General features: G+C 44.6%; 2 protein-coding genes and 4 long non-coding RNA genes across 21 annotated transcripts; 3 read left to right on the top strand and 3 right to left on the bottom strand.

Moving 5' to 3' along the window:
* Window positions 1–30,826: 30,826 nt before the first annotated feature.
* LOC120976573 (uncharacterized) lies at window positions 30,827–39,925 on the top strand. 3 transcript variants are annotated; one of them, XR_006671933.2, is made up of 4 exons: window positions 30,828–32,050; window positions 32,188–33,850; window positions 34,010–34,089; window positions 39,472–39,925. It is a non-coding gene; the product is annotated as an uncharacterized lncRNA (long non-coding RNA). The 3 variants fall into 3 exon arrangements; XR_006671934.2 differs by lacking the exon at window positions 39,472–39,925 and having other exon boundaries at window positions 30,840–32,050; window positions 32,188–32,959; window positions 33,814–33,850; window positions 34,010–34,289; XR_006671932.2 differs by having other exon boundaries at window positions 30,827–32,050; window positions 32,188–34,089.
* LOC109783592 (uncharacterized) lies at window positions 37,607–41,294 on the bottom strand. Its single transcript, XR_012200205.1, has 4 exons — window positions 41,272–41,294; window positions 41,029–41,199; window positions 40,422–40,526; window positions 37,607–39,465 (listed from the first exon to the last, which is right to left on the bottom strand). It is a non-coding gene; the product is annotated as an uncharacterized lncRNA (long non-coding RNA).
* A 21,890-nt stretch (window positions 41,295–63,184) lies between these two features.
* LOC109783602 (disease resistance protein RGA5) lies at window positions 63,185–70,207 on the bottom strand. Of its 9 annotated transcripts, none has more exons than XM_073506645.1 (11): window positions 69,947–70,207; window positions 69,744–69,815; window positions 69,604–69,649; window positions 69,179–69,353; window positions 69,037–69,108; window positions 68,884–68,963; window positions 68,683–68,802; window positions 67,719–68,587; window positions 64,696–66,701; window positions 64,472–64,562; window positions 63,185–63,595 (listed from the first exon to the last, which is right to left on the bottom strand). In XM_073506645.1, exons 8-10 carry the CDS (start codon window positions 68,543–68,545, stop codon window positions 64,519–64,521), a joined length of 2,877 nt encoding a protein of 958 aa, XP_073362746.1. In that variant the 5' UTR covers window positions 68,546–68,587; window positions 68,683–68,802; window positions 68,884–68,963; window positions 69,037–69,108; window positions 69,179–69,353; window positions 69,604–69,649; window positions 69,744–69,815; window positions 69,947–70,207; the 3' UTR covers window positions 63,185–63,595; window positions 64,472–64,518. The 9 variants fall into 9 exon arrangements, with proteins under 9 accessions (XP_073362746.1, XP_073362744.1, XP_040259636.1 ...); XM_073506643.1 differs by having other exon boundaries at window positions 69,732–69,815; window positions 69,947–70,174; XM_040403702.3 differs by having other exon boundaries at window positions 69,037–69,058; window positions 69,732–69,815; window positions 69,947–70,174.
* A 1,856-nt stretch (window positions 70,208–72,063) lies between these two features.
* On the bottom strand, window positions 72,064–107,838 carry LOC141039264 (uncharacterized). 2 transcript variants are annotated; one of them, XR_012200186.1, is made up of 4 exons: window positions 106,927–107,838; window positions 106,710–106,857; window positions 72,473–72,537; window positions 72,064–72,267 (listed from the first exon to the last, which is right to left on the bottom strand). It is a non-coding gene; the product is annotated as an uncharacterized lncRNA (long non-coding RNA). The 2 variants fall into 2 exon arrangements; XR_012200185.1 differs by lacking the exons at window positions 72,064–72,267; window positions 72,473–72,537 and adding an exon at window positions 100,693–101,459.
* Window positions 72,575–74,059, top strand: LOC141039242 (uncharacterized). The gene is made up of 2 exons (XR_012200170.1): window positions 72,575–73,490; window positions 73,989–74,059. It is a non-coding gene; the product is annotated as an uncharacterized lncRNA (long non-coding RNA).
* Window positions 107,839–137,793: 29,955 nt separating the features above from the next.
* Window positions 137,794–138,590, top strand: LOC109737217 (subtilisin-chymotrypsin inhibitor CI-1B). 5 transcript variants are annotated; one of them, XM_073506607.1, is made up of 2 exons: window positions 137,794–138,007; window positions 138,110–138,590. In XM_073506607.1, the coding sequence occupies exon 2, from the start codon at window positions 138,131–138,133 to the stop codon at window positions 138,344–138,346; it is 216 nt and encodes a 71-aa protein (XP_073362708.1). In that variant the 5' UTR covers window positions 137,794–138,007; window positions 138,110–138,130; the 3' UTR covers window positions 138,347–138,590. The 5 variants fall into 5 exon arrangements, with proteins under 5 accessions (XP_073362708.1, XP_073362707.1, XP_073362709.1 ...); XM_073506606.1 differs by having other exon boundaries at window positions 137,796–138,007; window positions 138,085–138,590; XM_073506608.1 differs by having other exon boundaries at window positions 137,797–137,992; window positions 138,121–138,590.
* Window positions 138,591–144,179: the final 5,589 nt, after the last annotated feature.

The following is a 144,179-nucleotide window of genomic DNA, read 5'->3' as shown; positions in this document are numbered from 1 at the left end:
GTATGCGGAAACCCGAAACTTGTTCGGAGTCCCGGATGAGATCCCGGATGTCACGAGAGGTTCTGGAATAGTCCGGAGGTGAAGAATTATATATAGGAAGTCAAGTTTCGGCCACCGGGAAAGTTTCGGGGGTTACCGGTATTGTACCGGGACCACCGGAAGGGTCCCGGGGGTCCACCGGGTGGGGCCACCTATCCCGGAGGGCCCCGTGGGCTGAAAGTGGAAGGGAACCAGCCCTTAGTGGGCTGGGGCGCCCCCCTTGGGCCTCCCCCCATGCGCCTAGGGTTGGGAACCCTAGGGGGGGGGGAGCTTCCCCTTGCCTTGGGGGGCAAGGCACCCCTTTCCACCCCTTGGCCGCCCCCCCCCCCAACCCTAGATGGGTTTTGGCCGGCCCCCCCTCCCAAGGGGGCCTATATAAAGGGGGGGAGGGAGGGCAGCAACCTACAGCCTTGGGCGCCTCCCTCCTCCCCTGCAACACCTCTCTCTCTCTCGCAGAAGCTTGGCGAAGCCCTGCCGGAGACCCGCTACATCCACCACCACGTCGTCGTGCTGTTGGATCTCCATCAACCTCTCCTCCCCCCTTGCTGGATCAAGAAGGAGGAGACATCGCTGCACTGTACGTGTGTTGAACGCGGAGGTGCCGTCCGTTCGGCACTCGGTCATCGGTGATTTGGATCACGGCGAGTACGACTCCGTCATCCACGTTCATTGGAACGCTTCCGCTCGCGATCTACAAGGGTATGTAGATGCACTCCCTTCCCCTCGTTGCTAGTACACTCCATAGATGCATCTTGGTGAGCGTAGGAAAATTTTAAATTATGCTACGATTCCCAACAGTGGCATCATGAGCCAGGCCTATGCGTAGTTACTATGCACGAGTAGAACACAAAGCAGTTGTGGGCGTTGAGTTTGCCAATTATTCTTGCCGCTACTAGTCTTTTCTTGTTTCGGCGGCATTGTAGGATGAAGCAGCCCGGACCGACCTTACACGTACGCTTACGTGAGACAGGTTCCACCGACTGACATGCACTAGTTGCATAAGGTGGCTAGCGGGTGTCTGTCTCTCCTACTTTAGTCGGAACGGATTCGATGAAAAGGGTCCTTATGAAGGGTAAATAGAAATTGGCAAATCACGTTGTGGTCATACGTAGGTAAGAAAACGTTCTTGCTAGAAACCTACAAACCACGTAAAAACTTGCAACAACAATTAGAGGACGTCTAACTTGTTTTTGCAGCAAGTGCTATGTGATGTGATATGGCCAGAAGATGTGATGAATGATATATGTGATGTATGAGATTGATCATATTCTTGTAATAGGAATCACGACTTGCATGTCGATGAGTATGACAACCGGCAGGAGCCATAGGAGTTGTCTTTATTATTTTGTATGACCTGCGTGTCATTGAATAACGCCATGTAATTTACTTTACTTTGTTGCTAAACGCGTTAGCCATAGAAGTAGAAGTAATCGTTGGCGTGACGACTTAATGAAGACACAATGATGGAGATCATGATGATGCAGATCATGGTGTCATGCCGGTGACAAAGATGATCATGGTGCCCCGAAGATGGAGATCAAAGGAGCATGATGATATTGGCCATATCATGTCACTATTTGATTGCATGTGATGTTTATCATGTTTTTGCATCTTATTTGCTTAGAACGACGGTAGCAAGTAGGATGATCCCTTATAATAATTTCAAGAAAGTGTTCACCCTAACTGTGCACCGTTGCGAAGGTTCGTTGTTTCGAAGCACCACGTGATGATCGGGTGTGATAGATTCTAACGTTCGAATACAACGGGTGTTGACGAGCCTAGCATGTACAGACATGGCCTCGGAACACACGCAATACACTTAGGTTGACTTGACGAGCCTAGCATGTACAGACATGGCCTCGGAACACGGAGGACCGAAAGGTCGAGCATGAGTCGTATAGAAGATACGATCAACATGAAGATGTTCACCGATCTTGACTAGTTCGTCTCACGTGATGATCGGACACGGCCTAGTTAAACTCGGATCATGTTTCACTTAGATGACTAGAGGGATGTCTATCTGAGTGGGAGTTCATTAAATAATTTGATTAGATGAACTCAATTATCATGAACTTAGTCTAAAATCTTTACACTATGTATTGTAGATCAAATGGCCAACGTTGTCCTCAATTTCAACGCGTTCCTAGAGAAAACCAAGCTGAAAGATGATGGCAGCAACTATACGGACTGGGTTCGGAACCTGAGGCTCATCCTCATAGTAGCCAAGAAAGATTATGTCTTAGAAGCACCGCTAGGTGATGCACCAATCCCACAGAACCAAGACGTTATGAACGCTTGGCAATCACGTGCTGATGATTACTCCCTCGTTCAGTGCGGCATGCTTTACAACTTAGAACCGGGTCTCCAAAAGCGTTTTGAGAAACATGGAGCATATGAGATGTTCGAGGAGCTGAAACTGGTTTTTCAAGCTCATGCCCGGGTCGAGAGATATGATGTCTCCGACAAGTTCTTCAGCTGTAAAATGAAGGAGAACAGTTCTGTTAGTGAGCACATACTCAGAATGTCTGGGTTGCACAACCGCTTGTCTCAGCTGGGAGTTAATCTCCCGGATGATGCGGTCATTGACAGAATCCTCCAGTCGCTTCCACCAAGCTACAAGAGCTTTGTGATGAACTACAATATGCAGGGGATGGAAAAGACCATTCCCGAGGTATATTCAATGCTGAAATCAGCGGAAGGGGAGATCAGAAAAGAACATCAAGTGTTGATGGTGAATAAAACCACCAAGTTCAAGAAGGGCAAGAGTAAGAAGAACTTCAAGAAGGACGGCAAGGGAGTTGCCGCGCCCGGTAAACCAGTTACTGGGAAGAAGTCAAAGAATGGACCCAAGCCCGGGACTGAGTGCTTTTATTGCAAGGGAAGTGGTCACTGGAAGCGGAACTGCCCCAAATATTTAGCGGACAAGAAGAAGGCCGGCAACACCCAAGGTATATGTGATATACAAGTAATTGATGTGTACCTTACCAGTACTCGTAGTAGCTCCTGGGTATTTGATACCGGTGCGGTTGCTCATATTTGTAACTCAAAGCAGGAACTATGGAATAAACGGAGACTGGCAAAGGACGAGGTGACGATGCGCGTCGGGAATGGTTCCAAGGTCGATGTGATCGCCGTCGGCACGCTACCTCTGCATGTACCCACGGGATTAGTTTTAAACCTCAATAATTGTTATTTAGTGCCAGCTTTGAGCATGAACATTGTATCTAGATCTCGTTTAATTCGAGATGGCTACTCATTTAAATCCGAGAATAATGGTTGTTCTATTTATTTGAGAGATATGTTTTATGGTCATGCCCCGCTGGTCAATGGTTTATTTTTGATGAATCTCGAACGTGATGTTACACATGTTCATAGTGTGAATACCAAAAGATGTAAAGTTGATAACGATAGTCCCACATACTTGTGGCACTGCCGCCTTGGTCACATTGGTGTCAAGCGCATGAAGAAGCTCCATGCAGATGGACTTTTGGAGTCTCTTGATTACGAATCATTTGACACGTGCGAACCATGCCTCATGGGTAAGATGACCAAGACTCCGTTCTCCGGAACAATGGAGCGAGCAACCAACTTATTGGAAATCATACATACCGATGTGTGTGGTCCAATGAGTGTTGAGGCTCGCGGAGCATATCGTTATGTTCTCACTCTCACTGATGATTTAAGTAGATATGGATATGTCTACCTGATGAAACACAAGTCTGAAACCTTTGAAAAGTTCAAAGAATTTCAGAGTGAGATTGAGAATCAACGTGACAGGAGAATAAAATTCCTACGATCAGATCGTGGTGGAGAATATTTAAGTCACGAGTTTGGTGCACACTTAAGGAAATGTGGAATAGTTTCACAACTCATGCCGCCTGGAACACCTCAGAGAAATGGTGTGTCCGAACGTCGTAATCGCACTCTATTGGATATGGTGCGATCTATGATGTCTCTTACCGATTTACCGCTCTCATTTTGGGGTTATGCTTTAGAGACTGCCGCATTCACTTTAAATAGGGCTCCGTCGAAATCCGTTGAGACGACACCGTATGAATTATGATTTGGGAAGAAACCTAAGCTGTCGTTTCTAAAAGTTTGGGGATGCGATGCTTATGTCAAGAAACTTCAACCTGAAAAGCTCGAACCCAAGTCGGAAAAATGCGTCTTCATAGGATACCCTAAGGAAACTATTGGGTATACCTTCTACCTCAGATCCGAAGGCAAGATCTTCGTTGCTAAGAACGGGTCCTTTCTGGAGAAGGAGTTTCTCTCGAAAGAATTGAGTGGGAGGAAAGTGGAACTTGATGAGGTGATAGTCACCCCTTCCGAACTGGAAAGTAGCGCAGCGCGGGAGAATGTTCCTGTGGTGCCTACACCGACTGGGGAGGAAGTTAATGATGATGATCATGAAGCTTCGGATCAAGTTACTGAACTTCGTAGGTCCACAAGGACACGTTCCGCACCAGAGTGGTACGGCAATCCTGTCCTGGAAATCATGTTGTTAGACAACGGTGAACCTTCGAACTATGAAGAAGTGATGGCGGGCCCGGATTCCGACAAATGGCTAGAAGCCATGAAATCCGAGATAGAATCCATGTATGAAAACAAAGTATGGACTTTGACTGACTTGCCCGATGAGCGGCGAGCCATAGAAAACAAATGGATCTTTAAGAAGAAGACGGACGCAGATGGTAATGTGACCATCTACAAAGCTCGACTTGTCGCTAAGGGTTATCGACAAGTTCAAGGGGTTGACTACGATGAGACTTTCTCACCCGTAGCGAAGCTGAAGTCCGTCCAAATCATGTTAGCAATTGCCGCATACTATGATTATGAGATATGGCAGATGGACGTCAAAACGGCATTCCTTAACGGCTTCCTTAAGGAAGAGTTGTATATGATGCAGCCGGAAGGTTTTGTCGATCCTAAGAATGCTAACAAAGTGTGCAAGCTCCAGCGCTCAATCTATGGGCTGGTGCAAGCATCTCGGAGTTGGAACATTCGCTTTGATGAGATGATCAAAGCGTTTGGGTTTACACAGACTTATGGAGAAGCCTGTGTTTACAAGAAAGTGAGTGGGAGCTCTGTAGCATTTCTCATATTATATGTGGATGGCATACTATTGATGGGAAATGATATAGAATTCTTGGAAAGTATAAAGGCCTATTTGAATAAGTGTTTTTCAATGAAGGACCTTGGAGAAGCTGCTTATATATTAGGCATCAAAATCTATAGAGATAGATCAAGACGCCTCATTGGTCTTTCACAGAGTACATACCTTGACAAGATATTGAAGAAGTTCAGTATGGATCAGTCCAAGAAGGGGTTCTTGCCTGTATTGCAAGGTGTGCAATTGAGCACGGCTCAATGCCCGACCACGGCAGAAGATATAGAAGAGATGAGTGTCATCCCCTATGCCTCGGCCATAGGGTCTATTATGTATGCCATGCTGTGTACCAGACCTGATGTAAACCTTGCCGTTAGTTTGGTAGGAAGGTACCAAAGTAATCTCGGCAAGGAACACTGGACAACAGTCAAGAATATCCTGAAGTACCTGAAGAGGACTAAGGATATGTTTCTCGTTTATGGAGGTGATGAAGAGCTCGTCGTAAAGGGTTACGTCGACGCTAGCTTCGACACAGATCTGGATGACTCGAAGTCACAGACCGGATACGTGTATATTTTGAATGGAGGAGCAGTAAGCTGGTGCAGTTGCAAGCAAAGCGTCGTGGCGGGATCTACATGTGAAGCGGAGTACATCGCAGCCTCGGAGGCAGCACAGGAAGCAGTCTGGATGAAGGAGTTCATTACCGACCTAGGGGTGATTCCCAATGCGTCGAGCCCGATGACTCTCTTCTGTGACAACACTGGAGCTATTGCCCTTGTGAAGGAGCCCAGGTTTCACAGGAAGACCAGGCATATCAAGCGTCGCTTCAACTCCATTCGTGAAAGTGTTCAAAATGGAGACATAGATATTTGTAAAGTACACACGGACCTGAATGTAGCAGATCCGTTGACTAAACCTCTCCCTAGGGCAAAACATGATCAACACCAGGACGCAATGGGTGTTCGATTCATCACAATGTAACTAGATTATTGACTCTAGTGCAAGTGGGAGACTGTTGGAAATATGCCCTAGAGGCAATAATAAATGGTTATTATTATATTTCTTTGTTCATGGTAATTGTCTATTATTCATGCTATAATTGTATTGTCCGGAAATCGTAATACATGTGTGAATACATAGACCACAACGTGTCCCTAGTAAGCCTCTAGATGACTAGCTCGTTGATCAACAGATAGTCATGGTTTCCTGACTATGGACATTGGATGTCATTGATAACGGGATCACATCATTAGGAGAATGATGTGATGGACAAGACCCAATCCTAAGCATAGCATAAAAGATCGTGTAGTTTCGTTTGCTAGAGCTTTTCCAATGTCAAGTATCTTTTCCTTAGACCATGAGATCGTGCAACTCCCGGATACCGTAGGAGTGCTTTGGGTGTGCCAAACGTCACAACGTAACTGGGTGACTATAAAGGTGCATTACGGGTATCTCCGAAACTGTCTGTTGGGTTGGCACGGATCGAGACTGGGATTTGTTACTCCGTGTGACGGAGAGGTATCTCTGGGCCCACTCGGTAATGCATCATCATAATGAGCTCAGTGTGACTAAGGCGTTAGTCATGGGATCATGCATTGCGGTACGAGTAAAGAGACTTGCCGGTAACGAGATTGAACAAGGTATTGGGATACCGACGATCGAATCTCGGGCAAGTAACATACCGATTGACAAAGGGAATTGCATACGGATTGATTGAATCCTCGACACCGTGGTTCATCCGATGAGATCATCGTGGAGCATGTGGGAGCCAACATGGGTATCCAGATCCCGCTGTTGGTTATTGACCGGAGAGGCGTCTCGGTCATGTCTGCATGTCTCCCGAACCCGTAGGGTCTACACACTTAAGGTCCGGTGACGCTAGGGTTGTAGAGATATATGTATGCGGAAACCCGAAAGTTGTTCGGAGTCCCGGATGAGATCCCGGACGTCACGAGAGGTTCCGGAATAGTCCGGAGGTGAAGAATTATATATAGGAAGTCAAGTTTCGGCCACCGGGAAAGTTTCGGGGGTTACCGGTATTGTACCGGGACCACCGGAAGGGTCCCGGGGGTCCACCGGGTGGGGCCACCTATCCCGGAGGGCCCCGTGGGCTGAAAGTGGAAGGGAACCAGCCCTTAGTGGGCTGGGGCACCCCCCTTGGGCCTCCCCCCATGCGCCTAGGGTTGGGAACCCTAGGGGGGAGCTTCCCCCTTGCCTTGGGGGGCAAGGCACCCCTTTCCACCCCTTGGCCGCCGCCCCCCCAACCCTAGATGGGTTTTGGCTGGCCCCCCCTCCCAAGGGGGCCTATATAAAGGGGGGAGGGCAGCAACCTACAGCCTTGGGCGCCTCCCTCCTCCCCTGCAACACCTCTCTCTCTCGCAGAAGCTTGGCGAAGCCCTGCCGCAGACCCGCTACATCCACCACCACGCCGTCGTGCTGTTGGATCTCCATCAACCTCTCCTCCCCCCTTGCTGGATCAAGAAGGAGGAGACGTCGCTGCATCGTACGTGTGTTGAACGCGGAGGTGCCGTCCGTTCGGCACTCGGTCATCGGTGATTTGGATCACGACGAGTACGACTCCGTCATCCACGTTCATTGGAACGCTTCCGCTCGCGATCTACAAGGGTATGTAGATGCACTCCCTTCCCCTCGTTGCTAGTACACTCCATAGATGCATCTTGGTGAGCGTAGGAAAATTTTAAATTATGCTACGATTCCCAACATCCTTAGGATCGACAAAACCTTTCTGATTGTATCACATACAACCTTTCCTTACGAAAACAGGTAAGGAAACTTGTTTTGACATCCATCTGACAGATTTCATAAATGCAGCTAATGCTAACATGATTCCGACGGACTTAAGCATCGCTACGGATGAGAAAATCTCATCGTAGTTAACTCCTTGAACTTGTGAAAATACTCTTTGCCACAAGTCGAGCTTCATAGACGGTAACATTACCGTCCACGTCCGTCTTCTTCTTAAAGATCCATTTATCTCAATGGCTTGCCGATCATCGGGCAAGTTCACCAAAGTCCATGCTTTGTTCTGATACATGGATCCTATCTCGGATTTCATGGCTTCTAACCATTTGTCGGAATATGGGCCCACCATCGCTTCTCCATAGCTCGTAGGTTCATTGTTGTCTAGCAACATGACTTCCAAGACAGGATCACGTACTACTCTGAAGTAGCACGCATCCTCGTCGTCCTATGAGGTTTGGTAGTGACTTGATCTGAAGTTTCATGATCACTATCATAAGCTTCCACTTCAATTGGTGTAGGTGCCACAGGAACAACTTCCTGTGCCCTGCTACACACTAGTTGAAGTCATGGTTCAATAACCTCATCAAGTCACCACCATCCTCCCACTCAATTCTTTCGAGAGAAACTTTTCCTCGAGAAAGGACCCGTTTCTAGAAGCAATTACTTTTGCTTCCAGATCTGAAATAGGAGGTATACCCAACTGTTTGGGGTATTCTATGAAGATGCATTTATCCGCTTTGGGTTCGAGCTTATCAGCCTGAAACTTTTTCACATAAGCATCGCAGCCCCAAACTTTTAAGAAACGATACTTAGGTTTCTCTAAACGGTGTCGTATCAACGGAATTGCGTGGTGCCCTATTTAAAGTGAATGCGATTGTCTCTAATGCCTAACCCATAAACGATAGTGGTAATTCGATAAGAGACATCATGGTATGCACCATATCCAATAGGGTGCAGTCATGATGTTCGGACACACCATCACACTGTGGTGTTCCAGGCGGTATTAATTGTGTAACACTTTCCACAATGTCTTAATTGTGTGCCAAACTCGTAACTCAGATATCTCTATGATCATATCATAGACATTTTATCCTCTTGTCACGACGATCTTCAACTTCACTCTGAAATTACTTGAACCTTTCAATAATTCAGACTTGTGTTTCATCAAGTAAATATTCTCAGCATCTACTCAAATCATCTGTGAAGTAAGAACATATCGATATCCACTGCGTGCCTCGGCACTCATTGGACTGCACACATCAAATGTATTACTTCCAACAAGTTGCTCTCTTGTTCCATCTTACTGAAAACGAGGCCTTTCAGTCATCTTGCCCATGTGGTATGATTTGCATGTCTCAAGTGAGTCCAAACGATCCATCTGCATGGAGTTTCTTCATGCATATATACCAATAGACATGGCTCGCATGTCTCAATCTTTTCAAAAACGAGTGATTCCAAAGATCCATCTACATGGAGCTTCTTCATGCGTTTTATACCAATATAACTCAAATGGTAGTGCCACAATTATGTGGTACTATCATTATTATTTTATGTCTTTTGGCACGAACATGTGTATCACTGCGATCGAGATTCATTTTAGGTGCAAGACCATTGAAGGTATTATTCAAATAAATAGAGTAACCATTATTCTCCTTATATGAATAACCGTATTGCGATAAACATAATCCAATCATGTTTATGCTCAACGCAAACACCCAATAACAATTATTTAGGTTTAACACCAATCTCGATGGTAGAGGGAGCATGCGATGCTTGATCACATCAACCTTGGAAACACTTCCAACGCACATCGTCATCTCACCTTTAGCTAGTCTCCGTTTATTCCGCAGCTTTTATTTCGAGTTACTAACACTTAGCAACCGAACCGGTATCTAATACCCTGGTGCTACTAGGAGTACTAGTAAAGTACACATTCATATAACGTATATCCTCTATACTTCTGTCGACCTTGCCTGCCTTCTCATCTACCAAGTATCTAGGGTAGTACTGCTTTAGTGACCGTTCCCCTCATTACAGAAGCACTTAGTCTCGGGTTTGGGTTCAACCTTGGGATTCTTCACTAGAGCAGCAAATGACTTGCTGTTTCATGAAGTATCCCTTCTTCCCTTGCCCTTCTAGAAACTAGTGGTTTTACTAACCATCAACAATTGATGCTCCTTCTTGATTTCTACTTTCGCGGTGTCAAACATCGCGAGTTGCTCAAGGATCATCATGTCTATCCCTGATATGTTATAGTTCATCACGAAGCTCTAATAGCTTGGTGGCAGTGACTATGGAGAACCATCACTATCTCATCTGGAAGATTAACTTCCACTCGATTCAGGTGATTGTAGTACTCAGACAATCTGAGCACATGCTCAACGATTGAGCTTTTCTCCCTTAGTTTGCAGGCTTAAGAAACTCGTCAGGGGTCTCATACCTCTTGACGTGGGCACTAGTCTGAAATCCCAATTTCAGTCTTCGGAACATCTCATATGTTCTGCGACGTTTCAAAAACGTTTTGGTGCCACAATTCTAAACCGTTAGCATTACGCACTGAACTATCACGTAGTCATCAAAACGTGTATGTCAGATGTTTCGCAACATCTACAGACGACGCTGAGGTTCAGCACACCGAGCGGTGCATTAAGGACATAAGCCTTCTGTGCAGCACTGAGGACAATCCTCAGTTCACGGACCCAGTCCGCATAATTGCTACTATCAACTTTCAACTAAATTTTCTCTAGGAACATATCTTAAACAGTAGAACTAAAGCGTAATCTATGACATAATTTGCAAAGACCTTTTGACTATGTTCATGATAATGAAGTTCATCTGATTATTAAATGAACTCCCACTCAGATAGACATCCCTCTAGTCATCTAAGTGATACATGATCCGAGTCAAACTAGGCCGTGTCCGATCATCACGTGAGACGGACTAGTCATCATCGGTGAACATCTCCATGTTGATCGCATCTACTATACGAGTCATGTTCGACCTTTCGATCTCTTGTGTTCAGAGGCCATGTCTGTACATGCTAGGCTCGTCAAGTCAACTTAAGTGTTCCGCATGTGTTCCGAGGCCATGTCTGTACATGCTAGGCTCCTCAACACCCGTTGTATGCGAACGTTAGAATCTATCACACCCGATCATCACGTGGTGCTTCGAAACAACGAACCTTCGCAACAGTGCACAGTTAGGGGGAACACGTCTCTTGAAATTTTAGTGAGGGATCATCTTATTTATGCTACCGTCGTTCTAAGCAAATAAGATGTAAACATGATAAACATCACATGCAAATCATAAAGTGACGTGATATGGCCAATATCATCCTGCGCCTTTGATCTCCATCTTCGAGGCGCGACATGATCACCTTCGTCACCGGCATGACACCATGATCTCCATCATCATAATCTCCATCATTGTGTCTTCATGAAGTTGTCTCGCCAACTATTACTTCTACTACTATGGCTAACGGTTAGCAATAAAGTAAAGTAATTACATGGCGTTTTCATTGACACGCAGGTCATACAATAAATTAAGACAACTCCTATGGCTCCTGCCGGTTGTCATACTCATTGACATGCAAGTCGTGATTCCTATTACAAGAACATGATAAATCTCATACATCACATATATCATTCATCACATCCTTTTGGCCATATCACATCACATAGCATACCCTGCAAAAACAAGTTAGACGTCCTCTAATTGTTGTTGCATGTTTTACGTGGCTGCTATGGGATTCTAGCAAGAACGTTTCTTACCTACGCAAAAGCCACAACGTGATATGCCAATTTATATTTACCCTTCATAAGGACCCTTTTCATCAAATCCGATCCGACTAAAGTGGAAGAGACAGACACCGGCTAGCCACCTTATCCAACTAGTGCATGTCAGTCGGTGGAACCTGTCTCACGTAAGTGTACGTGTAAGGTCGGTCTGGGCCGCTTCATCCCATGATGCCGCCGAATCAAGATAAGACTAGTAACGGCAAGTAAATTGACAAAATCGACGCCCACAACTACTTTGTGTTCTACTCGTGCATAGAAACTACGCATAGACCTAGCTCTGATACCACTGTTGGGAACGTAGCAGAAATTCAAAATTTTCTACGCATCACCAAGATCAATCTATGGAGTAATCTAGCACCGAGGGGAAGGGGAGTGCATCTACATACCATTGTAGATCGCGATGCGGAAGCGTTGCAAGAATGCGGATGAAGGAGTCGTACTCGTAGCGATTCTGATCGCGGTTGATTCCGATCTAAGCGCCGAACCACGGCGCCTCCGCGTTCAACACACGTGCAGCCCGGTGACGTCTCCCACGCCTTGATCCAGCAAGGAGAGAGGGAGAGGTTGGGGAAGACTCCGTCCAGCAGCAGCACGACGGCGTGGTGGTGATGGAGGAGCGTGGCACTCCAGCAGGGCTTCGCCAAGCACTGCGAGAGACGAGGAGGGAGAGGGGTAGGGCTGCGCCAAAGAGAGAGGGAGACTCATTTTTCTGGCAGCCCCAAAACCCCCACTATATATAGGGGAGGGGAAGGGGCTGCGCCCCCATCTAGGGTTCCCCCCCAAGGGGTGCGGCCAGCCCTAGATGCATCTAGGGGGGCGGCCAGAGGGGGAGAGAGGGGGGGCGCACCCTAGGTGGGCCTTAGGCCCATCTGAGCCTAGGGTTTCCCCTTGCCCCCTTCCCTGCGCCTTGGGCCTCTTGTGGGAGGTGCACCAGCCCACCTAGGGGCTGGTCCCTTCCCACACTTGGCCCACGCAGCCCTCTGGGGCCGGTGGCCCCACCTGGTGGACCCCCGGGACCCTCCCGGTGGTCCCGGTACGTTACCGATAGCACCCGAAACTTTTCCGGTGACCAAAACAGGACTTCCCATATATAAATCCTTACCTCCGGACCATTTCGGAACTCCTCGTGACGTCCGGGATCTCATCCGGGACTCGCAACAACATTCGGTAACCACGTATATCTATTCCCTATAACCCTAGCGTCATCGAACCTTAAGTGTGTAGACCCTACGGGTTCGGGAACCATGCAGACATGACCGGGACGTTCTCCGGCCAATAACCAACAGCGGGATCTGGATACCCATGTTGGCTCCCACATGTTCCACGATGATCTCATCGGATGAACCACGATGTCGGGGATTCAATTAATCCCGTATACAATTCCCTTTGTCTACCGATATGTTACTTGCCCGAGATTCGATCGTTGGTATCCCGATACCTTGTTCAAGCTCGTTACTGGCAAGTCTCTTTACTCGTTCCGTAACACATCATCCCGTGATCAACTCCTTGGTCACATTGTGCACATTATGATGATGTCCTACCGAGTGGGCCTAGAGATACCTCTCCGTATACACGGAGTGACAATCCCAGTCTCGATTCGTGCCAACCCAACAGACACTTTCGGAGATACCTATAGTGCACCTTTATAGCCACCCAGTTACGTTGTGGCATTTAGTACACCCAAAGCATTCCTACGGTATCCGGGAGTTGCACAATCTCATGGTCTAAGGAAATGATACTTGACATTAGAAAAGATCTTAGCAAACAAACTACACGATCTTGTGCTAGGCTTAGGATTGGGTCTTGTCCATCACATCATTCTCCTAATGATGTGATCCCGTTATCAACGACATCCAATGTCCATGGTCAGGAAACCGTAACCATATATTGATTAACGAGCTAGTCAACTAGAGGCTTACTAGGGACATGGTGTTTTCTATGTATCCACACATGTATCTGAGTTTCCTATCAATACAATTTTAGCATGGATAATAAACGATTATCATGAACAAGGAAATATAATAAGAACCAATTTATTATTGCCTCTAGGGCATATTTCTAACACATTGGTGCCTCTCCGATGATGCGTGAGTAGTCCATTGTAGACCTTCGGGTCCGTAGGCAGTAGCTAGATGGCTTTCTCTCTCTTTGATCTTCAATACAATGGTCTCTTGGAGATCCATATGATGTAATTCTTTTTGGCGGTGTGTTTGTTGGGATCCGATGAACTTTGAGTTTATGATTAGATCTATCTTTTTATATCCATGAAAGTGATTTGAGTTCTTTGATCTCTTATTTGCATGATTTCTTATAGTCTTGTATTTCTTCTTCGAAACTTTGGTTTAGTTAGGCCAACTAGATTGATTTTTCTTGCCATGGGAAGAGGTGCTCAATAGTGGGTTCGATCTCGCGGTGTTCTTTCCCAGTGACAGAAGGGGCAGCAAGACACGCGTTGATCGTTGCTACTAAGGAGAAAAGGTCGTGTCTATTCCTACATGAATAGATCTGATCTACATCATGTCATTGTTCTTATTGCATTACTCCGTTTTTCCATGAACTTAATACACTAGATGCATGCTGGATAGCGGTCGATGTGTGGAGTAATAGTAGTAGATGCAAGCAGGAGTCGGTCTACTAATCATGGACGTGATGCCTATATATATATATCATTGCCTGGATATCGTCATGATTATTTGAGGTTCTATCAATTGCCCAACAATAAAAGTTTTCCACCGTTTGCTATTTTTCTTGAGAGAAGCCACTAGTGAATCCTACGGCCCCCGGGGTCTCTTTTCCATCATATTGCTTTCGATCTCTTTTGCTTTTGCTTTCGATATAAAGATTTCAGATCTGAACCATCTTCCACTTTGCAACAATTTTCCATCGATGTTTCATCCTTCATCTCACCGTTAAGGGCTTGACAACCCCTTGATCGCGTTGGGGTGTGGAGATTTGTTTTCTTGTGTGCAGGTGCTGAACACGTGGTGTTGTGAGAACCTCCTTCTGGTTCGATAACCTTGGTCCTTAGCCAAGGGAAATACTTCTCCGCTCGCTACATCATCCTCTCCTCTTCGGGGAAACCACCAACGCGAGCAAGGTGCTTCTAGGCGCCATCATAGCCCCACCTAGGCTAATCAGAGAGGCCAGCACGCCGGACTAAACCCTATGTGCGCAGGGGTCATGGACCTATCGCCCTGCGCACTCCTATACGTTGTGTGTGCGGCCTGTGAGCAGAGCTGGCAACCCATACTTCTAGGCGGTTGCTTTACGCGGTCCAACCCGGCGCGCACCGCTCAGTCGCTGACATCTGAAGAGCTTCGGCTGATACATATGACGTAGAGTGCCCATAACTATCCCATGTGTTGGTTAGTGCGTAAAAGGCCAGAGGCCTACTCAGATCACATATCCAAACCCGGTAAAGCCTTAGGAGCTCGCGGTGATGATCAATGCGCACGATAATGTGGTCCCGTCGCCCCCTCTCGAGGACTTGCGACAAGGGCTAAGAATGCCCGGCCGCGCTTCATGGAAATCTCGCGGGTACTCTCACGGTCACCCATCTGCACACCACTCTCGCGGGTACCCCTCGGGGTCGACCCGTCTGTGACCAGTATCAGTAGTATAGTAACAACAGCAAAGTATAGTAACCGTGTGTCTATCAGATCAAGAAGGAATCTGAGGAATCACCCTCGTTGGGTTCCTACCAGATGTAATTATCAAGGTGAACTCAGAGGAATCACCCTCGAAGGATTCACACTTGAGGTGTTGCCGACAACGTATCATCGGAGGTGGAGTAAGAGGAATCACCCTCGGTAACTCACGTCCGGCTAGCTATCATCGGAGGTGGAGTAAGAGGAATCACCCTCGGTAACTCACATCCGCCTAGCTACGTTACTTCATCGGAGGTGGAGTAAGAGGAATCACCATCGGTAACCCACATCCGACTAGCTACGTTACAGAGAAATCATCCGAAGTGAGTTAGGAGGTATCACCCTCGTCACTTGATGTTATCTCGACGAAGTCGGGCAACTGGGGGGGGCGTGTCGGTGATGTGCTGGACTCAGCCCGTCGATCTCATCGATCGGGACACAGAACTATAGCGGGGCAACTAGAACAAAAGAGGGGCCACAAATGGTGCACTGAGCAACCTATACTAAGCAGTTTAGGATAATAGGTAAGTATCAATAGCAGGTTACAATAAACTGGCTATGCATCAGAATAGGATAAACAGTAGCAGCAGCAATTTATAATGCAAGCATAAGAGAGAATGGAATGGGCGATATCGAAATGATCAAGTGGGTTTTGCTTGCCTGGTTGCTTTGTAGACAAAAATGGATATTCTACAGTGACGTAGTCGTCCACCGAATCATCAGCGCTCTCGGCGTCTATCGAGAGAAGAGGGGGAGGAAACATATAAACACACAGCAACAAAAGCAATCACAAAGCATGACATGACTATAAACTATGCCGGGTTGATCTAACGCAGTGATACATGATAACGACGAAGGGGGAACCCATCCGGGAAAGTTTTTCCCGGTTCCGGACCTGTGTCGGACAGGTGACCGGAGGGGGGAAAGTTCCAGGTTTGCGGTGTTAGAGGCATGTGACAGGTAGGATGCAGTGCAGAGTTGCCTAATGACCTTTCTAAACCATTTTAGTTATTTTAGGATTTAAGTCAGATTTATTAACCGGTATGAGTGCACTATTCATCTGCCAGAAACAGGCAAAAAGTTGTGGGTTCACCTACGTAGAGGGTTCCGTCATGATAACAGATGACACGGTTGGATTTTTCTGATCAACTTTCATATACAAAGTTTTTCCATCCGAGGCACGGATTAATTTCTATGAATTAAACAAGTTTTAGCATTTTTCTGAAATTCTGGAATTATTTTAATTAATTAAATTGCATTATCCAGAACAGTGCCAAAATACTTTTTGCACTCACTTTTGTACCAAGCCAAAGAGGCTGAGACACTGACAGTGGGCCCAGTCAACTGCACAGTCACCAGTTGACTGGTCAAATGTCCCAGGGGACCCACATGTCATAGAGATGATTTAATTGAAGGGTTATTTAGCTGTGGGCCCCATTGCCAGTGAGTGCTTAGGCCTAAGTAATTTCATTAGCTCCTAATCTACTGGTTAATGCCCCGGGGCCCACTGCTTTTAAACCAGCGCGCGCGTCGGCGCTCTCCGGCGAAGGCCATAAGCGGCGGCGGCGCACGGGAATGGCGCACAGGGAGCGGATCAAGCCGCGGTTGGGCTCATTCGAACGAGCCCAGAGACGCGCGTGCGATGGAGCGAGCGGCGGCAGCTGGGGTTGACCGAAATGACGGCGGCGCCGGAATTCGGGTGTGCTCGGTCACGCGGCTACGATGGCGGAACAAAGGGGAAAGAAAGGGGATTGGGCGCGGCTCACCAAGAGGGGGTTGGTGGCGAGCTCGTACGAGGGTGGAGTGGACGGAGATGACCAGGCCGTCAATAATGGTGACGGCAGCCATGGATGGGGGAAGAAGGTGATGGCGGCGATGCGGCAGCTCCCGGTGTCGATCTGGGGGCGTAGAAGATGGGGATGAGCCCGGCGGAGCTGCTGGACTTCCAAGCGCAGCTCGAGGTGGCTCCTGGCCGTCACCAGCAGCGGTGCGGCGGCGGCGCTTGGCTGAGCTCGTGGAGAAGGGGGTGTGAGGGAGGAAGGGATAGGGAAGTGGCCAGGGGGGTCCAGGGGCGGCTGGGGTTCGATCTTATCTCCCCCATCGCCCTGTGGCTGCACACATCAGCAAAACGGCCGACGAAGGCGCTCCGGCCATGGCCATGGCGACAGCGAGGGTGGGGAGCAGGTAGAAGGGGAGAGAGAGGCTAGGCCAGGCACTGTGGCGCTTGGGCCTCGAGCACAGTGCCCCCTTTTTTGTTATTTCCCTTTTCTGTTTTCTTTAATTCATTCTGTTTTGCGAATGGTATGGCCACTTAATGACCTTTGTAAATTATGTGACATGCCTCAATAATTATCTTGCAATATAAGGTATTGCCTCAAAAAGTTTGGTGGGTATTTGGATCCATTTGATTTTTGCATAGGTAGAAATGGATTTAATATTACCATTTGGGTACTGTTTTAATTATTTTAGGGCACTTTAATATTTCGAATAATGTTGGTTTCCATTATATATTTTTCCTTTGGAATATTTTCTAAATGATGAACATTTTTGCTCTCGAATTTGAACAACTTTTATTTTTACTTTAAATTTGAGTTGCAATTTGAATTGGAATTTGAAATTGGATTATCCTCTAAATGCAATTTAAATAAGATGATCATGATGACATGGCTACTTAATTAGCTTAATGAAAGGGTTGAGATCTGGGGGTGTTACAAATCTCCTCCACTACAAGAAATCTCGTCCTGAGATTTAAGTGGGAAGTAAAGGTAACTCCGGGAGAACTGGCCCTTGTAGAGTCGATTATCTGGTGGACATTTTAGGGTATGTGGCAGAAGTATCTCTCGAGAAGAAACTTATGAAAACATCGGGAGCAAAGTATGAAGGTACAATAAGAAGTTTCGAGCGAATGGACATCCGATCGATACCTGAACAGAGTGTGAAAAGGGTTCAGAGTATCGGGAGTAGATCTTCTCTCAGAGGGTGGCTCATGATAAGTTAAGAAGCTATGAGCAAGGATACTTCAGAATCAAGGATGTACAGGAGGGTCAGGTTTCAATCCTGTGGAACTATGATGAGGGTCGATCGAGAGTAGGGAGGACGGTGACATCTTACCGATCACGACAACAAGGTATGTCAGAAGATAGTCTGTCAGTTATGTCGGTGACAACATCGGTACAGCGCATGTCAGAGGAGGTGTTTTCATAAGCAGAGAATTATTATTGCTTAGATCATAAAGATCAAGAAGGCTAAACAGAACAATGGAGAGGAAAATGTGATTTTTACACAAGTACTGGGAGTATAACTTCCCCAAGGACAAGAAGAGAATGAAATCCAAGACAGGATAGCAACTAGCTAACCACTTAGTTAAAGGGGCAGGGAAATTCAAGATATTACCCATACAATGGTGTTTGGATAATTGATCAGGAAACATTTACCAATGTGCTTCCAATATTACTGCTGATATTCGGATTACCACAGTCATGCTTTGAGGTAGCAATAACATGGTGTTTCAAGCAAGGGTTGGTTCGGAAGATCACAAGAGATACAGAGGAACATTTCCAAGATTATCTCGGAACGTAAGGTAAAACCAAACACAACTAAGTCGGTGTTGGCAGGAAGTCGAGGATGTCATCGATGATATCACAAATCATCGATGGGCAAGGATGGTATTTCTCACCATGAATTCAATAGACACTTGGAAGAAGTCAAAGAGGATAACGCTGATCACGAAACATTTGTCGAGAGGTTCTATGAAGAAGCCATCGAGCAGCGACGACACCAAGCAAAAGGAAGGATGAAGCGAAAGGTTATTGGAACCACGGATATGACACCAGCTCAAAATCAAGCTTGTTGTTCGAGGTCAAAGGATAAGACGAGGAAGATCGACGCAAGCTTAGCTTGTCGTCGGAAGTTGCTGCGGGCATAAGGACTAGGTAGCACAGTTGAAATTAGCACGATAATGATATAGCCGATCAAGCTAAGAATGATGTGATGGAGTATCATTCCAATAAAAATTCACAAGAGGTAGTGCAATGACACAATATCCTTGAGATAACATGGGGCAATACTTGAAGGTAGATCAGAATAGAGGTTGGACGGGTGAAATGATCTGCAGAAGACAAGTATTTTAACTTGTCCGGGAAATGGAATCAAGGAGAAAATATGGTCGGAACCGATAAGATGTACATCGTGTTTATGGGCATGAACACAAAGTTCAAGGTCGACTCCCACTTCTCCAATGCATAATCTTTCATTCACTTCTCTGTTAAAAATTATATGAACGTGAAGAACTACCTGGTGAAAAAAAACAGAGGAGTATGACCCGCGAAAATTATCAGGTTCACACAGATTAAGAAGGCATAGGTTCAACCCATCAGGGCATCTTAGAACCATATACCACAAACACTCAAGCTCGATAGTAGAGCATGGCTGACAAAAACAGAGGATACAATTTACCAAAGGCATTATGTATCAGGGGAGAACTCAAAAGATCTCAGATGTTAAGGACACTGTCGGATAACAACCCAACAATGGATCTGGTGATTCATGACGGAATTGATGTGAGTATCGAAAATCAATCAGAGGGAGAAGGGATGCAAAGGCATCGGCTTATGGAAACATCTGAATAATTCGATGCTTAAGTTCAAAGAAATTTCGATTTCTAGTCAGAATCAGATGCTCGGATCGATGATGAATAGGTTGAACACACTTAGAGGCACACCCGATCAAATCTTGATTGGGCAAGAACCAGCTCATATCCGAAATGATGTCTGAGCCAGAAAGAGAATTTCCAAAGGTTAATTGATGATTGCGAGTATTCGCGCACATGTTGAATCCATAGGAACAGAAGGACAATCACAAAGGACTTTATTAAATATTGCTAGACATGCGGAATTACCCACAATGCAAGCAGGCAAGGAGAATCAAGGGAAAAAGGCTGCAGAGGATTTTCGGGAGATCAGATAGCATTTCAAAGTATTTTGGAAAGCATATGAACAACTGGGGATGAACGTACCCTGGGTAACTGAATTATCCGTAGTGCGAAAAGAATCTGCAAAGCAGAAGTCACAAAGGATTCTCGGAACAACGAAGATTATTAGGGGTAACTTATAACATCAATAGAAACTGGGGATGAAGGTACAAGCGGCAAGAATGTTATTCACGGGGATTATCGGTGGTCAAGAACTACAAGGTAGTGGGCACAGGATCTCGGGAAACATCGAAGAGTATCTGCAGAATCTTCTGGCGAGGCAAGCGATCATCTGCAGTGAAGGGGCTCTCCGGGATGAAGTGGTTACGAGAACCTAATGTCAGAGTTAGCAAAATCATTTAACCCGAATAGAAGAGAGATCAGAGTCCCAGAGTATAGACGAGGAATAAAAGATCCTAATACCACCCAATTGGCGACGTGGGCCCGTAAGCCACACAGCCATGTTAGTAAAACAGTTTTCATTGACAAGACTCAACTTCGGCCAAGGAGGTGGAAAGGGGGTTCCTACAGGCAGTCATCTCTGATATCAACTTGTGACGCCCCCGGCTCAATCGTGCGCTAACCATACACGCAAATGCGCACGATCAAGCCTAAGGACTCACGGGAAACTATCACAACACAACTCTACACAAATAAAAGTCATACAAGCTTTATTTTACAAGCCAGGGCCTCGAGGGCTCGAATACATAAGCTTGATGTCATACAAGCATCAGCAGAAGCATCAGAGTCTGGGAACAGACTTAAACATAAAATAGATAGGCCTTAAGAAGGCGGGGCAAAACAAATACTACGATCGAAAAGGCGCAGGCCTCCTGCCTAGGACCCTTCGAACCTACTCCTGGTCGTCAGCCAACTCGTAGTAGTAGTCGGCGGCGGAGGCAGCGGTCTCCTGGGATCCACCATCTGGTCGCAACAATCGAGTATGAGGAAAAAGGGGAGCAAAGCAACCGTGAGTACTCATCCAAAGTACTCAGCAAGACTTACATCAGATCTATTCTAAGTATGCAAAATTGTCAAAGGAAGGCTGTATATGTGGACTGGACTGCAGAAATGCCAGAATAGAGAGAAGGCCTAGTCCTATCGAAGAGTAGCAACTTCAGCATCGGACAACAGTAACTCATAAATGTAGTAGCAGTATCATAAATCATCTCAGATTCAACATATCCATCTCAAGCCATCATATTCATCTCACATCCAAGTAATAGATCGGGATACAATCCGAGCGTCCTGTTACCGTGGACACGGCTATTCGAATATATATACTTCCCTGCAGGGGTGCACCAACTTACCCAACACGCTCGATCCCTCCGGCCGCAAACCCTTGTTCCTGGTGATGTCCGGCCCCGGGTGATCGACACGTCGTAGCCCCACCTAGGCTAATCAGAGAGGCCAGCATGCTGGACTGAACCCTATGTGCGCAGGGGTCATGGACCTATCGCCATGCGCACTCCTGCACGTTGTGTGTGCGGCCGGTGAGTAGACCTGGCAACCCACACTTCTAGGCGGTTGCTTTACTGGTCCAACCCGGCGCGCGCCGCTCAGTCGCTGACATCTGAAGAGCTTCGGCTGATACATATGACGTAGAGTGCCCATAGCTATCCCACGTGCTGGTTAGCGTGTAAAAGGCCACAGGCCAACTCAAATCACATATCCAAACCCGGTAAAACCTTAGGAGCTCGCGGTGACGATCAGTGCTCATGATAATGTGGTCCCGTCGCCCCGTCTCGAGGACTTGCGGCAAGGGCTAAGAATGCCCGGCCGCGCCTCATGGAAATCTCGCGGGTACTCTCCCGGTCACCCGTCTGCACACCACTCTCGCGGGTACCCCTCGGGGTCGACCCGTCTGTGACCAGTATCAGTAGTATAGTAACTGCAACAAAGTACAGTAACCGTGTGTCTATCACATCAAGAAGGAATCCGAGGAATCACCCTCGTTTGGTTCCTACCCATGTAATCTTCAAGGTGAACTCGGAGGAATCACCCTCAAAGAATTCACACTTGAGGTGTTGCCGACAACGTATCATCGGAGGTGGAGTAAGAGGAATCACCCTCGGTAACTCACGTCCGGCTAGGTATCATCGGAGGTGGAGTAAGAGGAATCACCCTCGGTAACTCACATCCGACTAGCTACATTACTTCATCGGAGGTGGAGTAGGTGGAATCACCCTCGGTAACTCACATCCGACTAGCTACGTTACAGAGATATCATCTGAAGTGAGTTAGGAGGTATCACCCTCATCACTCGATGTTATCTCGACGAAGTCGGGCAACTAGGGGGGTGTGTCGATGATGTGCTGGACTCAGTCCGTCGATCTCATCGATCGGGACACAGAACTATAGCGGGGCAACTAGAACAAAAGAGGGGGCACAAATGGTGCACCGAGCAACCTATACTAAGCAGTTTAGGATAGCAGGTAAGTATTAATAGCAGGTTACAATAAATAGGCTATGCATCAGAATAGGATAAACAGTAGCAGCAGCAATTTCTAATGCAAGCATAAGAGAGAATGGAATGGGCGATATCGAAATGATCAAGGGGGTTTTTCTTGCCTGGTTGCTTTGCAGACAAAAGTGGATCTTCTACAGTGAAGTAGTCGTCCACCGAATCATCAGCGCTCTCGGCGTCTATCGGAGAGAAGAGGGGGGAGGAAACATATAAATACACAGCAAAAAAAGCAATCACAAAGCATGACATGACTATAAGCTATGCTGGGGTGATCTAACGAAGTGATACATGATAACGGGGAAGGGGGAATCCATCCGGGAAAGTTTTTCCCAGTTCCGGACCTGTGTCGGACAGGTGACCGGAGGGGGAAAAGTTCCAGGTTTGCGGTGTTAGAGGCATGTGACAGCTAGGATGCAGTGCAGAGTTGCCTAATGACCTTTCTAAACCATTTTAGTTATTTTAGGATTTAAGTCGGATTTATTAACCGGTATGAGTGCACTATTCGTCTGCCGGAAACAGGCAAAAAGTTGCGGGTTCACCTATGTAGAGGGTTCCGACATGATAAAAGATGAGACGGTTGGATTTGAAGGATTTTTCTGATCAACTTTCATATACAAAGTTTTTCCATCCGAGGCACGGATTAATTTCTATGAATTAAACAAGTTTTAACATTTCTCTGAAATTCTGGAATTATTTTAATTAATTAAATTGCATTATGCAGAACAGTGCCAAAATACTTTTTGCACCCACTTTTGTACCCAGCGAAAGAGGCTGAGACACTGACAGTGGGCCCACTCAACTGCACAGTCAGCAGTTGATTGGGTCAACGTTGACAGTCATGTCCCAGGGGACCCACATGTCAGAGAGATGATTTAATTGAAGGGTTATTTAGCTGTGGGCCCCATTGCCAGTGAGTGGTTAGGCCTAGGTAATTTGATTAGCTCCTAATCTACTGGTTAATGCCTCGGGGCCCACTGGTTTTAAACCAGCGCGCGCGTCGGCGCTCTCCGGCGAAGGCCATAAGCAGCGGCGTCGCACGGGAATGGCGCATAGGGAGCGGATCGAGCCGCGGTTGGGCTCATTCGGACGAGCCCGGAGCCGCGCGTGCGATGGAGCGAGCGGCGGCAGCTGGGGTTGACCGAAACGACGGCGCCGGAATTCGGGTGTGCTCGGTCGCGCGGCTACGACGGCGGAATAGAGGGGAAAGAAAGGGGATTGGGCGCGGCTCACCGAGAGGGGGTCGGTGGCGAGCTCGTACGGGGGTGGAGTGGACGGAGATGACCAAGCCGTCAACAATGGCGACGGCGGCCGTGGATGGGGGAAGAAGGCGATGGCGGCGATGCGGCAGCTCCCGGTGTCGATCTGGGGGCGTAGAAGATGGGGATGAGCCCGGCGGAGCTGCTGGACTTCCAAGCGCAGCTCGAGGTGGCTCCTGGCCGTCGGCGGCGGCGCTCAGCTGAGCTCGTGGAGAAGGGGGAGCGAGGGAGGAAGGGAGAGGGAAGTGGCCAGGGGGGTCCAGGGGCGGCTGGGGTTCGATCTTATCTCCCCCATCGCCCTGTGGCTGCACTCATCGGCAAAACGGCCGGCGAAGGCGCTCCGGCCATGGCCATGGCGACAACGAGGGTGGGGAGCAGGTAGAAGGGGAGAGAGAGAGGCTAGGCCAGGCACTGTGGCGCTTGGGCCTCGAGCACAGTGCCCCCCTTTTTTTGTTATTTCCCTTTTCTGTTTTCTTTAATTCATTATGTTTTGCAAATGGTATGGCCACTTAATGACCTTTGTAAATTATGTGACCTGCCTCAATAATTATCTTGCAATATAAGGTACTGCCTCAAAAAGTTTGGTGGGTATTTGGATCCATTTGATTTTTGCATAGGTAGAAATGGATTCAATATTACCATTTTGGTACTGTTTTAATTATTTTAGGGCACTTTAATATTTCAAATAATGTTGGTTTCCATTTTAATTCGCCTTTGGAATATTTTCTAAATGATGAACATTTTTGCCCTCAAATTTGAACAACTTTTATTTTCACTTTAAATTTGAGTTGCAATTTGAATTGGAATTTGAAATTGGATTATCCTCTAAATGCAATTTAAATAAGATGACCATGATGACAGGGCTAATTAATTAGCTTAATGAAAGGGTTGAGATCTGGGGGTGTTACACGGTGTTAAGTCTGACCTGAAAAGACTGTTTTACCCCTAGTGTAGTATGTGACCAGATTATTTACATGCAAATACAAAGGTAATGTGATATATATATTCTCATTGTTGAATAAACAAACAAAAAATAGTACTATATGTCTAATCATAAAAAAAAATTGCGGGGTGGAATAATAATAATTATATTATGAGTGAAACAATGACGACAGATTTTTTTTTTTTGCGCGATAAAAAGAACAATGACGACAGATGCAATGGATTAATAGCTAGCTTCTACCGGTGGTGTGAGGTGACGAGCGTGCACTGTTCCAGGCAAAAACAATCAACCTTGCTTCTTGTGCTTGCTTTGCACGTAGTGTGTTAGCTCCTCTGAAGCACACATACGTCCAGGATGAGCGTGTCTGCGAATAATATGTCGCCATACACCGATACATCCCATATAACATGTAATGTGCTTCCTGCCGTGCGTGCTCGCTGCAGCTTGCATACGTGCGTACTTGTTGAGTCTGTGTGCATGCTTATTTTTATTTTTTATTTTTTAGGATCATGTTCATGTTTGTTGCGTAGCAGTACTTGTGTGCGTGGTGCTGGTTGCTGCTGGACTCTCGCGAATGGAGCTCCAACAAGTCTGGTTGGGCGGTGGACATGAATATTTGAACGTGGGCTCTCAAATGTGCAACACTTTCATCCACTCATGTTCACATCTATTTTTTTGCTGACATACTACCACCCAGGGCAAAATTGTCTTTCTGCATGCCATTTAACATCAGCTGGATGGGAAAATGGATGCAAGTGCCACATAAGGAACAAAATGAAGATTAAGTGTCAAGAATGGAAGAAAAAAGTTTTTTGGGCCAAAAAGGGAAGCAAAATTTAAGAAAAGGCCAAATAAGGAATTCTCTCTTGTTTCTAATCGTTTTCCCTTATTTTTCCCCTCTTGTACGTGAGCGACCGAGGCTGGATGTACATTTCCACGTGCATGTACTTCTTATCTTTTCTGTTTCTCTTTTCAATTCCAACGAAAAGAATTCAAAGTAAAAATTCCGAATGCACAACTTCTGGAGTACAAAAAAATTCAAAGTATTAAGTTCTTGAAGTACAAACACACTGAAACTCAAAAGTACAAAAACTTTGGAAGCTGAAGTACAAAGGCGCATCTTGAGCGCCACGCTAGATCCTACACTCTCCGTTTCTAAATATAAGTCTTTTTAGATATTTCAATACGGACTACATACAGATATATGTAGACATATTTTAGAGTGTAGATTCATTTATTTTAATTTATATATAGTCTATATTAGAATCTTTAAAAAGCCTTATATTTAGGAACGGATGGAGTAGATAGCATGACGATTTGGTCAAAGGCGCCATGCAACTATATTGACCACGCAACATCGATATATTCAGGCCCATATTTTTTTCCACGACCCCTTTTGTTGTGGTGCCATGCTCCAGGTGCCACGCCCTATTTGTTTGTCTTTCATTATATCCCCAGCTAATCTTTACTTCTAATGGAGTAGTTGGTAGGATTGTGTCTACGTTTTTTTATCTCATCACTTTCGTCCGTTTTTTTGACTGTTTTTTTTTTCCGTCTTCCCTTTCACCACCCCACAGGTTTATTTTCGCGTTACCCTCTCACACAACGAAAAAAATCTGAACGGATCAGAACTTTTCATATTGGCTTAAGTTATTTAGTAATGTCTTTATGTGAAAGAATCAATCACGATCAATCTCTAAAGATCAAAATATCTACTCCTAATGGAGCAGTTGATAGGATTGCGTCCACGGCATTTTTTTCTTCCCATCACTTTCGTCTGTTTTTTTTCATCTTCCCTCCCACCACTCCACAGGTTTATTTTCGCGTCACCCTCTCACAACGAAAAAAATCTGAACGGATCAGAACTTTCCATGTTGGCGCAAGTTATTTAGTAATGTCTTTATGTGAAAGAATCAATCACGATCAATCTCTAAAGATCAAAACTAAATTAATTAACCTTGACTTAAATCACTTAATCACAATTAATGAAACAAAGAACCAATTAGTTTCCGGAGTGCTCTGTACCATCATAATCTTCTTTAACAGCAGGGTCTTCTCCAAAGTGTATCGAAAAGCCACCCCCTTGTTTGTACAAGAACAATTTATCCCGCAGCTATTTATAGTTATGGCTAAGTATTACGAGAAGTGTGTGCAGTATAACAATGAGGTACTTAACAAGTTTGTTTCGCGTGGCTGAATGATGTGTTGTTACCTATAGGGCCTCAGTCCTTTTCTCCCCGAAACAGGGTTGTGCCGCCACGGAGTACATGTCATTCACTCGCTTGAACACCTCTTGTGCCATCCACCAGCAGATGGCGCAGACACCAATGATCTACACAGGCATATGTGTCAGCTGGGTCAAGTGCCAAGCACATATACATCTCTAGTCAGACCAGGGAGTTAGAGCTGGCGAAGAACCTGCCGGCCATGTTATGCAATCACTGCCGAGAGGGTAGATAAATGCTAAACAACTTGTCCCTTTATTGATCTCCAAGTTTTCACACTTGTATCCCCACCCCATAGCATGAAGTTGTAAATACCAGCAACACAGAAATTCCTACGTAAAGATATGTAAGCAAGCAAATTGATCGACTATACTCCTGGACAGACATAAGTGAGGAAAACAAGAGTGTAAAAGATAAATGATACTCACGACTAAAGATTTCAAGAATTTGTCAGGAGTTATACCAGAGTCCGCTGATTGAATGACCCAAAAAAGTACTGTCATAAGTAACTCCACAGACGGTGTTCCTTCCCTGCTGGTGCATGTAATACATACGAGCTTGTAAGGAACAGAATATTCAGAGCATTGTGTTTGTATGCCAATGCCCTCATCTTGACAATGGAACCTGCTCATGTAACTTCTTAATTATGTATGCAATATTTTTTCACTAATTACTAATTAAACACAATATCGACTTGGTTGTGCAAAGTAACTGATTTATTTCATTTAGGCTGATAAAATACATAAACCCACGTTCTTGAGTTTCAGGATTCTAATTAAGGGCAAACTTCAAATCACGGAATTGATTGACAACTATACACCGCTTGGTCACACTTAATTCTCAAAATCCCAATGCAGATCCTAGCCGACAGATTAAATACCTCTCCCTAATTGTTACCACGGGCCGCACATCCATAACGAAATCGAACTCCAACTCACCCAGTACCCACTCCAGCGGTCCAACAATGGAATCGAGCATAGGAAAACCCAATCTGCTCTCGTGGTGCAGGATGCCGAGCCTCTCCGTCGCCAAGCAGCCAGTGCTGCAATAGCCTCTGGATCAAAACGTGGGCGGGATCGAGACGGGAGGGGGTCTAGGAATTTAGGAGGGGGGGGGGGAGTGGGGATCACGAGCGCTTATCCATATCTTGGAGTTGGAGATGGGACGCCAGTCCATGCCACGGTAGCGGCGAGTTGCTGTCGTGGTGGTGCTTGGGCCGTCCTCACGCCACGACGCCGTATCCCGTCGGTCGCTGCCTCTCCTCCAGGGTGTGGAGCGGTGGGATCGAGATAGATGGGGAGGAGCGGATGAGCGGCTGCGGGTAGGGTGGGGAGGGGGAGGGCAGGGGAGCGGTGGCGGCTGGGACGGGGCGAGCGGAGATGTTTTCTTTTCCGGAGCTTTCGGTGGGAAGAACGAAGGAAGCGGAAGCATAGAGGGGGCGGACGAAAGGGAGCGACTTAAGAGGGGATACGGAACCTTACGGTTCTTTTAGGTAGTGTATATATATATATATATATATATATATATATATATATATATATATATATATATATATATAGAGAGAGAGAGAGAGAGAGAGAAGAGATAGAGATTTCCGAGCTGTCCGCCGTCTCCCCTGGCCCTCCCAATTGTAGTCTTCTCCTCCAGATCCCATCTGCATGGGCTGTGTACCTGCCTCCTCCTCCCGATCCCGTCCACGCTGACGTCCTCGGCCTAGCTCCGCCATCCGTCGGCGTCCTCCTCATCTTCAAGTTCATCCTCTCATGTCGTACTCTCCATCTCGCGTCTCTCCTATGTGGCGGCGGCCGTTGATCGAAGGCAGCAGCGGCCGGACGTAGGGCATCAACCACGGCGACCTAGGTAAGTTCTTCTCTCATCTCTCACGAGTAGTATACAGCCAAGTGATCTCCTACAAAAAAAAATGTATCAGCAATTATAGTCTAAGCGACACGAAAACTGCCAGATGATACGATGTGTTCGTTGAACGGAGACCCTGATGAACGCCAGAGGATACGATGGTGGAGAGAATTGGCTGCTAGCTGGCATCTCCATTTGTTTCCTTGATCTGTATCTACGTGCAAGCTTGCATCCCGTGCCTCCAGCTGCATGCAAAGGCCCAAAGGTAATGGCAAGCAGGTTTGTTATACTTCCGTGCTAAACATGTCCTTGCATATTTTGGTAGTTCAAAATTACAATGGCTTGCCGTAAGCATAAATTTCCCACCGTCCATATTTCTCCGGCGATCGAATCCCTCGGTCCCATGTAACCAATTGATCCTCTTGTTTCCTAGCTTCCGAGTCCAGCGATTCTATATACCAAGAACAACTCACTGCTGTTTCAGGCAAAGAACAGCCAAGAGCCCAAGAGGCATGCTTGAGATCCGATCGCGCAACTCTCGTTTTCCTCCATCGTACGAGAATGTTAGCGTGATGACACCATCGACGAGTCTGCTCCTGATGCTACTGGACGGGATAAAGACGGAGTCATTGGGCGAGCACCGGACGGCGGCAGGTGATGCACATCATGTCCGTGGGCATGGACGACGTGGACCTCTTACCCAAACACGGTCGGTTCTCGAACGCCTCCCACTCCATCAACACCACGTCTTAGTACGCTCAAGACAGCCTCGGCCAATTCACCCACGTCGACTGACCGCCTTGACCCTGGCTCGCCTGTCTCCGTCGTGGTCAGGGCGCCTTCTCCCTGGCCACCACTCGCTCGTCATGGTTGCGCCTGAGCCGGCCAAAAAGGCCATGCCCTTGATGGGTTCCTGGCCCACCACACTCAACTTCAACAACAGGCCGGCCCGCATCAAGGTGGTGCCGGCGTGCAGCTCTGCTTGTGTGAGGAAGATCGCCAGCTTCATACCCAGGCTAATGACAAGGAGCTAGAGCTTCATCGCAGATAGGGGCAACACTCTCCGCCAAGATCCTTAAGAGCCCATTCCCAGCTATATGTGTGTGTATGGCCTGAACATTCTGTGTGTTTCCTTCGTCCAGGAGAATAGATCTATGAGCTGCATGGCGTCGATGAGCTGTGTTCATGGGTTGACGCCTTGTACCGCTCCTTAGAGATACTACAGATGGATGCCTTACTTCATCGTCCTACCATCGCACCTTTATCTTCACATGACTGATGGCTCTTATATGTTTGATTAATTGCGGCTGTCTTACTGTTGTGGCTTTGCATGACCATTTTATCGTGTTAGACTGCTGGTAGTATCCATGTGACAACAGGAAATTCCCCTAGAGGTTGGAGTTCAAATTTGACAATTAATACCAAGATATATCACTTTCTTTTAAATTGATAATTCGCCGCATGGCCGTTTTGCTATGATGGTAGCACAAGAATGTCACGATTGGTGACAAGAACAGTTATCTACTTTCTACTTGATAGTTGGCCGCCTTGATTTTTTATTTCAGTCTTTAAATTTAAACAGATCTATGGTTATCCATGTTGTAGGAATGCCAAAGCAAGCAGTAATAGGTACGAAAGGGTATGTAATGTACGACAGCAATATACTCCCTCCGTTCCTAAATATAAGTCTTTGTAAAGATTTCACTATGAACCACATACGGATGTATGTAGATGCATTTTAAGTGTAGATTCACTCATTTTGCTCCGTATGTAGCCATAGTGAGATCTCTACAAAGGCTTATATTTAGGAACGGAGGGAGTACAAATGACCGAACGTGTATGTCCAAGATTAACCTAGGATAATTTGTGCCTTCTAGGAGCTCGAAGAAATGCCCATGTCCCAAGAGAGAAAGCAATCCTGCATGAATTATGTATGTATGGAGGTTTAACAATAGGTTTGTTGTTATGCAGTTTTTTTGGGGGTCCATGGCTCTAGAGATGTTCATTTCTTGTGAAAAGTACTTGCCTATATATGTGTATCGGCTTTGATGTGCACAAATAAAAAAATAAGATTAGTTTACTGGGAGGCTATTCAATTATGCTCCATGTTTTATTTGGCTGTTATTTAAAGCAATTGCTACTATATGGTGATGTAGTACAAACCAATGTTTTAAATAGCGGGCTATGCGATTTAGCGGCTGCTCGGCCAGAAGTTATGAAAAGCTATAGCGGAGCTATAACGAAGCTAAGCCCCATTTAGCGTTTTTCATAAATCATGAACAATTGAGAAAATAAGTATAGAAAAAGACATCATATATAATATATCACATATACTTAACATATAAATATGTTCGTACATCAAAATCCGAGCACCAATCAGGTGTCTCAATTAAATAACCAAGCTTCGTACGAGTGCATCATATATATCAGAAACAAGAACAAAAAATAATGCAGAAGGTTGGATTTGTATAGTGGCTTAGCGGGCTGAATGGCTCCAAATTTAGTGCTATAGCGGGAAATAGCGGGCTATTATCGTCATTTTCAGTTTGGCGTTAAAAGTGCATAGCTTCAGCGGGAGAGCTCTGAAAGGCTATAACGGGGCTATAGCTCCGCTATAGCCGGCTATTTAAAATTTTGGTACAAACCTTGAGTAATTGCATATTTTGTAGTTGAGTTTCAATACTGAAGCTTATGCCAAACCAGGTTCTGCCTGTTCTGATGCTTAATTGGTGATTGACAGTCTTGGGCTTGGCGCCCAGGGTTAAAACTTGTTTTGGTTTCATTCTATACACATCAAAAAAAAAATTTAACAGAAGTATTCTCTTGCTCAAGTGGTTTTTTATATTGAATCAGTGTTACCTTTTTAGGAAGATGGAGTGACATTGATGTTGATACTCAGCTCCAGCAGCTAAAGTGAAATCAAGCATGCTCTGCTGATACACAGAGCACAAGACATGGACTTTAGTTCCTGGAACTGGTGAGGGGATCTTACTGCTATTTAATCACTCCCATTATTTCATTTCCCAACCCGCATAATTAGGCACCAAACTGTAATATGTTTAGAAACATCAAATTTCTACAGTTACATTATGATCTGAATTACCTATTTGGCAGGCAATCAGAGGGTATCCGAGTGTACATGATGCCCCTGGGTGGGTGTCGGCGCGAGCTGGTGTGGTCCCGTCGTGGCTATGTAGATGGGGAGGCGGGGTGGAGGCTGGGACTGCATCGAGAAAAAACATAAAGAGCAAGACGGCATGGTCATGTGTGTGGCCTCGGCACAGCGTTGTACTGTGGCATGGCTGTGTGTGTGACCTCGGTGCAGGGACAAAGAGTAGTCTTCGGAGCAGGGCAGCGGCACACACAAATGAGCGGTGGCCCTCGAGGCTTGGGGGTTAAGCAGGTGCGCGAGTGGTACGCATCTGATTGTCACCGTCAGGTTCATAGCGATCCGTCAAATTCGCTGTCATTTGTTTTTACTTTACAAAATCATATATTCATGGTTTATCTCTTTTTAAGGATCTCGTGGAAGTGGAGAGAGAAGCATCATGCTCATGAATTTGAAAACTGATTTTGAGTTTGAACAAAGAAAATTTACCAAAGAAGACATCAAAGAAATTATATTTAGGGAGATACTGGAATACCTCCCTCAACTTCTCAAGGATTACATGCACGGATCTGAAAATACTAACTGGCTATGTCCTATGTTTCTACCTTGACATATCTTGTAACTTTTTGCCTCCTATTTTGCATATGCAGCAATATTCATAGCTTATGCCCTTGAATCAGTATTTGCCACTACTGACAATTTGCAGAGGCAATCTGCTCAGAGGAAGATGGTGGAAAGAGCGGGCGAGTCGAGAGAAAGCTTTTTTTTTCTCCCAAGGTAATTAACACTATCATAGTTCCATCGATTGTGATTTGTTATATACACACCCAGACCACCCCACACCGCCACCATGGTACACGGACCCGCTCACCGGCGAAGAGCAAAAGGCTCCTCCTTTTACCATAAAACATGCCCCTGGGTAGGAAGGTGGCCTAGCCGGCCACAAGCAAAAATGGGAAGGTCGCTTGCAGACACCGGCCTCGCGGCAGCCACCACACCGCACCACCTGGGATAAAGGTCACCGTCACACCCACCTAGCAACTCCAGTTTTCGGTGACGGTAAGGCCGGGAGGCCTCCTACATCCCTTCCCGGATCGCCCCTACTCCCATGTGCCGGCCATCCACGCACCCCCGCGCTGGACCTCCGTCACCAACAAAACAGGGGCAGTTACCGGCCTATGCTCCAGGGACACAAGCAGAAGCACGGGAGGTCCTCCACCACCACTAGTAGAAAAAGGACTTTACGTGAGCCCCATTAGTCCCGGTTTGAAAACGGACCAGCACTAATGCCACCGCTAGTGCCGGTTCCAACGGCTAGTGGGGCGGCACTCTTTAGTCCCGGTTCGTTTTGAACCTATAGTACCGGTTCGTGACACGAACCGGGACTAAAGGGGTGGTGGCAGGCCTATGTCAGGCTGGGGCCCCACGAGCACCTTTAGTATCGGTTCGTGTCACGAACCGGTACTAGATATGCATCTTTAGTCGCGGTTGATTATACCAACCGGGACTAAAGAAGACCCTATATAAACCCTTCGTCCAGCCCGAGCCATCTCTCTCTGTTTTCCCCTTTCCTCTCCTCTGTTCTTGCCCTTGCTCGAGCTCATCCTCCATTTTTGCCAAAATTTGACAAGATTTGGAGGCACCCCATCCATCCAAGTGTTCACAAAGGTTAGCAACTTTGTCCTTTCATCTCTCATTGCTAGATTACCTCTTGCATTGCTCTATAAGCTAGTGATTTGTGGGTTTTAGTTTGGGATATGCATGTGGTAGTTTATTTGATTTATATGCAATTTGAGCTCAAATTAACTTCTTAGTTTGCATGTGTAGGTGTGGTTAACTTAGTGCCTTCCCGTCCCGTCCTAACCACTGTCGATCGCCCGCACCGTCTCGTCGCCGGCACCACCTTGGTGAGCCCCTTGTTCTTAACCTTTTTGTAAATAAAAAATCTTATTTGTATGATTTAGATAGTTACTTGTATAAATTTCTTACCCGTACGTTATTTGTCACTAGTACAATGCCCGTGCGTTGCCACGGGCCTTTTGTTGTATATAAAACTTGATGAATTTTTAGTTCTTTCAACGCCTCAACACCTTTGTTGGTGTATTCTTTTTTAGCATCGACATAATACATCTCCATCTCTCTCATACTCTACAAAAAAAATACAGAAACACACATTGTTTTAACATGGGCAACAAATATATAAAGAATAATTATCTGTATGCATCTCTTCTGTTTGTTAAAACTCAATGATTTTCGGTCCAGTCTATCATACAATTAAATGACTTGTTAGGGACCTTAGGGTGTATATTTTTCAATATATAAAAGTATGAGATATTTCTCTCATAGCAAACAACCCTTTCTCTGAAAAGAGGGTCGATCCTTTTCCTTTTATAGTTAACTGCTCGTGCAAAGACCATGAGGAGCACCCCATTCAAGGTGGAAATTGTATTTTCCTTTTGAGCAGAAAAGGGCTCGGTACTTGCATACTATTGTAACACATAGCGATTAAAGGACATTCAAATGTGTGCCTACTATACACATGTACAGTGCCGTCTGCATCTTCTTTATGATCGCATTATCAAACCCAACTTAGCTCAGCAATTTTACATATTGCATCTCTGCCAAACCATCACGACCGAAGGTAGCCTGGCAGATCCAGTTTCAAGAAAGAGATAGGGCAACACAGCAGGCCCAAAACTACACACCAAACCAAAATACTTCCTAGACGAACTGTATTACTTACTGGATGGAATTAACTACAGGACGGTCAAGAATCCATTGAATAAACAAAACATTATAGCCTTAATATACAGTGGACTCAAGGCAATGGGTGGCATGCAAGACACACTGATCAAGATAACGCCTCATACGGCGCTCCAGCACCGATAACATGGCAGAAGCACAGCTTGCGATCAGGGCTCCTGGATTGTATGGTTGCTATCCTCCCCTACACCACCACTGCCACCATTAGTTACACTGTTTGTCGCCTCTACCGTGTTACGATCATGGGGAACAAGAAGCTGCATGACCATTGTTGTTTCTGTTTCGTTCATCTGTGCTACTCCTCATGGTCTTTGCATGAGCTTTGCGGTGCTGAAAGCACAAGTGGATAAAGAAGTTAAAGGTGAATCACACCCTTTTGAGGTACCATCTTATAGTGTACTATTTATTTTGTCTAAATCACAATCATAGAAATTCCTTTTCATCATGCAATAAATATATGGTCCAGCCAACAACTAAGTGGAAAAGGCACATACTGATAGACCGCAAATGTGACAGAAGTACAGCTTATCCATGAACCTCGCCAACTAATCAACAATACCTTCAACATAAAGGTGGGGAAGAAACTGAAAAGCAGACTAACACACATCACTTGCATCTAGTTAGTGTAAACAACAACACAAATACCACATAATCACCTCTATCATGCTCCTGGGACAGAAACATATAAAGGGCCTCTCAATAACCAACCAGTTTACAGTACGCTGTTTCATAAGCTTCTTCGGCCAAAAGATTTCCAAAATCACAAGTTCAATTAGCCTATTGTTTTAGTTTAGCATTTTATTTAGATTCACATGGAGCCCATTTTAGTGAAATCGAGATTTGTACACATGGTGCAAACAAAGTTCAGTCTTCAGAATTTAAACCACTCGAACAGAGCTGGCATCATTTGGCAATTTATATGGACAAGACTAAAAGGACACTTAATGATTCCAGATTTCAGAAACAACTCGCCAAATATGAGAGGTGATTTGTCATGCAAGTGAATCATTTTGCACAATGTCATGATGTAAAAATTCTAGATTTCCATATTGGAAACAACATGAAACATGAAAGTATGGAGAATAGTAAATTTTGGATCAGCAAAACATAATGATGCCAAGGAACTACCTTGAAGAATATCTGAGTGCAAAACATGAAGTTCCAAAGCTAACATGAATAACAACATTCAGAAAAAGCTAACATGAATAATAGCTGTGGCTGAGTTGACATCACATGTATATTTGTGAATGACTGAATACATACACATGGTCCAATAAACAAACATCAGTAATAAAAATTCTAGATAATCATAAAAAATTGCTCTTATTCCGAATACTTATAGGGATATTATTATTGCAATATAAATAAGTAGAGAAGGTATACAATACAACTAAAAAGGAGATTCCCCTTCTCTTTGCATGAGGGGTGCTTGGGATTTTTTACCTCTGCAAGCCGTACCCATGGTTGTACCCAACAATATAGAATCTACCGAAATAGAAAAATGCTAGATATATGGCAGAAAATAGTGATTCTCCTCACATATTTCCTTGTGCGATGAGCAATTCCTGAAGAATATCTGAGTGCAAAACCTGAAGTTCCAAAGCTAACATGAATAACAACATTCAAAAAAAGCTAACATGAATAATAGCTGTGGCTGAGTTTTGCGAAAGACTGAATACATACACATAGTCCAATAAACAAACATCAGTAATGAAAATTCTAGATAATCATAAAAACATTGTTCTTATTCCGAATACTTGTAGGATATTATTATTGCAATATAAATAAGTAGAGAAGGCATACAGTACGCAAAAAAGGAGATTACCCTTCTCTTTGCATGAGGGGTGCTTGGGATTTTTACCTCTGCAAGCTGTACCCATGGTTGTACCCAACAATATAGAATCTACCGAAATATAAAAATGCTAGATGTATGGTAGAAAATAGTGATTCTCCTCACATATTTCCTTGTGCGATGAGAAATTCCTAACATCCTGGAAAAACATTGATTTTTGAATGGTGTGCTCCTTGAGAACGAGTGAAATCCACCTCGAATTGACTAATTTTTGGGCCGCATTGATGTGCAATAGTTGTAGACACTATCCAGTCTTCTACGAAGGAAATAATGAAATAGTCTTAGTAATTCTGTTAATGTCCGTAAATACAAATAAGCATAATATCCAGCAGCACTTCAATGATAACATGCCTGGACACTTAATTCTTGAATTTGCATCACTAAGTATATACACAATTGAAGTTTTAACACTTAATATTATGCTTAATGAAGCATATATCACAATCAATACAACGATGGACTCGTCGCACATACTCTTACGCACAAGACCCCAGCTCATATCTACTTTATCACATTAAATTTCACACGAGGTTGAAGCAATTTGATGACGTAAGTCTTCATCCATCGAACCATGCGCATCATTAAATTTTGTCCAACATAGTATAGAACCCTCTATAATGTTTTCATAGGATTTAATATACAAAACGAAATACAACAAATGACATGTGTTTCAGTATCAATAGAACAACCTCTAAAACTTTCATGTTTTAGCTTCATTTCAATTCAATCTCTAACAGGGCCTAATCTGCCATATGAAAACTACTGCACCCAAGAAAATAACTTTGTAGAAAACAAACTAAGTTGGTGGTTGCTCTCAAACCGTGCATCCAAACGACACAACAAGTACTTTAGAGAAACCTTGGAACTTGTTCTACAACTTATATATAGAGGCCAACTCGAAATTTTAGGCATAACTAACTCATTTTTTAGCTAGAAGCTTGCAGCCCAAACTGACAGCTAGTGCAGTTTTAACTGAACCAATTTCAGTGATGTGCAACAAGGGATATCCAATGGTACAGAAGCAGTTGCAATCCTCATGTGTAAGCAACTACAGGAATATTCTTTACAGAACTAACCTCTCTCCCAAGTTCAATTGCTTGGACACATATAGACATGTTCATTTTCTAAAAGCACTACCAAAAGAATCCCCTCTAACTGAATCTATCTAGCACGTTCAGACCAGCCTGTCCAGCAACACTAAAAGCTACAGGACTGCACTTCTACTTAACAGCAACGAAGGTTACCATGTCCCTAGTTAATTAACAACTAAACTTGGCATCCATGAAGAACCTAGCTTAGCCAACAATTGAATTAGGCCCATACCCACAGATTGGTACAGGAGAACAACAATTACAAGAACGGATTAAGTACTTCCTAGCAGAGCAGACATTCAGATTAAGTTCTCCTATGACACCAAAAACGGATACATCTTCGCTTCAATATTTCTTGCTAAATATCACAGCAACCACTGCCAAGAAATCATCCTCACGTCTCCCCAGATTTTACACTTGCAAAAAAATGCTATCAGACTAAATAGAAGAATCAATTAGCACAAGCCTGTACACCTAAAGTTTGAACAATTTTGAATAATCACTACAAGATCCTCTCTTCTCTCTATATTTCATACCGGACCGCAAGAAATGCAAGTAAAAATCAGGAAATACCTCATATAGGCGTTACAGGAAGTTGGATTGTTCAATGTCAACGAAAAATATCTCAGCAGTACCATTAAAGTTTTGCATGCTACATTTCCGATTCGACAATTCAATATCAACGAAAAATATCTCAGCAGAATAAGTTTCTAGGTTGCTTAAGGAGAATAGTTCCTAGGCAGACAATATCGGGGACTCAGATATTCAGAATCAAAATTCAAGCTGCTGCAACCAACATTTTGGAATGTGTCAACATGATATTGTCTAGCGAAAATGCTGAATAAAATAGTAGTTTCCCTAAGTTACAGAGAAGAACTAAACAAATGAACGTAATTTAATTGTCAAGGCCCTATCAAAAACCAGCAAAGAGAAGACCCATTATCACAATGTCCTGTTTGGGATTCAATTATGAACAAATGAAAAGAATCTACTTCAATACATCTCGGGAACTTCCTTATAGGGGATCATCCTCAGAACGAATCATAATGTGCTGCAAAACAAGAAAAATGGTTGTGTATTTTCGCCTATAAAACTCGTGTCAATTTATGTAGCTTGATCTCACACAAAATGATAGAAAAAAAATCCATGCACTAAATGCTGGTGGTTATTGAGTTATCACAAAATGATATGCTTCTTTGACAACACCTACTGCCACATTTGAACACTTCTTGACAATAGTAATAAAGAAAGAAATCAGCAGAAGATATCTGTGGAAAATGACCAGAATGGAAAATTTAAATATAGATGAATCAAAGCTGCTACCTGAAAGTGTGTCATGCAAGTAGATATTGTTCCAACAGCTACTGTCTGGTTTGAAGAATTCTTGACAATAGTCTGATGAAAACATATTTCAATATTATAAGTGAACACTTCTTGAAAATTATCTCATGTAGCTCTGTTTCTGTTTCCTGCGAGCATCAAGGCATATCGCTGTTTTGCATCAATGTCTGAACTTTGCCATGTTAATAAAATGCACAACTTTGCCCGAAAAATATAAGCTAATCCAAAATAGTGTCCTGCAGGTAGATAATTAACCATCGTAAAGTAGCAATGACAGAAGAGGTGGACTTCAATTTCTTTTTTTTTTTGCGGGGGGGACTTCAATGTCAATGACTTGGTCACACAGAGAGCAGGTAGCTTTAAGTCTGTCAGCAGTTGGCCGTCAGTTTTGGGAAAGAAGCCATATGAAAAAACTGTATTTCCCCTCAGTTTTGATGCGCCATATTGAGTTCAGGTCTGGCCGCTCGTTGGATCCAATGAAGCGGTAGAGTATGTTTTCGTCGCATTCCAATTAAAATGATTTCATCTCATTTCTTTGTGGAGCAAAATTCGGTAGATGTACATTCATTTGAAATCGACTTCAAACTCCATGTGGTCTTTGATGTAAGAAGGTCACAAAGAAACACACTTTCATCTTAAAATTTGATATGGTGAACAACCGATTCATTTATTACACCCAACACTTGCAAAATGCAATGACAACAGAATTATATACTCCCAATGAGAGCAGAAATTGTTTCAGATTGCAGTACAATACTCCCTTTGTTGGAAAGAAAAATGTATAATAAGTGAACAAATGAAAGCACCATTTGTGAAAAGAGAACATATACAGTAGCACGTCGCAAAAATAGAATCTTTATTATTCATTTGTTTGTTTGTTATTTTTGTACAGTAAATTTTTTTTGCTTCGGGGTAATTACAAAATCATAACAATGCACTGCCGATTTTGAGTACAGTCGGATTGTATCAATGGTATGTCCTATAGTCCACATATTATGAAAAGAAGTTCGTACTTAGTATTAAAATTTGAACTGGATCACTAAAAAAAGATTAATTATCAGAATGGATTGTAATACTAAGACGGTGTATGTGCATGTCAGCTACAAAAGGAAGCAACTAATGCATATCATATAGTCTAATTTATAATAGTATAAACAGAAACTGGGATGGGGATGAGGATGGGACCCCTCACCTGCGCTTGCCTTCTGCACAACGTTGTTAATCGCTAGCATCCGTAGCTCCTCCTCGCCCCTTCAAGTGGCAGAGTCCCGGAGAGCGCACCGCCGGGTGCCGGTGCCTGGCGGAAGTAGGCGAGGGACGCAGCGCAGCACACAGTGGCAGCAAGCACATGAAACACACACACACACACACACACACACACACACACACACACACACACTACATCAGCCAGCAAGCATACATAACTATAGTACTGAAACTAAAATTTCCATAGTTCAGCAGGAGCTTAGAGAGGATGGATGGATTGCGTTGCCTATCAGAATGAAGACGTTTCCTCTCAGAGCATGTCAGAATGTACAAAGTTAATACATAAATATGTCATAACATAACACTTTGTTTTCTACTCCGTCAGTTGACAAATATAAGATGTTTTGGATATTTCAGTGAACAAACACACTAAAACTTGTCTATATGCATCTGATTCACAAAATAGCATGACGGTTGTAAATTGCTGGTCAACATACAGTTTCCTATAGCCCAATTCTGAACGCAAGCCATATACGAGTACAGTTCAGACACATTTACAGTTTAGAGGCAAATTAAACGGTAGAGGCACGCACCTCCATCGTCGACGGCGTCCACATCGACCCCTAGCTCCTCGACCAGGTACCTGCACACCCGTGGCCTTCCCTTCCCGGCAGCGAAGTGCAGCGCCACGAGACCTTGGTCCTTGGCCGCCTCCACCACCTCCCTGGGACGGCCCCTGCCCTGATCCAGATCTCTCACCAGCCCTGCGACGCGACGAACGGGAGAGTCAGTGCCTCCCAGATCCAAACAAAACCCGCCCGGAATCACCCACGTACTCTTGAAGAGGCGGAGGTCGCCGCGTGGAGGAGCGAAAGCGATCCGTCGGCGGGCGGGCTAGGGTTTGGAGGGGCGGCGCGACGCTTGGCTGAGGTGGCGGCGGGGTGACGCCGCGCCATGGCAACCAGCGGTGGCGAGGTGGCGGCGGGGGTGGCGCCGTGGGATCCGCGGAGGCGGCGTCCGTGGGATCCGCAGCGGCGGTGGCGGGCGTGGGATCCGCGATGGCGGCGGCGGCGGCGTCCGTGGGATCCGCGGCGACGGCGGCGGCGTCCCTGGCGATCCCAGATCGAGGCCGCTGGTGGGATCCGCCGCGGCGCGTCACAGGGATGGATCCGCCGCGGTCTGGGCGTAGGGGTGGTTCAGGCGTGCGATCGGGCGGCGGCGGAGATCGATCTGCTGTGTCGGGCGGTGGCGGAGAGGGGTTTTGTTTGCACCGGTTTTTTTCGATCGAGTAAGGCAGAGGTGGTGCGATGACGAAAAAAACGTCGATGACGAAAAAAACGGCGGTGGGAGTATGACGAAAATAAACCAGCGAAAATTAACCGCGCGGACTATTCACCAAGTCGTCCATTAGGAGTAGAGATATATAGTGCCATGGTTTTGAAATCCGTCCCCGTCGGCCCTCGTTCGTCTTATGATTCAGATGTGGTATATTATCTTTTGTAACTATTTAATTTGTTTCATTTCGTGTTTGTGACAATGAATTATGCCCATCAAGTTGACATAGATATTTTTATCTAGGAGGTATGTGAACGGGAAATTACAACCGACCCTCTTGTCGAGAAGTTATATTTAGTTGAAAAAGAAAACGAGTATTTGAATTTTTTTTGAAAAGAATTGAAAAAGAGAAGATGACACCGGAGTTGTATGTTGCCGATGTCGTCGATGATCACAAGATCAAGGTGGATGCAATGCGCTTGAAGATTAGAAAATTTAGAAAATATGCCATTGCTAGTGAGGCTTGGTATCACTATGCTGTTGGATCAATTGTTACCTTAGTTGCGATCTTGATCGCATTTGTTGTTGCATTTAAATGCTTTAGCTAGAGTTTTGTATGTTGTTTTATGAGAACAAGTGTGTATGAACTTTATGTATGAACTTGTATTAATTTGGTCTTTTCGGTGTTGTGTGATGAAGATGAAACGGCAATGGGTGTACGATGACCGATGCTCTCCCCAGTTCATTACTGGCGTGGGTACTTTTCTGGACGCGACTAAGGCAAACAAGCGGGCGGATGGTTTTATGTATTGTCCATGTGCTGGCTGTAAGAATGATCGAAATTACTCTAACTCAAGAACCATTCACGTCCACCTATTTGAGTCCGGTTTCATGCCACACTATAATGTTTGGACCAAGCACGGAGAAAGAGGGGTCCTAATGGAAGAGAATGAAGAAGAAGAGGATGACGACATCTATCCTGGCCATGGGTTCCCCGAATACGATGGTACAGCAATAATGGGGGAAGAAGCTGAGCCGGCAATGCGGGAAGAAGCTGAAGAAGAGGCATCAGCTGAGCCTGCTGATGATTTTGGTCGGGCCATTGCCGATGCAACAAGAAACTGTGCAAGTGAAAAGGAGAAGCAGAAGTTGAAGCACATGTTAGAGGATCACAATAAATTGTTGTACCCAAATTGCGAAGATGGCAAGAAAAAACTGGGCACCACACTGGAATTGCTGCAATGGAAGGCAGAGAATGGTATACCTGACAAGGCCTTTGAAAAGTTGCTGATAATGTTACAGAAGATGCTTCCAAAGGACAACGAATTGCCCGACAGTACATACGAAGCAAAGAAGGCTGTCTGCCCTCTAGGATTAGAGGTGCAGAAGATACATGCATGCCCTAATGACTACATCCTCTACCACGGTGAGTACGAGGAACGGAATGCATGCCCGGTATGCGGTGCATTGCGCTATAAGATCAGATGCGGTGACCCTGGTGATGTTGAGGGCGAGCGCCCCAGGAAGAAGATTCCTACCAAGGTGATGTGGTATGCTCCTATAATACCACGGTTGAAACGTTTGTTCCAAAACAAAGAGCATGCCAAGAATATGCGATGGCACAAAGAAGACCGTAAAAAAGACGGGAAGCTGAGAGCACCCGCGACGGGTCGCAGTGGAGAAAAATCGAGAGAATTTGGAAGGACTTTGCAGATGATGCAAGGAACGTATGGTTTGGTCTAAGTGCAGATGGCATTAATCCTTTTGGGGAGCAGAGCAGCAATCATAGCACCTGGCCAGTGACTCTATGTATGTATAACCTTCCTCCTTGGTTGTGCATGAAGCGGAAGTTCATTATGATGCCAGTGCTTATCCAAGGCCCTAAGCAACCCGGCAATGACATTGATGTGTACCTAAGGCCATTAGTTGAAGAACTCTTACAACTGTGGAATGGAAAAGGTGTACGTGCGTGGGATGAGCACACATTGGAGGAATTTGACCTACATGCATTGCTGTTTATAACCATCAATGATTGGCCTGCTCTCAGCAACCTTTCTGGACAGACAAGCAAGGGATACCACGCATGCACGCACTGTTTAGATGACACCGACAGTATATATTTGGATAACTGCAAGAAGAATGTGTACCTGGGACATCCTCGATTTCTTATGAGAAGGCATGCCGTAAGAAAGAAAGGCAAGCATTTCAAAGGTGAGGCAGATGACCGGAAGAAGCCTCGCCACCGTACTGGTGATGATATACTTGATATGGTCAAGGATTTAAAAGTAATCTTTGGTAAGGGTCCTGGCGGACAATCTGTTCTGAATGACGCTCACGGACGCGCACCCATGTGGATGAAGAAATCTATATTTTGGGACCTACCCTATTGGAAAGACTCAGAGGTTCGCTCTGCAATCGACGTGATGCACGTGACGAAGAATCTTTGTGTGAACCTGCTAGGCTTCTTGGGAGTGTATGTGAAGACAAAAGATACACCAGAGGCATGGGAGGACCATCAACGTATGCACGGAGAAGACATCATGCATCAGGGTCGTGCCAGCTACGCTCTTACCAAAGAAGAGAAGGAAATCTTCTTTGAATGCCTGCTCAGTATGAAGGTCTCGTCTGGCTTCTCGTCGAATATAAAGGGAATAATAAATATGGCAGAGAAAAAGTTCCAGAACCTAAAGTCTCATGACTGCCACGTGATTATGACGTAACTGCTTCCGGTTGCATTGAGGGGGCTTCTACCAAAAAATGTTCGATTAGCCATTGTGAAGCTATGTTCATTCCTCAATGCAATCTCTCAGAAGGTAATCGATCCAGAAAGCCTGCCAAGGTTAGAGAATGATTTGGTGCAATGTCTTGTCAGTTTCGAGTTGGTGTTCCCACCATCCTTCTTCAATATCATGACGCACGTCCTAGTTCACCAGGTCGAAGAGATTGCCATTCTGGGTCTTGTATCTCTACACAATATGTTCCCCTTTGAGAGGTTCATGGGAGTCTTAAAGAAATATGTTCATAACCGTGCTAGGCCAGAAGGAACCATCTCCAAGGGCAATGAAAATGAGGAGGTCATTGAGTTTTGTGTTGACTTTATTCCCGACCTTAAGCCGATTGGTCTTCCTGAATCGCGGCATGAGGGAAGACTGCATGGAAAAGGCACGCTAGGACCGAAAGCAATAATATCTATGGACGGGAGTTCTTGGGCGCAAGCACACTAAAAAGTTCTACAAAATTCCTCCTTGGTGGCTCCGTATATGGAGGAACACAACAATATTCTATGCTCCAAACACCCGGAGCAGTCTAAAGACTGGATTACACGTGAACAAACGGGGACTTTCCCCGGTTGGTTGCAGACACGTCTCATGCATGACGACGCTGTTGAAGATGATCTGTACTTGCTGTCCCAGTCACCATCTTCGAATATAATGACTTTCAAAGGGTACGAGATAAATGGGAATACATTTTACATGATTGCCCAAGATAAAAAGAGCACCAACCAAAACAGTGGTGTCCGTTATGATGCAACCAACTTTCAGGACACATATTATGGTTACATAGAGGAGATATGGAAACTTGACTATGGACCTGATGCAAATGGGTCAATATGACTGGAGGCGGGGTACAGGTGGACCCACAGTACAAAATGACATAACAGTGGATCTCAACAATCTTGGGTACACAGACGACTCATTCGTCCTAGCAAATGATGTGGCTCAGGTTTTCTATGTGAAGGACATGTCTAGCAAACCTAGAAAAAGAAAAGATAAGGATGCGAATACATCATATGATGAGCCAAAGCGCCACATAGTTCTTTCAGGGAAAAGAAACATCGTGGGAGTGGAGGACAAGACAGACATGTCAGAAGATTATGAAAAGTTCCATGAAATCCCTCCCTTCACAGTGAAGACTGACCCAAGCATCCTGTTAAATGATGAAGATTCTCCATGGTTACGGCACAAAGGGACACACTCGAAGAAAAAGATTTATACCCAAAGATCCCACTCTAGGATGTGACCGGCCTTCACTGTCATCACTTCCTTCTCTAGTGAGGAATTTTGTAGAATTTTGTAGAGATAACCGGTACACGGATTCTTTGGTATCTTCAATTATGCAGTACTTTCTGTAATGGATATCTGAACTATTATTTCTATTATGTCCCTGTTTAAGTATGGTTTGTGTGTAAGAATATTTAGTATGATGTGAGCAAGCTTTCTGAAGCATTGTGATGAAGATTGTCCATGGGCACTAACCATGAAGATCTGATCCCCAAATGGCCTGTAGCAGATGTCGCATCGCAATGCCTCTGCCTCAATGGTGTAAGCCCTAGCGGATTCTTCTTCTTCCTCATTGGTGTAGGCCGGTAAACGAGCCCCGGGAGGAAGAAGAAGGATCCGCTGGGGCTTACACCATTGAGGCGGAGGCATTGCGATGCGACATCTGCTACAGGCCGTTTGGGGATCAGATCTTCATGGTTAGTGCCCATTGGGGGCATCTCCTACAAACATGCAGGTGAGAGGAGCTCGAGTGGTTAGCTGCATCGGGGCTTATAAACCTCTCCGAGCCCCTCTCAACTAGCGAGGTGGGACTAAACTTCCTGCGCCCCTCGCCGTGCCAGCCTTTAATTCCGGTTCATGGCTCAAACCGGGATTAAAGGACCCCCTTTAATCCCGGTTGGGGCCACCAACCGAGACGAAAGGTCTCTGCTTCCCGCCCTGTCGGCTGCTGAAAAAGACCTTTCGTTCCGGTTTGTAGTTACAGCGCAATAAGCAAGAATTATAATATTAACTCATCTATTACAAAGGGATTTTATTTTTTAAACTTATTTCAACTCCAGACTTTTTGTGCGTTTAGTATGCACCATTCAAAGCCAGGTCATCAATTTTCAACCCTTTCTGACTTCATTTGCTATTTTCCAGGCATTTACTGATTTATTTGAGCTAAATGACCCTTAAATTGAAAAGCACTACAAATGAACTCTGAAAAGGTTGAAAGTTGGCATGGTATCATCATTTCACCCACATAGCATGTGCTAAAAAGTTGAGAGGGTTACGGCAAAAACTGGATGCACTTCGTGTACAAAATGGACAATCTCTTTTGAAGTATCAGGGTTTCGGACCAAAATTCATCTATTACAAAGGGATTTCATTTTTTAAACCTATTTCAACTCCAGAATTTTTGTGCGTTCAGTATGCACCATTCAAAGCCACGTCATCAATTTTTCAACCCTTTCTGACTTCATTTGCTATTTTCCATGCATTTACCGATTTGTTTGACCTAAATGACCCTTAAATTGAAAAGCACTACAAATGAACTCTGAAAAGGTTGAAAGTTGGCATGGTATCATAATTTCACCCACATAACATGTGCTAAAATGTTGAGAGGGTTACGGTAAAAACTGGATGCACTTCGTGTACAAAATGGACAATCTCTTTCGAAGTATCAGGGTTTCGGACCAAATTGAATATAATGATAAAACACACTAATATTAAACAGTAGAAAAAAGAATCACTGAAAAATCTATTTTTAAAGTAAAGTTATTCACAAATTAGTGATTCACACAAATTTTCAATAATTCAAATTTAAACTCTTCAAATTTGAAAACTACTGGCACTAACAGAAAGTTTATAATTTATTTAACTACAGCAAAAAGATTCACAAAGAAACTCTAAATAAAGCAAAAAACAACTCAGAAACAAAAGAAAATAAATAAAGCAGAAATAAAAAAATGAAAATAAATAAATTAAAAAAATGCCCGCCTACTGGGCCATCACGGCCTGCATACGACTAGAAACCGAACTTCTAGTTGGGCCAAGACGCAGGCCCGCATGGCCCACTTGGCAAGACAGTTTGTTAGGCCCAGACAGGCCTGCTATAGAGAGGAGCTCGACAGGGTAGCCGCGCCGGGGCTTATAAACCGCTGCGAGCTCCTCTCAACTAGCGAGGTGGGACTAAACTTTTGGCACGGGAAGCCAGACCTTTAGTCCCAGTTGGTGGCTCCAACCGCGACTAAAGGCCACCAACCGGGACTAAAGGTCTGCGCTTCCCGCCCTTTGGGCTGGTGAAAACAGACCTTTAGTCCCGGTTGGTGCCACCAACCGGGACTAAAGGGCGTAGTATATAAGCAAGACTTGGAAAAATTTCCTCAATCTTCTTCCTCCCCAGTCTTCTTTCTCTCTCGCTCCTCTGCCCCGACGCCGAACCACCGCACGCTGCCGCGACACCCTGGCCCGAGCCGTCCCCGAGCATCGCTGACCGTCACCGGACCTCCTCGCCGTCCTCCCCGAGCATCGCCGCCCCCGAGCCCGCTCCTCGTCGATCGCCGCCCCCGATCGAGCCCTCCTTGTTGTCGCCGCCCCATGGTGAGCACCTCCTCCCCCTCTTCTCCAAATGGATAGATGGATGGATTCATGGATGGATGGATGGATGAATTCATGGCATGCATGAACCCTAGCTATATAGTTCATCACTTTGTTTGAAATTTTGTATGTATGGATGAATACATTGTGTGAATATGTGTTGATGAATGTATGGCAGAAATTAATAGAGGTGTGTTGCTGAATGTATAGATAGATTGTATGGATATGTTGTTGTTAATTTTTTTAATTTGTATGGATGAATAAATTGTATGGATATGTTGGACATGGTTTTTTCTCAATGTATATTGCAATTAGTGGATGAATGCGTATGTATGGATATATATAGAATGCATAATGTTGATTTTCTGTTTTTAATGGATGTATAGAAGTATGCTTAATTAATTAGTATTTCTCTTTTTCTATTTTTTAATTTAATTTATATAATGTTGTATATCATAGTATAGAAAAAATTTGCACATAAAAAAGTTTCATAGGAAAAAGTTGACCATCGCCGGGCGAGTCCCCGATGGTCGCCAGACGAGTCCCAGACGGTCGCCGGGCAAGTCCCCGACGATCGTCGGGTGAGTCGTCAACGATCGCCGGGCGAATCCCCGACGGTCAACTAAGAGAATATCTGTTATGATTAAGTGTAGAGACAATGTGACTAAGTGTTATTAAATTTGTTTTCATAATTAAGCATTTGTTGTCGACGTCGACGATGCCTGGCATGCATCCTCGACGTCGACTCAAGCTCGGCGGATCAGGAGGCCTGCTTGGTCGGAGGGCCGGCCATGTCCGGGACTGGGCTCCGCCGGGCTGGTACTGGGAGGTGCTACCTTCCGGGGGGTGCAGCTTAGTCAGGAGCCAGCCCGTCGTCTACCCGGAGCTCCTTTGGTCGCGGTCGCGTGGGCCACTGTCGATGCCGAGGCTTGAGTCCCCCGCGGAGGTAGTACATCAGGCGTGTCATTAAGGAGAACGCGCACGTCCGTCGCTATATGGTTGCGTTGGAGGCCAGGTTGGACAATACCTGGCAGGTTCTTCAAGGATCTCACATTAGCCATGATCCTATGATGGTTCCTTCTCTTTGGGTGTCCACCACCCGCGCCGAGACCCGGCGTTCGCTAGGGTTCTAGGTGATGATTATTAGCTAGCGTTGGTGGTAATGACTATATGATTATGTATTCGAGACGATGTATTCGATATTATATTATTAATCGATAATATTCGAGACGATATTATTAATCAATATTAATTAATTATCTGGATTATCTACTATTGAATACTAAATAGTTTTATCTTTCTTATGGATTAGTAAAATAAAAGCTATGGACAATACCGGCAGAGACGGAGAAGAGACTCTGTTTGACATCATACGCTCATCACCGCGCCCAGATGAGAATGAAGAAGATGACGGCTCGCAATATCTGAACAATACCGGTGACGGTACGATATTTGATGAAGACGAAGAAAGAGATGAAGACGATGATGACGAAGGAAATGTTGATCTTCAAATATCAAAGACCGGCGAGGTTTATATTTATATAAGGCATCTGGTGATCATCACATTTTTGAATTGATTTGTATATATATTAACGAATTGATCTTTCTTCTTTTAGCCCTCCGGATCTTCTACAAGCGACAGGCAAGTTCGAGGCCCGACCAAAAAGTTGCTGCCTGGCGCAAAGTACAACATTGACACCATCGACACAAATGGCAAACCGCTTCAACCTAGGGAGAATGCGCTCAAATTCATTCGTCAATGCGGAGTTCTTGTCAGGGACGCACTCCCGATCTCCGCTCAATTATGGAAAAAGCCAGCAAAGGTCGAACCAGGAGTTACTTGGGTCGACGAAAGAGCAAAAGAGAACCTTTGGGGAGAGCTCATATCACATTTCACCCTACCAGATCATTTCACAGAGCAACAGAGGGAGAAAGTCAAGAAGCATGCTCTACAGAAGATGGCAACAACATTCAACAACCACAAGAAAAATATATGGGCCGATTACGTCGACAATGACAAGAAGACTCCAGAATTCAAGGGAACACTGGAGAAGCAAAGACCTCACTGGGACGATTTCGTGACGTTCAAGGAATCGGAAAAATTTAAGGAACGGTCGAGGAAAAACAAGTTGAATGCTGAGAAGAAGAAGTGGCACCATCATCTGGGGCCAGGTGGCTACCAGGCGGCATTGCCTAAGTGGGATAAGGCTGAGCAAGAGATGCTTGCTGTAGGGGTGGAACCATGTACATTGAGCTGGCCCGGAAGGTGCAGGAGTTTCTTTTTGCGTACGGGGGGAAGTTGGACCCAGCGACAGGGGATGTAATGGAGCGGGCAAGTATTAAAGATGCCCCCAAGGAGTTACTGGACGCTATAAAGGATGCAATAGAAGAAGCTCAAACGGGGGCGTTCACGCCCAATAGAGAGAACGACGAGTTTACGCGCGCCCTGAAGAATCCTGAACACCCAGGAAGAACACGAGGCAAAGGCGTTGTTCCGTGGATTGAGGGGTTTGCGGACTGGAACGCCGACTACAGAAGTCGTGCGAGAAAGAAGAAGCAGGAGGAGCAGAAGAAGAAGGATGACGCACGCCGCCTGGATGAGTTGGAACACGCTGTGAAGCGGGCGCAGGAGCAGATCAACACACTTAGCTAGGAAAGGGCGTCTTAGCAGCGGCAGCAGGAGGAGATCGATCCAACATTGGATAGCACCGTCCCATCTATGCCGTGAAGCAGCGTGGCTTCCGCCCCGGCCGATGATGCAATCCACCCTGTGGATGATATCGAAGATAGTACTACTTGTGAGCTGCACATCAAAGTGAAGAACGTATCCATAAAGGTGGCGGATGGCTATGCTTTACCAAATCCCCCTGACGCAACATTCCATTGCAGTTCGATTCCAGCTGGCTATGCTCGTGTAGGGGTTGATGATGTGTTGTCAACATATTACAACCTAGAGCTTGACATTCCTGGAGGTGACGACGAGCGCACACTGGGAGAGGCCAAACATCGTCACATTCTATGGAGAAAGGATTGCATCGTCTTTCCAAGGCCACCGACTCCTGCTCAAATAAGTCTGCCACCACGTCAGCCGACTCCTCCTCCTCCAAGTTCGACACCGTGTCAGCCGACTCCTCCTCCTCCTCCAAGTTCGACACCGTGTCAGCCGACTCCTCCTCCTCCATGTCTGCCACCGCGTCAGCCGACTCCTCCTCCTCCAACTCCGGCACCGCGTGAGCCGACTCCTCTTCCTCCATGTCCGGCACCGCCTCAGCCGACTCCTTCTCCAAGCCCGGCACCACGTCAGCGGTCTCTGCCTCAACAACAGCGGAAGAGAGGTGCCACATCTACGGCGGCTAGCGGTACAAAAGGGAAGAAATCCAGAAATGAATTTGGTCCTCCCCTCACGCCTCTTCCAATTTTGCCTTACCTCCGAACTGATGTGCGGAAGGGGACGCCATATCGGATGCCCAAGTGAAGGCCCAGTTTGGACCGAAACCGCCCCCGCCGCCAAAGGAGAAAGTACCCGAGGCTGTCGTAAAACACTTTGTTGATAATGCTCAACCGCCGGCTGTAAAGGAAAGAGACTTAGGCTATGTGCGCAGTATCAAGCAGTCATACCGTGCACGAAGTGAGAAGAAGCAGTCGAGCTCAAGCTCGAGCCAAGCAGTCGAGCTCAAGCTCGAGCCAAGCACTTGGCCAAAAAAAGAGGAAAACTGTTCCCCAGCTGGGAGAACAGGTAGTGCAATCGGTCCCCCCACTCATTGTACAACAAACACATGCGCGCATCGATGAAAAGCTGATAACCGCCGATCTTATAAGGCAGTCTAAAGAGTCCGGTGTCAGTATCGAAGCACTCCTAGGCTTCGAGGAATTCCCCGTGCTTAAAGAGGAGGAACTACATTGGAAATATGTCCGCGACAAACCTCTAGTCAGGCCAGAGCAGATCCCGCTTCTACCAACGAACATGTACGAGTTGCATGACTGGTACACGAGAGTAACAAAAGAGCACGATCGAGAGTCCCTCATGGTGAACGTCAAGCCAGAGCATTACTTCCATGGAAAAGCTCTGTCTGTTGAATATACGGAATTTTATCATGTCTTCAATAGAGACACACTCGACATAAGTATCCTCAGTTCCTATTATCTGTAAGTGATTTCCTTCTGTAATTTAAGTCTCTAGCTAGCTATGCTCGTTCATTGCCTGCAATTAATTATCCTCACTATATTCTTTTCTGTGGTATTATGCAGAATGAAGATGCTCGAAATGAAAAAAGTTGGACGCTATGGCGTTGGGTTCATTGACCCAAATACCGTTAATGAAGAGATATGGCAACGTCATAGAAAAGAAACGGAGGAAAACTTGCTAAAGTTTTTGGTGGAGCAAAATACCGAACCAGAAATACTGTTTCCTTACATCTACGGGTGAGTGTTACTATATATCTTGTAATACAAATTCTATTTATGCTTACTAGATGTTAATAAGTATAGTTGATGAGTTATATATGCACATGCCCACTTAATTATACAAACGTGTGCGCCTGCATGCAGTTGCCATTGGATCTTGCTAGTCATTGAACTTGACGAGGGAAAAGTTACAGTACTGGACTCAATGAAGGGTTCAGATCCAAAATACTACTTGAACGTTAGGGGGATGCTCGACAGGTAATTTTCAATCATTATCGCACTATATGTCAGCCTCTTTAGTTCATTTCCTGATATCAGCTAATTAATAACTCCTTCATTCATTTTCTTTGCCGGCGGGCAGGGCTTTTGGAAAGTTCAAGGAAAAGGTGAAAGGCCCTTGGAAAGAAGAGCTGACATTTGTGCGACCCAGGGTAATAATTAATTAAGACTACTATCTAGCTACGTCTGCACATCTCTCTTTAATTCTACTTTGATCACAATACCATTATCATGCTTGATTAATTATTATCTGATTGAATTATATTCTCGTAAAGTGCATAAGGCAAGCGGAGGGGACTAATTTATGTGGCTACGTAGTTTGCGAGCACATGCGCATGAAGACGTCCGAAAGGACCCTAACGGACAGAAGCCTTTGGGTACGTTTGCCAGAACACAATTCATAAATCTTTTTTTTCATGATCTAATATATATACACACAACTAATATATCCATATTGATCTCCTTTTTTAATAAAGTTGCTCCAGATGCAGGATCAGCTCCTAGAAGATGACCGCGTGAAAGCAATTCAAGAGGAAATAGCGGACTTTTTTCTCGAGCAGGTCATAGATCCCAATGAAGAATACTATTACCCGCTGTAATGCATGCATTGTAATGGTCTGCAAATTGTAGGAGAAATTTTATGTACCAAGTTGTATATATATATATGTGTGTATGTGAATGCATGCATGGTCGAATTCGATGATATATATATTTGATCGGTTCTACGAGAAATTCTATTTATATATAAATATTATGCATAACGTGTACAGTACGTAGTACCGTCAAATATGTTTGAAATGAAAAATAATTAAATGGAAAACACAATATTAATTGAAAAATAATTAAACCATAATTCATAAAACAAAAAATTAAATGGAAAACTAATAACCTTTTAGTCCCGGTTGGTGTTACCAACCGGGACTAAATGGTCCCCAGCCCACGGCGCCGGCTCGTGCCACGTGGCTGGCCTTTAGTGCCGGTTCATGCTGAACCGGGACTAAAGGGGGGGGGGGGCTTTAGTCGCGACACGTTAGTTCCGGTTTTGGAACCGGCACTAAAGGCCCTTACGAACCGGGACTACAGCCCGATTCTGCACTAGTGCACTGTCGCGCAGCCACCCCCCACCAGTAGACCACCACGATAGGGGGCGGCCATCCTCGGCCAAGGCCTCCCTCGGCCCGCACCGCCCGGTGGTCAGATTAGGACACACCGCCGCCGACTTGCTGCAAACGCCGTCCCCAACCACCACGCATGCACCTCCAGCCCGCCGACTATTGCGCAGCCACCACATGCCAGTCGCATCCCTACGCCAGCACGCAGCCGCGCAGCAACGCCCAGTGCCAAGCGCTGCTCCCAAATCGGTTGCCCTGTCCCGCGCAAAGGTCGCCGCACGTGGCGACGCACCAATCCCCGCCGCCGTCTCCACCGAGGGAGGGGGATGAGACGAAGAGGGGGTCCCGACGGTGACGGCTAGGGTTCCCCCTCGGTCGTACACCAATTTCTCTATTTTTACTGAATTTCGGTCTATGTTTCTAAGATTCCCCTCATATATAACAAGGAAGGAAGAAAATAACTAGGTGTTCTCTAGATGTACTCCAGTTTGGTATACTATTTGTTTTAAGAATTTTTTTTCGAGAAATATTTTCTTTAAGAATTTGTATACCCTTTTTGTGGAAAGTCATCTCTTCGATACAACAAGATAGCCGATTCTAATTGTTGTTGTTGTTGTTGTTTTCATGCTACATTGTTGCTACTGTTCCTAAATGTATCCTACGAAAAACAAGTTGATCACCATTGCCTTTTTCCAGGTTAACTTTGATAGCTCCAGACATTTTGTTTGACTTACTATTTGGGAAGCTATTTTAGGAAAGTGTCAATGCTACCTCGGAGGTTTATTTGACATCTGATGAGTATCAACAAAATTTATGACATAACAACGATGTCTAGAACAGGAAGTGTGCTTAGCACTCAATGGTATATTTTATATGTTTGCTGGATTATAGTAGATTCAAACCGTGTTTTAAGAGCTCCAACATTTTAAGATTTGTGAGGGAATTCAACCGCACATTCTAAATAGCGCAACCCGGCTGGAATTCCGATATATCTAGATGACAACGTATATTTCCGGTTAGTATTCCAACGAGAGCGGACAGGTATATTTATATATTTCATTATCGTAACATTCAAGATACAAACAATTTGTATGATTATATTCAAGATAATTGCAGGTATGTGTCTCGCTATTCTTTTTTACTTCATGCTTTCGCGGAACAGTCAAGAATTTGTTCATCCGGGCGGCACGGTTAGTGTTTTCCGTTGCATATTTTTGGACCTTTCACGTGAATTTATGCTAACTACATCTATTGCAGATAAAGAATGGTTATGAATTGAGCAAGCAGTTTTTATTATACTTGCTCAGATATCTTGCGAATGAAGCTAAAGAAAACATTCCTGATATTATGCGAGAATATCTTAAGCGCATCAAATAGAACAAATTATTAGTTGGATTATCGCTCTCTATGTACTCCCGTGTTGCTCCCCGCGAGCGGCCCGGTAGCAACCCTAGACTGTGCGAGAATATCTTAAGCGCATCAAATAGATCTTAACTGGTAACAAATTATTAGTTGGATTATCGCTCTCTATGTACTCCCGTGTTGCTCCCCGCGAGCGGCCCGGTAGCAACCCTGGCCGCTGCTAGCCAGCCACCACCACCTCGATTCCCCTCGCTGCCGCCGGCGCGCGCCGCCAGGCAAAGCTCACGCAGCGTCGGCGGCGGCGGTGTCCTTTCTTCCTCTCGCGAGGCACGGCGGCACAGGGTTGCACAGCTGGGCAGAGGAGCGAGGACCGGCGAGTCGTCTTCGGGTTCGCGGCGATGAGTGGTAGCAAGGTCGCGCTTGAGGCTGGCGGAGGCGCATGGGCTCGGCGCTAGGCTGGTGAGTTGGGTGGTGCACCGATCTGGCGCGGTCACCGCTGACTCGCCGGTTTGCTGCTCGGGCCTTGCTGCAGACTAGGGGCGGCACCTTTGCTCGTGGGCGTGGGCGGCGACTTCCCTGCGGAGGTTGTTGGGGCGTGCTCTGGCCTTGGCGTGCAGGTGCGCCGCAGATTTGGAGGGGGAGTGGGAGATGCGGAGGTGGTCAAGTGGCTAGGTGTGCAACAAGCAAGCGGGCCATGCGGAGGTGAAGTCTCCAAGGGGGTTGACGCGAGGCCGGGCCCAGATGTGGTGGTGCTCGTTGGCCAACATGGGAAGTTCCAGCATCAATGTCTGCCTGCGGTGGCAGTAGCCGTGGGTAGGCTTCTGTGGCTTGTGGCCTCTGCTAAGGGTTGTTGGAGGTGGACCACGCAGTGGCCCGGCGAGAAGGTGGTGAGATCCATCCGGATTTGGCTCTGGCGGATCGATGGAGGACTTGCTGATGCATGCTGCGTGGGGTCGAGAGGCTGACCCGGGTGAAAGCCTGTCTCCGGCATGTTCGGAGCCGGCGATGTCGACACCTTCGAGCGCCGTTTCCATTGGCATCGCCGAGGTACTCTTAGCCCAACATTTGCAGCTTCGGGGGAAACCCTAGATCCGTGTGATCGGATGGTGATGGTGCCTTGGCATCGTATCCCCTCTTGAGGGCTTCGTCTTTGGATCTAGGCATCGGCAAGCGGGACCAATGGAAGATGGCGGTGTTGGCGCCAGGGCTCTTGTGGCAACGATAATGGGAGTACGCAGTGTCGGAGGCGCGGCAATGGTTGCATTAGTCGCCTCTCCTCCGGCGTGTTCGTGGGATTACCTCGGGTCATCTTGTTGCGGTGAAGTCGGAGCTGCGGCGGAGGAGCCTCGGTGCCAATGATGACATACAACCCAAAACGTCATATGTAGGTCGTGTGTGTTTTGGGCGTTGCCGCATGTGGCATCTTAAATTATGCTGAATATGTAAGACAATTTTTAACGGTTGCCATTGTAAATTTGCCTCAACGGCGAGCAGAGCACGCGCAGGGAGAGCGCGCCGCGGCCACCTCAACGGCGAGCAACCACACTTGCATATTACAATTCCGTATGCCATCCGTGTTCAGCGAGGAGAACGCGGGCCCACGTACGCCATCCCGGAACCTTTTCGGGCTTCGAGCCCAAAACAATTCATAAATTTTTGGCTTGTTGCCCGTCACATTTCAGATTACCACGCAACAAGTAATTGTAAATATGTACACACCGATCAAACCTAAACGTGTTCCCACTTAGCACTGGGCTATAAAAACTACCTACTCGAAAATTACTGCACATTCCTCTCCTCATCACCAAAAAAGGTCCTTCCTGTCAAGTCGTTCCGCCATGACCGGTAGGAGGAGTTTCATCAGGTCGACATATAACCAGGGAGCAAAGACCAAGGCCGCAGAAGCACTAGAGAGGTCCCGCTGCTACGCGGCAGCCGCAGCAGAGATGTCATGCCGCGCCGCGGAGCCCTCGAACGAGCTCTCGCGACGAGCTGGCGGTGCTGAAGTCCTTGGCCAGCGACGACGACATTCTCGCTGGCCTAATTAAGCAGCAGGAGCTGGTCGATGGTACGTCCATTTTGCATCATGTTTCCCAACTGTTATGTATACTGTTTTATGCATAATAATGCTTTATGGAGTGATTCTAATGCCTTTTCTCTCATAATATGCAAGGTTTACACAAAGAGGGAGAATACTCACAGCTGGAATTCTGGACCTGAAAAAGCTACGTCAGAGATACCTATTCTGCACATCTCCAAATGAGCTAAAATTTTACGGAGAATTATTTTGGAATATATAATAAATATTGGAGCAAATAACCACCAGAGGGGGCTGCCTGGTGCCCACAAGACACTAGGGCGCCCCAGGCCCCCCTCGGCGTGCCCTGGTGGGTGGTGGGCAGCCCAGCCCACCTCCGGTACCCATCTTCTGGTATATAAGGTCTTTTGACCCAGAAAAAATAAGGAGAGGACTTTCGGGATGGAACGCCGCCGTCTCGAGGCGGAACTTGGGCAGGAGCACTTTTGCCCTCCAGCGGAGCGATTCCGTGGGGGGGACTTCCCTCCTAGAGGGGGAATCGAAGGCATCGTCATCACCAACAACCCTCACATCTTTGCGAGGCCAATCTTCATGAACATCTTCAACAGCACCACCTCCTCTCAAACCCTAGTTCATCTATTGCGTTCAATCTTTGTACCGGAACCTCAGATTGGTACCTGTGGGTGACTGGTAGTGTTGAATACATCTTGTAGTTGATTACTATATGGTTTATTTGGTGGAAGATTATATGTTCAGATCCATTATGCTATTTAGTACTCCTATGATCTTGAGCATGAATATCATTTGTGAGTAATTACCTTTGTTCTTGAGGCCATGGAAGAAATCATGTTGCAAGTAATCATGTGAATTTGATATGTGTTCGATATTTTGATGATATGTATGTTGGATTCCCTTAGTGGTGTCATGTGAACATTGACTACATGACACTTCAGCATCTTTAGGCCTTAGGGAATGCATTGTGGAGTAGTTATTAGATGATGGGCTGCTAGAGTGACAGAAGCTTAAACCCTAGTTTATGCGCTACTTCGTAAGGGACTGATTTGGATCCATATGTTTAATGCTATGGTTAGATTTTATCTTCATACTTTTCTCGTAGTTGCGGATGCTTGTGAGGGGGTTAATTATAAGTGGGAGGTTTGTTCAAGTAAGAACAACACCCAAGCATCGGTCCACCCACATATCAAATTATCAAAATAGCCAACGCGATTCAAACCAACATGATGAAAGTGGCTAGATGAAATTCCCGTGTGCCCTCGAGAACGCTTTGCTATTTATAAGAGACCGCCTTGGCCTGTCCTTTGCCACAAAAGGATTGGGCTACCTTGCTACACTTTATTTACTGTTACCGTTACTTGCTCGTTACAAAGTACCTTGCTATCAAACTATCTATTATCGATAATTTCAGTGCTTGCAGACATTACCTTGCTGAAAACCGCTTGTCATTTCCTTCTGCTCCTCGTTGGTTCGACACTCTTAGTTATCGAAAGAACTACGATTGATCCCCTATACTTGTGGGTCATCAAGGCTCTTTTCTGGCACCATTGCCGGGGAGTGAAGCGCTCTTGGCAAGTGGAAATCGGTAAGGAAAAACTTATATTACTTGCTGAAATTTATTGTCACTTGTTACTATGGAAAACATTCCTTTAAGGGGTTTGTTTCGGGTATCTTCACCTCGACCGGAAGCACAATTAGTTACCCCTCAACCTACTGCACCTACTGAAAATATTGGTTATGAAATTACTCCGGTTATGATAGAACAACTGCTAGCTAATCCTTATGCAGGAGACAGAACATAACATCCTAATATGCACTTGATACATGTAGATGAAATTTGTGGATTATTTAAGCTTGCAGGTCTACCCGGAGTAAAACGCGCATTAACTCATCATGACGACAGCACGGTACGCCAGCTTGTTACTGGGCCGGTCCATTTCTAGATCCAGCAGGCGGGGCGGAACGAACAACAGTTTGTCTCGAAAAAACAAATGTGCCGCCCGCAACGAGCTTTGGCCCGCGGCTCGCCTGAAGATGTCATATTATTTTTTTATTTTTTGTTCAAATTTTGTTTCCCCTTTCTTCGCTTATCATACACTTTGTCTATATTTAGAAATATTATAAATCAATAAATACAAAATTAATTATATATTTTTCTAAAAATGTTAATCTTGTATTAAGAAATGTTAAACATGCATAGAAAAATGTTTTTATGTAAACAAAAAATTGACAAAATGAATAAAAAAGGAGAAACATATTAATCATGTGTACGAAAAATGATTATACATTGTAAAAAAAATTCGCATAATTAGAAAAATGTATGTTACAATAAACAAATGTTCACCTATTTAAAAAATGTGTTTGGAACATTTTCAAAAAATGTTTATACAATGTAAAAAATGTATGCATAGTTGAGGAAAGATGGTTTTATCATTAAAATAGTGTTCAATTGTATTTAAAAAATGTTTTACAAGTATTTAAAAAATGATCAAACCATGTTTTTTGTAAAAATGTTAAAAATATATTTGACAAATTTCAAAAGATTAAAAAATGTTTATATGTATACGAAAAATGCAAAACATGTATGAAAAAAGTAGACATCAAAACGTATATTAAAAAAATGTTTATTAGACATTTGGAAAGTGTTAAATGTGTGTAAAAAATGTTCCTAATGTGTAAGAATTTTTGAACAATACATGTGAAATTTTTTTAATGTGATGAATAAAAATAAAAAGAAAAACAAACCAAAAAAAAGAAAAACCAACAAAGAAACAAAAGAAAAACAAAAAACCGGAGAAAATGAAGAAAAAAACCCCGAAGATAACAAACAAGGTAGAAAAAACAAATGTAATTAATTAAGAAAGGAAAACCAATGAGAAAACAAAGAAAATATGAGTAAAAATGAAGAAATAAAGAAATTGAGGAAACCCAATGAGAAAACAATGAAAAACGAACAAAGAAAGAATAACCGAGAAAAAGTAATGGGAAAACAGAAAAACCAAAGTATAAATTTAAAAATCCATGAAAACATATAAAACAACTGAAAATACAACAAAGAAACAAAAAAAATGTTCGATTGATAGATAGGAGCAGCAACGACTACCACTAAATGGGCCAGCCCGCTCCTGTGTCGCCGGTAGGCAATACCTATTAGGAATCAGTACGGGCGACACATAGCTGTCGCGACGAACTTCCGTTGCACCCATCTATGCCGTCTTCGGGTTGGCTCCTCTTGCAACCCAGCGCCGCCTAGTCCCCCTGCCAATCTCCATCGCGACTGGCTGGCTTCTCTTGCACCCCTGCGCCGCCTAGCCCCCCGCCAATCTCCATCACGGTGGGCTGCCATTTTCGCCCACTATGCCGCCGTTGGGCTGCCTTCTCCTGCATCATGACTAATTTTCAGCAATATATATGTTTTGATGTCTAACTTTTTCATAGGGTTGTGTACATTTCCCTATAAATATGAGACATTTTCTATACATGTTTGATATTTTTAAATAAATTATTTGCATTTTTTCAAATATATGTTTTGATGTCTACTTTCTTTTAGATATTGTACATTACTGTATACACTTGAAACATTTTTGTATACATATTTATGAATTTTCAAATATATGATCGAAAAAATTCAAATACATGTTTTCGAACATTGTTTTACATACATGTTAATTCTTTCCCAAATCCACGTTGATTTTGTTTATACAAAACAAAATTTTAAAACTATACAAATATTTTATGCATTCTAAAAACATTTTTGAAAATGTCGCAATTATTTTTGAAACTCGTGAACATTTTATTAAATATAGTGTACATTAGTTATTGGGATGTAACATTTTTATGAATTATATTAATACTGTTTTACATTGTATAATTTTTTAATGTCATGTACATTCTTTTAAGCGCATATAAACATTTAAAAGTCTCATCTACTTTTTCAATGGTACTAACATTTTGTTAAAGTTGAGTGAACAGTTTTTGACAGTACATTTACAGTTTTTTTAATGTGTGTTGAAGACTTGTAAAAATATTACCAAATTTATTTTTCCATAACATATGTATTAGTTCTTTTGAAAATGTAAAAAAAAAAGTAAAAAGAAAATAACACACGCGTGACAATAGCATGATGTAGTAGGACGGCCCATTGTCGTAGGCGCTTCCGGTGAGACCTATTTTGGTCTCGAAATAAGCCACACATAGTCACTACCTGCCCAGCGCCTTTAGCGCCAGTTAGTGTACTTTGCCCTGCTCGGGAGAAAGCATCCGATCAGATCTAGGGACCTTGATGAGTTTCTTAATTTTTCGGCGGTGTTTGTACTACTGGCTTGATTAACAGATGTGAGGCTGTTTTCCAAAAAAAAGGGGTTGTGTAATACTAGGCGACGTCGGTTACGCCGAGCTACTCAATGCATCCATCACTTGTGAAATCTTCACGTCTCCGTTGGCTCCCGCGTTGCGTCTTCTGCTAGATCAGTTATTTAGTCTAAAAGTGACTTAGGTGATGCGCTATGAGTTCATTTACAAATATTTACTCTCTCTTCTCGTAACTAGATGCTAGTTTAGACATAGACACGTGGCAGTTAGTAAACATTGACCATTATCTTTACACAAATAAACTCACAAAAACATGCAAAATTGTGATGTCATGGACAAAATCATTACAAATTTGATAATACTAGGTATGTTTTGATATAATACGAGTCAAATTAGGATATGCCCTTTATACATAAAAGGGGTATTTTCTATGTTATAGATTTTGGATTTGAATTCAGTGCAGTATTTGCAATATGGAACACGTTGAATTGAAAAGAAAAATCAGAAACAACGTTGCTTAGTACTACTATATATGGACATTTTTTGTATCTTTTTTTAGAAGTAACTTTTTTTTGAGAAACAGAAATAAAATTTATTGTATCTATAAACACTGACGGAGCTATAGCAAGGCCAGCCTGTGGGTCGCAGCCTGCCCGGTGTTGGAGCAAGAAATAAATTTACGTTGAGCCCAGCCCACAACTGCTGACCGGCATTGAGCAAGTACAACGCACACCTCAGCCCAGCGAAGCTCACATCAAAGTCGCAGCACTGTGATTATCCAGCACTGTTTCTCAGAGAAAACAACGAAGGCACGTAACGCAACATTGAGAAGCGGAGCAGCCGCGACACAGGCACACAGCAGCCGCCGGCCATCGCGGTGGCCGGCTTCCGGCACACCGGCACAGTTGCACACATCAGCCGCCTAGTGCTCCCACCATGACTCCGCGAGGCGACGTAGCTAGCAGCGGCGAGCCAACCTGATGAGGTCCTTCTCTGAATCTGCATGCACCCCCTGCAAGCTGTATAGGTAAATTTCTCTGAATCTTCCCAAATTTCTTCCCCTAAATTTCACTTACGTCATCATCTATGGACTTTAGCATAAATAATCCACACCGAAATCTTGTTGTTTTATAGTTTATACCATGGAAAGCCATTGTTCTTTGCATTTTACTGGTTCACAACAAAGGCCACCTTTACGGTTTATACAAGTTCACAACAAAGGCATTGATTGTTGCTAGCTCACGGTTTAACAATAGTTTCCAATTTGGTAGCATAACAAATATATAATTCACTCAAGAGTACATATGGTTCAGAATTTGAAGTTTTTGTGCTCTCCATCTTTTCTTTGTAGCTCTGCCACTTTCTGTACAAACATATATGGCCCTTTTCGTTCTAGGCCCTTTCCTCCACTGTCGAATTTAGGCTTCAATTGGCTTTGCGACGACACTTTCAAAAATACGAAAATAATTTGCTACAGTGGGCTACACATGCTTGTTAGTTGGAAGCACGCTTTCCATTTGTCTGTAACAGAGACATGTTGGTAGAACTTGTAAATATTTTTCAAGTAACAAATCCCAACAGTGAACCGCAGTTTTTATTCAAATTAAGGAGCTCAGGTGAGCCCCCCATTTCATTCATCAGGAAACTGTTATACACCCATAGGTTTGTCCGGCTCAGCTTAAAAAACAAAATACACCAGCATGTCATGGGCTAGCCCTCCCATGTAACAACAACATGCAAAACAGAGGAGCAACAATGACCCTCAACTGAAGCAAAGCAAAGCTATCCTTGTAAGGATCAATTCGCCCCAACACCTTACTTATTCGTTACAAAACCAAGGAATATCTCTTTCTGCAAGCTGAGTGCCATTTAAAAGAAGCTCATCACACAACCTCCAGAATGTTCGAAACCTTTGCACGGCGAGCGCCCACCCAAAATGTTTGGGAAACATTCATCTCCGTTGCCACCAGCAGTAACCCCCACCGTCCCACGCCCCTGCTACCTGCATATCGTGCAATTCTTCTCTGTAAGATAGCCCAATAAAACATCTAATATCGATAGGGAAAATATTTTTCAAGCAATTATGATTCCTCAGTTTCCATATAGACCAAATAATAGCCACTACCCTAGCAGAAACCATATTCCTACCTTTACCCTGAAATTCATCACTCAAGCACAAAGTCCCTCCATGCTAATCTGAAGCGTTGAGGTAGTGTGGTATACAAAAGACACTTTCCTATACCACACTACCTCGACGCTTCAGATTAACTGTGCCGATAATTTCTGAATGCTAACCACAAAAATACTATGATCTTGCTCATTTCTGAATCAACAGAAATAGTGGTGAATGCTAACCACAACATTCTTCTCTAAAAGCCATTTACATTAACCTTTTTTATGGGATCATCTACATGAATCTTGCTCATTCCTCAAGACTAACCTTGACGATCAGCAAGAATCGATACGATAGCTCAGCCGTTTCACCATACAGACCCCCTCTAAATTTTAGAGCAGTGAAATTAGCGTGCAGCATTCTAGCTACAGAGATATGCTTATATATTGATAAGTTGTATAGCCTGGAGTACTGGTCACCAAAAACAGCACCCCCTGTCCATAAATCTTCCCAAAATCTAGTTCTATCCCAAATTCCCCATTACTAACTATCCTTCTACAAATTTGCATAAAATAATTCTTATCTTTCATCAGCCCTTGCCATAAAACAGATCGGGCAAGTTCAGTTTTCTGGTCAGATACTTATGTCTAGCAATTTTTGTAAATACATTAATCTGTTTCTAATTTCCATACAGCCGTTATAGCAGGCGAACATAACAGGCAAATAAAAGATGGAAAACATAACAGGCAAATATCTGTTACATACCCGAGAGCACATCTGATGCAATATTGTGAGTCGCTCTGGATCAGAAATCAGTTCTCCTCCTCGTCCTCACACAAATCGTCATCATGAGCATCTTGGTAGATTCAGAGATCAAAATCAATGCAGAGAGTAATAAGGTCAGTCCATCATTTCGAAAAAAACATATACGTAATCGGGGATGATTGGGATGGGAGTTGAGCGTGAGTAGTTAGGTGCATCATGAGTACCTTTTGCTATACGTGGGATCATATAAATTTCAATCCGGGGATGGTTGGGATGGGCTTCGAGGGCGCGCCTCACCGCAGCCTCCGCTTCCTTGGCCTCCCCAACCCTCGCTCCACCACAATACATCCAAATCCGGACACCACGCCGAAGGGAGAGCAGGTTCCCCTGCAGGCCCAAGTTGAAACCACGGTTACCATCCTCTTTCGCCACCCGCACGCCGAGACTGAACTCAACTCTTTCCGCCCTCGGCAAAGCTCCTGATTCAAAAATTATCTGCGCTGCGGATCCACAATCCAACTCAAAGTATACCACACAACTGAACCCATCTGCACGGATGACTAGCAGCCGCTGTGTTTGGTGGGTGCTCGTTATCGCGAGACATCGAAGGGACAGCAACCCCCCAATGATTTCCACGTCCTCCTGCTGCACCTCCTTCACTGACGTGAGGATTAACTCGGAGAGGTTCGAGAGATGCGAGGGGTCTCTCTCTATCCACCCTCGCAGTGCAGAGATTTGGCTGGGGATGTATGACACAAATTCGCGGAGATGTACAGGAGGCACCCAGCGTTCTCCCAAGAGATCCATCAGTTCAAAAGATGTTTCTTTGGAATTGCAACTAATACTTAGGCTTTCGATATGATGTAGGTTGCACAGAGACTTCACGAAACCTTCATACAAATCCAAACTACCATCCTTGAAGCGAATCTCAAGCTCCCTCAGCCTTGCCAGGTTGCCAAGCTCTTGTGCAATGATGTTCAGAGAGACCAAGAGCCCCCTCAACACTTCTATGGATGTCAGATTCTGCAACACACCAGGAGTTGGAACCACCTTATAGAACCGAACATTTAGGTAGATTAACCTTCTCAATTTAAAAAGAGTGGACGGCAATTCATCTAGCTCAGGATTGTATCCAAGATCCAACACCTCCAGAAACTGCAGGGTTCCTATCTCAGCCGGGAGTTTACTAATTCCGGTACCTGATAGACCTAGGTACCTTAGGTGAATTAAGTGTCCAACACCCTTGAGGTTAGGCTGCAGGCTGCTACTTTCCCCAAGGTTACAGTCCGACATATCAAGTACACGCAGAACTTCAAACCTTGACAGAGCTGGCATGATACTAACAGCAGGTGGAAAGATAGTAATTGACCTCACTCGTGACATACTCATGATATTTGTGAGAGGCTTGGCTTGATGATCTTCCATTTTATTCTGAAGGGACAAACGACGAACATTACTTTGTGAAGACATGATATTCCCAGTGCCATCGAATACATTAACAAACTTTGCTTCATGTGACAAGTTGCAGATAAGGTCCAGAACCATATCATGTACACGGCAAGCATATACCTGGCCGAGAGGATCATATATTGGCTGGATCATACTTCTATTGATGAGTTCGTTGAAGTAATTTAATCCGAGCAAAAACAGGCTAGTTCCTTGATTTCCATGGAGGACAAATCCTTCGGCCACCCACTTCCATATCAGTTTATCTCTATTAATCTCGTGATCTTCTGGATATATACATAGGTACAATAGACAGGTTTTTAGATCATATGGTAGATTATAATAGCTGAAAGAGAGTATTCTACGCATCTCCTCTAAACTGTTATCTTCTGTTAGTCCAGAGCCAAGGGACTGGAGCAGAATATCCCACTCACGCTTTGGTTTCACCTGCTGGCCACTGGCCAAAGCACTAGCAATAGTAATGATGGCTAGTGGTACTCCACCACATTTTTTCAATATATCATTAGACACTTGTTCAAATTCATTTGGACATGCACTCTTGTCGGGAAATATTCTCTTATGGAAGAGCCTTCTGGAATCATCAGTAGAAAGAGGTTTCATTTGATAAATTGAATCATTAGCCGACGAGCAACATGAATTGGAGACACTGACAATGCGGGTTGTGGTGATTAGCCGACTGCCTAGATTATTCCTGTCGGAGAAAGCCAAGTTGATGTATTCCCACAATTTTTCATCCCATATATCATCAATTATGACCAGATACCTACATTAGTTCAGAGTATCAGTGTAAGGTTTATACACATCACAAAGCTTAGGGCCATAAGAATATGTGGGTGGAACTACACATCTATAAGTGCACATATTCAGAAACAAACTAATAAGAATCAGGCGTCTCAATCTCGATAATCTGATATTAAGAACTGTGCATTATGCACTGCCAGTCAGATGATGAATAAAATGAATACAAATTTAAGATTCAAGGGAGTAAAACACGAAGAGCAAATTGTTGCATCAACGACATAGATAGAAGTACGATTAATTTGTTACTCCATCTGATCCAAAATAAGCGTTTGAACTAAAACCACGACACTTATTTTGGATCGGATGGAATACAACATTTCAAATATTACAATGGTTAGGTAGATCTATTGGAAAGATCGGAGCACTGATTTGCCCACCAATATACTGTATGGCCGCTGATAAAACTCCCGGAGACTCAAATTTTACATGACATTTCCCTTTCGAGTATATTCTGCTGATAGTAAGTTTCTAAACAAGGCGAAAAGGGGAAATAGAATGTGATATCAAAGAGCAAATTTAACTTCTTGGTGTATTAAGAGAAAAAGGGCAGCCTTTGGTGCACGATGCACCATTTGATCTTTGTTTTAATGGGGTGGGTTAGGATAAAGAAAGAACTAAGTGAGTTCTTTCCTTTACATTTTGGTGTATTATCCAGTACAACTCTTATTATGCTCATTACTTATATCTCTGATGAAATGTATAAATGCTGAGATGGATTTCCTAGACCAATGGCATTAAATTTAAGCCACCGCAACTAATGCAATGAGAAGTAGTTTACTACTTATTCAGATAGAGGAGAGGAGGATCAAACATATATGCTTATACAGTCTTGAAACTGACCTAAATGAAAAATTATTCTGAACCAGCCTTCTCTGTGATGGTTACAATGTATTTATCATAAACTCATAATAGTGTTGGATAGCTAGCATAGAAACGAACATATCAAAGTATAGTTGTTTCAGCTGGAAGTAACGCATACCTCTTGTTCTCGAGGAATTCATGAAGCTTGTTGATAAGCTGCCTTTCATCCAATAATGCAAGATCTGAGTTAGAGTTGCCGAGATCAATGAGGATATCCCTAAAAACCTTCTTGATGTTGGGGTTCCGGCCGACGGGGACAAATGCCCGACAATCGAAAACACCTTTAATCTTGTTGTATACTGCTCTAGCAAGAGTGGTCTTGCCCAATCCACCAAATCCAACAATGGAGACCTTCTTCAGTCTCTTGTTAGAGGCATCGCCGCCCTCCAGGGAGAGCAAACTCATGAGGTCCTGATCCCTCTTCCCGTAGATGCCAACCAGCTCTGTCGCTTCTGTGTACAGAGCACGGAGACGAGGATCGATAACAACTGCTTCCCTAGTATTAGGAGCCATACCGTCGACCTTGTTCCTGTCACGCCTAGCAGCCACCTTCTGAAGTTCCTCCTGGATGCCCTTCATCGCGTGCCCTATCCGATTCCGATCCTTGCCTTTCTTGAACAACTCGGCCGTCCTCTTCATGAGCCCCTTGAATCCATTGGTGGTGTCGTCAGGCTGAATGCGGTCGACGTGCATGAGGAACTTGTCGACGACATCCTCAATCTTGTAGGAGAGATCTCTGACATCATCTGCCCAGAGCTTGTCTTGTCTGTCGAGCTGGTCCCGCGGCACCTCATCAATCTTGACGAGGGCAAGGTTCATGCTCTCAAGCTCCTTCCGGAGGTCCTTGGTTTTTTCCTTGACGCCCTTGTGCAGCTTGTACTCCTCCAGGAGCAGCTTGCCCAGCTTCGGGAGCAGGCTGCCCATGGCACCCGTGACGACCTCCATGAGATCAGCAGGAGCAGCTATCTGGACCAATCAGCTGGAAAACTGCAGATCCATAAATGTCAGGAGCTGAATGCAATCCAAGCTCAAAAACTGAGAGTCGCCAAGCTAAAACATATCTAGATCTGGACCAAGCTCACCTCGATGCTTCACCTTCGATGCTTCATAGGCAGACCAGAAAAGAGCAGGACAATGAAGTGGAAGCAGTGCCAGGGCACCAGAGGCCAGATGCGTGAGAAGGGCACACGGCGGCGGAGGATCTGGAAGAATAAAAACTTGGTATAATCTAGCAATCAGCAGATTAATAAGAACAGCAAGAAAGATGGGAGGGAGAAATTTACCAGGCCGCTAGCCGATGCAACGTGCTCTGAATAATGACCGGAAACTCCATGGTTCTACTTGTTGCTATTCCACTACCATCCTGGAGAGGTCACCTTTTAGATCCAAGCATTGCTAGTTTCGCTGGAAACAAATCTGACAGGAAAGTAACATACCACAAATGTCTCTGGCAGTCAGCTGGCAGGGGCGAGCTCGGAGGCAACAAGGCAGCGCAAGGGATGGCAGCACTCAGTGGATACAATAATTACTAGCAGAGGAAGACCAATAACAGCAGTCAAGAGAGATAATGATTGATACCTCTGAGCAGTAGCGCTTTTGGCTGATGTGTTTATTGAGTGAGTGGGTCACAGAGAGACAGGGATTCAGAGAAAATAATTACTTGTACTGTATACGATCAGTCCATCTGCCATGCTTCATGCATTTACCCCTCTCTCCTCTACCAAACAGGACGGAGTGATTCAATTATTACCAACTGCAAAGAGGAACAAGAATTTATAATCTAGCAAATCAGCAGATTAACAAGATCGTGTGGATGCCAAAAATTTCAGTAGAGCAGAATAGCAAAAAAGATTTCAGTGGATTTGATGCATCATGCTCTGAACGACTGGAAACTCGATAGTTCATCTTCTTGCTATTTCACTGCCAACCACGCGCGCAGGAGAAGTCCTTTTTTAGATCCAAGCTTCATGCAACGAGGTTGGAAAAATAGATTGGAAATATACCTCCACAGCACAGGCGTCAGTTGGAAGGGGCGCTCTCTCTCTCGATCTGGAAGGGAGGGTCAGCAGATTAACAAGAAGGTATGGATGTGAAATATATTACAGTAGCAAGAAAGATGAGCCAAAGTTACCAGGCCGCTAACCGGGTCAGTGGATTCGATGCGTGCTGCTCTGAATAATGATCGGAAACTCCATGGTTCTTGCTTGCTGTTCCACTGCCACCCCAAATGATTCAACCAACACAAATCGATCAGACTCCCAAGCAAGCAGTGAAGCAGGAGAAGTAAGTTTTTTGATCCAAGCGTACTTTTTACTTCAGCTGGAAAGAAATCGACAGGAAATATACCTCCACGGGTGTCAAAGGCCTCTGGCAGTCAGTTGGCAGGGGCGAGCTCGGAGGTTGGAGGAGATCACCAAACAACGAGGAGGATCGACCTTATTCCAGGCAGCGCAACGGAGAAGAGGACTCTGTCGGTGGTGGAGATGAGGACTGAGATACAGAGGATGACCAACAACAGCAAGTCAAGAGATACAGAGCCCCCACGATGCCTCTGAATAGTACGTACTGCTTTTGGCACATGTAATTGTTCAGTGGGTCATTCAGAGCAATGTTTTAAATAACGGGCTATTGCCAAATAGCGGCGGATCTTAAAATCAGCTATAGCGGGTTATAGCAGGCTATAGCGGGCTATTTGTACATGGGACCATTTAGCGGCACCCTAGTGAAAAGGCTATATAGCGGGCTATAGCGTAGCTATTTAAAACATTGATTCAGAGACAATAATTGTAGGTCCCTCATGCGCCTGCCGGTCATTTACCATCTCTCTCTCCTCCATGCATTTATCAGGCAATGACACTATTAATTTTCCTCACTAGCGTTCATCTTTGCAACCGGTGAATAATTGAATCCCTCCGTTCAGTTTGAAAACTTCGGTTTGGTCGTGAATACTGAATGCCTTTGGGTACTAGTACTAGGGAAAGCATAGTTTCAGTTCATGAGCATACTTAAACTGTAACAGAACCTGAAGCCTCGCCTACAAAATTGAGCGATCATGAACATATGCTAAACTTTACCAGTGAACACAGAGTTTCAGTGGAGGCCGAGGAAGACCAACAACAACAGTCAAGAGAGGAAATTACCAGTAGCACTGCTTTTGGCCGATCTGTTTATTGAGTGGGTCACAGAGATTACAGAGCCCCCACGATACCTCCGAACAGTATTGCTTTTGGCTGATGTGTTTATTGAGTGGGTCACAGAGACACAGGGATTCAGAGAAAATAATTACATACTACTGTATATATATGGTCCGTCCACCAGCCATTGCTTCATTGCATTTTACTCCTCCCATTTCTCTGAATCACTCTCAGTAGGTTGGTCAGTCCACATCATGCATTACCCCTCTGTCTCCTTCATGCGGACATTTGCCAGGTGGTAAATTTCCTCATATGCAGTACTCAAAAGCAATCGATACCGAAAATACCCAATGGATCTCGGATCCAGTGCACCTGAATCGAAAAAGAATAGAAGTCGCAAAAAGGTCAAAAAATTCTCGAACGTTTTGGAACACACGTGATCTAATGTTATACTCGCATAAAAAGTTCAACGGAACATCAGAGCTCATGCATTAGGTTGCCTATCTAAATATTGAGAGGGACATCTGAGGTCACGTCATGAGGCAAAAAACAATGGTCACTAGTTTAGGACTTTTTTTTATAAAATATCAAAAGAATTTTTGGGCAGCAAGCATCAGAACACAAAATGCTGCACCATATTGATTTGAAGGTAGCACAAGAATCATGAACGTGAAGAACCAACAAATCCCCACCACAGACCCCCAATATAACCAGTTCAGTGAATGGAAATAGAACTTAAGTCATGGTTTGGAAGTTCAGAACCTGAAACCTTGCTTGCAAAACTGAGCGATCATGCACACACGCTAAACTGTAACAATCTCTATTTATAATAGACGAGTTGGTTGAATAGTCCCCCACTTTCGTCTGGTTTTTTTTCGACTGGTTTTTTTCAACCGGTTTTTTTCCATCAAATTACCCCCACCCCCACGCCCACCCACCGAACCCCACCCACGCACGTAAGAAGCAGCACCCTGCCGCCGATCAGGATCGCCCTGACGCCCATCCCCATACCCCGCTGCCGATCAGATCTGCGCAGCCGTCGTGCGATCTGCGCACTCCACAGCGCCGCCACCACGTTTCTGGATCGCCGCGCACTCCACAGCACCGCCGCCGCGGAACGACTCCACAGCGCCGCCGCCGCGGAACGACTCGATAGGGCCGCCGCCGCTGGCAGATTCTAGATCGTGGGGCGCCGCGGAACGTGCGATCGGCGACGCTGTACGGTTTCAACCCCAGGTATGAACACACAAGTTTTCTTTCTTTGTTATGTCTACGTGTACAGACCGTGTTCAAAATAGATGCAGCCATGCCAGACTTCCGTGACCTAAAACGCCTCATATTAGTGTACAAAGGATCGCCCTCAATTTAGATAACATGAAAAATACTTTTAACAGTCGCTGAAACAGTACAGCATAGTTGCATCAATCAACATCACAACTTCTTTGGCCGACGATATTTGAGGTTCAGAGCAGTCCTTGAGAGTAGTTTTCACTGGATTTTGACTGGATTCCAAATTGATTTGGAATTAACAACCTGGATCACATGCCCGCGACAGCGCATTAGTAATGAAACAATTCTCGGAAACAATCAGCAAAGTAGAACTTGTGAGGTTTCATTATGTCCCTCCAAACTTGGCAGAATAGCACAACCGCATATGAATCAATTAACACAGCAATGGGAAGATAAAGAATTATTGTGAATAGCAAAGAATAGGTAAGTTCGCATGAAAATATGTTACCTTTCTAGATTCTAAACCTGTACAATAGCAAGCTGCGCTTGTGATCTTCGACGGCCTTCATCTGCCTGCAGGAAGATGAACATGACATCTTAGCATCTTGGATTCTTAACATGTATCCAGCAGAGTCAGTTCACAAAAAATGCAAAGTAGCAAAGTCTGTTCGACATGTCTTTCTATTTTCATATATATAGCAAGACTCATAAATCTGTAACATCCTGCCCTTATGGACTGAATCTGTTGGACATGTCTTTTTTTTGTAGTTACATATGGGGACTCCACACAGCAAGCCAGCGGAACAGACAACTTCATCACATGTACCTGCAGGTATATGTTCACCTATAAATTGTGCTACACAAGTCAAACATATATATGTTCAACTATATATGTGTTGCAGGCCCGATGGAGGGGACAAGTGTTGACGACTCTAACGAAGTGATTATACCCGTAGCCGATGATGTTGACAAAATTTACCCACGTAGTCCAGGTATAAGGTTTATTTTTATCCTTTTTAGTTGAAAAATCATACCTAACTGACTTGGGCACACCCGATTCTAATGTATCAACATCTTTACTTCTAGGAGTCCATATTACTCCCTCCGAACGGATGATACTTGAGACCGATGGTGATAGCACATATGATACTCCAGGTATAGATCAACCTCCTTGTATATGTTGAGCTACATATTTTGGTATGCATGTCAAACACCATCACAGGAGATGTTGCAGGCCCGATGGAGGGGCCAAATGGTGACGACTCTATACAAGGAGTTATACCTGGAGCCGACGATGTTCACAAGAATTACCCAAGTAGTCCAGGTACTAAGGCTGTGCATATATACTGAGATTGCTTTTATGCTTTTATGTGATAAATCAAACCTAACAGACTTGGGCAGAACCGATTCTAATAGATCAAGCGTGTGACTTGTAGGAGTCCATATTACTCACTCGGACAGGACGATACTTGAACATGCCGATTGTGAAAGGACATATGTTCATCAACCTTCCCATCTGATTTCAGGTAAGTATTATGTTGTATAAAGGTTAAGACCATGTGCCTACAACTTTGCCTTGTTTCTGCGATGATATTATATATACTGAGATTGCTTTTATGCTTTATATGTGATAAATCAAACCTAACAGACTTGGGCAGAACCGATTCTAATAGATCAAGCGTGTGACTTGTAGGAGTCCATATTACTCACTCGGACAGGACGATACTTGAACAGGCCGATTGTGAAAGGACATATGTTCATCAACCTTCCCATCTGATTTCGGGTAAGTATTATGTTGTAGAAAGGTTAAGACCATGTGCCTACAACTTTGCCTTGTTTTCGGTCCAATATATTGTTATGTTAACATGATGCAGACAACCCTCCAATCTCATTCCTATATAATGTAGATTCGTTGCCAGCTCTCAGTTATCTGACAAAATAACTAGCTAGCATGCAACGTGACAGTTGGCAAGAGAGGCCGCATAATGTTCCACGCCATCCTCACAGTGATATCACTAATGCAGATCAACCATCCTCTGTGGACCTTGACGAAAAAAGAGAGTTGATAAAAGCTCGGAGGCGAGCTGCTTATAGAAAGAAAAAAGAGGAGGCTACCGTCAAGCAACAAGAGGAAAATCTGTCTGCCCTTACGATATCAGGTAAGAATGCTTTATGGGAAGGCACTGCGATGATATTATATATACTCCCTCCATTCCACAATATAATGTTAATATCATTTCACATGCAGATATGCTGAATGTGGGTGGGTTACCTCTCGGTGATATCACTAATGTGTGTCAACCAACCACGGTGGACCTTGACGATAAAAAAGAGCAACTAAAGTCTCGGAGAAGAGCTGCTTATCGAAAGAAAAAAGAGGAGGCAGCCAGCAAGCAAAAAGATGAAAAAAGAGCAACTAGGTTGTCCAGTTGAGCTCATTTTCGGAATGGAGATGGACCTGACGGTTGGGGTCATCACCCTCCCTTCCAGATCCAGATCGAGACAGGGATTATTCAGAGACAATAATTACATAGTACTGTATGTATATGGTCAGTCATTTACTACTCTTCTCTCATTTCTCTGAATTTACCTGCCAGGCTTCATGCATTTACCAGTTAATGACACTAGTAGTAATTATAACACCAACCTTTCTCTTTGCAACAGGTAAAGGATTTGAGTCCCTCTGTTCAATCTGAAACTTTCGGTTTGGCACTGAACATTCATTGCCTCCGAGTACTACTCCTACTAGGGAAAGCTTGCGGGGTCCTTTTTTAATTCATAGCAGCCATAATTTGAAATATACAATTTGGATGGTAACAACCATTTATGTATAATAAACGCATGTTGCAACAAACAATCACAACCAAAGTAACAACACACTGCCACATATTCATGAGCTGCCAAATTAAAGCTAGCTTAGGTGCTAAATGGTAAAAAAGAAATTAAATCGATGTATATAGTCTTGTGTAGATCAGACCAGTAATCAACTAGAGTTGCTAAACCAAAACACTATACTGGGGCAACCAGCATAAAGCTGGGCTTTCAGAAGTATAGGATGCTCCAAACATCACTCACATGAGCACATGCATTAGGTTTTGCCTATCCAAATCTTGACGCTGAAAACAATGGTCACAAGTTTAGTACGTTGACAAAAATATCAACAGAATTTCTGGGCAGAATGCTTAACGACACAAAATTCTGCACCATATTGAAGGTAGCACAAGAATCAAGAACGTGTACAGCTAAACATTCCGCACCACAGACCCCTAATATAACCTGAAATAGAACTTAAATCATGGTTTGGAAGTTCAGAACCTGAAACCCTGCCTACAAAAACTGGGCGATAAACACATACTTTCAGCTCACAACTTGAAACGAAGGAGAGAACTGAGACGAGATAAAGGTAGCACTCAGTGGAAGCGAGGAGCAGAGGAAGACCAACAACAGCAGTCAAGATGCGAATCCCTCGGAACAGTAATGCCTTTGGCTCATGTGCTTGTTCATCAATGGGTCGATGCGTTGGATGTGGGAGAAGGTGCGTGTGATCGTGAGTGGTAAACAAGAAAGTGAGGAGTGCTTTCGGTGGGTGGGCGTGGAAAGAAACCCCCACGATCCCTCCCAAGAGTACTGCTTTTGGCTCAGTGGGTCATAGAGACACATGGATTCAGAGAAAATAATTACATACTACTGTATATGATCCGTCCACCAGCCATTGCTTCACTGCATTTTACTCCTCTCATTTCTCTGAATCTCTCTCAGTTGTTTGGTCAGTCCATATCATGCATATTACTCCTATAAAATACTCAAAGGCAATCAGATACCGAAAATACCCAATGCATCTGAACTGAAAAAAAATTTAGAAATTGCAGAAAAGGTCACAAAATTCTAGAACATTTTGAAAACATACTTGATATGGTGTTATACTCGTATAGTAAGTTTCGCGAAAGAAATTTTTTTTGAAACGAGGCAAAAGACTTGCCATTTTCATTGATTAAGAAGAAGAGAATTGCCCGGTTAATTAATGAAAAACCGGGCTAAAACAGATACAACACAACCCACATGACATGGGCACCACCGGCCAACCTGGCCACCGACATGGAACAGAATCCACGACGGCACATGCCAACAGATGGCCACACTCGCAAGCAACCGACAGCTCCGACTTCGACGACGAGAAACAGAAGGGAAATATGCAGGACTTGCGCCGACCGTGCCCTCCGCAAACGACCGCCGAGTGTCTGTCATCGTCACCACCTGGACTCGCTCCATCGCAGCTCCGACTTAAAAGCAACCAAGCAACCACGGAAGAGCACCTCGGACACGCCGGGAAGAACCGACTACCGAAGACCACGCCGCGACCCAAGCTCCTCTCGACGCCATCATCGTTGCCAAACAGAAACCAACGCCCCGCCTCAGCAAACCACGCGGCGAAGATGCCGCCATCGACGGCGAAGATGCCATCATCCACTAGTCTCTCAGTCGTAGCCGGCTCCGAGACAATGCCCCCAAGGAGGAGAAAGACGCTATGACGCCTCCATCGCCCGATCCAGCGGATCTGAGGTTTCCCTCCGGAGCCAAAGCCATGGGTTGAAGGAGGAGCACCTCCACGACGACGCTTCCAAGAAAGATCGCGGCACCCGCAGGCGCCGCCGTTGTCAGCTCCGGTGAAGACCGGAGCAAGGATTTCTCCCGGAGATGTGCCGACCACCTGCCACCATCGATCGCCGCCCACTAACCACCACCTCTGCTGAGACCGACCTCACTCTGGCCACGGGATCCCACGATCCACCGCGGCCAGACACGCACCACCCCCTGGCCGAAGCCGCCCCCACCAAACCCGGGGCCGCCGCCCCGGCAACACCGTCAGCCACCATCTTGGACTAGCGCCATCCACGAGACCCCACAGCCGGAAACTCAGTCAGGAGACGAGCTGCAGCGACGACGCCCTCAACAGGGTCACGACGCCCGTGGACGCCGCCATCGTCACCCCGAACGCAGTCAGGCATGGTTTTCACCAGCAGCCGCACCCCACGACCGAAGACCGGCTGGACCAGCCGGCATACCACGGCCACTGCTTCGCCCGCGTGAACACCGCAGCCATCGTAGCCCACCACCGTCCCGGGGTCGCCGCCCCGAGATCCAGCCTCCACCGCCCGTTGTGGCGCCCGACAGAGCACCAAGTCCAGCCGAGCCGAGCACGCCCAGCCACGGCCAGCCACCACCCTCCCGCAGCATCACCGCCTGGAGCAGCGGAGCAGCGCCGCCCCCGCTCTCGAGAACAGCGACCGAGGGGTCCCGCCGCCATCGCTGTGACGCCCGGATAATTAAGCTACAGTGAACCTCTGCTAATGATGCCACGTCACCTCGATTATAGTTGCTAATCTCGAGTTAGTTCGAAACTGATTCAAATTCAAATTCAAAATCAGGCAAACAATAAAAGTTTTCAAATATTAAAACTAAAATGATCGGAGTGAACCAAATACTGCATAGGTAATTGTGGTGAAGAAGCAACATTTTTATAAAGTGTTTAAATGCTCTAATATAAATAAAATAGCAGCAAACATAATTATTTAAATGCCTTTACTAATTGATAAAATATCAAACTATAATATTTGGGGACTAGACTTCTAGTGGCAGTGCAGCTTATTGCATAGTATTTATGTGTTAAGGCTCCACTTTTTACAAAATTCATTTGGATCAAGTTTTAAATGGAAAACAACAGCTAATTAAAATAAAACAGAAAAGGAAAGGTAAATAAAAAAGGCAAGAAAAGAAAACAGAACCCCCCGCGCTGGGCCAAGTGGCCCAGCTGGCCTCAGCCGCCTGAACGGGCCGGCCCACCTTCCTCCCTTAACCCCCTCACCCCTCACCCCACAAACCCTAACCCCCACGACCCCACTTTCCCCCGATCCCCCCTCTCTCGCTCGGTTCCCTCCCCCCCGATCTGGATCGGGGGCAACGACCCCGTCACCTAGCGCTCGGAGCCTCCCTCGCTGGACCGCTTCTACCTCGACTCCTCCGCCTCCCCGTTCTGGAGCTGGGCGCCCATGTCGCCGCCGACGCCGCAGGACACCTCCGCCACCCGAGGACCGCTCCGCCGCCTCGACCACGCCTCCTCGCCGGACTACCTCCCCGGCATCGCGTCGTCCTCGTCCCCCACCTCAAGTCCCGCTGCCATTGCCCTACACTACCCGGTGAGGGCCACGCCCTCTTCTCTCTCCCCCGTCCCCTACGCTCCCTCGGTGAGGCCCCCGGCCTCCTCTTCTCTCCCCGTCACCGTCGACCGTCCCGTTGCACCGTCTGGATCGCCGAACGCCACCACGACCACCGCACCGCACCGCCTCCCCCCTCCTCGCGCTCGCTCGCGCCCCTCGCGCACCCATGGTCGTGCGCGCTCGCGCCGACCGCAGCCCTTGTGCCTCCCCTGCCGCCCTGCCACTTCGCCCGCCTCCGCCCGCAACTCCCAGCGCCTCCCCTGCCGCTGCTCCACGCCGGCGCGCCGCCCTGGCCCCCCTGCTCCCTGCGACCGCCCTACCGTGGTCGCCGGCGCCCCGCAGCGCCCAAATCGGGTGCGCCCCGCGGGCCAGTGCCCGTTCGGGCTGTGCCCGATAGCCCAGCACCCGATTGGCCCCCTGGCCCAATGACAAGTGGGGCCCAGACCCTGAGAACGTTTAAAAAAAGAATTAAAAAAATATAAATAATAATAATAATAATATATTAAAAACAATTAATTAATTAAAGAATTAATTAACCTAATTAATTTTTGATTAATTAAACTAATCAAATAACTAAACTAATTAAACTATTAGTTAATTAATTAATCAGTCAATGACAGTGGGGCCCACCCCTAATTAATCCTGATTAGGTCAATTAATATGTTTAATTAATATGTGTCACTGACCAGTGGGTCCCACTGGTCAGGTTGACCAGTCAACCCCTGTTGACTGTTGACGTCAGCATGACATCATGCTGATGTCATAAATCTAATTTCGAATTAAATTAAAGTAATTAAATAAATCCTAAAATGATTAAATCTTTAGAAAATCATATAAAATAATCCGTATCTCGGATGAAAATACTTTGTACATGAAAGTTGCTCAGAACGACGAGACGAATCCGGATACGCAGCCTGTTCGTCTGCCGCACATCTCTAGCATAGCAAACACGCAACTTTCCCCCTCCGGTTCATCTGTCCGAAAACACGAAACACCGGGAATATTTTCCCGGATGTTTCCACTTTCGCCGGTGTCACCTATCCCTACGTTAGGTCACCCCTAGCACAACGTATCGCCGCGTCTTGCTTTGTGTTACATTTGATTGCTCTGTTATTTATTGTGTTCCCCCTCCGTTACTTCTTTCTGGTAGGCTCCGAGACCGCTGCCGATACCCCTGTGATCGGCTACATCGACGACGACCCCCTCCTTGCCAGAGCAACCAGGCAAGCCCCCCTGATCACCAGATATCGCCTATTCTTCTCTATACTGCTTGCATTAGAGTAGTGTAGCATGTTACTGATTTCGGTTAATCCTATTCTGGTGCATAGCCTCTCATTGTTGCTACAGTTGTTACCCTTACCTGCTATCCTACTGCTTAGTATAGGATGTTAGTGTTCCATCAGTGGCCATACACTCTTGTCCGTCTGCCATGCTATACTACTGGGCCGTGATCACTTCGGGAGGTGATCACGGGTATATGCTATATACTTTATATACATGACACATGTGGTGACTAAAGTCGGGTCGGCTCGTTGAGTACCCGCAAGTGATTCTGATGAGGGGGCTGAAAGGACAGGTGGCTCCATCCCGGTAGAGGTGGGCCTGGGTTCCTAACGGCCCCCGACTGTTACTTTGTGGCGGAGCGACAGGGCAGGTTGAGACCACCTAGGAGAGAGGTGGGCCTGACCCTGGTCGGTGTTCGCGGATACTTAACACGCTTAACAAGATCTTGGTATTTGATCTGAGTCTGGCCATTTGGTCTATACGCACTAACCAACTACGCGGGAACAGTTATGGGCACTCGACGTCGTGGTATCAGCCGAAGCTCTTTTGACGTCAGCGACGGAGCGGCGCGCGCCGGATTGGACTGGAACGCCTGCTAGGCTAGGTCTGCTTTCGGCCGCCCTCGCAACGTGCAGGTGTGCAATGGGCGATGGGCCCAGACCCCTGCGCGCATAGGATTTAGACCGGTGTGCTGACCTCTCTGTTGAAAGTAGGTGGGGCTGCGACGTGTTGATCTTCCGAGGCCGGGCATGACCCAGAAAAGTGTGTCCGGCCAAATGGGATCGAGCGTGTTGGGTTATGTGGTGCACCCCTGCAGGGAAGTTTATCTATTCGAATAGCCGTGTCCCTCGGTAAAAGGACGACCCGGAGTTGTACCTTGACCTTATGACAACTAGAACCGGATACTTAATAAAACACACCCTTCCAAGTGCCAGATATAACCCGGTGATCGCTCTCTAACAGGGCGACGAGGAGGGGATCGCCGGGTAGGATTATGCTATGCGATGCTACTTGGAGGACTTCAATCTACTCTCTTCTACATGCTGCAAGATGGAGGTGGCCTGAAGCGTAGTCTTCGACAGGATTAGCTATCCCCCCCTTATTCTGGCATTCTGCAGTTTAGTCCACCGATATGGCCCTTTACACATATACCCATGCATATGTAGTGTAGCTCCTTGCTTGCGAGTACTTTGGATGAGTACTCACGGTTGCTTCTCTCCCTCTTTTCCCCCTTTCCTTTCTACTTGGTTGTCGCAACCAGATGCTGGACTCCAGGAGCCAGACGCCACCGTCGACGATGACTCCTACGACACTGGAGGTGCCTACTACTACGTGCAGCCCGCTGACGACGACCAGGAGTAGTTAGGAGGATCCCAGGCAGGAGGCCTGCGCCTCTTTCGATCTGTATCCCAGTTTGTGCTATGTTGGGGAACGTAGAAATAATTCAAAATTTTCTACGTATCACCAAGATCAATCTATGGAGTCATCTAGCAACGAGAGAGAGGGGAGTGCATCTACATACCGTTGTAGATCGCGCGCGGAAGCATTCAAGAGAACGGGATTGATGGAGTCGTACTTGTCCTGATCCAAATCACCGATGATCCTAGCGCCGAACGGACGACACCTCCGCGTTCAACACATGTACGGAGCGGGGACGTCTCCTCCTTCTTGATCCAGCAAGGGGAGAGGAGAAGTTGATGGAGATCCAGCAGCACGACGGCGTGGTGGTGGAAGTAGCGGGATCCCGGCAGGGCTTCGCCAAGCGCAAGCGGGGAGGAAGAGGTGTCACGGGAGGGAGGGAGGCGCCAGGGCTTGGGGTGCTGCTCCCATGCGCCTCCCCAATATATATAGGGGTGGAGGGGGCTGGTTTCTTGCCCTCCAAGTCCATTGGGGCGTTGGCAAAGGTGGGGGAAAGAAATCCCATCATTTCCCTTCCCCACCGATTGTTACCCCCCTTTTTTAGGGATCTTGATCTTATCCCTTTGGGATATGATCTTATTCCTTCTAAGGTGGGATCTTGGTGCGCCTTGACCAGGGGTGTGGGGCCTTGCCCCCAATACCCACGTTCATGTGGGTCCCCCCATGCAGGTGGGCCCCACTTCGGAACCTTCTAGAACCTTCCCGGTACAATACCAAAAAATCCCGAACATTTTCCGGTGGCCAAAATAGGACTTCCCATATATAAATCTTAATTGTGTGCCAAACTCGTAACTCAGATATTCATCTCTATGATCATACCATAGACATTTTATCCTCTTGTCACGACGATCTTCAACTTCACTCTGAAATTACTTGAACCTTTCTATAATTCAGACTTGTGTTTCATCAAGTAAATATACTTAGCATCTACTCAAATCATCTGTGAAGTAAGAACATAACAATATCCACTGCGTGCCTCAGCACTCATTGGACTGCACACATCAAAATGTATTACTTCCAACAAGTTGCTTTCTTGTTCCATCTTACTGAAAAACGAGGCCTTTCAGTCATCTTGCCCATGTGGTATGATTTGCATGTCTCAAGTGATTCAAAAACAAGTGAGTCCAAACGATCCATCTGTATGGAGTTACTTCATGCATATATACCAATAGACATGGTTCGCATGTCTCAATCTTTTCAAAAATGAGTGAGTCCAAAGATCCATCAATATGGAGCTTCTTCATGCGTTTTATACCAATATGACTCAAATTGCAGTGCCACAAGTATGTGGTACTATCATTACTATCTTATATCTTTTGGCATGAACATGTGTATCTCTACGATCGAGATTCAATGAACCATTCATTTTAGGTGCAAGACCATTGAAGGTATTATTCAAATAAACAGAGTAACCATTATTCTCCTTAAATGAATTACCGTATTGCGATAAACATAATCCAATCATGTCTATGCTCAACGCAAACACCAAATAACAATTATTTAGGTTTAACACCAATCTCGATGGTAGAGGGAGCATGCGATGCTTGATCACATCAACCTTGGAAACACTTCCAACACATATCGTCATCTCACCTTTAGCTAGTCTCCGTTTATTCCGTAGCCTTTTATTTCGAGTTACCAACACTTAGCAACCGAACCGGTATCTAATACCCTGGTGCTACTAGGAGTACTAGTAAAGTACACATTAATATGATGTATATCCAATATACTTCTGTCGACCTTGCCTGCCTTCTCATCTACCAAGTATCTAGGGTAGTTCTGCTTCAGTGACCGTTCCCCTCATTACAGAAGCACTTAGTCTCGGGTTTGGGTTCAACCTTGAGTTTCTTCGCTGGAGCAGCAACTGATTTGCCGTTTCATGAAGTATCCCTTCTTTCCCTTGCCCTTCTTGAAACTAGTGGTTTTACTAACCATCAACAATTGATGCTCCTACTTGATTTCTACTTTCGCGGTGTCAAACATCGCGAGTTGCTCAAGGATCATCATGTCTATCCCTGATATGTTAGAGTTCATCAAGAAGTTCTAATAGCTTGGTGGCAGTGACTATGGAGAACCATCACTATCTCATCTGGAAGATTAACTCCCACTCGATTCAAGCGATTGTAGTACTCAGGCAATCTGAGCACATGCTCAACGATTGAGCTTTTCTCCCTTAGTTTGCAGGCTTAAGAAACTTGTCAGAGGTCTCATACCTCTTGACGTGGGCACTAGTCTGAAATCCCAATTTCAGTCTTTGGAACATCTCATATGTTCTGCGACGTTTCAAAAATGTCTTTGGCGCCTCAATTCTAAACCGTTAGCATTACGCACTGAACTATCACGTAGTCATCAAAACGTGTATGTCAGATGTTTCGCAACATCTACAGACGACGCTCGAGGTTCAGCACACCGAGCGGTGCATTAAGGACATAAGCCTTCTGTGCAGCAATGAGGACAATCCTTAGTTTATGGACCCAGTCCGCATAATTGCTACTATCAACTTTCAACTAAATTTTCTCTAGGAACATATCTTAAACAGTAGAACTAAAGCGTAAGCTATGACATAATTTTGCAAAGATCTTTTGACTATGTTCATCATAATTAAGTTCATCTAATCAAATTTTTAAATGAACTCCCACTCAGATAGACATCCCTCTAGTCATCTAAGTGATACATGATCCGAGTCAACTAGGCCGTGTCCGATCATCACATGAGACAGACTAGTCATCATCGGTGAACATCTCCATGTTGATCGTATCTTCTATACGACTCATGCTCGACCTTTCGGTCTCTTGTGTTCCGAGGCCATGTCTGTACATGCTAGGCTCGTCAAGTCAACCTAAGTGTTTCGCATGTGTAAATCTGGCTTACACCCGTTGTATGCGAACGTTAGAATCTATCACACCCGATCATCACGTGGTGCTTCGAAACAACGATCCTTCGCAACGGTGCACAGTTAGGGGGAACACATTCTTGAAATTTTAGAGAGGGATCATCTTATTTATGCTACCGTCGTTCTAAGCAAATAAGATGTAAACATGACAAACATCACATGCAAATCATAAAGTGACATGATATGGCCAATATCATCTTGCGCCTTTGATCTCCATCTTCGTGGCGCGGCATGATCACCTTCATCACCGGCATGACACCATGATCTCCATCATCGTGTCTTCATGAAGTTGTCTCGCCAACTATTACTTCTACTACTATGGCTAACGGTTAGCAATAAAGTAAAGTAATTACATGGCGTTTTCATTGACACGCAGGTCATACAATAAATTAAGACAACTCCTATGGCTCCTGCCGGTTGTCATCATCATCGTGTAGGGTAACGCAACAGAAAACAAAAATTTTCCGACCTACGCACCAGCCCAGGACCACTATGGAGACTGCATACATGGTTTGATCTTTTTCGTTACCGACTCGTAGCGCAGCGGGAAGTAGAGTCGATGACGATCGGCGGTGCAGATCCCCGCAGCTAGGATTTACAAACCTCCCAACCGCAAGGATGTATACCCTCATCTGCTCCTGAGACAACCCTCCGGGAGGCGGTCGAACAGCCCCCCGGACGGTGTCGCGGACAGCCCTTCGGGAGGACCTTTGAAACTCGAACGGTCACTCGGACAGCCCTTCGGGAGGACCTTCGAAACTCGGACGGTCACACGGACAGCCCTTCGGGAGGCAGTCACGAACTAAGACCGAAACTATGATCTCTCTACAGAGTTGCACACATACGGTGTCATCTATCCGGCAGGGCTTCGCCGTCCAGAACTAGTTCCTGCCGGAACCCAGACAGCCTTACGGCTCTACGAAACTCTTTTCGTGGGAGGGAGAGAAGAAGCCAGATAATGCATGGCATGTGTATGAGAGCAAGGGATGATCCTTTAGGCAGCCCCCTCCACCCCTATTTATAGGCCAAGCCCAAGGGTGGCTTCTCCAAAAGCCAAGGGGGGAAATACCAAAAAGGCCCTCAAGGTGGCTTCTCCAAGAAGCCAAGCAAAAAGCACTTTCACTATTCATGACGACATTTTTCAGCGTCCGTTTGAACTGAAAATATTTATGTGGGCTCAGAACATTTCCAGTACCCACTAAAATAATTTTCAACGCGTTCTGAAACAATTTCGGTTTAGTGATTTTCATCTGCGAAAAGCAAACAAGAATGCGTTTTCACTATTCATGAAGACAATTTTTCGCGTCCACTAAATCCGAAAATATTTCTGTGGGTCTTAGAATAATTCCAGTACCCACTAAAATGATTTTGGATTCGTTTTGAAACAATTTCAGATTAGTGAATTTCATCTGCGAAAAACAGCCAAAGCGGTACCGGCAGCTCCGAAACATTTTCGGTTTTTATTTCTGAAAATTCCAAAAAGTTTCCAGAATGATTCTGGCACCCTCCAAGAATTATCAGGCATGTGCCGAAACCATTTTGACTTAATGGTGTATCCCGAAACAACTTTTCGGTATCATCGAAACTTATCCGATGACCTCTCTCTGCGGTACGATTCCGCTGTCCGAAACTTTTCGGTGTCCGAAACTTTTTCGGTGATTTTCTCTCAGACTCCCTGTCTAGTATTCAGCAGATAGATGACCCTTAAGAGTGTGACCCTATAGGTTCGGTGAAGTATAGACATGACCCGGAACCCCTTCCGATCAATGATCAACATCGGAGCCGTGGACACCCATATTGACCCCTATACCCACACGAATAAATATTCGAGTGAACCTCCAGTTGCCGTGTGCTATTCCTGTTGCTTCATGATATGTTACAAATACCCGAGGTGAGACATGTTGGCATTCCCGTGGATCAACAACTTGTCCACTATGCTAGTTACCTCGTTACCGGTTTTGTTCTCTTTTCTCGTTTCGTGTTCCGGCATCCCCGTGATCAAATCACAAAGTGTCTGGCCAGACGATGATGGACACCGTAACACCGAGAGGGCCCGAGTATATCTCTCCATCGTCGGAGGAGCAAATCCCAATCTCGAGCTATCAAGTCACTTAACATACTTTCCCATGAACCCGTAAGCCGCCGTAATAGCCATCCAGTTACGGATGACGTTTAACAAACCCCAAAGTTCATGAAGCAAGCATGAAGAAACTCGATACTCTGATGGTCTAAGGAATTATGCAAACATTAACTATCTCTGTGTTATAAACCATTAACTTGTGACGAATGTATCTCATAGCATAACATCAATTCGGGTCGATTCAACACAAATGTCCTTCCTGACATTGTGCCCTCAAAATTGCTTGGCATAGACATGCCCATGATTGGGAAAACATAATCATCATGCAACACTTGAGCTAGTCTTAGAGGCACGACTAGGAATACATTTTACCGTTTATTATTCCACACGTGCATATGGGTTCTCCCCAGAGCCTTTATGGATATACGGGCTCGGGAACCACAGCAGTTATAGCATGGAACATAAACATAATTATGAACAGGGAGATAATCAATAACATTTATTATTGCCTCTAGGGCATATCTCCTACAGACTCCCACTTGTACTAGAGACAATAATCTAGCTTATGCTAATGCACTTCACACCTGGGGCACACCGGTGTAAATATGCTTCGCTTGTGGTATAGCCTGATGTCCAACGGATCTGACGACTTCAGTTTCGTGTGTATCTTTGCATGTCCTCGCGTTTTCACGTTTTCACAAAATTCATATTTTGTGTGGACTTGGCTTTGTATGTATGTGAATCACAGGTCGAACCTGGATTCCTCAGACTGAGTTATGGAGCAACTACCTGCAGTAGTGTCCCATTGTCAAAAGCCATCTTGGAACTATACTAAGTTCATGAATGAACTATATGATTCAACATCTTCTTTGTCGCTTCTAAAGCGTCAACATACTTAGCCCTTGTTATAGAATTCGCCACAGTAACTAGTTTGAACAAATTCCAACTAACTGTGCCACCACATTGTGTGTTACACAAAACCCTTAATTTAAATCGAAAATCACATGGAGAAAAGATGAAGACTGTATCGATGTAACATTTTGCAACGAACTCTTCATGATCTCTGCTTGCGAGAAAACCATGTCATCAGTACTTACTCTAGTACTCTGTGACATCTTTCACTGTTGTCCCATGATCAGTAATTTGATCACTTTGGTATCCATACTCGCAACACCTTGGGAGTATCGGACATATCTGGTTGTTTTACATACCATGGAATACATGATTAATCCAAACACAAAAGTGTGTGGAATCTGCATCATGTATTTTACTCATCAGTGTTTTGGGACACCGAGTCTTGCAAAAACTCTTTCCATGTGACTTTGGCAAGAATCACTCCTTGGCATTTTAAATGCTAAAATGTTTTAGCATCTTGTTAATATGTATTTATTGCTTAGCCCCATTAGGTAAATCTATCTCCATAGATCATCATGCCTAATATTGAGGCTATTTAGCCTAAGCATTTCATCGAAAAACTATTTTCAAATGAAGTCCTAATTCGTGTCAAGAAATTTATTTCCAATTACCAATGTGCCAAGCACATAAGGTTTTTAGAAATATTATTACGCTCCCACTTACTTTCTTGAATTACAAGCATCTTCATTACCCATTGATGAAGTCAAAACCCCTTTGACCATTTCATCAAAACACGAAGATTCCAACTCCATTTTGCTCTCTTCTGTCCATTGTTGGAACTCTGAAGTTTGCATACCTACTAACATCCTCTGGATCGACAAATTACTTTGGACTGTATCATATACAAGTCCTAGCTTTCATTTCCATCAGATGGAAATCCTTTTATCATCCATGTTTCATATCTCATGATTGAAATATGTATTAATTGCTAGTTCAACCCGAACCGACTTTAAGCATCGCTACGATGAAAACAACCTCATCATAGTCAACTCTTGAACTTGTTATTTCAACAAGTCGAGCTTTATGGATAAAACATTTTTATCCGTATCAGTTTTAAGTTCCATAAATATTTGTTAGACTCTAAGTCTTCCGAAAGGTGTATCAAGGTTTAAATCTTGAATCACTTATATGGAAACTAACTCGGGTTGTATTGGCATTTAGCCAATTCCGGAGTCATGGCCCATCAACGCTTCCTTGTGTATCGTAGGTATAATGTTGTCTAACAACAATATCTCGTTTGCGCACCTGAGAGGTTTGCACGAGCCTTGCCTACGTGGTTCAGCTGCAAGTTCGACCGAAGTTCATACATTTTATTGTAGAGACTTCCGTATCAGTCGCAGTAGGAAACTCTGGAATTACTTCCAAGGTCTCTTTCCTTTGATCTGATGACGTAGATACTGTTTATCTCGTCGAGTTGCACTATTCTCCCACTCACCTTTTTGAAAGAACCATTATCTTTAAAAGCACACCGTTTCGCAGCAAAACTATTTGCCTCGGTATAGTGAGGGAGGAATACCCAACATTTTGGTATAACCTACAAAGTAGCACTTGTCTGATTTGGAATAGGTTTGTAACCTTTTACACAAGCCCCATATTCCAAATGTTAAGAAAAGATATAACATGGTTGGGCGTATCATACCATGGCTTCATTTCAACAGACCCGATGTAGCTCTTTTCAGTGTAAAAGCCGCAGTCTCTAAAGCATCACTTTAAAAGGGATAATGGCAAATTTATTTATGTCATCTTTGACCTTACCATGTCATAAATGGTTTGATTACATCTCCACAGACTTTCCACTTGCAGTGGTGTTCCGGAAGGTGCAAGTTATGAAACCCCTTTCACAACTCATCAGACATTCGCTAAACATGTAACTCAAATATTCCTTTGTGCAATCAAATTGCAGAAACATAATTTTCTTGTTACAATAACTTCTACTTCATTTTTGAGAACCTTTCGAATGATTTCAAAAGATCCAGACTTACGTCTCATCAAGTAAATATCCATATATCTACTTGAGTCATTTCTGAAGATAAATAAATCCACCACTAACAACACTTATCGAACTACACACATCAAATGTATGATCACTAATAAGTTTGTTCTTCGTTCCTTATGGCCTGTGAACGGTATTTTAGTCACTTCACTTTTCGGAGGAAAGTTGCAAGTGTCAGATGATTCAAAATCAAAAAGACTTCAAAATCCATCATAATGGAATTTTCCATGCGGGTTTGTCCAATGTGACCAAATGTAGTGCCACACTTGTGTGGTATTCTTTTAGTCTTGCGACATTTAGCGTCAGTGTTATGGATGTATCATATTACCCTCAATATTCATAACATACGTCCCATCGATGATGGAAGTATGGCCCTTATGTTATTCATAATACTTAACAACAATTGTTGTTTTTATGAACAACTCTTTTGCAACAAACATTGTGCAATGGGCTAGAGTGTATGAAACTCTAAAATGAATTATGAAAGTAAACCCAGAGGTATTGTATTATTATCAATATTCATAACATACATCTCATTCATAATGAAAGTATGGCCCTTGTGTTATTCATAACATCGAACATAAAAAGTTCTCTTATGAACAACCTTCTTGCAAGATACCTTATGCAATGGGATAGAGTTTGTAAAACTCTAAATGAATTATGAAAATAAATACAGACGGCAATACACCGATGGAAGGTATAGTAACATTTACTATGTTCCCTGTGTATACCTTAACCTCATTTCTAGCTAGTCTTTCAGGCCATAGTAGTTCTTACATCGAGTTGCAACAGAATGCAATCGAGCGGGCATTTTTGTGATGAACTCACAATACCCAAGAATTAGTGATTTAACATGTTTAACCATAATTCGCAAGAACTATATCTTTGACCAGCCTTCTATACATCAAAAACTTGTATGACATTCATACATGAGCTGGATATTCCAGTCATCTTTCTTTCTGCCTTTATACTTCTAACAGTTTAACTTCTAGTATTTCTCCTACTCGCAAAAGAAGCACCCAACTTAAGAGTGGCGTTAGCCCCGGACTTCCTAGGCGTGTAAGTCATACTAACACCCTTTGGACACTTCCTTTCTCTTTAAGTTGTTGTTTTATTCACCTTTCATTATATGACAGGCGTTCTTCTGGATCCCTTTCCCAACAGTCAAATGCATAGTAAACACTTTTACTAATACTTGCAAACAAACATTGCTTTGTTTGTATCTGAAAATAATTTTCAGTTCCATGCATATCATATAACTATCCCAACTTTTGAAGTTTGGGTTTCATGGAAGCAAACATATTCCACTTGACCGTAACAGAATTCTAGCTTTTGGATCGAAGGACGAGAGTCACATGATCCATAGCATTAGCGGGAGGATACGGAAAGCATGCGATAGGACAAAGTCCTTCTCGACACTTTTGAGGACAATCCTCATATTACGTTACCAATCGTAAAGTTTTAACCAGATATTTAACAGCTATTCAATTATAATAGGGAAGGTGGAAATGCGAGCCATTATTCTATAACTATTATGCAAACCACACTTAGACAGTGTTCAAAATTAATTGCATTGAGAATTAAACATGTTAATTCAACAGTGCGCTCCCACTCAAATCAATATCTCTCAAAAATTGATTGTGAGTGATACAAGACCCACATTTCAATTGTTCGCCATTGGTGTAACACCACTGATGACGAAAAATCTCAACCGGTAGGCCAACTTGCCAATCACATCTCTATGTGACTCTTGTTCATCTTTCGATGCGTGTGTTCCGAGCTCATGACGGTCATGCCTGAACGTCAAGACAACCAAGTGATCTCGCTGCGAGGTCTCAACTCACCCGCCTCACACTTCTCTAATCGTTCGTACCCGTGTGACACGGCGCACCCCGAAAAGATAGGTGCCGTGACGGTGCTACACTTGGGAGAACACTAACTACTTGGTATTTTTGCGAGAGATCACCCCAATAAAAAGCGACTACCGCGCTATCAAGAAGGGTGCATCATAAGGGATAAACATCTCAGGCAATTCATAATAGCATGATATGGTATAGCCCTTTCTGACGGAGAAGTCTTTCATTTCTTCGTCTTCGGCATTCGCGTCGGTGTTCACCTTCGCGAAGATTGCCACCACCTTGTCGATGCACCAGATAATATTGCTATCTCTATAGCTAACAAAATAATGCATTACAACAAGGTTGACACGCAGGTCATTAAAGTGCAATCATATGGCTCCAGCCATCATGCCGAATCATGACACGCAGGTCATGTTAATCAAATTAAATCATATAGTCATCTCATACATAATCGAATTAGTATGAGCACTGCTATACCACATCACATGCACATCCTGCAAAACCAAGTTAGACGCCTCTAATCGGTTTATGCAAAATTTATTTTACGTGGCTTCTAAGGTTTTGACTTAACCGCAACTACCAACATTTTATCATCAAGTATGATTATTCAGGTTGCTAGATTAACATCTCGGGGTGTATGAAACACGGGATAATTAAATCCCGAGCCCCATACTAAACTTCGTCATACGCATGACCCCCGTGCAGATCATATCTGCAATGCCCTTTCATCTGCGAATTTCATCTTTCTTTTGACTACGGTAGAACCCAAAGAACTGATAGCACTTCCATGATCAATCAGGATCACGGATTGCCAGAACTTTGTCAAATTCCACCATGCTGTCTCGAGATTGAGCAAACGCAAATTCTAGGGAAGCAACAAGAACGTCGGGTAACAGATTTCATCTGTCACCCGCATAAATAATTTTCAGCAATAGATCTCATCCACTCCAAAGTTATATTATGCAATACCCATACATCTCCATGTATTCTAGATCGTAACCTACATCTACGCATAGCACGGCTCTTGATTCCACTGTAGGGTAACGCGACAGAAAACAAAAAATTTCCGACCTACGCACCAGCCCAGGACCACTATGGAGACTGCATACATGGTTTGATCTTTTTCGTTACCGACTCGTAGCGCAGCGGGAAGTAGAGTCGATGACGATCGGCGGTGCAGATCCCCACAGCTAGGATTTACAACCTCCCAACCGCGAGGATGTATACCCTCATCTGCTCCTCAGACAGCCCTCCGGGAGGCGGTCGAACAGCCCCCCGGACGGTGTCGCGGACAGCCCTTCGGGAGGACCTTTGAAACTCGAACGGTCACTCGGACAGCCCTTCGGGAGGACCTTCGAAACTCGGACGGTCACACGGACAGCCCTTCGGGAGGCAGTCATGAACTAAGACCGAAACTACGATCTCTCTACAGAGTTGCACACATACGGTGTCATCTATCCGGCAGGGCTTCGCCGTCCAGAACTAGTTCCTGCCGGAACCCAGACAGCCTTACGGCTCTACGAAACTCTTTTCGTGGGAGGGAGAGAAGAAGCCAGATAATGCATGGCATGTGTATGAGAGCAAGGGATGATCCTTTAGGCAGCCCCCTCCACCCCTATTTATAGGCCAAGCCCAAGGGTGGCTTCTCCAAAAGCCATGGGGGGAAATACCAAAAAGGCCCTCAAGGTGGCTTCTCCAAGAAGCCAAGCAAAAAGCACTTTCACTATTCATGACGACATTTTTCAGCGTCCGTTCGAACTGAAAATATTTATGTGGGCTCAGAACATTTCCAGTACCCACTAAAATAATTTTCAACGTGTTCCGAAACAATTTCGGTTTAGTGATTTTCATCTGCGAAAAGCAAACAAGAATGCGTTTTCACTATTCATGAAGACAATTTTTCGCGTCCACTAAATCCGAAAATATTTCTGTGGGTCTTAGAATAATTCCAGTACCCACTAAAATGATTTTGGATTCGTTCTGAAACAATTTCAGATTAGTGAATTTCATCTGCGAAAAACAGCCAAAGCGGTACCGGCAGCTCCGAAACATTTTCGGTTTTTATTTCTGAAAATTCCAAAAAGTTTCCAGAATGATTCTGGCACCCTCCAAGAATTATCAGGCATGTGCCGAAACCATTTTGACTTAATGGTGTATCCCGAAACAACTTTTCGGTATCATCGAAACTTATCCGATGACCTCTCTCTGCGGTACGATTCCACTGTCCGAAACTTTTTGGTGTCCGAAACTTTTTCGGTGATTTTCTCTCAGACTCCCTGTCTAGTATTCAGCAGATAGATGACCCTTAAGCGTGTGACCGTATAGGTTCGGTGAAGTATAGACATGACCCGGAACCCCTTTCGATCAATGATCAACATCGGAGCCGTGGACACCCATATTGACCCCTATACCCACACGAATAAATATTCGAGTGAACCTCCAGTTGCCGTGTGCTATTCCTGTTGCTTCGTGATATATTACAAATACCCGAGGTGAGACATGTTGGCATTCCCGTGGATCAACAACTTGTCCACTATGCTAGTTACCTCGTTACCGGTTTTGTTCTCTTTTCTCGTTTCGTGTTCCGTCATCCCCATGATCAAATCACAAAGTAGTCTTAGAGGCACGACTAGGAATACATTTTACCATTTATTATTCCACACGTGCATATGGGTTCTTCCCAGAGCCTTTATGGATATACGGGCTCGGGAACCACAGCAGTTATAGCATGGAACATAAACATAATTATGAACAGGGAGATAATCAATAACATTTATTATTGCCTCTAGGGCATATCTCCTACACATCGACATGCAAGTCATGATTCCTATTACAAGAACATGATCAATCTCATACATCACATATATATAATTCATCACATCCTTTTGGCCATATCACATCACATAGCATACCCTGCAAAAACAAGTTAGACGTCCTCTAATTGTTGTTGCATGTTTTACGTGGCTGCTATGGGTTTCTAGCAAGAACGTTTCTTACCTACACAAAAGCCACAACGGTGATATGACAATTGCTATTTACCCTTCATAAGGACCCTCTTCATCGAATCCGATCCGACTAAAGTGGGAGAGACAGACACCCGCTAGCCACCTTATGCATCAAGTGCATGTCAGTCGGTGGAACCTGTCTCACGTAAGAGTACGTGTAAGGTCGGTCCGGGCCGCTTCATCCCACAATGCCGCCGAATCAAGATAAGACTAGTAACGGTAAGCAAATTGAACAAATCATCGCCCACAACTACTTTGTGTTCTACTCATGCATAGAATCTACGCATAGACCTGGCTCATGATGCCACTGTTGGGGAACGTAGCAATAATTCAAAATTTTCTACGTATCACCAAGATCAATCTATGGAGTCATCTAGCAACGAGAGAGAGAGGGGAGTGCATCTACATACCCTTGTAGATTGCGCGCGGAAGCGTTCAAGAGAACGGGGTTGATGGAGTCGTACTCGTCGTGATCCAAATCACCGATGATCCTAGCGCCGAACGGACGACACCTCCGCGTTCAACACACGTACGGAGCGGGGACGTCTCCTCCTTATTGATCCAGCAAGGGGGGAGGAGAAGTTGATGGAGATCCAGCAGCACGAAGGCGTGGTGGTGGAAGTAGCGGGATCCCGGCAGGGCTTCGCCAAGCGCAAGCGGGGAGGAAGAGGTGTCACGGGAGGGAGGGAGGCGCCAGGGCTTGGGGTTCTGCTCCCATGCGCCTCCCCACTATATATAGGGGTGGAGGGGGCTGGTTTCTTGCCCTCCAAGTCCATTGGGGCGTTGGCAAAGGTGGGGGAAAGAAATCCCATCATTTCCCTTCCCCACCGATTGTTACCCCCCTTTTTAGGGATCTTGATCTTATCCCTTCGGGATATGATCTTATTCCTTCTAAGGTGGGATCTTGGTGCGCCTTGACCAGGGGTGTGGGGCCTTGCCCCCACTACCCACGTTCATGTGGGTCCCCCATGCAGGTGGGCCCCACTTCGGAACCTTCTAGAACCTTCCCGGTACAATACCGAAAAATCCCGAACATTTTCCGGTGGCCAAAATAGGACTTCCCATATATAAATCTTTACCTCCGGACCATTCCGGAACTCCTCGTGATGTCCGGGATCTCATCCGGGACTCCGAACAACTTTCGGTTAACCGCATACTAATATCTCTACAACTCTAGCGTCACCGAACCTTAAGTGTGTAGACCCTACGGGTTCGGAAGACATGTAGACATGACCGAGACATTTCTCCGGTCAATAACCAACAGCGGGATCTGGATACCCATGTTGGCTCCCACATGCTCCACGATGATCTCATCGGATGAACCACGATGTCGAGGATTCAATCAATCCCGTATACAATTCCCTTTGTCTATCGGTATGTTACTTGCCCGAGATTCCATCGTCGGTATCCCAATACCTCGTTCAATCTCGTTACCGGCAAGTCTCTTTACTCGTTCCGTAACGCATGATCCCGTGGCTAACTCCTTAGTCACATTGAGCTCATTATGATGATGCATTACCGAGTGGGCCCAGAGATACCTCTCCGTCATACGAAGTGACAAATCCCAGTCTCGATTCGTGCCAACCCAACAGACACTTTCGGAGATACCTGCAGTGCACCTTTATAGCCACCCAGTTACGTTGTGACGTTTGGTACACCCAAAGCATTCCTACGGTATCCGGGAGTTGCACAATCTCATGGTCTAAGGAAATGATACTTGACATTAGAAAAGCTCTTAGCAAACGAACTACACGATCTTGTGCTATGCTTAGGATTGGGTCTTGTCCATCACATCATTCTCCTAATGATGTGATCCCGTTATCAATGACATCCAATGTCCATGGTCAGGAAACCATAACCATCTATTGATCAACGAGCTAGTCAACTAGAGGCTTACTAGGGACATGTTGTGGTCTATGTATTCACACATGTATTACGGTTTCCAGTTAATACAATTATAGCATGAACAATAGACAATTATCATGAACAAGGAAATACAATAATAACCATTTTATTATTGCCTCTAGGGCATATTTCCAACATGCTAGCCTTCTTAAGGCAAACTTGTTTAACTTATGTCTGTACTCAGATATTATTGCTTCCGCTGACTCGTCTATGATCGAGCACTTGTATTCGAGCCCTCGAGGCCCCTGGCTTGTATTATGATGCTTGTATGACCTATTTTATTCTTAGAGTTGTGTTGTGATATCTTCCCGTGAGTCCCTGATCTTGATCGTACACGTTTGCGTGTATGATTAGTGTACGGTCAAATCGGGGGCGTCACAAGTTGGTATCAGAGCCGACTGCCTGTAGGAATCCCCCTTTCCAACTCCTTGGCCGAAGTCGAGTCTAGTCAATGAAAAACTTTTACTAACATGGCTGTGTGGCTTTCGGGCCCACGTCACCATTGGGTGGTATTAGGATCTTTTACTCCTTGCCTATACTCTGGGACTCTGATCTCTCTCCTATTCGGGTTAAATGAATTTTGCTAAATCTAACATTAGGATCTCGTTATCACTTTCACCCGGAGAGCCCCTTATTACTGATGATCGTCTGCTGCATGTGAAGACCCTGAAGATACTCTCCGCTGATAACCCGAGAACTTGTGTTCATCACTTTTGCAATTCCCTTCCATCGATAAACTCCTATGGATAACCATGTATACTCGCCATTCATACAATGTCTCCCAGTTGATCTTGTTACCACAAGATACCCCGAAATTCTCTCTGTTGTTCCGAGAATCCTTTGAGCTTACCGCCTTGCTGTTCTTTGTCACCTGAATACCCCTACGGATAATTCTCGCACTTACCGAGTATCCGCTCACCCCCAGTTGATTCAAGTATTTCACAAAAGTGTTCAAAATACCATTCGATCTTCCGAGAATCCTCAGGAGCCTTTTTGCTCTTGAAATTCTTGCTTACTTGCATTATGATTAATCTTAAGTCTCGCAATCTTATTGGCATCTCTTGTCATTATCATTTTGAGTCCGTTGATTCAATTTGTTGTGAATGCTCGCGATCCTCAATCAGAGCCTAGAATTCATCCTTCCGGCTCAGACGTCATTTGAAACGTGAACTGGTTATCGACCAATCAAATTGCCGTCGATTGTACCCCTAAGTCTATTCAACTTATCCATTCTTAATCAGACCATTGGCTTTTGATCCCTTGATTTGGAAATGATAATTCCTTTGCATTTGAGATTTGAATTACTCAGTTGTTTTTATAGTCCGATGCCCTTTCGTTCCTTCTTCCTCTGATAGAGTACTGATACTCGCATCAGCTCCGTTGTAGACCACAAGACCCCTTGTTGGGTTATTATCCGACAGTGTCCTTCATATTCAATAACCTTGTGATCATTTCCATGGATATATAATGCCTTTGGTAATTTGTATCCTCTGCTTGATAACCATACTCTACTTTTGACCTGGTAATTTTACTCTTGAAGTTTGAGGTATATGTTTCTAAGATGCCCCGATGAATTAAACCTATACCTTCCCTAAAAACCGTATGAACCCGAAGGTTTTCACAAGTCATACCCTTCTGGTATTTTACCAGATAACTTTCTACTATACAACTTCATCGAATGCGAGAAGTGAATGAAAGGTTATGCATTGGAGAAGTGGGAGTCGACCTTGAACTTTGTGTTCATGCCCATGGACACGATGTAGATCTTATCATTAAAGCTTCTCTTAAATTAATTATTCCCTAGGTATAAGTTCATCTTATATCTGGGATCTGGCCTTTTGCAATCGTGGTTCTGACCATGTTCTCCTTTAAATACCATTTCTCGTGCAAGTTTAAGCACTTGTCCTCTGCAGAGCAATACCCCCGTCCAACCTCTACTTTGGTTTGTCGTCGAGTATTACCCCCTGGTATCTCAAGATTATCACGGAACTGCATAACTTCTTATGAGTTCTTCATCAAGTGCTACATTCTCATTGATTCCAATTTTTCATGGGCTCTGAGTTATTAAACACTCAAAGACACCGATAACTGAACCGAGTCCGCACTACGGTTCAACAACTCTTAGTAATCTTCTTTACTTACGAGTTTGTACCCGATCACGTCATTCCTAGCTTGTTTGGCTATATCATTATCGTGCTAAATTTTAACTGTGCTACATGGTCCTTATTCCCGAAGCACAACTTTCGACGATGAGCTAAGCTTACGTCGATCTTTCTCGTCATATCATTTCACCTTGAACAACAAGCTTGATTTCGAGTTTGTGTCGTACCCATGGTTCCAATAACCTTTCGCTTCATCATTCCTTTGACTTGATGTCGTCGCTAATTGATTACATCTTCTTGAAATCTCTCGACAAATGTGTCGTGGTCATCATCAACCTTATGAGCTCGTCCTGGATATCAATCGGATTCATGAAGAGAAATACCATCCTTGCCCTCGAAGAGTTGTGTTATCATCGGCCACTTTATTGCCTTCCCTCCAACACAAACTTGTTCGTATTTTGTGTTGTACCTTGAGTTCCTTGCTACCCAGCATTGTTCTTCTTTACCTTGAAATATTACCACCTTTTATGTCAAGAATGTCGTGGAAATTTCACCACCTCTTAAGAACTCTTGCTATGGTGATACCTTTCACCATCACCATTCTTTCTTAGGGTCCTCGTGTTGGTTCCAACCGGGGTACCAACAAGTGAGCGGTGCTGTTTGGATTCTGCCCTTCTAGCAACCCTATTGCTTTGAAGTTAATGGCCGGCCGTTCATTCTTAGACTATTGATTATTAAATCACAATTCGGACGTTGGTCGTACAACCCAGCCCATATTTTGGGTGCACCTTTCAACCAATGTTTAATTGTGTATGTTTTCCTCGAGCATACATCATTATACCATTTGATCTGACAAATGTTATCCCCTTGTTCACATAGTTGTGGAAATCCATCTTTTGTTAATCTCGATGAATTGTCGCTGATTCCACCAGCCACCTCCCCATCCTCTCGTTGGTTTACTGATGAACTCTTGTTTCGGAACTCGCTTCCATAGTTCATTTCCCGAGAATCTTACAATGTCATCTCTTCAAATTGTGTCGCACCTTTTCTTCTCAGGCATCCTAAGTCTAAGGTATCGTGACACCAATCAGATCTGAATCTCGGTCAGATATGATGGTTGGAACATATTTCCAAGAGTTATAACATCTTTACATGATCGGGTAAGGTGATGTCATGCCTAGCACACCTGGCCGGAGCACCTATTGTTATAAGTTTTCCCTTTTTAGCAAGGTTAGCTATTCTTCCATGAGGAAATTGTAAGACTTACTCTATAAGTTGTTCCTGATGGATCCTTTGTGTATCCATAGTCTGATCTTACCTAATGACCATGTCAATGCTATCTCGAAGCATGTCTGTGGTACTCCGATCTTCAATAAAAACATTTGAAGCACAATGCTAAATTTTCGTTATCAATTATTCAAACACCGTTCTTTGGGTAATGTCATGAACTTCCTCTTCCCTAACCTAAATGGTTCTCTTCTAACCATTTTCCTTGGGAAGGATATACCCCCTGAAATATGTGTTTAAACACATTTTCCTTTCCATTGTTCTGTTTACTCTGATAATCATATTTTCCTTTCCATTGGTTGGCTTAACGTTTCTGGTGATCATTACGATCTAAGCAGTATTAATTCCCTGCTTGTGCAAACACCTCGGTATACAACTCTGTCAGTAAGACCCTGTTACTATTGTTGGTGACATTCCGGTAACCACCGATGGACGAGAACTTTGCCTATTGGTCCGCCTCGTTTCAACGAGCAGGAAAATGGTTCTCTTCGTCCCTCGCCCTTGGTACCGACGATGTTGCTGACATATAACTGACAGGATACCCTCTGACATGCCTCGCTATCATGATCATGCAAGATGTCACCGCCCTTCCTACTTTAACCACATGGTGGGCCCATAACCCACAGTTCCACAGGATCAAAACCTGACTCTCCTGTGCACCCCCTGTTCCCAAAATTATTCATCGCGCATGGCCTCGTATGTAATTCACGGACCACCGTCCTACTGATCTATACTGGCATCAGACATAATACTTATTCCGATTGCTTTGAACCCCTTTCACACTTTGTTTCAGGCTTCGAACGATTGCCTACCCGTTTGAAACTTCTCATGGTACTTTCTTACTTGCTCTCGGCTTTTTCTTAAGATTTAGTTCGAGAGTTACTTTCCGCCACCTTCCCCGATGATATTGACCAGATAGTCAACCTTGCAGAGGTCCGATTCTTCCAGAATACCACCCTTACTCTGTCGTAAGTACGATGGAGATCCCGAAGAAAGGATGACGACTTGATCATGGTGACTTGAAGCAGAGTAATGAAGACATCAACGGAAGGGATCAACCTCTTCGAAAGGGCAGCCAAGACCGATAAGACTCGTTAGGTTTTTCTCTACCAGCACTTTTCCCCCTTACTCCACCTCTTAAATCTCGGGACGAGATTTCTTGTAGTGGAGGAGAATTGTGAGCCCGGATAATTAAAGCTACAGTGAACCTCTTCTAATGATGCCACATCACCTCGATTATAGTTGCTAATCTCGAGTTAGTTCGAAACCGATTCAAATTCAAATTCAAAATCAGGCAAACAATAAAAGTTTTCAAATATTAAAACTAAAATGATCGGAGTGAACCAAATACTGCATAGGTAATTGTGGTGAAGAAGCAACATTTTTATAAAGTGTTTAAATGCTCTAATATAAATAAAATAGTAGCAAACATAATTATTTAAATGCCTTTACTAATTGATAAAATATCAAACTATAATATTTGGGGACTAGACTTCTAGTGGCAGTGCAGCATATTGCATAGTATTTATGTGTTAAGGCTCCACTTTTTACAAAATTCATTTGGATCAAGTTTTAAATGGAAAACAACAGCTAATTAAAATAAAACAGAAAAGGAAAGGTAAATAAAAAAAGGCAAGAAAAGAAAACAGAACCCCCCCCCCGCGCTGGGCCAAGTGGCCCAGCTGGCCTCAGCCGCCTGAACGGGCCGGCCCACCTTCCTCCCTTAACCCCCTCACCCCACAAACCCTAACACCCACGACCCCACTTTCCCCCGATCCCCCTCTCTCGCTCGGTTCCCTCCCCCTCCGATCTGGATCGGGGGCAACGACCCCGTCGCCTAGCGCTCGCCGCCGCTCGGAGCCTCCCTCGCTGGACCGCTTCTACCTCGACTCCTCCGCCTCCCCGTTCTAGAGCTGGGCGCCCATGCCGCCGCCCGACGCCGCAGGACACCTTCGCCACCCGAGGACCGCTCCGCCGCCTCGACCACGCCTCCTCGCCGGACTACCTCCCCGGCGTCGCGTCGTCCTCGTCCCCCACCTCAAGCCCCGCTGCCATTGCCCTACACTACCCGGTGAGGGCCATGCCCTCTTCTCTCTCCCCCGTCCCCTACGCTCCCTCGGTGAGGCCCCCGGCCTCCTCTTCTCTCCCCGTCACCGTCGACCGTCCCGTTGCACCGTCTGGATCGCCGAACGCCACCACGACCACCGCACCGCACCGCCTCCCCCCTCCTCGCGCTCGCTCGCGCCCCTCGCGCACCCATGGTCGTGCGCGCTCGCGCCGACCGCAGCCGTTGCGGCTCCCCTGCCGCCCTGCCACTGCGCCTGCCTCCGCCTGCAACTCCCAGCGCCTCCCCTGCCGCTGCTCCACGCCAGCGCGCCGCCCTGGCCCGCCTTCTCCCTGCGACCGCCCTACCGTGGTCGCCGGCGCCCCGCAGCGCCCAAATCGGGTGCGCCCCGCGGGCCAGTGCCCGTTCGGGCTGTGCCCAATAGCCCAGCACCCGATTGGCCCCCTGGCCCAATGACAAGTGGGGCCCAGACCCTGAGAACGTTAAAAAAAGAATTAAAAAAATATAAATAATAATAATAATATATTAAAAATAATTAATTAATTAAAGAATTAATTAACCTAATTAATTTTTGATTAATTAAACTAATCAAATAACTAAACTAATTAAACTGTTAGTTAATTAATTAATCAGTCAATGATAGTGGGGCCCACCCCTAATTAATCCTGATTAGGTTAATTAATATGTTTAATTAATATGTGTCACTGACCAGTGGGTCCCACTGGTCAGGTTGACCAGTCAACCCCTGTTGACTGTTGACGTTAGCATGACATCATGCTGATGTCATAAATCCAATTTCGAATTAAATTAAAGTAATTAAATAAATCCTAAAATGATTAAATCTTTAGAAAATCATATAAAATAATCCGTATCTCGGATGAAAACACTTTGTACATGAAAGTTGCTCAGAACGACAAGACGAATCCGGATACGCAGCCTGTTCGTCCGCCGCATATCCCTAGCATAGCAAACACGCAACTTTCCCCCTCCGGTTCATCTGTGTGAAAACACGAAACACCGGGAATATTTTCCCGGATGTTTCCACTTTCGCCGGTATCACCTATCCCTACGTTAGGTCACCCCTAGCACAACGTATCGCCGCGTCTTGCTTTGTGTTACATTTGATTGCTCTGTTATTTATTGTGTTCCCCCTCCGTTACTTCTTTCTGGTAGGCTTCGAGACCGTTGCCGATACCCCTGTGATCGGCTACATCGACGACGACCCCCTCCTTGCCAGAGCAACTAGGCAAGCCCCCCCCTTGATCATCAGATATCGCCTATTCTTCTCTATACTGCTTGCATTAGAGTAGTGTAGCATGTTACTGATTTCGGTTAATCCTATTCTGTTGCATAGCCTCTCATTGTTGCTACAGTTGTTACCCTTACCTGCTATCCTACTGCTTAGTATAGGATGCTAGTGTTCCATCAGTGGCCCTACACTCTTGTCCGTCTGCCATGCTATACTACTGGGCCGTGATCACTTCGGGAGGTGATCACGGGTATATGCTATATACTTTATATACATGACACATGTGGTGACTAAAGTCGGGTCGGCTCGTTGAGTACCCGCAAGTGATTCTGATGAGGGGGCTGAAAGGACAGGTGGCTCCATCCCGGTAGAGGTGGGCCTGGGTTCCTGACGGCCCCCGACTGTTACTTTGTGGCGGAGCGACAGGGCAGGTTGAGACCACCTAGGAGAGAGGTGGGCCTGACCCTGGTCGGCGTTCGCGGATACTTTACACGCTTAACGAGATCTTGGTATTTGATCTGAGTCTGGCCATTTGGTCTATACGCACTAACCAACTACACGGGAACAGTTATGGGCACTCGACGTCGTGGTATCAGCCGAAGCTCTTTTGACGTCAGCGACGGAGCGGCGTGCGCCGGATTGGACTGGAACGCCTGCTAGGCTAGGTCTGCTTCCGGCCGCCCTCGCAACATGCAGGTGTGCAATGGGCGATGGGCCCAGACCCCTGCGCGCATAGGATTTAGACCGGCGTGCTGACCTCTCTGTTGAAAGTAGGTGGGGCTGCGATGTGTTGATCTTTCGAGGCCGGGCATGACCCAGAAAAGTGTGTCTGGCCAAATGGGATCGAGCGTGTTGGGTTATGTGGTGCACCCCTGCAGGGAAGTTTATCTATTCGAATAGCCGTGTCCCTCGGTAAAAGGACGACCCGGAGTTGTACCTTGACATTATGACAACTAGAACCGGATACTTAATAAAACACACCCTTCCAAGTGCCAGATATAACCCGGTGATCGCTCTCTAACAGGGCGACGAGGAGGGGATCGCCGGGTAGGATTATGCTATGCGATGCTACTTGGAGGACTTCAATCTACTCTCTTCTACATGCTGCAAGATGGAGGTGGCCTGAAGCGTAGTCTTCGACAGGATTAGCTATCCCCCCTTATTCTGGCATTCTGCAGTTTAGTCCATCGATATGGCCCTTTACACATATACCCATGCATATGTAGTGTAGCTCCTTGCTTGCGAGTACTTTGGATGAGTACTCACGGTTGCTTCTCTCCCTCTTTTCCCCCTTTCCTTTCTACCTGGTTGTCGCAACCAGATGCTGGAGTCCAGGAGCCTGACGCCACTGTCGACGACGACTCCTACGACACTGGAGGTGCCTACTACTACGTGCAGCCCGCTGACGACGACCAGGAGTAGTTAGGAGGATCCCAGGCAGGAGGCCTGCGCCTCTTTCGATCTGTATCCCAGTTTGTGCTAGCCTTCTTAAGGCAAACTTGTTTAACTTATGTCTGTACTCAGATATTATTGCTTCCGCTGACTCGTCTATGATCGAGCACTTGTATTCGAGCCCTCGAGGCCCCTGGCTTGTATTATGATGCTTGCATGACCTATTTTATTTTTAGAGTTGTGTTGTGATATCTTCCCGTGAGTTCCTGATCTTGATCGTACACGTTTGCATGTATGATTAGTGTACGGTCAAATCGGGGGCGTCACAGCCGCGCCGCCAGGGCTTTGCCCGGCAACGCCTCCGGCGACGGCGAGAGGAGAGGGAGGCGCAGGGGGGCCTGCTTGAGCCCGCAGGGGCGCCCCGGTGCGGCCGCACTGGAGCGGGACAGGAAGAGGGGGAGGGCCCAACTCAAACTCCTCCGCGGGGAGAGGGCTGGCGACGGCGCCGGGCTTGGGGATGGATGGAGAGAGGACGCCGGGAGGGTCCCGGATCTGTTCTTGGCTGGGCCTGAGGTGGCCGGAGGAGGGAGATCAGCCGGCGGCGGCGGCGCGTGCGCGAGCGCGAGAGAGGAATGGCAGCTATCACAACCTTCCCGAAAGAATGACTTCAGGGCAAACGAGAAATTTGTAAGTATAAAAGCGTAAATAGTAACTTCTATATAGTGTCGATTTTGGTTTCTTTCGCCCAGAGTACAAGAAAGTCATTCATTCGTGAATCTTTTCACATGAATATAACACAATATCATGTCTGTTGTAAGGAAATCATGATTTTTTTTTCACTTTTTTTGCAATTTCTAAATTATTTTTCTCAATGCGGATGCATCGGCACTCGAGACCCAAAGATACGCGCACCAATCTCAAACTGGTTGGAGGAACTCAATTATTACCGGTTCCAAAGAGGAACGCTAATAAGTATATACTTCCGGTTGGGTTTATGAAATCGGGGGTTCAGATCTTTGATTGGACTAACAAAATATGTATAATATGCCGAAAATTATATGGTTAGAAACTTTGTCTCACGACAAATTTAAAGATATATTTACCTTGTCAAATTGCGCCTGCACGACTTATATAGGTAATGAATAATGGTAAATACATTCATGCCATCAACAACTTGTTAGAGCATCTCCAACAACTTATGAGTTAATTTGTTGGTAAATATAACCATGTCATCAACCAACAATGTACGTATCATACAAGTACTCCAATGGTTGTTTGTAAGATTAACCAATAGGAGGTGAGAGAATATGGAAGCTTGCACTCTTTCTTTGTCTTGGACCTTGTCCACAAGTTGTTGGTTCATGTCCATACAAACTCACTCTCTCTTTATTTATTAATTGACACGTCATCAAAAGATGTTTATATGGCAAATTTACTTACATCCATCTTATAGCTATTGGAGATGCCCTTACTAGCATCATTAATTGGTAAATGCGATTAAACCCGCATTAGTAAAATTACTGGCCAATAAAATCCAAATTTTGAAAAGGATCTTTAAGCAGTCCCTTCACCAAGCAATTTCGTTTAGAGGGAATCTTCACCAACCAGTTATATTCTCTTAGTACCTGCCTTTTGTAGTTGAAAAATATGAAATGACTCTTAACTAGTCCCACCTCCTCGAATATATTTCTCGCATGGATGCCGAGGTAACTTCGTAGAGCGAAATAACAGAAATATACTTATATTCTACTACAGAAAGAGCACTTACAACCAGACCCCTCAAATCCTCCTCAAATGTTCGAGCGAACAACCCTGACCAAAAATAGCCACCCAACATGCCCCTCATAGCCAATCCAAACGTCTGGGAAGTCCAGCAGCCCTCAAACCCAACCATATCTGGGGTGAATATGAGGCGGTCTAGACACGACCGCCAAGTAAGACCTACTCAGGTTGAACTAGACCAACCACACATATACCACACCCCAGTCCTCACTCTCGACCACTCCACTCCACTCCCTTCCCCTCCCCTCCTCATCGCCCTCCGCTCTAACATGGTCTGCTCTACAAGCGAGGCCAACCCAACCGATTGGTATGCGCTCGCAGCCGAGGATTCGAGCTCGATGTCGTGCAATGAGGACCTTGCCCTCCGCCACTCGTGGTGGACAAGGGCGGCTCTTCGAGCTTCGCGCCGCACCCCCCCCCCCCCCACCCCCACCCCCTCAGCCGCTTGCCAGGGTGAATGCAGCGGCAGAAGCAGCTACGGGTGGAGGCACTCTATACTGTCCCTTGTGGACCGATGTCGATTGTGTAGCTCCGACGTGTCACCATCGGCACACACTCTCAGTAACCCATGGTTGCTCGTGCCACGCCATCTGAGCCAGCGGCGGCTCCTAAGTCCGAGGCACGGGCAGCTCGGCGTGCTCGGGAGAAGACCCGGAGAGCCAGATCTAACCTGTCCGGCTCCACTCTAATTGTCTGTCTGCCGTCCTTCTCCAATGACGAGCAGGTCGTCCACCGGAAGTCCTGTGTCGGCTAACCTCTGCCGAGACAGACGCCCGTCGCTACCATCGTAAGAACGTGAAGGCATTGCCAGAGGGCATTGAGGCGCCCAGGCGGCCGATGACTGAGAAAGAGGCGTCCACGGCCTAAGCACGCTGCCTCGCTGTAGAGCAGGCCCATGCCACCAGACATCTCGTTGGTCTGCGCTACACCCACCCCCCCCCCCCCCCCCCCCCCCCCCCCCCCCCCCCCCCCCGAACAACCCCTATGCGTTCGCCATGTACTGCAGTAGTTGCAGAGACGACAATGGGAAGGACAACACACCATGCCTGTGAATTCTATCTTGTCCTTAATTTCATGTATATATAACTACTAGTAGTAGAATTGTCTTTTTCGGTGTTGAACTACTGTCTGTTTTGGATGACGGACGCTAAACTACAATGAACTAGTATGATCTTCTGGTAGTCCGATGCAATGTAATGAATCCTCTAAGAGCATCTTCAACAACACGCCAAAAAAGAGACCAATATCTAAAATTTGAAGTTTTTTTCTTCTTTTAACATGATTAAGAGGATAGATGTACCTTAGGTCATGTGTACAACATGAGATGTCTTGGAGAAGAAGATTCTCGAAAAGTAGCTCTCTTGGGAAGATGTACACCGGAGTCAGGTTGGTGCGGCAAAACTCCTGAAGAAATGTGGCAGTCTTCCGCTTGCTCTGTATAGTGTGGCCTGCCAATTAAGTTGTGAAAATATACCCATGGGGAAATTCTGCAACAAATTGTCCAACGACCTGGGTACCTATCTGGTACACAAGGACGATGAGCCTAACTTTGCAATGCTTCGAGGTGTGATTAGGGGAAATTACACCAGTCTGGCAGGTCTTGCTTGCTGTATCTAGGTATATTCCCAATCGATCATCCCTTCAGGAAGAATGTCATAATCAGGAAGGCGGCAACATGCACAACAACAGCTCTCAGAAAGGCGGAGCCGCGACAGCGGTGCAGGGCGCCCACGCGTAGTTGCAAACAATAATGTGAAAGCAAGTTGTAGTGCAAACTTGAAGGGAAAGAAATAAAAAAATAGGTTTGTGGAGTGTAAGTTATTTTTTAGGTGGAGTACAAACTTCTTAGCTTGCCTTGAATGTTATGATGCAGAGCCTTAACAATAAAGTTGATTCTTTATGCTAAAAAAAGTTCTTTATCCGTTTGGTTGAGTTGTATGCAATGTCGTGTTCTCCTACCAAAAAAAGGCCGGGCATGTGATGATTCTTGTCTTGTTTGCAGTATACGTGTAATACAGGACCAAGATATGACAACCTTCCATGATGCTCCATGCAAGATTTCATTCACCCTTTTCTGCTCCAGATAGATAAGGATCACTTTATTTGATGATGTGTAGGCACGTAATACTCTAAATAAAGCCAAATGGGATATCTTCGTTCAAGCTACCACCATCCATGTGAAGCTAGCAAGGAGTACACCGTTAGCTTACTTTGTGTGGCAACTACACGTTATAAGGAGTCGAGCTTGATTGCCTATAAATACACATTAAGCTGAGGACATGACAGTTCAACATCTCACAGTCACACACGTGATTTAATCAGTCTCACGGGTTTGATCTTCTCTTTCATTATAGTTTTCTCCAGGTGTTTTTCTGTGACAATTTCGGTTATTTGTTTTGATCAAAGGAAGCAAGCATCACAAGGATGAGTTCCGTGGAGAAGAAGCTGGAGGGAGGGAACACCGATACTGGTGACCATCACAACCAGAAGACAGAGTGGCCAGAGTTGGTGGGGAAGTCGGTGGAGGAGGCCAAGAAGGTGATTTTGCAGGACAAGCCAGAGGCGCGGATCGTAGTTCTGCCGGTGGGGACAATTGTGACCATGGAATATCGAATCGACCGCGTCCGCCTCTTTGTTGACAGTCTCGACAACATTGGCCAGGTCCCCAGGGTCGGCTAGCAAGCTTCAGAGCTAGCCTGCTCCTGGCGTATATGTATTGTGGCTTGATAAGCTCTTCTTGGATATAGCAAGATTGAGATATATATATATCATATACAATAAGAGTTGCTGCATGGTAAGTGAATGGATAATAGAATAAGTCAAAGAGCACGTAATATGGTTAAGGTTTATATGTAAGCGTGCTTGATGTCGGATATGTACATCTATCTGTTTAAATATGGATACCATATATTCCATCCAAATGTTCAAAAAGAGCGCGTAATATGGTTAAGGTTTGTATGTAAGCGTGCTTGATGTCGTATATGTACATCTATCTGTTTAAATACGGATACCATATATTCCATCCAAATGTTCAGTTTTATTAAGGTAACTCGACGAATGGGCATGGCCATGCAATCTATTTGAGAAGGTAGAATTGAAATAGCTTATGTGGAAAACCAGAACGTGGCACTTGAAAAACACGATTATGAAAGATAACCGTCAAAACCATAAAAGTAGGAGAACCACCTAGTAAAACTAGAGCTGAAGCAAGGGCAAACAAGTAACTATGTTGGTATCCTAGTGTTGTCCACCTTTTGCCAGCCCCCCCCCCCCCCCTCACAAAGAAAAAACAAGTACCCAAGAAGTTGGCCTCCACCACCAAGCACATCCATCGACCATGCGTAGGGTGTGAGCTCTTTGGTGACTATTCCAAGAAGAAAATGAAAACTATGGGTGCCACTACCACCAGAAACACCTTGGACTCAAGTATCTCACTTAGAGAATTGCACATCACCGCCTCAATGAGCCCAGGGGAAGGTCCGCCTTATCTTACCACTGGCGTGTCCCTTCATATCCAGATGACCATTATCCAACAAAGAAGATCAAACATACTATTTTGATGATGCTTTCAAGGAGGGCAAGACGCCCTACAAGCACCGTCAATGGTGGCGTATACACTTGTCGACTCATAGTTTTTGCCAAAAGTGTTGCGTCATCTGGCCAATGAATCCCGGGGTGGAGGCCTAACACCAACTTGTGCCATATCTGATATTAGTAACACCTTGCAGCACATGATTTGTGACAACGGTCTCAATTACAACACAATCTCTTATCTAACCATTGTCCATGTTAGGAGATATATTCTATGTCAATCACGTCTGAATCTGCACCACTCACTATCTTTTATATTATTATCTTTCGGTCCTTGAAGCTTAGATAGTATGCATCATACTCTGACATTTCTTGATTATGGATCCAATCCTTGTGTCAAATATGTTAGATTAATCCGAGGCACATCGCGATCGTCCGAGGACCAAGCAATCACACGAGTCATGGTACTGAGATTCGTTAATGAGGTTCACCAACATGGCTATATCCCCAGGCCATGACTACGGTCGCTCGTCCCGTGACACCGCCACAATACCACACTCTGGCTGCCCAGGCACCGGCACATGCCGCCGGCTCTCCCAGCTTGCTTGTGCTATTATGTTGACATATGTTACATTGTGTGTCTACCCTCTCCTTATATAATAGGCCTAGGATACAAGATTCCCACTAGTACACTACACCATATCATGTCTACACACTGTACGACTCCAAATCCAACTATACCTACCTTGTACAAAATATTCGACACAACTCTAACAAACTCCACCCTTGCGAATATTATCAACCATCTTGGATTCATCCATGCGTCAAATCTCCATCTACATTGGACTTCAATGACGCCATGAGCACCACTACTACTCCCAGACTCCATGTGACTCGACCTGCAACTGTAGTTCCCTCTTTTCTTCTTCACAGTCAATACTCAAGCATAATTAAGTTACTATTCACTCTTGTTTGTGCTCCAAACTTTTAGAGTATCCATTCAACACCATCACACATCTCCCATAAAGTCATCATATTCGACAACACACTGGTAGCTTCTTCACTGCATACATGGTTTGATCTTTTTCGTTACCGACTCGTAGCGCAGCGGGAAGTAGAGTCGATGACGATCGGCGGTGCAGATCCCCGCAGCTAGGATTTACAAACCTCCCAACCGCAAGGATCTATACCCTCATCTGCTCCTGAGACAACCCTCCGGGAGGCGGTCGAACAGCCCCCCGGACGGTGTCGCGGACAGCCCTTCGGGAGGACCTTTGAAACTCGAACGGTCACTCGGACAGCCCTTCGGGAGGACCTTCGAAACTCGGACGGTCACACGGACAGCCCTTCGGGAGGCAGTCACGAACTAAGACCGAAACTATGATCTCTCTACAGAGTTGCACACATACGGTGTCATCTATCCGGCAGGGCTTCGCCGTCCAGAACTAGTTCCTGCCGGAACCCAGACAGCCTTACGGCTCTACGAAACTCTTTTCGTGGGAGGGAGAGAAGAAGCCAGATAATGCATGGCATGTGTATGAGAGCAAGGGATGATCCTTTAGGCAGCCCCCTCCACCCCTATTTATAGGCCAAGCCCAAGGGTGGCTTCTCCAAAAGCCAAGGGGGGAAATACCAAAAAGGCCCTCAAGGTGGCTTCTCCAAGAAGCCAAGCAAAAAGCACTTTCACTATTCATGACGACATTTTTCAGCGTCCGTTTGAACTGAAAATATTTATGTGGGCTCAGAACATTTCCAGTACCCACTAAAATAATTTTCAATGCGTTCTGAAACAATTTCGGTTTAGTGATTTTCATCTGCGAAAAGCAAACAAGAATGCGTTTTCACTATTCATGAAGACAATTTTTCGCGTCCACTAAATCCGAAAATATTTCTGTGGGTCTTAGAATAATTCCAGTACCCACTAAAATGATTTTGGATTCGTTTTGAAACAATTTCAGATTAGTGAATTTCATCTGCGAAAAACAGCCAAAGCGGTACCGGCAGCTCCGAAACATTTTCGGTTTTTATTTCTGAAAATTCCAAAAAGTTTCCAGAATGATTCTGGCACCCTCCAAGAATTATCAGGCATGTGCCGAAACCATTTTGACTTAATGGTGTATCCCGAAACAACTTTTCGGTATCATCGAAACTTATCCGATGACCTCTCTCTGCGGTACGATTCCGCTGTCCGAAACTTTTCGGTGTCCGAAACTTTTTCGGTGATTTTCTCTCAGACTCCCTGTCTAGTATTCAGCAGATAGATGACCCTTAAGAGTGTGACCCTATAGGTTCGGTGAAGTATAGACATGACCCGGAACCCCTTCCGATCAATGATCAACATCGGAGCCGTGGACACCCATATTGACCCCTATACCCACACGAATAAATATTCGAGTGAACCTCCAGTTGCCGTGTGCTATTCCTGTTGCTTCATGATATGTTACAAATACCCGAGGTGAGACATGTTGGCATTCCCGTGGATCAACAACTTGTCCACTATGCTAGTTACCTCGTTACCGGTTTTGTTCTCTTTTCTCGTTTCGTGTTCCGGCATCCCCGTGATCAAATCACAAAGTGTCTGGCCAGACGATGATGGACACCGTAACACCGAGAGGGCCCGAGTATATCTCTCCATCGTCGGAGGAGCAAATCCCAATCTCGAGCTATCAAGTCACTTAACATACTTTCCCATGAACCCGTAAGCCGCCGTAATAGCCATCCAGTTACGGATGACGTTTAACAAACCCCAAAGTTCATGAAGCAAGCATGAAGAAACTCGATACTCTGATGGTCTAAGGAATTATGCAAACATTAACTATCTCTGTGTTATAAACCATTAACTTGTGACGAATGTATCTCATAGCATAACATCAATTCGGGTCGATTCAACACAAATGTCCTTCCTGACATTGTGCCCTCAAAATTGCTTGGCATAGACATGCCCATGATTGGGAAAACATAATCATCATGCAACACTTGAGCTAGTCTTAGAGGCACGACTAGGAATACATTTTACCGTTTATTATTCCACACGTGCATATGGGTTCTCCCCAGAGCCTTTATGGATATACGGGCTCGGGAACCACAGCAGTTATAGCATGGAACATAAACATAATTATGAACAGGGAGATAATCAATAACATTTATTATTGCCTCTAGGGCATATCTCCTACAGACTCCCACTTGTACTAGAGACAATAATCTAGCTTATGCTAATGCACTTCACACCTGGGGCACACCGGTGTAAATATGCTTCGCTTGTGGTATAGCCTGATGTCCAACGGATCTGACGACTTCAGTTTCGTGTGTATCTTTGCATGTCCTCGCGTTTTCACGTTTTCACAAAATTCATATTTTGTGTGGACTTGGCTTTGTATGTATGTGAATCACAGGTCGAACCTGGATTCCTCAGACTGAGTTATGGAGCAACTACCTGCAGTAGTGTCCCATTGTCAAAAGCCATCTTGGAACTATACTAAGTTCATGAATGAACTATATGATTCAACATCTTCTTTGTCGCTTCTAAAGCGTCAACATACTTAGCCCTTGTTATAGAATTCGCCACAGTAACTAGTTTGAACAAATTCCAACTAACTGTGCCACCACATTGTGTGTTACACAAAACCCTTAATTTAAATCGAAAATCACATGGAGAAAAGATGAAGACTGTATCGATGTAACATTTTGCAACGAACTCTTCATGATCTCTGCTTGCGAGAAAACCATGTCATCAGTACTTACTCTAGTACTCTGTGACATCTTTCACTGTTGTCCCATGATCAGTAATTTGATCACTTTGGTATCCATACTCGCAACACCTTGGGAGTATCGGACATATCTGGTTGTTTTACATACCATGGAATACATGATTAATCCAAACACAAAAGTGTGTGGAATCTGCATCATGTATTTTACTCATCAGTGTTTTGGGACACCGAGTCTTGCAAAAACTCTTTCCATGTGACTTTGGCAAGAATCACTCCTTGGCATTTTAAATGCTAAAATGTTTTAGCATCTTGTTAATATGTATTTATTGCTTAGCCCCATTAGGTAAATCTATCTCCATAGATCATCATGCCTAATATTGAGGCTATTTAGCCTAAGCATTTCATCGAAAAACTATTTTCAAATGAAGTCCTAATTCGTGTCAAGAAATTTATTTCCAATTACCAATGTGCCAAGCACATAAGGTTTTTAGAAATATTATTACGCTCCCACTTACTTTCTTGAATTACAAGCATCTTCATTACCCATTGATGAAGTCAAAACCCCTTTGACCATTTCATCAAAACACGAAGATTCCAACTCCATTTTGCTCTCTTCTGTCCATTGTTGGAACTCTGAAGTTTGCATACCTACTAACATCCTCTGGATCGACAAATTACTTTGGACTGTATCATATACAAGTCCTAGCTTTCATTTCCATCAGATGGAAATCCTTTTATCATCCATGTTTCATATCTCATGATTGAAATATGTATTAATTGCTAGTTCAACCCGAACCGACTTTAAGCATCGCTACGATGAAAACAACCTCATCATAGTCAACTCTTGAACTTGTTATTTCAACAAGTCGAGCTTTATGGATAAAACATTTTTATCCGTATCAGTTTTAAGTTCCATAAATATTTGTTAGACTCTAAGTCTTCCGAAAGGTGTATCAAGGTTTAAATCTTGAATCACTTATATGGAAACTAACTCGGGTTGTATTGGCATTTAGCCAATTCCGGAGTCATGGCCCATCAACGCTTCCTTGTGTATCGTAGGTATAATGTTGTCTAACAACAATATCTCGTTTGCGCACCTGAGAGGTTTGCACGAGCCTTGCCTACGTGGTTCAGCTGCAAGTTCGACCGAAGTTCATACATTTTATTGTAGAGACTTCCGTATCAGTCGCAGTAGGAAACTCTGGAATTACTTCCAAGGTCTCTTTCCTTTGATCTGATGACGTAGATACTGTTTATCTCGTCGAGTTGCACTATTCTCCCACTCACCTTTTTGAAAGAACCATTATCTTTAAAAGCACACCGTTTCGCAGCAAAACTATTTGCCTCGGTATAGTGAGGGAGGAATACCCAACATTTTGGTATAACCTACAAAGTAGCACTTGTCTGATTTGGAATAGGTTTGTAACCTTTTACACAAGCCCCATATTCCAAATGTTAAGAAAAGATATAACATGGTTGGGCGTATCATACCATGGCTTCATTTCAACAGACCCGATGTAGCTCTTTTCAGTGTAAAAGCCGCAGTCTCTAAAGCATCACTTTAAAAGGGATAATGGCAAATTTATTTATGTCATCTTTGACCTTACCATGTCATAAATGGTTTGATTACATCTCCACAGACTTTCCACTTGCAGTGGTGTTCCGGAAGGTGCAAGTTATGAAACCCCTTTCACAACTCATCAGACATTCGCTAAACATGTAACTCAAATATTCCTTTGTGCAATCAAATTGCAGAAACATAATTTTCTTGTTACAATAACTTCTACTTCATTTTTGAGAACCTTTCGAATGATTTCAAAAGATCCAGACTTACGTCTCATCAAGTAAATATCCATATATCTACTTGAGTCATTTCTGAAGATAAATAAATCCACCACTAACAACACTTATCGAACTACACACATCAAATGTATGATCACTAATAAGTTTGTTCTTCGTTCCTTATGGCCTGTGAACGGTATTTTAGTCACTTCACTTTTCGGAGGAAAGTTGCAAGTGTCAGATGATTCAAAATCAAAAAGACTTCAAAATCCATCATAATGGAATTTTCCATGCGGGTTTGTCCAATGTGACCAAATGTAGTGCCACACTTGTGTGGTATTCTTTTAGTCTTGCGACATTTAGCGTCAGTGTTATGGATGTATCATATTACCCTCAATATTCATAACATACGTCCCATCGATGATGGAAGTATGGCCCTTATGTTATTCATAATACTTAACAACAATTGTTGTTTTTATGAACAACTCTTTTGCAACAAACATTGTGCAATGGGCTAGAGTGTATGAAACTCTAAAATGAATTATGAAAGTAAACCCAGAGGTATTGTATTATTATCAATATTCATAACATACATCTCATTCATAATGAAAGTATGGCCCTTGTGTTATTCATAACATCGAACATAAAAAGTTCTCTTATGAACAACCTTCTTGCAAGATACCTTATGCAATGGGATAGAGTTTGTAAAACTCTAAATGAATTATGAAAATAAATACAGACGGCAATACACCGATGGAAGGTATAGTAACATTTACTATGTTCCCTGTGTATACCTTAACCTCATTTCTAGCTAGTCTTTCAGGCCATAGTAGTTCTTACATCGAGTTGCAACAGAATGCAATCGAGCGGGCATTTTTGTGATGAACTCACAATACCCAAGAATTAGTGATTTAACATGTTTAACCATAATTCGCAAGAACTATATCTTTGACCAGCCTTCTATACATCAAAAACTTGTATGACATTCATACATGAGCTGGATATTCCAGTCATCTTTCTTTCTGCCTTTATACTTCTAACAGTTTAACTTCTAGTATTTCTCCTACTCGCAAAAGAAGCACCCAACTTAAGAGTGGCGTTAGCCCCGGACTTCCTAGGCGTGTAAGTCATACTAACACCCTTTGGACACTTCCTTTCTCTTTAAGTTGTTGTTTTATTCACCTTTCATTATATGACAGGCGTTCTTCTGGATCCCTTTCCCAACAGTCAAATGCATAGTAAACACTTTTACTAATACTTGCAAACAAACATTGCTTTGTTTGTATCTGAAAATAATTTTCAGTTCCATGCATATCATATAACTATCCCAACTTTTGAAGTTTGGGTTTCATGGAAGCAAACATATTCCACTTGACCGTAACAGAATTCTAGCTTTTGGATCGAAGGACGAGAGTCACATGATCCATAGCATTAGCGGGAGGATACGGAAAGCATGCGATAGGACAAAGTCCTTCTCGACACTTTTGAGGACAATCCTCATATTACGTTACCAATCGTAAAGTTTTAACCAGATATTTAACAGCTATTCAATTATAATAGGGAAGGTGGAAATGCGAGCCATTATTCTATAACTATTATGCAAACCACACTTAGACAGTGTTCAAAATTAATTGCATTGAGAATTAAACATGTTAATTCAACAGTGCGCTCCCACTCAAATCAATATCTCTCAAAAATTGATTGTGAGTGATACAAGACCCACATTTCAATTGTTCGCCATTGGTGTAACACCACTGATGACGAAAAATCTCAACCGGTAGGCCAACTTGCCAATCACATCTCTATGTGACTCTTGTTCATCTTTCGATGCGTGTGTTCCGAGCTCATGACGGTCATGCCTGAACGTCAAGACAACCAAGTGATCTCGCTGCGAGGTCTCAACTCACCCGCCTCACACTTCTCTAATCGTTCGTACCCGTGTGACACGGCGCACCCCGAAAAGATAGGTGCCGTGACGGTGCTACACTTGGGAGAACACTAACTACTTGGTATTTTTGCGAGAGATCACCCCAATAAAAAGCGACTACCGCGCTATCAAGAAGGGTGCATCATAAGGGATAAACATCTCAGGCAATTCATAATAGCATGATATGGTATAGCCCTTTCTGACGGAGAAGTCTTTCATTTCTTCGTCTTCGGCATTCGCGTCGGTGTTCACCTTCGCGAAGATTGCCACCACCTTGTCGATGCACCAGATAATATTGCTATCTCTATAGCTAACAAAATAATGCATTACAACAAGGTTGACACGCAGGTCATTAAAGTGCAATCATATGGCTCCAGCCATCATGCCGAATCATGACACGCAGGTCATGTTAATCAAATTAAATCATATAGTCATCTCATACATAATCGAATTAGTATGAGCACTGCTATACCACATCACATGCACATCCTGCAAAACCAAGTTAGACGCCTCTAATCGGTTTATGCAAAATTTATTTTACGTGGCTTCTAAGGTTTTGACTTAACCGCAACTACCAACATTTTATCATCAAGTATGATTATTCAGGTTGCTAGATTAACATCTCGGGGTGTATGAAACACGGGATAATTAAATCCCGAGCCCCATACTAAACTTCGTCATACGCATGACCCCCGTGCAGATCATATCTGCAATGCCCTTTCATCTGCGAATTTCATCTTTCTTTTGACTACGGTAGAACCCAAAGAACTGATAGCACTTCCATGATCAATCAGGATCACGGATTGCCAGAACTTTGTCAAATTCCACCATGCTGTCTCGAGATTGAGCAAACGCAAATTCTAGGGAAGCAACAAGAACGTCGGGTAACAGATTTCATCTGTCACCCGCATAAATAATTTTCAGCAATAGATCTCATCCACTCCAAAGTTATATTATGCAATACCCATACATCTCCATGTATTCTAGATCGTAACCTACATCTACGCATAGCACGGCTCTTGATTCCACTGTAGGGTAACGCGACAGAAAACAAAAAATTTCCGACCTACGCACCAGCCCAGGACCACTATGGAGACTGCATACATGGTTTGATCTTTTTCGTTACCGACTCGTAGCGCAGCGGGAAGTAGAGTCGATGACGATCGGCGGTGCAGATCCCCGCAGCTAGGATTTACAACCTCCCAACCGCGAGGATGTATACCCTCATCTGCTCCTCAGACAGCCCTCCGGGAGGCGGTCGAACAGCCCCCCGGACGGTGTCGCGGACAGCCCTTCGGGAGGACCTTTGAAACTCGAACGGTCACTCGGACAGCCCTTCGGGAGGACCTTCGAAACTCGGACGGTCACACGGACAGCCCTTCGGGAGGCAGTCATGAACTAAGACCGAAACTACGATCTCTCTACAGAGTTGCACACATACGGTGTCATCTATCCGGCAGGGCTTCGCCGTCCAGAACTAGTTCCTGCCGGAACCCAGACAGCCTTACGGCTCTACGAAACTCTTTTCGTGGGAGGGAGAGAAGAAGCCAGATAATGCATGGCATGTGTATGAGAGCAAGGGATGATCCTTTAGGCAGCCCCCTCCACCCCTATTTATAGGCCAAGCCCAAGGGTGGCTTCTCCAAAAGCCATGGGGGGAAATACCAAAAAGGCCCTCAAGGTGGCTTCTCCAAGAAGCCAAGCAAAAAGCACTTTCACTATTCATGACGACATTTTTCAGCGTCCGTTCGAACTGAAAATATTTATGTGGGCTCAGAACATTTCCAGTACCCACTAAAATAATTTTCAACGTGTTCCGAAACAATTTCGGTTTAGTGATTTTCATCTGCGAAAAGCAAACAAGAATGCGTTTTCACTATTCATGAAGACAATTTTTCGCGTCCACTAAATCCGAAAATATTTCTGTGGGTCTTAGAATAATTCCAGTACCCACTAAAATGATTTTGGATTCGTTCTGAAACAATTTCAGATTAGTGAATTTCATCTGCGAAAAACAGCCAAAGCGGTACCGGCAGCTCCGAAACATTTTCGGTTTTTATTTCTGAAAATTCCAAAAAGTTTCCAGAATGATTCTGGCACCCTCCAAGAATTATCAGGCATGTGCCGAAACCATTTTGACTTAATGGTGTATCCCGAAACAACTTTTCGGTATCATCGAAACTTATCCGATGACCTCTCTCTGCGGTACGATTCCACTGTCCGAAACTTTTTGGTGTCCGAAACTTTTTCGGTGATTTTCTCTCAGACTCCCTGTCTAGTATTCAGCAGATAGATGACCCTTAAGCGTGTGACCGTATAGGTTCGGTGAAGTATAGACATGACCCGGAACCCCTTTCGATCAATGATCAACATCGGAGCCGTGGACACCCATATTGACCCCTATACCCACACGAATAAATATTCGAGTGAACCTCCAGTTGCCGTGTGCTATTCCTGTTGCTTCGTGATATATTACAAATACCCGAGGTGAGACATGTTGGCATTCCCGTGGATCAACAACTTGTCCACTATGCTAGTTACCTCGTTACCGGTTTTGTTCTCTTTTCTCGTTTCGTGTTCCGTCATCCCCATGATCAAATCACAAAGTAGTCTTAGAGGCACGACTAGGAATACATTTTACCATTTATTATTCCACACGTGCATATGGGTTCTTCCCAGAGCCTTTATGGATATACGGGCTCGGGAACCACAGCAGTTATAGCATGGAACATAAACATAATTATGAACAGGGAGATAATCAATAACATTTATTATTGCCTCTAGGGCATATCTCCTACACATCGACATGCAAGTCATGATTCCTATTACAAGAACATGATCAATCTCATACATCACATATATATAATTCATCACATCCTTTTGGCCATATCACATCACATAGCATACCCTGCAAAAACAAGTTAGACGTCCTCTAATTGTTGTTGCATGTTTTACGTGGCTGCTATGGGTTTCTAGCAAGAACGTTTCTTACCTACACAAAAGCCACAACGGTGATATGACAATTGCTATTTACCCTTCATAAGGACCCTCTTCATCGAATCCGATCCGACTAAAGTGGGAGAGACAGACACCCGCTAGCCACCTTATGCATCAAGTGCATGTCAGTCGGTGGAACCTGTCTCACGTAAGAGTACGTGTAAGGTCGGTCCGGGCCGCTTCATCCCACAATGCCGCCGAATCAAGATAAGACTAGTAACGGTAAGCAAATTGAACAAATCATCGCCCACAACTACTTTGTGTTCTACTCATGCATAGAATCTACGCATAGACCTGGCTCATGATGCCACTGTTGGGGAACGTAGCAATAATTCAAAATTTTCTACGTATCACCAAGATCAATCTATGGAGTCATCTAGCAACGAGAGAGAGAGGGGAGTGCATCTACATACCCTTGTAGATTGCGCGCGGAAGCGTTCAAGAGAACGGGGTTGATGGAGTCGTACTCGTCGTGATCCAAATCACCGATGATCCTAGCGCCGAACGGACGACACCTCCGCGTTCAACACACGTACGGAGCGGGGACGTCTCCTCCTTATTGATCCAGCAAGGGGGGAGGAGAAGTTGATGGAGATCCAGCAGCACGAAGGCGTGGTGGTGGAAGTAGCGGGATCCCGGCAGGGCTTCGCCAAGCGCAAGCGGGGAGGAAGAGGTGTCACGGGAGGGAGGGAGGCGCCAGGGCTTGGGGTTCTGCTCCCATGCGCCTCCCCACTATATATAGGGGTGGAGGGGGCTGGTTTCTTGCCCTCCAAGTCCATTGGGGCGTTGGCAAAGGTGGGGGAAAGAAATCCCATCATTTCCCTTCCCCACCGATTGTTACCCCCCTTTTTAGGGATCTTGATCTTATCCCTTCGGGATATGATCTTATTCCTTCTAAGGTGGGATCTTGGTGCGCCTTGACCAGGGGTGTGGGGCCTTGCCCCCACTACCCACGTTCATGTGGGTCCCCCATGCAGGTGGGCCCCACTTCAGAACCTTCTAGAACCTTCCCGGTACAATACCGAAAAATCCCGAACATTTTCCGGTGGCCAAAATAGGACTTCCCATATATAAATCTTTACCTCCGGACCATTCCGGAACTCCTCGTGATGTTCGGGATCTCATCCGGGACTCCGAACAACTTTCGGTTAACCGCATACTAATATCTCTACAACTCTAGCGTCACCGAACCTTAAGTGTGTAGACCCTACGGGTTCGGAAGACATGTAGACATGACCGAGACATTTCTCCGGTCAATAACCAACAGCGGGATCTGGATACCCATGTTGGCTCCCACATGCTCCACGATGATCTCATCGGATGAACCACGATGTCGAGGATTCAATCAATCCCGTATACAATTCCCTTTGTCTATCGGTATGTTACTTGCCCGAGATTCCATCGTCGGTATCCCAATACCTCGTTCAATCTCGTTACCGGCAAGTCTCTTTACTCGTTCCGTAACGCATGATCCCGTGGCTAACTCCTTAGTCACATTGAGCTCATTATGATGATGCATTACCGAGTGGGCCCAGAGATACCTCTCCGTCATACGAAGTGACAAATCCCAGTCTCGATTCGTGCCAACCCAACAGACACTTTCGGAGATACCTGCAGTGCACCTTTATAGCCACCCAGTTACGTTGTGACGTTTGGTACACCCAAAGCATTCCTACGGTATCCGGGAGTTGCACAATCTCATGGTCTAAGGAAATGATACTTGACATTAGAAAAGCTCTTAGCAAACGAACTACACGATCTTGTGCTATGCTTAGGATTGGGTCTTGTCCATCACATCATTCTCCTAATGATGTGATCCCGTTATCAATGACATCCAATGTCCATGGTCAGGAAACCATAACCATCTATTGATCAACGAGCTAGTCAACTAGAGGCTTACTAGGGACATGTTGTGGTCTATGTATTCACACATGTATTACGGTTTCCAGTTAATACAATTATAGCATGAACAATAGACAATTATCATGAACAAGGAAATACAATAATAACCATTTTATTATTGCCTCTAGGGCATATTTCCAACATGCTAGCCTTCTTAAGGCAAACTTGTTTAACTTATGTCTGTACTCAGATATTATTGCTTCCGCTGACTCGTCTATGATCGAGCACTTGTATTCGAGCCCTCGAGGCCCCTGGCTTGTATTATGATGCTTGTATGACCTATTTTATTCTTAGAGTTGTGTTGTGATATCTTCCCGTGAGTCCCTGATCTTGATCGTACACGTTTGCGTGTATGATTAGTGTACGGTCAAATCGGGGGCGTCACAAGTTGGTATCAGAGCCGACTGCCTGTAGGAATCCCCCTTTCCAACTCCTTGGCCGAAGTCGAGTCTAGTCAATGAAAAACTTTTACTAACATGGCTGTGTGGCTTTCGGGCCCACGTCACCATTGGGTGGTATTAGGATCTTTTACTCCTTGCCTATACTCTGGGACTCTGATCTCTCTCCTATTCGGGTTAAATGAATTTTGCTAAATCTAACATTAGGATCTCGTTATCACTTTCACCCGGAGAGCCCCTTATTACTGATGATCGTCTGCTGCATGTGAAGACCCTGAAGATACTCTCCGCTGATAACCCGAGAACTTGTGTTCATCACTTTTGCAATTCCCTTCCATCGATAAACTCCTATGGATAACCACGTATACTCGCCATTCATACAATGTCTCCCAGTTGATCTTGTTACCACAAGATACCCCGAAATTCTCTCTGTTGTTCCGAGAATCCTTTGAGCTTACCGCCTTGCTGTTCTTTGTCACCTGAATACCCCTACGGATAATTCTCGCACTTACCGAGTATCCGCTCACCCCCAGTTGATTCAAGTATTTCACAAAAGTGTTCAAAATACCATTCGATCTTCCGAGAATCCTCAGGAGCCTTTTTGCTCTTGAAATTCTTGCTTACTTGCATTATGATTAATCTTAAGTCTCGCAATCTTATTGGCATCTCTTGTCATTATCATTTTGAGTCCGTTGATTCAATTTGTTGTGAATGCTCGCGATCCTCAATCAGAGCCTAGAATTCATCCTTCCGGCTCAGACGTCATTTGAAACGTGAACTGGTTATCGACCAATCAAATTGCCGTCGATTGTACCCCTAAGTCTATTCAACTTATCCATTCTTAATCAGACCATTGGCTTTTGATCCCTTGATTTGGAAATGATAATTCCTTTGCATTTGAGATTTGAATTACTCAGTTGTTTTTATAGTCCGATGCCCTTTCGTTCCTTCTTCCTCTGATAGAGTACTGATACTCGCATCAGCTCCGTTGTAGACCACAAGACCCCTTGTTGGGTTATTATCCGACAGTGTCCTTCATATTCAATAACCTTGTGATCATTTCCATGGATATATAATGCCTTTGGTAATTTGTATCCTCTGCTTGATAACCATACTCTACTTTTGACCTGGTAATTTTACTCTTGAAGTTTGAGGTATATGTTTCTAAGATGCCCCGATGAATTAAACCTATACCTTCCCTAAAAACCGTATGAACCCGAAGGTTTTCACAAGTCATACCCTTCTGGTATTTTACCAGATAACTTTCTACTATACAACTTCATCGAATGCGAGAAGTGAATGAAAGGTTATGCATTGGAGAAGTGGGAGTCGACCTTGAACTTTGTGTTCATGCCCATGGACACGATGTAGATCTTATCATTAAAGCTTCTCTTAAATTAATTATTCCCTAGGTATAAGTTCATCTTATATCTGGGATCTGGCCTTTTGCAATCGTGGTTCTGACCATGTTCTCCTTTAAATACCATTTCTCGTGCAAGTTTAAGCACTTGTCCTCTGCAGAGCAATACCCCCGTCCAACCTCTACTTTGGTTTGTCGTCGAGTATTACCCCCTGGTATCTCAAGATTATCACGGAACTGCATAACTTCTTATGAGTTCTTCATCAAGTGCTACATTCTCATTGATTCCAATTTTTCATGGGCTCTGAGTTATTAAACACTCAAAGACACCGATAACTGAACCGAGTCCGCACTACGGTTCAACAACTCTTAGTAATCTTCTTTACTTACGAGTTTGTACCCGATCACGTCATTCCTAGCTTGTTTGGCTATATCATTATCGTGCTAAATTTTAACTGTGCTACATGGTCCTTATTCCCGAAGCACAACTTTCGACGATGAGCTAAGCTTACGTCGATCTTTCTCGTCATATCATTTCACCTTGAACAACAAGCTTGATTTCGAGTTTGTGTCGTACCCATGGTTCCAATAACCTTTCGCTTCATCATTCCTTTGACTTGATGTCGTCGCTAATTGATTACATCTTCTTGAAATCTCTCGACAAATGTGTCGTGGTCATCATCAACCTTATGAGCTCGTCCTGGATATCAATCGGATTCATGAAGAGAAATACCATCCTTGCCCTCGAAGAGTTGTGTTATCATCGGCCACTTTATTGCCTTCCCTCCAACACAAACTTGTTCGTATTTTGTGTTGTACCTTGAGTTCCTTGCTACCCAGCATTGTTCTTCTTTACCTTGAAATATTACCACCTTTTATGTCAAGAATGTCGTGGAAATTTCACCACCTCTTAAGAACTCTTGCTATGGTGATACCTTTCACCATCACCATTCTTTCTTAGGGTCCTCGTGTTGGTTCCAACCGGGGTACCAACAAGTGAGCGGTGCTGTTTGGATTCTGCCCTTCTAGCAACCCTATTGCTTTGAAGTTAATGGCCGGCCGTTCATTCTTAGACTATTGATTATTAAATCACAATTCGGACGTTGGTCGTACAACCCAGCCCATATTTTGGGTGCACCTTTCAACCAATGTTTAATTGTGTATGTTTTCCTCGAGCATACATCATTATACCATTTGATCTGACAAATGTTATCCCCTTGTTCACATAGTTGTGGAAATCCATCTTTTGTTAATCTCGATGAATTGTCGCTGATTCCACCAGCCACCTCCCCATCCTCTCGTTGGTTTACTGATGAACTCTTGTTTCGGAACTCGCTTCCATAGTTCATTTCCCGAGAATCTTACAATGTCATCTCTTCAAATTGTGTCGCACCTTTTCTTCTCAGGCATCCTAAGTCTAAGGTATCGTGACACCAATCAGATCTGAATCTCGGTCAGATATGATGGTTGGAACATATTTCCAAGAGTTATAACATCTTTACATGATCGGGTAAGGTGATGTCATGCCTAGCACACCTGGCCGGAGCACCTATTGTTATAAGTTTTCCCTTTTTAGCAAGGTTAGCTATTCTTCCATGAGGAAATTGTAAGACTTACTCTATAAGTTGTTCCTGATGGATCCTTTGTGTATCCATAGTCTGATCTTACCTAATGACCATGTCAATGCTATCTCGAAGCATGTCTGTGGTACTCCGATCTTCAATAAAAACATTTGAAGCACAATGCTAAATTTTCGTTATCAATTATTCAAACACCGTTCTTTGGGTAATGTCATGAACTTCCTCTTCCCTAACCTAAATGGTTCTCTTCTAACCATTTTCCTTGGGAAGGATATACCCCCTGAAATATGTGTTTAAACACATTTTCCTTTCCATTGTTCTGTTTACTCTGATAATCATATTTTCCTTTCCATTGGTTGGCTTAACGTTTCTGGTGATCATTACGATCTAAGCAGTATTAATTCCCTGCTTGTGCAAACACCTCGGTATACAACTCTGTCAGTAAGACCCTGTTACTATTGTTGGTGACATTCCGGTAACCACCGATGGACGAGAACTTTGCCTATTGGTCCGCCTCGTTTCAACGAGCAGGAAAATGGTTCTCTTCGTCCCTCGCCCTTGGTACCGACGATGTTGCTGACATATAACTGACAGGATACCCTCTGACATGCCTCGCTATCATGATCATGCAAGATGTCACCGCCCTTCCTACTTTAACCACATGGTGGGCCCATAACCCACAGTTCCACAGGATCAAAACCTGACTCTCCTGTGCACCCCCTGTTCCCAAAATTATTCATCGCGCATGGCCTCGTATGTAATTCACGGACCACCGTCCTACTGATCTATACTGGCATCAGACATAATACTTATTCCGATTGCTTTGAACCCCTTTCACACTTTGTTTCAGGCTTCGAACGATTGCCTACCCGTTTGAAACTTCTCATGGTACTTTCTTACTTGCTCTCGGCTTTTTCTTAAGATTTAGTTCGAGAGTTACTTTCCGCCACCTTCCCCGATGATATTGACCAGATAGTCAACCTTGCAGAGGTCCGATTCTTCCAGAATACCACCCTTACTCTGTCGTAAGTACGATGGAGATCCCGAAGAAAGGATGACGACTTGATCATGGTGACTTGAAGCAGAGTAATGAAGACATCAACGGAAGGGATCAACCTCTTCGAAAGGGCAGCCAAGACCGATAAGACTCGTTAGGTTTTTCTCTACCAGCACTTTTCCCCCTTACTCCACCTCTTAAATCTCGGGACGAGATTTCTTGTAGTGGAGGAGAATTGTGAGCCCGGATAATTAAAGCTACAGTGAACCTCTTCTAATGATGCCACATCACCTCGATTATAGTTGCTAATCTCGAGTTAGTTCGAAACCGATTCAAATTCAAATTCAAAATCAGGCAAACAATAAAAGTTTTCAAATATTAAAACTAAAATGATCGGAGTGAACCAAATACTGCATAGGTAATTGTGGTGAAGAAGCAACATTTTTATAAAGTGTTTAAATGCTCTAATATAAATAAAATAGTAGCAAACATAATTATTTAAATGCCTTTACTAATTGATAAAATATCAAACTATAATATTTGGGGACTAGACTTCTAGTGGCAGTGCAGCATATTGCATAGTATTTATGTGTTAAGGCTCCACTTTTTACAAAATTCATTTGGATCAAGTTTTAAATGGAAAACAACAGCTAATTAAAATAAAACAGAAAAGGAAAGGTAAATAAAAAAAGGCAAGAAAAGAAAACAGAACCCCCCCCCGCGCTGGGCCAAGTGGCCCAGCTGGCCTCAGCCGCCTGAACGGGCCGGCCCACCTTCCTCCCTTAACCCCCTCACCCCACAAACCCTAACACCCACGACCCCACTTTCCCCCGATCCCCCCTCTCTCGCTCGGTTCCCTCCCCCTCCGATCTGGATCGGGGGCAACGACCCCGTCGCCTAGCGCTCGCCGCCGCTCGGAGCCTCCCTCGCTGGACCGCTTCTACCTCGACTCCTCCGCCTCCCCGTTCTAGAGCTGGGCGCCCATGCCGCCGCCCGACGCCGCAGGACACCTTCGCCACCCGAGGACCGCTCCGCCGCCTCGACCACGCCTCCTCGCCGGACTACCTCCCCGGCGTCGCGTCGTCCTCGTCCCCCACCTCAAGCCCCGCTGCCATTGCCCTACACTACCCGGTGAGGGCCATGCCCTCTTCTCTCTCCCCCGTCCCCTACGCTCCCTCGGTGAGGCCCCCGGCCTCCTCTTCTCTCCCCGTCACCGTCGACCGTCCCGTTGCACCGTCTGGATCGCCGAACGCCACCACGACCACCGCACCGCACCGCCTCCCCCCTCCTCGCGCTCGCTCGCGCCCCTCGCGCACCCATGGTCGTGCGCGCTCGCGCCGACCGCAGCCGTTGCGGCTCCCCTGCCGCCCTGCCACTGCGCCTGCCTCCGCCTGCAACTCCCAGCGCCTCCCCTGCCGCTGCTCCACGCCAGCGCGCCGCCCTGGCCCGCCTTCTCCCTGCGACCGCCCTACCGCGGTCGCCGGCGCCCCGCAGCGCCCAAATCGGGTGCGCCCCGCGGGCCAGTGCCCGTTCGGGCTGTGCCCAATAGCCCAGCACCCGATTGGCCCCCTGGCCCAATGACAAGTGGGGCCCAGACCCTGAGAACGTTAAAAAAAGAATTAAAAAAATATAAATAATAATAATAATATATTAAAAATAATTAATTAATTAAAGAATTAATTAACCTAATTAATTTTTGATTAATTAAACTAATCAAATAACTAAACTAATTAAACTGTTAGTTAATTAATTAATCAGTCAATGATAGTGGGGCCCACCCCTAATTAATCCTGATTAGGTTAATTAATATGTTTAATTAATATGTGTCACTGACCAGTGGGTCCCACTGGTCAGGTTGACCAGTCAACCCCTGTTGACTGTTGACGTTAGCATGACATCATGCTGATGTCATAAATCCAATTTCGAATTAAATTAAAGTAATTAAATAAATCCTAAAATGATTAAATCTTTAGAAAATCATATAAAATAATCCGTATCTCGGATGAAAACACTTTGTACATGAAAGTTGCTCAGAACGACAAGACGAATCCGGATACGCAGCCTGTTCGTCCGCCGCATATCCCTAGCATAGCAAACACGCAACTTTCCCCCTCCGGTTCATCTGTGTGAAAACACGAAACACCGGGAATATTTTCCCGGATGTTTCCACTTTCGCCGGTATCACCTATCCCTACGTTAGGTCACCCCTAGCACAACGTATCGCCGCGTCTTGCTTTGTGTTACATTTGATTGCTCTGTTATTTATTGTGTTCCCCCTCCGTTACTTCTTTCTGGTAGGCTTCGAGACCGTTGCCGATACCCCTGTGATCGGCTACATCGACGACGACCCCCTCCTTGCCAGAGCAACTAGGCAAGCCCCCCCCTTGATCATCAGATATCGCCTATTCTTCTCTATACTGCTTGCATTAGAGTAGTGTAGCATGTTACTGATTTCGGTTAATCCTATTCTGTTGCATAGCCTCTCATTGTTGCTACAGTTGTTACCCTTACCTGCTATCCTACTGCTTAGTATAGGATGCTAGTGTTCCATCAGTGGCCCTACACTCTTGTCCGTCTGCCATGCTATACTACTGGGCCGTGATCACTTCGGGAGGTGATCACGGGTATATGCTATATACTTTATATACATGACACATGTGGTGACTAAAGTCGGGTCGGCTCGTTGAGTACCCGCAAGTGATTCTGATGAGGGGGCTGAAAGGACAGGTGGCTCCATCCCGGTAGAGGTGGGCCTGGGTTCCTGACGGCCCCCGACTGTTACTTTGTGGCGGAGCGACAGGGCAGGTTGAGACCACCTAGGAGAGAGGTGGGCCTGACCCTGGTCGGCGTTCGCGGATACTTTACACGCTTAACGAGATCTTGGTATTTGATCTGAGTCTGGCCATTTGGTCTATACGCACTAACCAACTACACGGGAACAGTTATGGGCACTCGACGTCGTGGTATCAGCCGAAGCTCTTTTGACGTCAGCGACGGAGCGGCGTGCGCCGGATTGGACTGGAACGCCTGCTAGGCTAGGTCTGCTTCCGGCCGCCCTCGCAACATGCAGGTGTGCAATGGGCGATGGGCCCAGACCCCTGCGCGCATAGGATTTAGACCGGCGTGCTGACCTCTCTGTTGAAAGTAGGTGGGGCTGCGATGTGTTGATCTTCCGAGGCCGGGCATGACCCAGAAAAGTGTGTCTGGCCAAATGGGATCGAGCGTGTTGGGTTATGTGGTGCACCCCTGCAGGGAAGTTTATCTATTCGAATAGCCGTGTCCCTCGGTAAAAGGACGACCCGGAGTTGTACCTTGACATTATGACAACTAGAACCGGATACTTAATAAAACACACCCTTCCAAGTGCCAGATATAACCCGGTGATCGCTCTCTAACAGGGCGACGAGGAGGGGATCGCCGGGTAGGATTATGCTATGCGATGCTACTTGGAGGACTTCAATCTACTCTCTTCTACATGCTGCAAGATGGAGGTGGCCTGAAGCGTAGTCTTCGACAGGATTAGCTATCCCCCCTTATTCTGGCATTCTGCAGTTTAGTCCATCGATATGGCCCTTTACACATATACCCATGCATATGTAGTGTAGCTCCTTGCTTGCGAGTACTTTGGATGAGTACTCACGGTTGCTTCTCTCCCTCTTTTCCCCCTTTCCTTTCTACCTGGTTGTCGCAACCAGATGCTGGAGTCCAGGAGCCTGACGCCACTGTCGACGACGACTCCTACGACACTGGAGGTGCCTACTACTACGTGCAGCCCGCTGACGACGACCAGGAGTAGTTAGGAGGATCCCAGGCAGGAGGCCTGCGCCTCTTTCGATCTGTATCCCAGTTTGTGCTAGCCTTCTTAAGGCAAACTTGTTTAACTTATGTCTGTACTCAGATATTATTGCTTCCGCTGACTCGTCTATGATCGAGCACTTGTATTCGAGCCCTCGAGGCCCCTGGCTTGTATTATGATGCTTGCATGACCTATTTTATTTTTAGAGTTGTGTTGTGATATCTTCCCGTGAGTTCCTGATCTTGATCGTACACGTTTGCATGTATGATTAGTGTACGGTCAAATCGGGGGCGTCACAGCCGCGCCGCCAGGGCTTTGCCCGGCAACGCCTCCGGCGACGGCGAGAGGAGAGGGAGGCGCAGGGGGGCCTGCTTGAGCCCGCAGGGGCGCCCCGGTGCGGCCGCACTGGAGCGGGACAGGAAGAGGGGGAGGGCCCAACTCAAACTCCTCCGCGGGGAGAGGGCTGGCGACGGCGCCGGGCTTGGGGATGGATGGAGAGAGGACGCCGGGAGGGTCCCGGATCTGTTCTTGGCTGGGCCTGAGGTGGCCGGAGGAGGGAGATCAGCCGGCGGCGGCGGCGCGTGCGCGAGCGCGAGAGAGGAATGGCAGCTATCACAACCTTCCCGAAAGAATGACTTCAGGGCAAACGAGAAATTTGTAAGTATAAAAGCGTAAATAGTAACTTCTATATAGTGTCGATTTTGGTTTCTTTCGCCCAGAGTACAAGAAAGTCATTCATTCGTGAATCTTTTCACATGAATATAACACAATATCATGTCTGTTGTAAGGAAATCATGATTTTTTTTTCACTTTTTTTGCAATTTCTAAATTATTTTTCTCAATGCGGATGCATCGGCACTCGAGACCCAAAGATACGCGCACCAATCTCAAACTGGTTGGAGGAACTCAATTATTACCGGTTCCAAAGAGGAACGCTAATAAGTATATACTTCCGGTTGGGTTTATGAAATCGGGGGTTCAGATCTTTGATTGGACTAACAAAATATGTATAATATGCCGAAAATTATATGGTTAGAAACTTTGTCTCACGACAAATTTAAAGATATATTTACCTTGTCAAATTGCGCCTGCACGACTTATATAGGTAATGAATAATGGTAAATACATTCATGCCATCAACAACTTGTTAGAGCATCTCCAACAACTTATGAGTTAATTTGTTGGTAAATATAACCATGTCATCAACCAACAATGTACGTATCATACAAGTACTCCAATGGTTGTTTGTAAGATTAACCAATAGGAGGTGAGAGAATATGGAAGCTTGCACTCTTTCTTTGTCTTGGACCTTGTCCACAAGTTGTTGGTTCATGTCCATACAAACTCACTCTCTCTTTATTTATTAATTGACACGTCATCAAAAGATGTTTATATGGCAAATTTACTTACATCCATCTTATAGCTATTGGAGATGCCCTTACTAGCATCATTAATTGGTAAATGCGATTAAACCCGCATTAGTAAAATTACTGGCCAATAAAATCCAAATTTTGAAAAGGATCTTTAAGCAGTCCCTTCACCAAGCAATTTCGTTTAGAGGGAATCTTCACCAACCAGTTATATTCTCTTAGTACCTGCCTTTTGTAGTTGAAAAATATGAAATGACTCTTAACTAGTCCCACCTCCTCGAATATATTTCTCGCATGGATGCCGAGGTAACTTCGTAGAGCGAAATAACAGAAATATACTTATATTCTACTACAGAAAGAGCACTTACAACCAGACCCCTCAAATCCTCCTCAAATGTTCGAGCGAACAACCCTGACCAAAAATAGCCACCCAACATGCCCCTCATAGCCAATCCAAACGTCTGGGAAGTCCAGCAGCCCTCAAACCCAACCATATCTGGGGTGAATATGAGGCGGTCTAGACACGACCGCCAAGTAAGACCTACTCAGGTTGAACTAGACCAACCACACATATACCACACCCCAGTCCTCACTCTCGACCACTCCACTCCACTCCCTTCCCCTCCCCTCCTCATCGCCCTCCGCTCTAACATGGTCTGCTCTACAAGCGAGGCCAACCCAACCGATTGGTATGCGCTCGCAGCCGAGGATTCGAGCTCGATGTCGTGCAATGAGGACCTTGCCCTCCGCCACTCGTGGTGGACAAGGGCGGCTCTTCGAGCTTCGCGCCGCACCCCCCCCCACCCCCACCCCCTCAGCCGCTTGCCAGGGTGAATGCAGCGGCAGAAGCAGCTACGGGTGGAGGCACTCTATACTGTCCCTTGTGGACCGATGTCGATTGTGTAGCTCCGACGTGTCACCATCGGCACACACTCTCAGTAACCCATGGTTGCTCGTGCCACGCCATCTGAGCCAGCGGCGGCTCCTAAGTCCGAGGCACGGGCAGCTCGGCGTGCTCGGGAGAAGACCCGGAGAGCCAGATCTAACCTGTCCGGCTCCACTCTAATTGTCTGTCTGCCGTCCTTCTCCAATGACGAGCAGGTCGTCCACCGGAAGTCCTGTGTCGGCTAACCTCTGCCGAGACAGACGCCCGTCGCTACCATCGTAAGAACGTGAAGGCATTGCCAGAGGGCATTGAGGCGCCCAGGCGGCCGATGACTGAGAAAGAGGCGTCCACGGCCTAAGCACGCTGCCTCGCTGTAGAGCAGGCCCATGCCACCAGACATCTCGTTGGTCTGCGCTACACCCACCCCCCCCCCCCCCCCCCCCCCCCCCCCGAACAACCCCTATGCGTTCGCCATGTACTGCAGTAGTTGCAGAGACGACAATGGGAAGGACAACACACCATGCCTGTGAATTCTATCTTGTCCTTAATTTCATGTATATATAACTACTAGTAGTAGAATTGTCTTTTTCGGTGTTGAACTACTGTCTGTTTTGGATGACGGACGCTAAACTACAATGAACTAGTATGATCTTCTGGTAGTCCGATGCAATGTAATGAATCCTCTAAGAGCATCTTCAACAACACGCCAAAAAAGAGACCAATATCTAAAATTTGAAGTTTTTTTCTTCTTTTAACATGATTAAGAGGATAGATGTACCTTAGGTCATGTGTACAACATGAGATGTCTTGGAGAAGAAGATTCTCGAAAAGTAGCTCTCTTGGGAAGATGTACACCGGAGTCAGGTTGGTGCGGCAAAACTCCTGAAGAAATGTGGCAGTCTTCCGCTTGCTCTGTATAGTGTGGCCTGCCAATTAAGTTGTGAAAATATACCCATGGGGAAATTCTGCAACAAATTGTCCAACGACCTGGGTACCTATCTGGTACACAAGGACGATGAGCCTAACTTTGCAATGCTTCGAGGTGTGATTAGGGGAAATTACACCAGTCTGGCAGGTCTTGCTTGCTGTATCTAGGTATATTCCCAATCGATCATCCCTTCAGGAAGAATGTCATAATCAGGAAGGCGGCAACATGCACAACAACAGCTCTCAGAAAGGCGGAGCCGCGACAGCGGTGCAGGGCGCCCACGCGTAGTTGCAAACAATAATGTGAAAGCAAGTTGTAGTGCAAACTTGAAGGGAAAGAAATAAAAAAATAGGTTTGTGGAGTGTAAGTTATTTTTTAGGTGGAGTACAAACTTCTTAGCTTGCCTTGAATGTTATGATGCAGAGCCTTAACAATAAAGTTGATTCTTTATGCTAAAAAAAGTTCTTTATCCGTTTGGTTGAGTTGTATGCAATGTCGTGTTCTCCTACCAAAAAAAGGCCGGGCATGTGATGATTCTTGTCTTGTTTGCAGTATACGTGTAATACAGGACCAAGATATGACAACCTTCCATGATGCTCCATGCAAGATTTCATTCACCCTTTTCTGCTCCAGATAGATAAGGATCACTTTATTTGATGATGTGTAGGCACGTAATACTCTAAATAAAGCCAAATGGGATATCTTCGTTCAAGCTACCACCATCCATGTGAAGCTAGCAAGGAGTACACCGTTAGCTTACTTTGTGTGGCAACTACACGTTATAAGGAGTCGAGCTTGATTGCCTATAAATACACATTAAGCTGAGGACATGACAGTTCAACATCTCACAGTCACACACGTGATTTAATCAGTCTCACGGGTTTGATCTTCTCTTTCATTATAGTTTTCTCCAGGTGTTTTTCTGTGACAATTTCGGTTATTTGTTTTGATCAAAGGAAGCAAGCATCACAAGGATGAGTTCCGTGGAGAAGAAGCTGGAGGGAGGGAACACCGATACTGGTGACCATCACAACCAGAAGACAGAGTGGCCAGAGTTGGTGGGGAAGTCGGTGGAGGAGGCCAAGAAGGTGATTTTGCAGGACAAGCCAGAGGCGCGGATCGTAGTTCTGCCGGTGGGGACAATTGTGACCATGGAATATCGAATCGACCGCGTCCGCCTCTTTGTTGACAGTCTCGACAACATTGGCCAGGTCCCCAGGGTCGGCTAGCAAGCTTCAGAGCTAGCCTGCTCCTGGCGTATATGTATTGTGGCTTGATAAGCTCTTCTTGGATATAGCAAGATTGAGATATATATATATCATATACAATAAGAGTTGCTGCATGGTAAGTGAATGGATAATAGAATAAGTCAAAGAGCACGTAATATGGTTAAGGTTTATATGTAAGCGTGCTTGATGTCGGATATGTACATCTATCTGTTTAAATATGGATACCATATATTCCATCCAAATGTTCAAAAAGAGCGCGTAATATGGTTAAGGTTTGTATGTAAGCGTGCTTGATGTCGTATATGTACATCTATCTGTTTAAATACGGATACCATATATTCCATCCAAATGTTCAGTTTTATTAAGGTAACTCGACGAATGGGCATGGCCATGCAATCTATTTGAGAAGGTAGAATTGAAATAGCTTATGTGGAAAACCAGAACGTGGCACTTGAAAAACACGATTATGAAAGATAACCGTCAAAACCATAAAAGTAGGAGAACCACCTAGTAAAACTAGAGCTGAAGCAAGGGCAAACAAGTAACTATGTTGGTATCCTAGTGTTGTCCACCTTTTGCCAGCCCCCCCCCCCCCCCTCACAAAGAAAAAACAAGTACCCAAGAAGTTGGCCTCCACCACCAAGCACATCCATCGACCATGCGTAGGGTGTGAGCTCTTTGGTGACTATTCCAAGAAGAAAATGAAAACTATGGGTGCCACTACCACCAGAAACACCTTGGACTCAAGTATCTCACTTAGAGAATTGCACATCACCGCCTCAATGAGCCCAGGGGAAGGTCCGCCTTATCTTACCACTGGCGTGTCCCTTCATATCCAGATGACCATTATCCAACAAAGAAGATCAAACATACTATTTTGATGATGCTTTCAAGGAGGGCAAGACGCCCTACAAGCACCGTCAATGGTGGCGTATACACTTGTCGACTCATAGTTTTTGCCAAAAGTGTTGCGTCATCTGGCCAATGAATCCCGGGGTGGAGGCCTAACACCAACTTGTGCCATATCTGATATTAGTAACACCTTGCAGCACATGATTTGTGACAACGGTCTCAATTACAACACAATCTCTTATCTAACCATTGTCCATGTTAGGAGATATATTCTATGTCAATCACGTCTGAATCTGCACCACTCACTATCTTTTATATTATTATCTTTCGGTCCTTGAAGCTTAGATAGTATGCATCATACTCTGACATTTCTTGATTATGGATCCAATCCTTGTGTCAAATATGTTAGATTAATCCGAGGCACATCGCGATCGTCCGAGGACCAAGCAATCACACGAGTCATGGTACTGAGATTCGTTAATGAGGTTCACCAACATGGCTATATCCCCAGGCCATGACTACGGTCGCTCGTCCCGTGACACCGCCACAATACCACACTCTGGCTGCCCAGGCACCGGCACATGCCGCCGGCTCTCCCAGCTTGCTTGTGCTATTATGTTGACATATGTTACATTGTGTGTCTACCCTCTCCTTATATAATAGGCCTAGGATACAAGATTCCCACTAGTACACTACACCATATCATGTCTACACACTGTACGACTCCAAATCCAACTATACCTACCTTGTACAAAATATTCGACACAACTCTAACAAACTCCACCCTTGCGAATATTATCAACCATCTTGGATTCATCCATGCGTCAAATCTCCATCTACATTGGACTTCAATGACGCCATGAGCACCACTACTACTCCCAGACTCCATGTGACTCGACCTGCAACTGTAGTTCCCTCTTTTCTTCTTCACAGTCAATACTCAAGCATAATTAAGTTACTATTCACTCTTGTTTGTGCTCCAAACTTTTAGAGTATCCATTCAACACCATCACACATCTCCCATAAAGTCATCATATTCGACAACACACTGGTAGCTTCTTCACTGATCCGTGTCAAAGTGAACAACTCACATATTGAACGTCACATATAAGAGTTAGCTGAACTCAATATCCTAGCTCTCCTTGAACACATGTCTAAAACTTGAAGGAATTTCACTGTCACCCTGTGTCTCCCATAGTCAAATTCACAGTTGCCTTACTCTTTTTCCGGATAGTCTCTGACATATCCCACCACTACAGCACTCCGCCTCCTTTTGTGCTTGTCATCCACACTTTGTCATGTGTAATGCCATATATACTTTCATTTTCTCCTCAGTCTCATCTGAGTGGCACCCCTTGCTCAGGTATCCCTCACTCGGACGTGCCCTGCCATATCCCAGTGGGACTTTTGCGTCCCTAGGCGGAAGGGAACATGGATATCTTTCCTAGCACCGGCGGCACACCCTTGACTCTGGATGCCCCGTTCTCCTTTATGATGGCTTCCCTTGTGTTCTATGCGTTCGTCGCCTTGGCTCAGCCCTGGTGTAGATTCTTGTGTGTTTGACTACCGAAGTTGGCTTTCCATCCTCGCTTGGGTTCCTGAAGGCGGTAGCGTTGCAGCCGGCAAGGTGTGCTTTTGGCTTGGGAGAAGTGTTTGTTCTGACCATCCATGTTTTGCGAGGTCAGATCCTTGCCTAGCTCTCGCGAGAGCACCTCTTCTTACCGACGGTGTGGTGTCCTATGAGCCAGGACGAGAGTGTAGGGTCTCTCTTAGGTAACAGAGAAGGAAGGATCTTTGTCACCCAAGCTCGATGGAGTCAGCTTGCCGGCGTTCTCCCTAGCGTTTGGAGACTCCTTTGGCTATCTGTTCTGCTTAGTGATTTAGGATCATGAGAGTGGTGGGCGACACACAGGCTAGCTGTGCTTACAGTTATATTTCTTTTACTCGTTCTGTCTTTGTGTTGTAAGCTACAATTCCAGCTCCATGTATTTTCTGGCCATTGTTTTTGTTGGCCTTATGTAACCCTGGGACGGTTGATGACTTTGTTAATTCAAAGCTGGACTCCTCTTGGGTTGTCTTCTATAAAAAAACATATGTTTCCTTTCCATTATTGTCATTGCATTGTCAGAGTGGAACTCAAATGGCATTAGTAAAAAGAAAGAGTAAAACACATATATCACATATCTCCACACCAAAAGCACATGATACCCAGAACCATGTCCTTCGTGACCCAAAAAATACACTCAAGGATGTAGCTAGGCGGACCTGGATCTGTGGCACTCAGTCTCAGGGAACTGAGTCCCTAACGCGTGCATTTATTTTTCGCTTTGATTTTCAAACTTCTATATCTTTTGAACGCAATGCCCAAACTAAGTTCAGTTTTCAATCCGTGTTTCTCGTGATGAGGCCTTTCTAATAAGATCCATTTTAAATATGTTTTGATTTTTTTTTGAAAATAAATGTTATGTTTCAACTCTTGAAAGATAGTACGGGCGACCGATAAGATCATGATTTTTGTGCCGATGACCAGTAATAAAATGCCTTAAAATTTATCTATGAAACTTGGTAAGAGTGAGCGAGAAACCGCAAGTTTCAATTAGCAAATTGTAAGTTTCAACGATGGACATAAAACTTACTATGCCCTCGTGCAAGATCCAATTACTTCACGAATCACGGGCAATCAAGCGGCAGGGCGGGGCTTGGCAGATGCGTACCCGGGCACCTTCATGCTCCTATGAATTTCCGGTAACTCGGTAGTTAAATAATATTATAGTAAGTCCATGATATTCTGGAGACTACACTATAATAAGTCCATAGTTTTCTGGAGAGATAATATTATTATCCTTCCGGTAACTCGGTAGTTAAATAATATTATAGTAAGTCCATGATTTTCTGAAGACTACACTACAATAAGTTCATAGTTTTCTGGAGAGATAATATTATTATCCTTAACATTAATATATTATGATTTTAGAATACCTGAAAACATTATCTCTTATCGCGTACGTGGAAGTAAGCATTCAAGACCATATCAATTCGCCAGCTACCTGTAGGTTGCTTGCTTGACCCAACTTAATGGATGCGTCCACGAAGAAGCTGTGCATGCAAGTCGTGTGGCACGTGTACCTTGCTACTAGAACGTACCATGGATGGAAAATGAAGCTGCTACCTACTCGTAATCTCTCTACTATATACTCCCTCCATCCCGAATTACTTGTCGCAGGTATGGATGTATCTAGATGTATTTTAATTCTAGATATATCCACAATTTGCTAGCCCGTCAATCATCGAATATCATCGGCCGTACGTCCATCAGCTCGGAGAAGACCGTCCATCAATCGGTGAGTAGCAACTAGGTGTGCCTCACAAGTCACAACTGATCTTCTTGTTTAGTTTGTTGCTGAAATACCTCACTCCGCCTCAATTACGCTAGCTCTGATTGATCGATCGATCTCAAGTTATCAACCAGTGCTACGAAGATGAGTTCCTCCGACGACCTCGCCGGTGGAAAGAAAACTTCGTGGCCGGAGGTGGTCGGGCTGACCATCAAGGAGGCCAAGGAGATCATCCTGAAGGACAAGCCCGACGACGACATTGTCATGGTGCCGGTCGGCTCCGCCGTGACCGAGGACTTGAGGCCCAACCGTGTCCGCATCTCCGTGGGCACCGTCGCCGAGATCCCCCACGTTGGATAGGTGGATAGCTCTTGCTGGCTTGCTGTGGCCTGCATACATACATGCTGGCTCACGAATAAATGAATATGGAGAAATAAAGAAGTATGCAAGTCGATCATGTGTGCTTAATCGGTCCTTAAAATGTGCTTAATCGGTGTTGTGGCAATTTTTATTTTATTTTAACTCGTTTTGCCAATTTATATCGAACTATGTATTTGATGGCTACTTCGTATAATAATATGGATGCATGCACCATTTTAATGTAGAGACCGGGGGTAATCCTTTTTTAAAAGAAATCGTGTGCTTGATCGGTCAGTCATGTATGTGTATGTGCCAAACTGGGAAGTTCCATCTAGGGTAGATTAAGACAAGCCTAATTAAATTTGTGCATATCTCAATGCCATGCATGTAACTTCCGAGCAATCCCAAGTTCACAGCTCAATTTTAATCAGCAATTCTGGACAGAAATACCTTTCCCCTAAAAAGTTTAATCACTAATTCACTACCAAGAAAATATCCAAAAAAGAGAGATGTGTACGGTGTACGTAAGGAAACGACCGAGCACCAAATGATGCTTCGTGTGCTTGCGCGTGAGGTCTGGTCTCACATCCTGACATGGATCTTCCTGCCGAACCAGACGTCCAGTGCTACCGGCGACGTCCTCACCTGGTGGTCTGCTCTTCAGCAAGGCATCCCTGCCAAGCTGAGAAATGATGTCAGCTGGTTGATCCTCTGCTCGCTATGATGCATGTGCTTGAGAGAAGCACAAGGGTGTTCAAGAACACCTCTCTGCTTCATACATCAGTACACTAGTAGAAAACAGGGCTTAGGTCACAGGGCAGTTTTCACATTAGTCCCGGTTCAGTCACGAACCGGGACTAATGTGAGCATTGGTCCCGGTTCGTGCGGCCAGGGGCCTGCCGGGCCTCGTGGGGGCATTGGTCCCGGTTCGTCCGGACCCTTTGGTCCCGGTTGGTGGGACAAACCGGGACCAATGGGCCACGCTCCTGGCCCACCACCCTTTAGTCCCGGTTCATACCACAAACCGGGACTAAAGGGCTGGTCCTAGTTGCGGCCAGTGTTTAGTCCCACCTCGCCAACCGAAGGGCGCTCACACCAGTTTATAAGCCCGTCCCTCTATGCCTTGTTGAGCTTATCTTAAAGTGAAAATAGATGCCCTTATACAGGGAATTTCACCTAAATTCACAGTAAATTAAAATTTACTGTGAATTTAGGTTTAATTTTCTCTATAAGCGCATCTATGTTCATTTTTTTATATTTATAAAATAAATAAACCTTAATAAAATAAATAAACCTTAATAAAATAAAATAAAATAAACTATAGTAACTACAATAAATAAACCTTAATAAATTAAGTAAAAATAGCAACAGTAAAATAAATAAAAATAGCAGCAGTAAAATAAATAAAAATAAAATAATTAAAGTAAAATACATAAGTAATTAGAAATAAAATAAATAAGTTCTTTGTTGTAAGTAGAAACAAAACAAAACAAATAAAGCAAAAGAGAAAAAAAACACGTCCCTCTCTGCCTTGTTGAGCTCCTCCCAAAATGAAAATAGATGCCCTTATACAGGGAATTTGGCCTAAATTCACAGTGAGTTTCTCTGAAATTCATAGAAATTTATTATGAATTTAGGTTGAATTTTCTCTATAAGCGCATCTATGCTCATTTTTTTATGTTGGGGTTGGCGATCTTTACAGACTTTTTGTGTGTTGAATATGCACCATTCAAAATCAGTCTCTGCTTTGAATGGTGCATTTTGAACACACAAAAAGTCAGGAGTTCAAATAAGTTTAAAAAAATGAAATCCCTTTGTAACAGACGAGTTTCCGTATGAAATCCTGATACTTTGAAAGAGATTGTCCGTTTTGTACACGAAGTGCATCCAGTTTTTGCCGTAACCCTCTCAACTTTCTTGCACATGCTATGTGGATGAAATGATGATACCATGCCAACTTTCAACCTTTTCAGAGTTCATTTGAAATGCTTTTCAATTTTAGGGTCTTATAGCTCAAAATAATTAGTAAATGCATTAAAAATAACAAATGAAGTCAGAAAGGATTGAAAAATGATGATGTGGCTTTGAATGGTGCATTTTGAACACACAAAAAGTCAGGAGTTCAAATAAGTTTTAAAAAATGAAATCCCTTTCTAACAGACGAGTTTCCGTATGAAATCCCGATACTTTGAAAGAGATTGTCCGTTTTGTACACGAAGTGCATCCAGTTTTTGCCGTAACCCTCTCAACTTTCTTGCACATGCTATGTGGATGAAATGATGATATCATGCCAACTTTCAACCTTTTCAGAGTTCATTTGAAATGCTTTTCAATTTTAGGGTCTTATAGCTCAAAATAATTAGTAAATGCATTAAAAATAACAAATGAAGTCAGAAAGGATTGAAAAATGATGATGTGGCATTGAATGGTGCATTTTGAACACACAAAAAGTCAGGAGTTCAAATAAGTTTTAAAAAATGAAATCCCTTTGTAACAGACGAGTTTCCGTATGAAATCCTGATACTTTGAAAGAGATTGTCCGTTTTGTACACGAAGTGAATCCAGTTTTTGCCGTAACCCTCTCAACTTTCTTGCACATGCTATGTGGATGAAATGATGATATCATGCCAACTTTGAACCTTTTCAGAGTTCATTTGAAATGCTTTTTCAATTTTAGGGTCTTATATCTCAAAATAATTAGTAAATGCATGAAAAATAACAAATGAAGTCAGAAAGGATTGAAAAATTATGATGTGGCTTTGAATGGTGCATTTTGAACACACAAAAAGTCAGGAGGTCAAATAAGTTTTAAAAAATGAAATCCCTTTGCAACAGACGAGTTTTCGTATGAAATCTTGATACTTTGAAAGAGATTGTCCGTTTTATAAACGAAGTGCATCCAGTTTTTGCCGTAACCCTCTCAACTTTCTTGCACATGCTATGTGGATGAAATGATGATATCATGCCAACTTTCAACCTTTTCAGAGTTCATTTGAAATGCTTTTCAATTTTAGGGTCTTATATCTCAAAATAATTAGTAAATGCATGAAAAATAACAAATGAAGTCAGAAAGGATTGAAAAATGATGATGTGGCTTTGAATGGTGCATTTTGAACACACAAAAAGTCAGGAGTTCAAATAAGTTTAAAAAAATGAAATCCCTTTGCAACAGACGAGTTTCCGGATGAAATCCTGATACTTTGAAAGAGATTGTCCGTTTTGTACACGAAGTGCATCCAGTTTTTGCCGTAACCCTCTCAACTTTCTTGCACATGCTATGTGGATGAAATGATGATATCATGCCAACTTTCAACCTTTTGAGAGTTCATTTGAAATGCTTTTCAATTTTAGGGTTTTATTGCTCAGAATAATTAGTAAATGCATGAAAAATAACAAATGAAGTCAGAAAGGATTGAAAAATGATGATGTGGCTTTGAATGGTGCATTTTGAACACACAAAAAGTCAGGAGTTCAAATAAGTTTAAAAAAATGAAATCCCTTTGTAACACACGAGTTTCCGGATGAAATCCTGATACTTTGAAAGAGATTGTCCGTTTTGTACACGAAGTGCATCCAGTTTTTGCCGTAACCCTCTCAACTTTCTTGCACATGCTATGTGGATGAAATGATGATATCATGCCAACTTTCAACCTTTTCAGAGTTCATTTGAAATGCTTTTCAATTTTAGGGTCTTATAGCTCAAAATAATTAGTAAATGCATGAAAAATAACAAATGAAGTCAGAAAGGATTGAAAAATGATGATGTGGCTTTGAATGGTGCATTTTGAACACACAAAAACTCAGGAGTTCAAATAAGTTTTAAAAAATGAAATCCCTTTGTAACAGACGAGTTTCCAGATGAAATCCTGATACTTTGAAAGAGATTGTCCGTTTTGTACACGAAGTGCATCCAGTTTTTGCCGTAACCCTCTCAACTTTCTTGCACATGCTATGTGGATGAAATGATGATATCATGCCAACTTTCAACCTTTTCAGAGTTCATTTGAAATGCTTTTCAATTTTAGGGTCTTATAGCTCAAAATAATTAGTAAATGCATGAAAAATAACAAATGAAGTCAGAAAGGATTGAAAAATGATGATGTGGCTGTGAATGGTGCATTTTGAACACACAAAAAGTCAGGAGTTCAAATAAGTTTTAAAAAATGAAATCCCTTTGCAACAGACGAGTTTCCGTATGAAATCTTGATACTTTGAAAGAGATTGTCCGTCTTGTACACGAAGTGCATCCAGTTTTTGCCGTAACCCTCTCAACTTTCTTGCACATGGTATGTGGATGAAATGATGATATCATGCCAACTTTCAACCTTTTCAGAGTTCATTTGAAATGCTTTTCAATTTTAGGGTCTTATAGCTCAAAATAATTAGTAAATGCATGAAAAATAACAAATGAAGTCAGAAAGGATTGAAAAATGATGATGTGGCTTTGAATGGTGCATTTTGAACACACAAAAAGTCAGGAGTTCAAATATGTTTTAAAAAATGAAATCCCTTTGTAACAGACGAGTTTCCGGATGAAATCCTGATACTTTGAAAGAGATTGTCCGTTTTGTACACGAAGTGCATCCAGTTTTTGCCGTAACCCTCTCAACTTTCTTGCACATGCTATGTGGATGAAATGATGATATCATGCCAACTTTCAACCTTTTGAGAGTTCATTTGAAATGCTTTTCAATTTTAGGGTCTTATTGCTCAGAATAATTAGTAAATGCATGAAAAATAACAAATGAAGTCAGAAAGGATTGAAAAATGATGATGTGGCTTTGAATGGTGCATTTTGAACACACAAAAAGTCAGGAGTTCAAATAAGTTTAAAAAAATGAAATCCCTTTGTAACAGACGAGTTTCCGGATGAAATCCTGATACTTTGAAAGAGATTGTCCGTTTTGTACACGAAGTGCATCCAGTTTTTGCCGTAACCCTCTCAACTTTCTTGCACATGCTATGTGGATGAAATGATGATAGCATGCCAACTTTCAACCTTTTCAGAGTTCATTTGAAATGCTTTTCAATTTTAGGGTCTTATAGCTCAAAATAATTAGTAAATGCATGAAAAATAACAAATGAAGTCAGAAAGGATTGAAAAATGATGATGTGGCTTTGAATGGTGCATTTTGAACACACAAAAAGTCAGGAGTTCAAATAAGTTTTAAAAAATGAAATCCCTTTGTAACAGACGAGTTTCCGGATGAAATCCTGATACTTTGAAAGAGATTGTCCGTTTTGTACACGAAGTGCATCCAATTTTTGCCGTAACCCTCTCAACTTTCTTGCACATGCTATGTGGATGAAATGATGATATCATGCCAACTTTCAACCTTTTCAGAGTTCATTTGAAATGCTTTTCAATTTTAGGGTCTTATTGCTCAGAATAATTAGTAAATGCATGAAAAATAACAAATGAAGTCAGAAAGGATTGAAAAATGATGATGTGGCTTTGAATGGTGCATTTTGTACACACAAAAAGTCAGGAGTTCAAATAAGTTTAAAAAAATGAAATCCCTTTGTAACAGACGAGTTTCCGGATGAAATCCTGATACTTTGAAAGAGATTGTCCGTTTTGTACACGAAGTGCATCCAGTTTTTGCCGTAACCCTCTCAACTTTCTTGCACATGCTATGTGGATGAAATGATGATATCATGCCAACTTTCAACCTTTTCAGAGTTCATTTGAAATGCTTTTCAATTTTAGGGTCTTATAGCTCAAAATAATTAGTAAATGCATGAAAAATAACAAATGAAGTCAGAAAGGATTGAAAAATGATGATGTGGCTTTGAATGGTGCATTTTGAACACACAAAAAGTAAGGAGTTCA

Source organism: Aegilops tauschii, chromosome 1 (assembly GCF_002575655.3).
Source record: "Aegilops tauschii subsp. strangulata cultivar AL8/78 chromosome 1, Aet v6.0, whole genome shotgun sequence".
Classification (NCBI taxonomy): Eukaryota; Viridiplantae; Streptophyta; class Magnoliopsida; order Poales; family Poaceae; genus Aegilops; species Aegilops tauschii.
Note: the sequence above shows the minus strand (reverse complement) of the source record. Positions and strands in the feature narration are given on the sequence as shown.

Coding starts and splice junctions, on each gene's coding strand:
- LOC109783602 (XM_073506645.1), bottom strand. CDS start 68,545: ATGGAGGTCGTCACGGGTGCCATGGGCAGCCTGCTCCCGAAGCTGGGC. Junction 66,702..67,718: donor GAATTCCTCGAGAACAAGAG/GTATGCGTTACT, acceptor GAACTAATGTAG/GTATCTGGTCATAATTGATG. Junction 64,563..64,695: donor GATCCCACGTATAGCAAAAG/GTACTCATGATG, acceptor GAATCTACCAAG/ATGCTCATGATGACGATTTG.
- LOC109737217 (XM_073506604.1), top strand. CDS start 137,891: ATGTATTTTAATTCTAGATATATCCACAATTTGCTAGCCCGTCAATCA. Junction 137,993..138,109: donor AGAAGACCGTCCATCAATCG/GTGAGTAGCAAC, acceptor ATCGATCTCAAG/TTATCAACCAGTGCTACGAA.